Here is a 107,582-nt window from a genome sequence, read left to right as displayed (position 1 = left end):
TGTGTGTGGTGGGTGGGGGGGGGGGGGGGGGGGGGGGGGGGGGGGGGGGGCAAGGGCCAGAGCTTCTGCGTGAAGTTGCTGTTATTAATTTAATTTTGTTACTAATCTATTTTTGTCATATAGTCAAAGGGCTTAGTATTCATGTCAATAACAGAGCCCCAAAATTCCTACTGAAAAACTGAAGGAATAGCCTAAACATTCACTTTGAAGATGTCACAAGAAAGAAACCGTCATGACACCTTTTAAGTGAATGTTTATCCCCTCAGTTTATCTATAAGACTTTAGAGGGGCTGAGTACTCCATGCAATATGGGCCCTTCAACTCTGTGGGGAGAAATCCAAAAACCAAATGCAAAACAACAGCATTAGAAGCTCTGTCTAAGGGGCCTCTCAGAGGTGGTTCCTACATTGTTAAGCCTATTATCATAATTTTTTAAGAGAGAGAAGCTTGTGTAGGCTACAAATGTCCATCCCCATTAGATTAATGAGTATAGAAATTGGTCGATGGAGGGTGCTATTAAAGTTTGTGAACTGGAGACAGGTCACAGGTGAGGTCACAAATCATGATAAGGTCAATCTGTGCATGATTGTGACAAGTGCACATGTGTATGCAAAATGGAGCACCGCCGGACACTAAGTGGAGCAGCTAAAGGAAAGCAAAGAAAAGAAAAAGAAGCAAGGGAAGCAGATATTTCACATCAAGTTCCTTGCAATTCCAGTTTTTCAAAAACATTCAAACAAACAATGAGAATAATAACACTGCAGAGGCTCACAAGCCCACCGTTGGAGGTGGTTAGGGGGAATAGCCAGTTAGCAGCACTGTCAATGCTGTACCACCAGGGCTAATGTTGGTGGGTGAGGAGGAGCAGACTTGTTCTAAAGAAGAGGGCCAAAAGCAACACGTGTCACCTCCTGCTAGCATGGAGGATCAGCTACAGCCTCCTGAAAGAGAGCAAGGTGAGGCTTGGTTTGAAGCTGTTACTGACCCAACTTTGTGGGGGAACTCTCAAAGTGAGTGGGCCAAAGCAGTTCTTATTGACAGAGGAGTTAAAGTGTTCCACAATCGCCGTGCACATTATCCAGCCTCTGTAAAACAATAATTTGTTTTTCACAATGGTCACCGTGTCAAATTAGGCAATCATAGTGCCATAAATTCTTGCCATGTCTTGGCCGGGAGACTGGCAACACTACAAGTATGACCCCAACCAACCATCGTATGCTGCCTTATATGATCTTGTGCAAGTTCATAGGTCATCAGGGAGGAGGGTCAAGAAATTGTCAATAATGGCTACAGAAGCGCTATTTGTGAGTAGGGTCCAGCTGCAGCCTTGCAGACCCTACAAACCACGCCCCCTTCAAACCATGCCCATTATTATAATTTGTTAGCGGCAAAGTAAAGCAGCTGCAGAATCCAAACCACGCCTCCTCCAAAACATACCCACTTGTACACAACGCTACAGTGGCTGAGGAAGACAATAGATCATAGAAGATCAAAAATAAAATGAAAATGTTATTAAAGGTAGTAATTTCAGCAACTATGAAACAAAGAAATGAGGATAACCTAGTCTATGCGTTTGAGCCACAGCACTTTATGACTTTCAGCGCAAATTATGTTGTTTAATCAATGAATGAATGCAAACCAAAGGTGGCTTAGGAAAATATAATAATTGGGGAAAAAAAGTATTGATATAGGTATTTTTGCAACCATTCAGCAGAAATAATGAGGATAAGCTATGAATTGGGTTAGTCTAACTGCTAAAAATATATTTATACATAAATGTTGATAATTATGAACATCAAAATGTAGTTTATATACGTTTTATAATGTGAATAATTGAAAAACGTTTGCAAACTTCACATCATGGAATCATTAAAGTTTTAAACATGTGCATTTACTATAACTTGAAAACATTATTTTTTCGTCTCATTTCTGAATCTCACATTAGCCTATGTAGTTTAGTATGTTATTGATATGGGCTGAACACCCCTCCACAAATGATTATAATTAATAACTGTCTACTTTTTCATGCCACATTAGGGGGCCCACTAATGCGCTAAATCATTCACATTTATTATTTCATCATATTTCTGACAAGTCAACAGCACTAGGTGTCCACTACGAAACCTTTACAGGAATCTTCATGCACTCTGTGAATGTAAACTATAAGATATTCATTAACCATATTTGTTGAAGATTGACATTCTCTCCTGAGCTCAGTGTGCAGCCAAAATAAAGGTCATCACGTTTTGGGCACAGTCTATTCTGTGACCCTACCAGCTTACGAACCATATTTGGAGGTTCAACTTCCTTCACCTTCCTCCACATTTGTGCTGCGGCTGCAGCTGGATATACTTGCTATGTGTGATGCTGGCGGTCTTGTGTTCTGAGTGTAGACGCACAGTCGGAGCACTCGCTGCTTCTGCTGCTGCTTTGCTAAACGTGCTGCTCACACTACGCTTTCTGTGAAGACAGTGTAACATGTCTGACAGAACAGATACAGTTCAATACAGCTGTCTACACAGACCGAGTAACAACTTGTGTTTCATTCATTCACAAGTCAGAAGATTCTGTGCCAGTTGGAAGGTGGATCACAGAAATCAATAATTCCAAACAAATTGAAAAAAATCACAAATTGGTTGAGAAACAAGAGTAAATCCTTTTAAAACATATGAGAGCCTTTTATTGATTATATGAAAATCATTCCTCTCAAACAAACCAGACTGAGTGTGCCTCTGTGTAAATTAAAATGTTATTATGTAATTGTTTTATCACGCTACAATACAATAGGTCAAATTCCCCATTAACTCTCAACTGTTAACCATAATCTAAACATCCGTTTTGATTTCATTTTAATGTTTCACTCACACTTTATGCATCGAACCAAGACCATGTCCATGTTGAACATGTCTATTTTGGTTCATTTTATATGCATAACTATAGTGACTGTGTGTTGCACTGTGTCTAATTCGGATACTTCCGTTAGTACACTCCCATGTTGTATACTATGTACACTATGTGCTTGCTTGCCTAGTGCATGAAATTCGACAGGGCAGTTTGTCCCAAATCTAGCAAGGCCATTGTGCACTTACGGGAAATGATGATTGCAACATTTGACCACTTCTTCTTCTTCTCTTCTTTTTAATAGCAAATTGCAACTAGGTGGATCATTATCACAGAGCATTATATGTTATTATGTAAAATTTGACCACAATTGTCGCCCGCCAAAATATCACTTGATTTCAATTCAATTGAATTTTTAAAAATGAACGTGCTTTTACGGATTTACGCCGTCATTCTGCAATTGGAACAGCAGCGTCGTTGCTGACAGCACTAGCTCAGCTTCAACACACCTGACTGTGCTGTGACAAAATAATCTCAACTAACTAAATCATCTCCACTAACACTGTTCTCACAAAAATAACCTCATTGACAGAGAGATGTGGTAAATTATGCTATTCAGACTGTAATGTAGCGATAATAAAAAATTAATAAATAAAAAAAAATTTAATATAGACTGGTCTGTTCATTTTAACACATTTATATGGATTGAAATATGGTGATATCTGTACAAATAGAGCCCCAGAGGCAGCACTGTTGTTCTGTCCAGTAAAAACATGAAGTTTCACTTTAATGTTACATTCAGACAAATTAACATGGCAGCTACAATCGTTAAATTTCGTCTGTGAGACCAACATTTATCTTCCAAAAGGAATTACAAAATGCTACAGAGACATAAGAGCCAGCGGTAAATCATTAAAGAGCCACACAGATCAGTTCATTAGATCATGTTCTCCCCTGACGTCAGACGTTAACCAGCCAATCATCTTAGGAGTCGGGCTGCTAGCAGGACAGTCTCACCAGGCCAGCTGCAGCTCTTTACATGTCCGAAAACATCAGGTGTTATTTGGATAAACTGACCACATATTGGGAACCTATATGGTTACTTTCTCGTCTGAAAAAATATTAAAACTTAATAAATTGGCATATTAACAGTCCTACAGCAAAGATTACAACAGCTCCTAGCCTACTCTAAAATCTCCCCCTCCCCTTCGTCTACCTAGCTAATGTGGCGACCGTTGAGGTTGAGAAGTGTCCAGTGTTCCCCACGCAATTTTTCGACCTTTATGAGTACATCATCCGGGGATACTCATAGTTCACTGCATTTTGCCATACTTGTCAGTGTGAACATACTTACGCACTCAAAATAGCAATTGTAAGAAAAAAAGTAAGTAAACTGAGACACACTGTTGGGCTTTGAGAGTTGCCAAAATGCAGGTGACCTAAGCTCAACAGTGTCCCTGAATGCATCTGTTTAGATGCAGATGCAAGACTGAAGTTGTTGCTAACATGCTGCTTCACTACGCAGACTGTGCAGACATTGTATATGCAGCATCCCTCTTTCTCTTCACAATGTTTACATATGTACGCCAGAGAGCACTCTGTCATCCTATTGGTTAATGTCAAGGAACACGCCATAGGAGTTGTCAAACTAAGCAGGGAAATAAAAAAATTCTGACATGCTAGACTTTTTGTCGGGGTGTCGTGGGGCGTCCCAGACACCACATGTTTTTCTTCAATTATGTCACACTACAAGGGATAAAAATGCCCATTTGTCATTCCCGACATTCAAATTAGGGCTTGAAATTCGTCGGGGAAGAAAAAATTGTGTCAAAATCTGGCTGAATTTGTGTAGTCTGATCCCAGCATAAGGGACAGTGGGATTGGGGGCAAGACTTGAGTCTTAACAAATGAGAAGCTTATATGCATATTGCCCAATGGCCAACTGGTTGATAGAGAGTGGATTACATATTCCCCATCCAAAGGAAATATTTTCTGTTTTGCATGCAAGCTGTTTTCTACCAAACCACAAGCATTCATTACTGGCTACTGTGACTGGAAATACCCAGAGTGAGCAAGCAGTGAGCGAGCAGGAGAGAAGTGGAAAACATCTAGTCTGCATCCTGTATCATAGAGCCACAATAGCCACAGTGGACGCCGACCTTATAAAGCAAATCGATGGGGAGAAGCAGTACTGGAGAGAGGTGTTTAAGAGAGATGTCTCTGTCATCAAGTCCTTGGGGGAGAAGGGTCTCACATTTAGGGGACATGACAAATTGCTAGGTTCACTACACAATGGTAACTACTTGGGTATCTTAGAATTGTTGTCACAATTTGACCTTTTCTTGGCAGAGCATATGAGAAAATTTGGACAGATGGGTAGGCGCAGTGTTTTATATTTATCCTCAACAATTTGTGAGGAGTTCATAGAATCAATGGGAGAGAAAACTAAACAGGCAATTACAAAGGAATAACACAATGCTAAGTATTTCTCTGTATCAGTTGACTCGACCCCCAATTTATCTCATTAAGACCAGCTCACCTTTATATTTAGATTTGTGAGCAAAAGGGGCCATGTAGTGGAACGCTTTCTAGGATTTGAGCCCATCACTAGTCACACAGAGGAAAGCTTAGCAGACTGTCATTGGTGCACGATCTTGGACTATACTTGGCAAACTGCTGCAGACAATCGTATGTGAATGCAAGTATTATGTCTGTAAAATACAACGGATGGCAGGCGCATCTAAAGAAGAGGTTCACTATGTCCCCTGTGCTGCCCATTCTTTAAATCTGGTCAGAGTCAACAGTATTGAAGCCTGTAGCAATGTAGTTGGCAAATATTTTGACTTGTTGCAGTCTCTATATAAGTTGACCTCTGCTTCACCTGGGCGTATTGATCTAAATACCCGCCAGAGCTGCCTGCTGGCTCCATGAAAGCACTGTGGCAAAATTACCAGAGAGATACCAGAGAGGCACACAGAAAAAGGGACACTAGCTCTGAAGTGGCTGCACTCTGTGCGCAATTGGAGATGTTGGAGATGGCATTCATGGCCAAGTTTTGGGATACTGTATTATCAAGGTTTCGAGCAACTAGCGCTATTTTGCAGCGAAGTAGCCCTTGATACTGCAGTTAGGGTACTTGAACCGTTGTGTGATTTTGTCTTTTACAGACATGACAGTCATCACAGAAAGAGACACAAGACCTTTGCTGACAAGAGTGAAGAGCAGGATATTGAGCTTGATGGAGGTGTAGAGGCCAGGTAGAGACCTTCAGTGTTGCCATCGACACGCTTACTCAAAGCCTTGGACACTGTCTGGAGGCCTACGGGCACCTGTGCAGTTTGTTCAGTGTTGTTTGCTCTATGCGAAATCTGAGTCCAATGCCTCAGTAATTGAGAAGGCCAAAGTTCTGGCATCTGCATACCCATAGATGACAGCTTAGGAGATAAACGCAGCTCAGATCATTTATTAAGCCTGAAAATGATACAAGCCCAAAAGGACTGCTCCGAATAATTCTAGATTATGGCCTGCAATCTGTGTTTCCAAATGTTTATCTCTGACTTTGCCCGTCAGTAATTGCGAAGGGGAGCAGTCATTCTCTCTCCTGTCCAGGACTAAAAATGAACTGAGGACTAAGGTGATGCAAAAACGCCTCAAGGCACTTTCTCTCATGACAATTGAGAGCGAACTGACCAATACATTGGATTTTGATGATATCGTGGATGATTTCGCACAAAGTAGAGCCAGGAAAAAATGAAATGCATAAGGTAAGACTATTTTATGATTCATTTAGGCTTATAAAGTCTTCCTGTGTTTGTTATATGTGACACCATAGCTTGCTGTCAATTGTTTTTTGGGCTTTATTTTTCTTAATATTAGAGATGGCTGCTTATCTCTTATACATGGTTGAGAGCGGTGTATTTTGTTAATGTGCTGTTGGCTTTAATTGAGTGTACCTGCACTTGTAAGTCCTGTGTTGTTGAGATACAGGTGAATTTATTTCTAGTTATTGTGCAGTTGGCTTTGAGTGTTCCTGTGCTGTAAATCCTGTTGAGATGGAGGTGAATGTATGTCTTAGTTAATATGCTGTTGGCGTCAATTGTGTGTTTGTGCTCTGTAAATCCTGTTGAGTTACAGGTGATTTTAGTTATTGTGCTGTTGGCTGCAAGTCAGCGTACCTGCCCTGCCGGTGTTGGGGGGGTGGGGGTGTTCATGCCCAGGGGCCCATTGTCTCATAATCCACCTGAGGGTTTGGGTTAAAGCTCTCTATGAATGCAGTCCATGCTTTTTCCATATTAATAAAATTTACCCAACACCCTCTTCTGACTTCATCTTTCCAGTTTTTTAACTGTGATATCAGCTGTCTGGTCCACCCTGTCCATTGTCTTTTTTTCTTACGTCTGGAGCAGAACCCTGAAGTTACAGTTTCACTTAAATTCTCTGTTGCAGCTGTATTGAAAGCCAAAATACCAGAGAAGCACAGCATAGGAATCATAGCATTAGCATCACAACATGAATAGTAAATAAGCGTTTAGCTTAGAATATGGATAGAAAACCCCCAGGAACATGTTTTAGCGTCAGAGAGAAAAGGTGGGAGCACACTGGTAGTCTTAACAGTGCAAACAGACATTTTGAGACTACTGTGTTTTCATATAAGTCAAAGAGGAAACATGTTTCAGTTTTTCAGAAAGATCAGTGGAAAAAAACATCTACACTCTGAGAAACTAGTGGAGCAGAGGCTAACTAGGAGATGGGGCAGGAGTTTTGCTCTCGATTATGCTACAAGTAGCCTAACACAACATTGTAGAACTTGTGAGTTCTCCGTGTGTAATGATTTTAAATCTGTAGCAGCAGGCCACAGAAGCAGCGGAACTAATGGTTTCTCTATGTTTGATCCTCCCTTGTTCTGTCTCATCACTCTCTCCATACCTCACCTGCCAGGGAAATTTATGAGGACGCTGTTTCTCCACCCAACGTACCGGACAGGAGACATTTCGCAGGAAAACAAACCATTAATTTGGTAAATAAGGAAGTTTAGCACATTTGGATAATTAATTATAATAATGCATGCATACCTGTTGTTGTCATTGGTGTAAACAGTGAAACATTTACCAGTAGGCTATTTCTCCAAATTCATATTTATGTGTCAACTTAATGTGGATTCTCTCTGTTGTTGTGTTTTCATATGTCAGGGAGCTTGCTGCATGGTTGACAGTAATATAGCATGACAGTAAAGGAAATGCAATTTCTACAAACTAGAAACAGGCTTTAAGTAGCACTGTTACCATACCCTATTCACCAACTGAGTGCCACCGGCCGCACACCACACCATGCTCTCTGTAGTTATATGCTCAGCAGAAAACAAAGCATTCCCCTGCAAGCACTACAACTCATCATATTGTCATAAGTATATGTGCAATCTTAGAGCTTTAGTAGGCAAAATTAAATGTCACTTGTGTCACACTTGTGCACCACATACCACATAATACAATGCAGATATTATGTATTGAAATGTATATTGCTGATGTCTGATAGCTGCTATGTATGTTATCTGTGTTACTGTGCATTCAGCAATTGATTTTTTGTGTATCGTGGCATAAAGGCAAACAAAATCAAATTTACACACATATGAATTGCTTACATTACACTATTAAGTTATTCACATCCCCTGTGTGCAAACAGGACTACACCATACACACACACACACACACACACAGCCCATACATACATTAAGAGTCTATAGGAAGCTTGATACAAATGGTGCAGTGTTAGCAGCCAGTTAATATGCATGTATGTAGCTTTTATATTACATACACACATTATATACACACATACACATGCATGTGCACACCACAGGGCTCCTCTTTATCAGTGCTGCTCACATTGGCACAGACACATGCATTGCCAAGACTGCCAGGCTACGGCCATGCTAATGTAGCCTGTTAGTCTAACAAAGGCTCAGGTCAATAGAGCCTCCAGTAGCTAATTGCTTCAGAGAGATAAGTGAGTTTGACGACGCAGCAAGGAATGGCTCTGTGAGAGGAAGCAATGAGGGAAAAGATGTTAATGAATCCCCGTTCACTCCACCGTCAATATCGGCCCGTCACAGGCCTGCCGGCTGCTGCAAAATGAATATTAAAGACACTTTTGATTGTTTTCCCTTTTTTTTTTTGCTTGGTTTCATTGAATTTTAATGGGCTGTGTTGTGGTGTTTTGTCACATATTCTATGGTGGGTAAGAGACTGTAGCTAATGCAATTAATCCCCACACCATCACCTGACGGCAAACCAGCTGTGGTAGCCAATAAATTCACGTGACCATGTTGCACTATTCTAATGTGCTGCACCAGAATACTGAATGAAGGAGACTGACTGCATTATGTTCTTGAGTGAGCTGAATGGTAATAAAAGGCCTGAATACAATTAAATGGGGTGTGAATAATGTGTTTTTGAGAGCCTTTGTGCACACATCTGAGCACATTTGAGTAATTAGTCTATATCTCACTTTTTTGGGGGGGGGCTAGAAAGATTTGATCTCTTGAAGGAAACATTTTGGCTTGAGTTGATTTGTTTCCTCTGAAGTGACAGGCACAAGACCGGCGACTGCCATGCGGCACTGATAGCGCCGATCAGATCTTGTTAATCAGCTAATCTCCCTCTGACTTATATTAAATCAATGTCAGTTTCAGACAGCAGGAGTTGCAGCCCATTTCCTCTACAATGGCAAAGCTTTCTTTTCCTAGAGCTGACTCAAGTTGTCACACATCTCTTTGCCTCTGACAGACCTCATCTGAAGATTACGATTCTCACTGAACATGAATCCTGAACCCATATTTCCTGGATATGGCTGGAGGCTAATACAAATTGGACTTGACAAAAGATGATGCATAAGCCAAGACAACTGTGTTTCATCCCTTTATTTCTCCCTCTCTAGTGTGATGATAGACTATTGGAGGTGTTTGGTTTGACGATGCAAGTGGCCTCTCGGGAGCCACCCAGGCTTAGCGCATAAACAAAGACATACTTAAAATACTCTTCACACTCTCCCCCTCTCTCAAACACTATAGCTATACCTCTTTATCTCTGTTTTTTTCATTCAGGTATCTCATTGTTCTTCTATTTTCCATTCCCGCTCAAAACTGTCTATCCTCCTCTCATTAGCATGTTACTCTGCAGTCATTTCCTGCAAGCTGTTTGTTTGCTGTTTGTCTGTGGGTCCTGCCCTCTGGGTCCCACCAGTTGCTAACCCATGGAGATGAAAGCAACCAATCTCCATGGGACATTTGTGAGGTTAGACCCCTGCTGACACTACAGACATTTCCACTTCCAGTTCAAATCAAGATGGGGTTTTTTGGACTAAAGAATGTGTCTGTAAGCAATGTAAGTAATTCAAACAGTGAATATATTTCTTTTATTATTTTAAAGCCATCTGTTTACAAGGATGCAGAAACTTGAGGGTTTTTGTACAAAGAGCGGACAATGTATAGACCTTGGATATGTGTGATGCCTGCTAAATTTGCATGCTATGTAACATCTCATTAAAGGTGAATATGGTAATATGCAATCCCTTCAAGATACCTTGAGGCATCTTTGCAAGTTCAATCGCCTTCCTTCTCATAAATTGGCAAAGGCAGAGGAGTTCTACTGCAGGGTTGGTCAGCCCGCACAGCAGCTGTAAATGTATGTATGGTGCACTTTGTACATTTTCTTGTTAAATAATAGTGACCTGAAACAATGTGTGAATCTGTCCTAAGCACGCCTTCTCCGTGTCGTGATCTGAACTGTAACTGGAGCTGCAGCATCAAACCCCAGCCACCAGGGAGCAGCGCAGTGCAAATTGTTCTCAAATATTGATTCTGCTGCAGAGAGCAATGTAGGATGGAGGGAGCAGCGCAAGGCTCATCTACAGAACACCAAACCTCTTGGGGTGAGGGGGGGAGGCGAGATAGAGGGAAGGAGAGAGGGTTGGAGAGAGGGAGGAGAGGATCCCCTCAAATGGTTTGAATTTGCACAGCTCTGGAGACATTTTGCCTTATGTTGGCTGTAATTAAGGCTTGTCACTTTATCTGCTGATTCTTACACAGTTCTCACACATCAGTGTGTCTACATGGGTGTGAGTGAGAGGCTGGTGAAAGTGTTTTTAAAAAGTGAGTTTGTGACTGTCGGTGTAATCGCTTGTGTGCGAATGTGGCTGCAGAATGTCATCGTATCCCCACTCTAAATGGACCATTGTTGCTGAGACGCTGCTCAAGGAAAGAGGGCATTGTGGTGTGATTGGCCTAACTGCAGTGCTGCACCGTAGGCCTAAAAATATTCCATGTCAGTGGTCCCGAGAGAAGCCCAGTGCTATCCAGGCCTCTCAGTAATTAGAGAGTGGAGCTGCCTGCCACTGGTAGCCCCGCTGTCCCCAAGCTCCCTTTGGCTCAGAGCTCAGCACTGTAGCTGGAGAGGCAGCAGCTCGGCTCCCACAGATTTATCATAGCTCACAAAGCAGCATGTCTGAAAGCAGAGGCTCTCGTTCACAGAGGAGCAGCCCCCGGCGGGCTAACCCCTGGGCACACTGACCCAACACATTCACATATCAGAGAGTCAGACAGACACAGTTTGAGAAGGACCTGCACTTGGATGTGTGTCGACGAGAGAAAAAATGGATTTGGAAAGCGTGAGAGCAAAAAGCAGCACACTAACACAAACAGCTGAGAAATAAAGATACAGTGTGTGGGACAGGCCGAGTGAAAACTATTTTAACTGTGGCATCTTTTCTATGCTATGCATTGTGGTGGAAAAGAGAGAGGGGCACATGAGAGGGACAGAGAGATTCAAAGAAAAAAAGGGGAGTGTGAGACGGAGAATGGATAATGGACAGAGATAATTGAGAGATGTAAGATGGTTGTTTGGGTGCTACGCTATTGTACTCAGTGCAGTAATGATCAAACCCTGTAGGGGAAAAAAAAAACATGTTTGCAAAGGGTTGAACTCCCATTATCTGTGGCAATTATTTCAGTATATCTCACTGAAGCATTGATGTGGAGTGAGTTTCTGGGGGCAATCAATGGGCGATGTGTGTAAAAAAACATACTGTATCTCCTCATAAAGGTAGTTAAAAAGACTCCTTTTCATGTAATCATATTGCATTTGCAGTGATTTTAAAGGTGAATAACCTGAACATTTACGAAGAGAAAAAAGAAAACATTTCAAATAAAGTGAAATAAGAACATAAAGACAACTCATCCTCCTTGTTTGAACATTTTATGGGCCTCCTTTTAACAGTTAACATAAGAGATGTCACAGACTGAATAGAATAGATCAAAGATATATAACTTGAAGGCTGAGCTTGGAAATGTCATTGGGCAAAAATGAGACAGATGAATTACACTTTGCTAGTTCATATTGTACCAAGCTGTATGTAAGCTAGGCTCAATAATTGGAGCCATTTTAACCAATAACTACTCAGGAATAATGGGGCATGATACATACAGTATATTTATCTACTTCAAGTGTCAGACATTTTACAAAATGCTCACCTTCAATTTCATGTGACATCCACAGCCAATGATGGGAGATATCTAGAAAAACAAAACATTCCCAAACGGTTTCAACTAGTGCAAATATCTTACATGAATTTTTAATATGTTGTTATGATCCTACACTGCAATTCCTAATTAGAACTGCAAAATGACTCTTGCAAAACAGTCTTCATGGTAGTGACTTGACCCACAAGAGCAATTTGATGCTAATTTGCTATTTGCTAGTTATGAGCTGCTGTCGCTTCCATTTCTTCCAAATTGTCTCCACCATCTCCAGTATAAGCTCTACATATTGACAGCAGGTCTGGATTGTGTCCAGTAGCACTCTAAGCACAGCTTTTAGTTCACATCTCACACTCATCCACAAATGCTTTGTTGAAATATATTCTTTGAAATGCTTATTCAGTGTTTCAAATTGACCTTTTTTTGATCAATCCACACTTTGTCCATTATTGGAAAAGAGTCCATTTTGTCCAGATGTACCCTGGGTGTCCATGATTGTAGTCCATTGGTCTCAACAACCAGCATAGTGAATATGCTGTATGTTTGGCTCCACACAGCTGAGTGTACATAGTTTGTGATGAGTACATTTTATCCCATTGTTTTGTGATGGATAGCCTGACAGCAGTCCTTTCCTTGATATTTTCCCCATCGCACAGTAAATATGTGTAAGTCATCCATCCTTTCCACATGGAGAGCTTCAGGTTTCCTCGTGGCTCAGTGGCTCTCTTGCTATCGTGTGACCTAAAAAAGAAACAATACCACAGATAAGAGCCGAGAATCTGTGTCACAGAGACATGTAATTACATGGAGGGTCACTATGTCTACGCTTCACAGTCAATGAATGAATGTTTCAATTTGAAAGAACCAATCAGGGGTCAAATATTCCATTTTTTTATTTCTGGCTCTATGTCCTTTTTATTGGACTGAAAAGGTTTGTTTTCAGTTTATTGTGCTGAAAGATTGCAGGGACCAGCAGTGTCTCAACTGCTAAAGCCAGGGTTCATAGGTGTCTCAGAGCTGTAATGGTTTGTTTACACTTTTGCAGCAAGTTGAAGGCATATAATTGGAGATGTAAAGAGTTTGTTTCCCATCAACAAACCCTATCCCATGTGCATTTACAATCAACAAATATGCTCATATCTCAGTACTGCCAATCTAAATGTTTTCACACAAACTGAGACATATGAAATCTGACACGAGAAAATATGTATCTTAAGTTGTGGTGTCTTTGCTGTTCCTTGTTAAACAGTGTTCCGGTGCCTAGGCCAGGCAATCAATACAACTTTCTACAGCAAACCTACGCTGTGTGGGAGTGAAAGAGAGATGGACAGATACAGATCATCATGGTGAATGAGACGCTGAGGTGGTGAAAGGAGGTCATGGGTAGAAAGGGAGATGCAGGATAAAGAAGAGAGACACAGAGAGAGCGAGAGAGCGGGGCCATGCGAGCAGTTGCCAGGGAATCGATGTCTCAATGCAGCTATCTTCAGTGACATCTGCCACCAAGTCTCCAAGTAACTGCTCCCCGGTCCCAAAGCACCTTGCAAATGCACAATTAATGTCCACTGATGCAGTCAGCCATTGGCTCCTCATTCCTCTCTCAGCTGTTCGGCTAGTCAGACGGGGTGGGAGATAAAAAACAGAAAGAACGGGAGAGAAGAAGCAGAGAGATGGCAACATGCAGCAGAATCAGGATAATTGCACCTATCAGTCCCAGAGTTGGTGTTAGGCCCGGGGTCATTAATTCCTCTGCCTGTGACTGAGCCCAGCAGTGCCTCTGTTCCTCAGTCTATCCCACTCACCAATTTAATTATGACTCTTAATTGTAAAGCCTCTGTGGAAGGCCCCCGCCATAATGCATTCTAATGAATGCGACAGATGTTGGGCTGTTATGCCATCTCTCAAGCAATTACTCTTATGGTGCCTGTGCCGCTTCCCTCACAACTGTTTCTCTTTTTATATTTCACCTGTAAATAAACTGCACCTGCTCTATTCCACGACACGCACTCTGGCATGTATATACGCACACCCCAGTCGTCAGTCCCGCAAATTAACTTTCACACTTCAACAGCTTACAAAGGGCCATGAAGGACCCTCATTTAAATCAATTTATCTCATCTGAATAGCATCAGTGTACATGGCATCACACTGCGGTTGTGCAACTAACAGAGTGTACAGAGGTCTTGTGTTTTCTGCATCCATTGTTTCTTTCACCCTTGCTGGAGCAGATACAGTTATAGCAGATTAACAAATAAAGCTCACTTGGGGGCTTACTTGTTAATTAGCTCTGTATTGTGCCTGTAATTTTTATTGATGTTTGAAATTAGTACTTAAATTAGACTACACTCATTTGTGGGCATCTTGAAGATCCAAACTTTTGTTTACAAGATTATCTTTAATTTGTTTGGTAAGCACTTTCTTCTTATACACAATACAGTCATATAAAGTATGAAAAACAGGAATAAAAGTCATCTAGTTGAAAGTTTGTTTACCAGACACTAATTGAGGCAAGATATTTTCTCAGAAAAAAAAAATCAGTTCAATTGAAGATCAAGGTCAATTCTAGCTACATCAAATGTTACTCAAGCTGGAAGATGTTCAGTAATACATGTATTTATTCTTTCTGGACATCATGTGTTTCTCAAGGGAATTTTTGATGTGAACACTGATAAGGTTACTTGCTTTGTTGTTGCATATAAATTAGAAACCAGTCTTTATCAAAGACTCTACAATAATTGGAGTTGGCTGGATATAAATGTAGGTGTCACCATGCAAACAGAGAAAACAGCACAGGTAAAAAATGCAGGGAAAAAAGCGGCATGTGTGTGGTGCCATGTGTATAAAATGTACACACAATTGATCAGTAATTACGCTGATAGACACTGAAGAGAGATAGGCATGCAAACAGGCAGGTGGTTGTGCACACACATGTATACAAACACACAAATACAGACAGGCATCCTTCTCACCTTGGTGGTTTTGACTTTGTTGCCAGTGCTGCAGGACCAGCCAGTCAGGTCAGGCAAGACCTTACACTCCTCTCCATCCATACACGGCTGCATCTGGCACCACCATTTTTGGGCTACGATGGAGGCTGGAGTAGTGAATGGAGAGAAAAGACAGACAGCGGCTCACTGAATGGAAAATATAAGATTATGCAGAGCACTGTATAATGACAAAACACTAGACTAGATCAGACCAAAATAATGCTGGCGCAACACAGTATTTCAACAAAGTAAATGTTACAAGCGCTGTCCATGGTGCTGATCCTACTGCTTGGACTGCAGGAAAATCAGCACCATGGATCGCTCTTGTGACCAACGCTTTGGTTCTGTATCACTTTGTCACTGAGCAGTTATATGGGGGTTTTTCCTCTGTAATAAGATTACTGTGATTTTCCCAGTAGCTATAATATATAGCAGTTACCTTTTTTCAGTTTAATCAGATTATTGTAATCCCTTAACACAGGATCTTAAACCCTGCATGAAATAAGTATGTCTGCCATTCACGAGAAAAAAAGTAGACAGAATAGGAGAAATATGACCAGCATAAAGATTTCATTGTCATACCTTGGAAGCAATGACTAATCAAAGTCTCAAAAATCCTGAATAGAACTAATCAGATATGGCCACCTGTGCTGCTGCTGATCTTTTAAAAGGGCAGAGGTCTTTGAATTAGATATTTTCACGACTCCCAGAGGGGAATGTATGCATACTTTTTTGCATTTGTGCATGTGTGAGTATACACGTATTATTGAAAGTCACTTCCTATAACTTAGATGAAAACTGCTTCACCAAATGAGTATTATTCATTTTGCAAAATACAGAGAGCAAGAATAGAATTATGATGTACTGCTATCAATTAAAACATCAGTCTGCTCTCATGTATTTGAGACAAGAGACAAAATGTTGATCTACTGTATGATTTTTGCAGGGACAAAAGCCCTCTCTGAAACTACTCTCTGTGCAATTTCGTTGGGAAAACAAAACATGAAAAGTGCCTTTTGATTTTTTTTTTTACAGAAAATTCCTCTGTTGTATCTAAATCATGACAAAAAGTGATGATTTGCTGTATATATGTGTGCAAGAAAAGGGGTAAAATCCAGCTACAGAAATGGGCCAGATCTACATTTAATCCAGTATTAAACCCCAAAGTTTTCTCACTTCTTAGCAGCTGACACTCAAATCTTCTAGATCATCTGACCTACTATCTAAACAGGAGACAGCCCGACAGCTAAGAATAACTCAATTCCCTCTCTCCAAACTCATCATCTATCCATCCTCCTGTCTCAAGTGTGGACGCAGGGATGGATAAAAGAGTACACCCATTTCTCCAACTTCATTAAGTTGCTGGATTGATGGTGTTTATATAGGAATCTTGATCTCTGGTGACTCCTGTTTTCAACAAAAGGAGGGGGATGAGGTGGTATTGGCAGGAAAATGGGCTTTCAACTACATAATGCAAAAGAACACAGGCAAATCCTCTCAAGCATCATGTAGGAAGAAACAACGTGGATGAGAGGAAGAGAGGGAGGATAGGGAGGAGGACCAGGCTAAATAATAAGTGTTCACCAGGAAAACATCTTTGTTGTGTGGAAATGAGCAGTGAGGGGAACTGAGAGAGGCAGAAGACAAGGGTAAGAAGCTGTTTGAGGATGACTATTCAACAGAGAAAGAGTGAAGTAGCAGATTAAACAAAGAGAACAGAGAGAACGAGAGTAACGAACTGAAGCGGAGTGGAAAATAGGCAGCACAAATGCAACGACAGACAGGAAGACGTATAGGGAGAAGAGTGAAGCCACGCCAAGTTGCCAAGTCACCACAAAAAGAAAGAAAAAATTCTCACAGCTATCACAAAGCGTAATGTTGAACACACTGTTATGATGCATGAGTTCAGTGGCAGTAAGCGGTTCTAAAAACCAATGGCTGTGTAATGCTTGTTAATGTGGCCATTATGGTGTCGACGACGGTGCTTTGCACTGCGAGAGTGTTATTTAGAGCTAATGGGCATGGCCTTTGAGTGCTATTATGGAGTTAGCTTACCCCGCAGCTTATCTCATGCTATACTGAGAGGGCGGGGCGGGCGTGACACATGGGCACCTGCACGTCAAGTCAGAAAATGAACAGGGGCCGGTACATGGCCTGTGATGTCATGGTTAGTTCAGATGTTGGACAGCACTCAGAGACAGGTCTCAACAGGTCGATGATAAAAAGATTACAGAGGTACTTAGTCTGTGTGCAGCAGTTAATTCTGAGATCCTTGTCTCTGGGGCCATATTTTTCCTCACCCTACTAATAGTGAATGTGCAGACAAAGGTGTAAGGTGCTCGTTTTATTTGCCATAAAACTGTGGTGCCTTCAAGGTCAGCTACTGCTCAGAAAGACTGAAAAGTCTCTTTTTGCATGAGTGTTTCTGAAAGTAAAGCATTTGAATTCTATTTTAAATGAAAAGTTCAACATTTTGGGAAATACCCCTTTTGGCTGTCTTGTTGAGAGTTGGATAAAAAGATCGATACCACTCTCATGTCTGTACGGTAATTCTTTGGACAGAGCAAGGTTAGCTTTTTCAAGGTTTTCACAGTCATGCTAAGCTAAGCGCCTGCTGTAGTAGCTTCATATTTGGTATCAATCCTCTTGTCGAACTCTAAGCAAGAAATTAATACATGCATTTTCCAAAATATTCAACTATCCCTTTAATAACTTACTACATTATCTCACCAACACTTTTATCATGACTCATACACGAGTTGTTCATTATTCACACAATCACGCTGGCCAACACTTGATGAGCAGAAAATACTTGAACACCATTATTAGCTTAGTGACTTTTAAAATGATAGAGCTAATTTGACGACGACGGCTGTACACTTTGTCTCCATAGTCGTCCCTGTAACATTTTGATTATGTTATCCTACAAGTAAATGTGAAAATGAATCATTGCCAAGTTCTTGAAATAGAAAGAAGATGCATATTCTCCAGGAAAAATGTGCATAACATGTGGAGTACTTCTCAGCCTACCTCCTCCTAATTGCATCAGTCTCATTAAGAGTCTATATTTATATTCACAAAAGGTGCATATGCTAATTAAAAAGGTTTAAAGCTCAGTCAGGCATTTCATCACAGTTACTATCAGCTCATTACAACAGAATCTGCGCTCAAAATGGCTCCCTTTCAAGTTCTCTCAAACTTAAAGTGTGGGATCAGCTGAGGGCAAACGTCTAGACAGTGCTTTGCTTAAGGTGCAGGTGATTAGGCAACACAAGGGACTGAGGCTATGTTACTCCCCAGGTTCTCATCTAATCTCTGGGGTTCTCTAAATAGGGTCTGCGGAGGTTTCACACCATAAGGCTGCCTAAAGCTCTGTCTCTCCTCCTACTGATCACAACATGTCAATCTAACACTCACCTGGTAAATGTCACTCATCATTATGCCTATTGTGGTTACAGCTTTTTTTTTTGTGTGCGTGAGCAAATATATCAGCTGTATGAGCACTCATCCCAACACAGCTCCCGCTCATTTCTCCCTGCACTGCCGCCTGCATTGTCATTGTAATGTTTGTGACATCAAGTGGACAAAGTTGAAACTGCAGGTCCCCTCATCCACATGTTCACTCTGTGACTTTATAGGAACACGTAATTGATTGTTCAAACTCTTGTGACCACATATAAGCCTGTATGCCCAGTTAATGTAATACTTTTGTTCATGCAATGCCTCGTTACTGGCTCATTAACACTTTGACAATGCATGACGTGTTCCAGATCTGCAGGCATAACAAGTGTTTGTTGACCACCATGTAAAAACTTGATATTTTAGCACCAATTTGCTTGGGAGAAATTTGTCTAATTTTCACCAAAAGTCAACACAGTAAGTTCACAAACACCCTGCTCTCCTGGGGAAATGAAAAACAGGCTTAAATCAATCTGACATTAAGTGGTTGATTTTATCTCACACTATATTAACAATAATTATTCATCTGTGAATATACATAATTTCTCTTGAGAGCACACTAAGGCAGGATCAGCCCACTTTCTCTGCTTTCAAACAATAACACAGAAAATGTATTATTTCATGTGATGAATCTGAATAAGTCACAGAGTTCAAAGGGACTTCCTTCACCTCTAACCCTTTCATCTAAAGTAATTTGAGTCACATGATAAAGAAAAATAGGTTAGCCTGAAGTAATTCAATGAATACATATTCTATTGTATCATTCAAATGTAGACTGTTTGATGTAAGGCAGGGCATACAATAAGGCCACTCAGGCATGCATCTGTTAGAGTGTTTGCCCATTAATACTTTACAAAGGCACCGCCTGAACTCACTCAATGGAGCAACACAAACTGCAACAGGGAGTTTACTTTTACTTTGCATCTGTATGTGCCTGCGTGTCTATGCATTCTGCCCAGTGTCCACATATAGATGCCTTTGTGGGTTTTGTGTGTGTACATGTATGCAGTCCCCACTGTGAGGTAAGTGTTAGTCATAAAAGCAGAATCACAAGCAGTCCCATGCCCTTGCTCCCAGGTCATTACTATTTAAAGGGAATATGATGCACCTTCGCACACACACACACAAGAAGTTGGGGCTGGACCCAGAGGTACAGATACCCTCAGGCATTGTAACTGTTCCACTCAGTGATCCTGGAGTGCAGAAGCAGTTGGAGAGAGGCATCCATCTCTTTCTACAATGATTTACTAACACACTGTATCTCTGTTGCCGGGGCTCACACAGCCATGCCAGCACACCCAGGTATGCATGACGAGAAAACACAAGTGGTGAGTGCGGCTGAAAAATTGTCAGAAATAGATTATACACGGTGAACAGTTGCACATACACACACACACACAGGAACAGAGACTGTCAAAATGACAAAAACATGACATTATAGAGCAGATATTACAGTAAACAACAGCAGGTTGATGTGCGCTGAAACACTTAACTAGATTTCTTTGCCCAGAAATGAAACACAGTTTGTCTTGGTTCACCATATCACACACCAAACTTAATCTACTCATCCATCGTTTTTATCAGGTCACTGTGCTCTCTGTCTTCCTCCACCAACAAATACACTTTAATGGCAGTGTTTGGGGAGAAATTTAAAGTTCTTTTTTACTGGTACAGCATCCCAGACACACATAAATGCAAGGTTTAAAGGTTATCCAAGTACATTTATCCAAGTGCCGTACTTAAATACTTACAATTTTGATGTAATATAATGAATATTTCTATTTTAAGCAAATTTCTACTGTTTACTACATTTATCTTATGGTTGCTGATACTAGTTACTTTGCAGATAAAAATGTATGATTAGTACATTTAATGTGACACATTGCTAAAGGTTTAATTATTCACTGGTATGTAAAGTTGTTCAATTCACATGGACCAGATACAATATTAAATTGCTACTTACAAGTTGTAAGGGGTAATGTTACTTTTTCTTTTCCACATCACTTTACGTTGTATTTTTACATTGTTGCTCTGATACTGACATTTACAGAAGTGAGGCATACTTGCTACATTACTGCAAATGTGCTCAACAACAAAGCAAGGGGCAAACCCCACGTTTTGTACATGAGGATAGTTTTGTTTCTGACACTGCACACAGTTGACTTTATTCCCTGTGAGTGCACACAAAAACAAACCATAACCAACTCTTTCCTAACAAACCCTATGAGCTTAACTACACTTGGCAGAACCCCAAAAACATTTTAGTCTATTCTGAATGCCTTTGCAGTGAAACCAAACAGGGAACACGCATTTTGTCAGAGACACTATCCACTAGTCCACTGGTTTGTTCTCTAAAATTTGCCCCCAAATGTTGAAATTATGCAACACAAACAAGTAGACCCTGTACATTTCTCCTGCAGAGCGTTCTTCAACACAGCTTGACCTCTTGACCTCTGCTTATTAGCTATTATCACTTCTACCCCTCAAAACTTTCTGCACTATGACTCAGACTCTCCCAAAACACCTTACCTTCACAGCACTAACTTTTCACTCTCACACACCAACACTACTAATTCAAAAAAGTTTTTTTTTTAAAAACAAAACAAAACAGAACAAAGAAGTATGTTTCATGATTACTGAAAAAAATCTAGGAAAAAATATTGTGATGAATAGAGTTCACTTGAAAAAAGTTAGGCTCACAGTAATGGGCCCCACCATGCAGCAGCCAGTAATGGGACCTGCTGCCATTTACTCCTCTTTCAGTCGGCATCAATAATGTAACTCCATTTACACTATGACTTTTCTACAAAAGCTGGCCTCTGAGAGGGGTTTGTCTCTTTCCATCAGTGCTGAAGGCTAAAAGGTGTGAGTAGCATGCGTGGATGTATGTGTGTGGATGTGTGTTTGTGTGTGTAAGACTGTGTTGTAAGAGGTGAGATCTTTTGTAACTGTGAACTCAGAGGTCAAGCATGACTCATGAGATAAGTGCTGCTGAGCACTGGATTTGGAAGTGAGAGGTGGTGAGACTCAGAGGTGAGATCTGAATAGGAAATTAGAAAACCTCATGACTAGTGTGATGGAGGAAATTAGGAGTTTGTGTGTCACGTATGTGTGTGTGTGTGTGTGTTTGTGAGGGAGGAAGAGTGGGAGCGTTTAAAACCATCAAAAAGAATTTATCATTGAATGACTTTCAGTCACGCACTCATCCTGTCGGTCTATTATCTTCTCATCAGTGTCATTCTTTCCTCTTAGAAGACCAAGTCTATACCAAAAAGTTTCACATGATTCCTTATTTACCCCAACTTTCATTACAAAGCCAATCATCTTTGCTATGGTTGCCTGATTTCATCATTATCAAGCGATTGTTCCCATCCAGGAACTCATCAAAGAGGTTAAACAACAAATCTTTTTTTATTGGGTGAAAATAGTGTTGAAATGAACTAGCAGGTATGTTTGTGATGGAGTCATTTGAATGGGAAAAGCACCGTCTACTGGCCACATGCAAGAATAGCAACGTGACTGGATGAAGTTTGAGAGACGGCTGATTTAGAGATAATGGGTCCCACAAAAATTATGCACACTTACATGCAAATACACAAGATTAGTTTGTTTTCTTTTCCTTATCAAATTAATACATTATACAACCAGACAACAAAGTATCTAAGAAAGTGTGCTGATGAATAAATAAATAATAGTTAATAATAGTTAATAATCGTTAACTAAGCAAATAATCAAATATACAAAACTCTAAACAGTATTAGGTATAACTAAATATTTATAGTTTCCTCAATGCAAACAACTTTCTATACTTAACTAAAATAACCTTTTTGCTTTTGTTTACCAATATAAATACAGTAAGTGTGCTTAATTTCATCCTGTAAGCATACTATATTATCTATCAATAGAAGTCAAACACAAAAGCTAGGACTAGGTGGCGGATGTGTTTGTTTATTTTTTCCCTTAAATAATTACCATATCATTCATTTACTGCATTAGGATGATAATATGCTGATACTATATTCTCATAAGAAATAAACAAACCAAAAATAGTGAATCTGATCAAGTTCCTGGTCTAAACAAATACATCACTTCATTTTGTCAACATATCTAATCAAAGTCTCTATTTGTGTGTGTTTATCAGTCATTCAGGTCTGTGTGAGTATAGATTCAGTTTCCACCCCACGGCTGACCTTAACAGTTTGAATAACCCTTCGGAGATTAACTGGCTTTACTCACATATGAGACAACTATGTATTTTCCTGTGGTAGGGGGCTAATACAGCGTGATTGGATCAGGTTGGCTGACTCTGTGTGCGTGTTTGTGATCTCAGTGGCGCGTCTGTGGATGATAGGGGTCAGTGACACTGCTTGTTTCTTGCAGGGAAGGAGCTCTCCGAGTAGACAAACGAGTAGAACAAAGGTCTATGAAAACATTCATCTGTCTATCATTTTTACCCTCACACATACCCAGCATGCATAAACACGCACAAACACACTTATACTTGTATATTCTTGCTGTGTATGTGTGAGCAAAATTCTATGAGTAATCAATTTAATTTGCTTTTGATAATTTTTCCTCAAAGCCCCCAATATTAAAACCCCAACTGTTACATCTTAACCTGTAAAAGAGATCAGAGGAAAATACTTTCTCTGTCACCATTTTTTATATAGTCAAGCGGCCCAACTAGATATGAAATGAAATGCTGTTCCAAATAAAATCAGGCTTTTAAAACTGCAGTTTAAATTTCCAGTCTTGAGGCCGAGGCAGTCTTAGCTGATAGCTGTTGTGTATTTGCTTCACCTTTCATATGGCACAGGGGAATAAGGAAGGCAAGGAGACACTGGTGACTGGGCTCCCATTACCTGCATTAGTGGCTTTGACCTTTCATGTTATGTGATCTCCTTGGGACATGATGAACCATAAACTGTTGGACTAGCAGGGCAGGGATGAGAAGCCTTACTTTGTCCCACAAATACATTTTAAAAGTACAATCTAAATCCTTTTCAAAGGTGCTCCAGAATATTTGTAGCCTTTTGAAATGTTAAAATTGAGTAGAACAGATTGATATGATTGCCATTAACAATCATGGTTAAAACATTTGTAGTCTAGGATTTGTTTTCTGGTATTTTTTTGTCTCATTTTCTCAGAGTCTCACCTCTTATGTGTTTCTTTTCCAAGTATAGAGTATAGAAAGGACAGGTGTATTTTTTCCGCTGTGTTTTGTATGTTTTTCCATCTGCTATTTAAAGAAACTTTGAATGGTCTAGTTCAGTTTGTGCTGGAAGAAGAACATTTACTCAACACAACAATTACAGTTTTAACACATAAAGCAACTGTAAAGATAAAGCCTATACACAATCCCTGCTATGGAACCATGCCTTTGTGTTATTAATATCTCAAAATTAATCTGCTAATGATTTGTTTTAGGTGTTTCATGAAGGAACTCTTAATGATGATTGAAAACACTTTCTAGCCTCTTTGACCCTGTCTGTCAGATTCACCAGTGCATCCATCAATACAAACACTAGTTGTGCGGGCAAACAGTGTCCAAACTCAAAAAACTTGATTTTAAATTGTTCTTGCCTGTCCAAAACATACCGTAGAGGTCAGGTGGAGTTGTGGAAGAAATGTGTGTAAAATGTCACACAGACATCTCGAGTATTTTTGTTTGACTTAATGGTGCAGCCATAAAAACATGACATTTTGGGTTTGGGTATTTCACTCACTATGTGTGTCATATGGACTTACTGAAGTGTTGGAACAAGCACCTACAGATTATTCTTTCATACAGTGTGGAAAAAATATTCTTTCTAACATTTAAAGGTTAAGTCAGGGCTCAAGACGATACTGCAGTTGCAGTTGAAGTAGGTGATGCGCCTGATACACAGACTGATGCTTTGCAGTTGACCAGTATAACCATACTGCTGGTCACTGTGCAGTTGCACTAGAATCACTGCGAGGTATGTGATTTGTTCAAGGTTCTCAAACACTGCGTAGTTGTGGTTTTCATTTAGGGATGTCAACAGTTAACCGTTAATCAGTTAACCACCGAGAATATTTTTGACCAGTTAATTTGGCGATCTGTAGGTTAATTTACATACACACTCTGCTAACAGCTAGACAATTATGTGTTCAGAACATCAGATATTCTTTTTGAATGGATAAAGTAGTGGTGTAAAACTGACTCCTACAGGGAGTGTTGCATTATGGGTTGTTTGTAGGCTTGATGTTGCTAGGCTAGCAAGTGTCTTAAAGTCTGTTTATAGTGAGTGTGTTAGAGTCAGTCAGCACTAAAAGTGTTTTATTAGTCCAGTTTAACCTGCAGGAGTTTCTGAAGGCTCATGTAATGTGTTTTTCTGCTACGGAGGAAATAAATTCATGATGAGTGAAAACAAGTCCAAAGTGTCTTCCAACATCTCTACAGCAGAAACGGAATATGTCAAGCTGCCAAATACCACTGTGACAGATGATAAGGAGCTCAAAAAGAAAAACAGGCGGTTGTATAAATGCTGACTGCCAGAGAAAATAATTTTTGACTTCTTCCAAGAGCCTGGTAGGAGAGTGTGTGAGTCTGTAACTATACTATGATGTAAATTATATTCAAAAAGGTAACGTTTACATTATTTTTCCAAAAACGGTTGTTGGAAAAGGGGGGTCGTCTTATAATCAGGGTCACCTTGTATTCAGGCCAATATGGTACTAGCACTATGCTGCCATGTCCGAGGATGGCTCCTCCTCCACAGCCAGAGATCACATCGCTGCTAGCTGGGGGGGAGAAAGTGTGATGTGCGCCGGTCCGAGGCCATCACCCAGTTGGTGTGCCAAATGATTGAGACAGACTGCCAATCGGTGTGGTATGTTATGCCATCAAGAGTTACTGTGACTAAAAGCATTGAAAACACTTTGAGGTGAGGAAGGATGAGCTAAAAGTCAAGCTAACCAGGGCAGACAAGCTAGCTCTGACCACAGACTGCTGGACAGCTCTCACAAATGAAAGCTACATCACAACTTTTCTTAAAAATTAATCAGTTAGTTATCGGTTAATGGGTGTCAGTCTGTCAAAAGCAAAATTAACCGAAACTGTCACCCCCATTTTCATTGCATAGTTTTATTACAGTTTGTATCTGCTACATCAGTTTTTCTTCACACAAATATAACTTGACATTTTTACAGAAAATAAAAATGCATACTGGCTCTTTATCCATTTCAGAGACATGACAGCCACTTGTGTGGATTCACTTGCTGTTTTTGGAAATGATGCTTCAAGCGAGACATAAAAAAAAAAAAACATAGGATCTGGATTATGGGGCTGCAAATAGTACACTGAGACATGAATATACATATTTGCACATACAAGCACACTGGGTTGTGAGGTTTTTACCTTCCACACAGGAGGGTCTGGCTCTGGTGGTGCCGGCGACCTGCCCGGGGAAACAGGAACACTTGACGGTTTGAGAGCGCTCTTCAATCTTATTCTTATTACAGCAGCGATGGACAGCCACAACCTCACATGTCCCCTGTTTCACCTGGTATGAGACTGAGACAGACAGAGAGAGAGAGACAGAGAGAGCGAGGGGAGACGGGGATTATTTGCTACAAATTCATAGACTTTTAGAGGGGCTTATTTGTATTTTGATGGTTTGTTGGCGCTAATATCAAGTTTAAATTCACATACATTTGTGATGCAAATAACAATAATATGTACACCTCGCCAGCCACTTTGAGGATTAAAGAAATCTGCTGAATTATTTACTTTTGTATAAAGTCTTCAATTTATTCCAGTCTCATATTCTTTGATTCATAAGTAAACACTCTTTAGCGAGACTTTGCTTTCATTTGCAGCCCAGTGCCCTCATTAACTTCGTCACAGAGGCAGCTCTGTTGTTGCCATTGTGTGCAGGAGAAGAGAAACAACGAGAGCAGGAAATGTTGAAAAAATATTATTTCTTTGGACTCCTTTCAGACAAAATAAACCATTTGATCTGAGCAAAGAAAAGACATGCACATTTTATCAGGGAGTCATGTGGTGGAGTAGAGAAACCCACTAATAGGATACATTTAAATCATTATGTGTTCTGGCCAGAACCCATCAGTGTTAAGTGGATATACACACATGTGGGTGTATACACTGTACATGTGTGTGGATAGCTGCACATCTGCACTTGTACTCACATATCTCTGTATTTCTGTTTATGTCTTTGTCTTTGTGTGTGTGTGTGTGTGTGTGTGTGTGTGTGTGTGTGTGTGTGTGTGTGTGTGTGTGTGTGTGCATGTTCCTGCTCCTTCCTGAAAGTCATAATTAATATGAGGATAATTGCTTTTCACCTGACACCTCCAACACACAAACAGCTTCTAATCTCCCTTGATTATCCTCACACTTCCCTGGAGACCTTGGTCCGGTTAATTATAACATTCTCTTGACAGTAATGGGACAGAAGGGCACGCTTAACTTAAAGTAAATTTTATCCAAAGCTTTCTGCCTAGTGGTATTTTAGTGTGTGTGTGTGTGTGTGTGTGTGTGTGTGTGTGTGTGTGTGTGTGTGTGTGTGTGATGTTGCTGAAACACTACACTTTTAATGAGAATTATTTCTGTTCAGGCAAATCGTTTATCTCTCCTTGCTCCTCTTCAGGGAATTGTTTTGTTGAATAGACCAGTCGCCGAGTGCTTAAAGATACGTGACTTCATACTGTTAAAGAAACTCACAGGGATAGTGATGTATGTAGCAGTTGATATCTTAACATCATCACATCTGTCTCATGTGTGGGTATTACAGGTTTTCATGTGTGAATAGGCTTATACTGTATGTTAATGTTTAGAAGTGTACACTGCCTACAGTGCCTGCTTATGTTATATTTTACTCAGCACATTAAACCCATGAATCTCTCAGGAGGAGGTTTTTTATTGCCACCTAAAGGAAAACACGCCGGCCACAAATGTTGGGTAAAATGTTTAGTAAATCTAATCTTTGCTTATGGCTTCTGAACGGATTCCAGGAGCCTTATCTTCGCTCCCAAAGCTTGTTGTGCACTCCTGAGAGTCTCTGGCACCGTTTCCCCGAGCACAGCAAACCCTGTTGGCGACATTACTACCTATAAGCCTCTTTACAGCCCTGGAAAAACCTTGGTTATACTGTACCATAAGCCCAGGTTTCATTTATGTACGTGACTTCACCCAGACTGCAAAACTTTTCATGCTCAGCCTGAATGAGCTTTGCAGGCAGACACAAAAGCGAGCACATAAACACACACACACACACACAGCTGCAAACACACAAACGCAGCACACACGGCGCACACACACATACTCTGTAGAGGGTTCCATTTCTGCAGGCCATGGCCCCTCTCATCCTTTCTGATTTAAAGTTTGTTTGTTCTCTTCTCCAGAGAGCACCATCAATGATCCCTGGCTCTCTGAGGGCGAACTATCATCCCTCCACTTTCATTTCCCTCACTCCTCTGTCTCAGGGTCTCCTGAGGCTGGAGCAGCTGCCGGATCCCCGTTGCACGCACGCGCGCACACACACACACACACACACACACACACACACACACACACACACACACACACACACACACACACACATATAAATGCTGATCAAAATCTATAATAGAAGAGAATAGAATAGAACTTGATGGGACAAGGACTGTCAGTGCAGCTTTATTATAACAAATAATCACAATTTCAGCATTGAGTAACAATGGAGGAAAAAAAATAAACAACTGTGACCAATAAGATAATGAATAAGGATATGCGCAGATGGAAAAAAGATGAAAGTCTAAATCAAACATCATCAAATTGCTTTGTTTTTAATCATACTTGTGCCCTCATTATCATTACTGAAAATGTATCGCGCTGTTTGGTGACTCGGCTGCCCCCATCTCAGAAATAGGCAGCTTGTTAGTGAGAAAGAGGGAGTCATACAGGAGGAGGAGTAGCAGTGTCACAGGCAACAGAGAGAACAAAGAGCGGCTCGCCTCCTGCTGGCATAATGAGGTCAGAAGGTTCACAGGTCTCCTCTCTTTATTGCCTACATCAGACCTGGGCCGAGGCTGTTTGTATTCTAAAACTGTAAAGCTCTGAGGGTGAGCAGCAATGGAAGTGGAGGATAAACCCACCTGAACTTCATTTATGCTCCTTTTTTGTGTCAGCTAAGCTTTGCAGGCTGATTTAAATCTTAATGAAGTATATATTAGAGTCTAGAAGGTAAATTCAGGATGGTGTAAGGTATATGAGGACAGTCTACATGCCTCAAAGTGTTTTGTGTTTTAAAGAAGACAGGAGGACTCTGTTGGGTTTTCTTGTGGTTTACTATTGCAGTTTAATGAAAAAAGAGAGTCCAAGGTGCTCTTCAAACAAATAATTTAAAAGGTTTTCTTTCATGGATAGTTAAAAAGGACATTCAAAACAACTTCAGTGTGTTTCAGATGTTGCCGGTGTGGCCTTCATCAGGGAGTAGCACAACAAACTGCGTGCAGAAACACATCTTTTATACTGATGATTTGTTGCCTTGAAACTATCATCAACTGAAGCAAAATGATGAGGGGAAAATGTAATAAAGATGTACTTCTTTTTGCAGTCAACTGAATATTTCCAAAAAGATTTTTTTAATCAAATGACCCCGTAATCACATCACCTCCTTTAGTCAGACAAATTAAGTCTAGGAATTAACTGAAGATTTCTTTAAAAAGTTTAGCATGACCAATAACCTTAAACTGAGTGTGCATGTTAAAGCCCCAACAAAGCTGTCAGCCTGCTCAAATGAGCTACTTTCAACATACATATCACATCATGAATCTCAAAATATGGATTTCTTTTACCACAATGTTTACAAAAAATCAAACATGTTGCAACATCAGAATACACAAGAGTCTGTTCTCTTTGTGGTTTTGCTGTCAATTTCATAAAAAACAGCAAAGCAAAGCAACAATTTGACTTCAGAAAAACTGACTTCAGTCCAGTGGTGAGATGGTAAGATTTCTATGAAGCATTATAGAACTGTGAGTAAAGGATAAAACCATGGAGTAAGCAGTAATAGAAGTTGTATATCAATGGCATTCTGACCTTCTTTTTTTTTTACTTTAATAACCGACAGCTGGCATTTTCTCCCATGCAGAGGAAAAGTTTGTCATGCCGCACCAATGATAATGTGCTGGAAAAGGTCAAAATACTAATGCTGATTATTAATTTCTGTGGAATATAGAGTGGGTGGAAACGTCAATATGTGCATGAAGTTATGTCTAAAGTGAATATGTTTGTTAGCCTGTAAGTGTGGGCCTGTTTCTAAGCACAAATACACACATTTGAAAGAGCTGCGTAGGTATGAATTATATGCCCTTGAATATCCAAGGTACTTAATCAATGAATAGAGGTTAGAGGGCCATACAGAGTTTACAGCCAAAATCTATTTAATCTAGGAGAAATAAACTCAAATCCACCCACTCTTGTTGCCCAGAAACAAGAAACTTATGTTAAGTATTGTTAGCACTTTTAGCGCAATATTTCCATGTATTGTTTGTGTTGTATTACAGTACACAGATGTAACTGGCGCTATTCAATAATAATTGTTACAATCAAATTGCTGCAAAAAATTACATGTGTGTGTTCTTTTAGAAAGAACTATTCATAAACATTTAATTGATTGTGCAACCATGCTGAATTGCAAAGAACATTGTCTACATGAGACCTATAAGAAGGGACCGGTGTGATTTTCTATAGTGCAAAAGTTAAGAAGTAAATAGAATTAAGTCAGCTGTGGCTAAAACCAACTTTGAATCAAAATGATACAAAACCACAACATGTCCCTAACATCAGAAAAGTGGTCTGGAGAGCAGATTGAAGTACGGCAGCTCAACTGTGAGGCCTCTCAGTTTTGTCACCCCTCCACCAGCCCCCATTCAGAGCGCTGCATCCTCTCACCCCTCATCCGCAGTCCGCCTTCAGCTACATACACATAATAACAGCGTATCTAATGTCTCAGTGTTGCCTTTAAACCGTTCTGTTATGGCCATCTCAATGTAATAGAGCCCTGTACACGCTGAGATGAAGACTTCTCAAGCATGGCTAAATGCTTCTATTCCTGCGGCGGGCAAAAGGGAGGTGGGAGGGGTGGCAACAGTAGCTGGGCAGCCAACAAACCAAGCTACCTTGAACTGATGGGTTATCCAGGCGATTGATGTATTCTGACAGACACAGGCGAGCAGGAGCATCATGCAATTTATCAAAAAGCTGTGTCTTTCCGCTGTCAATACCTGACAAGCATGTCCGCTGCTATGAAAGGCCAGATCTCAAGCAAATCTGTCGGAGGAGGCTTGCACCTAGAGCCAAAATTCCTAATGTTGTTTTATTTTGATCTCCAATCCCTCCTCCTTTCTTTCTCCATTTGCCCTCTTCCAGCTGTGAGTTCCTTCTTTGCCCTTCCTTACCCTCCTCCACTTTCCTCACTTGCTCCATCTCCTCCTCATCCTGGTCCTGCGCAGCCCATCAATCCTCCTGACATTATCAGTGTTTAACAGGCCCACATCAGGCCTCACCCGGCTTTATGCTAATTATCATAACAGGTCGCTGGTACGGCTGAGTACTCCTGCGTAATAAATCTATCCCCAATAAAACCTGCTCACTCAGACCTTGCCAGCATTGTTTTTTAAGGAGACATCTTATAAGCAGCGTAAGATAAGGACACAGAGGCTGGTGTACAGTATGCTCAAATATATGCATAGACACACACACAAGCGATGTCAACAATCTCAAGCAGGCATGACTATGACAGCAGCCCTTTTTATGCAGGAAGAGCTGGGTTTCTTATTCCTCACATGAGCTAAGGTGCATACAGGAGGTCCCACTAACAAATAGATGAAAAAAACTATCTTTCTGGGAATTTAAGAGATAATTTGTCATAAATGGTATGTTGGACTGGGGAATTTTTAAATGATGGAACAGGATTAGCGATTAATCCCAGATGCCGATAAATTGATTGGTTCGCTAAGCGTGCTATAATAAGCTGTGTAAAGTTGTCATACCCACTGTTAGTTTTGCATATGGAAGTATATCAGTTGTGCAAGGTAGTGACTAAACTGTTGGATTCAGATAATCACATTTCAAACATTCAAAAAAAAAGAAGAAGAAGGGCATAAGAGAATTTTAGTGCCAGGGATTTAATTGTCAAAATACAAGATAATGTTGTTCAGAAGCAGAACTTGAAGTGCACAGTCAATGATTTTACCAGCAAGAAAGTCTGATGTTTAAATAAGAAACGACACATACGGTTGAAGTGCGTAATTATTTGTATTGGATTACTTTGACACCTCTGCAATTTATTGTGTGACCTGCTTATGAATTGCTTAATTATTATGAAATGCAAAACTAAATGAATAGCAATTAAGATCTGATGGGGGTGCTAAAATATTTACTGCTGTGTGTTTGGTATTAGGTTTGAAAATTTCCCACACAGTTTTATTCTGTTTGTGAGAGGTCTAACTGTGAACATGGCAGTAAAAGTAATGAATACATTAGCTTATTTTTGTGAGTTGAATGTTTCGTTATTATACAGATCTGTTTAAGGCAAAGCTCTTACCTGTGCTACTATATGTAAATGATATGCATTCTGTTTGTGCCATTAACATTGAATGTTATGTGGGCCGCTGGGACTGAGAGAGAGAAGGACAGGGGTTATTTTGTCCTGGGTAACAGATTCCTATATCATGCCTGCACTCAACTACAGGCTCTATCTAGCATCTTTATGCTATTTGCTAATCAATGGCAGGTGATGAGGGCTATAAAATGTGAAAATATACATACAATCTCTTTATGTGTTTTTTTAAATCGTTTTATCATTATTGTTTGAAGATGTATTCAATACATTTGCCATCTATAGGTCAGATGAAACACAAAATAAACTGAGATAAACTGATTTTCAGACACTTTAAGCCTGGTGTGCATGGGCTGAAATTATTGAGACACCATGACTCTGCTGGAAAACCAAAAAGAACCAGATGTTATTTTTTCCACACTGATTTAAAGTGACAACTGTCAGTCATACCATATCTGCATGGTTAGTTGACATTCACTCCATCCATTCCCATTAAAGAATTGTTTTTGAGGTGAGTTTTTGTAAAATGAAAGATTGCCTCGGAGAATGACACTGAGTAAATGAGACTAAGATATAAAAACTAAAAAAAAAAACCCCACATACATCTAGCAGAGCATTTTTTGACCTCTAGAGCCATCATGTGGCTGCTAATGGTACATCAACAGCAACATGGATCAAACAAATGCCTAACTCACCTGCCAACAAAATAGCAGTAAAAACATTAAGTAGAAACATAGAAAACGTATCTAGCAGCCAATTATTTTTCAGCCTCAAACTGCTGTGTGTGTGTGTGTGTGTGTGTGTGTGTGTGTGTGTGTGTGTGTGTGTGTGTGTGTCATGTTAGTATTCACAGCCAACAAGTCCTAAACCTCCACCAATTAGAGTAAACCCTCTAATAAAAAGCGCCAGTCAGTTTGGAAGCAAGTCATCTTGTTCCACAGCAAGAGTGAAATAAGAAGGGGGTGGGCACCCATGCTGACCTTCACAATATACAGGGCCTGCAATTAGTAGTGTCCCTGCCGTAAGCAGGCTGCCTCCTCTCCATCAAAAGGAAACTAATACCATCACTCACTGCACAGACTGGATGCTGGTAGCATTTCGATGGCACATAAAGGTCACCTTGCAAAACACGAGCGGTGAGAGCAAAGAAACCAAGACATAATTAAGGAAATTGTCATAATTAAGTGTGAGGAAGAGGTGACTCGGGAGGTTGTCGCCAACAAGTCAGCGCACGATGCTGTGACTCAGCACAACTGTCCCTGTAGCCAGCCCTAATGAAATATTAATAAGACCGTGTTGGTCATTTTTTGGTTGGAGGTCTGCCTCGATGACTTATGGAAATTAAAGATAGAGAATAGATTTAGCTTGTGGGCCTCAATTAAGTCAGCTGTGGCTATGGTTTTCTATCTTTTTTCATGGATTTCTCAAAGAATAAGTGAAGCGGTGCCTTGGTTGAAAGGGGGACTGCAGAGCTATGCATATTAATGTAGGCACTGGCAATTATGGGCCTGAGGATTAGAAGCCTACATGGCCTCTTCTACATTAGACATACACCCTATTTTATAGCGACCCAAAACCACTAAGAATCAGACCGCTTGAGAACAATGGCTTTGAACTGCTGGATGTCTGCAACCACTCTGAATAGATCAGATCACACCCACACTGATCTATTTGTGTTGACAGCTCCTGACAGCTTAAGTGCCATTTGTATCTGTACGGGCTCGATCATTCAACAGGGGCGTGTTTGCATCCAAGCCCAAAATGAGGTCTTGTCTAGATTACATTCTGTCATACCGAGGGACAGAGCAAATTTTCCCTGCTTAGCCCCCTCCTCCAGGATCAGAATGGCTCAGTCAGTGGCAGCCTAAGGGAACATGTGTTGTACCTCTGCAGTGACAGCGTAATTAACCTCTTGTGGTGTTGGAGGTGGGGGTTCGGAGCAAGACCTGGTGTACCTGTCGGTCCTCGATGGTTACGGTTGCCAGCGGACACGGGGTCAACGCAGAGCATCACCAAGGCAACGAAGAAGGCCACCTGCAAAGGCCAAGCTGACCTCCTCAACAGTTTCATCCTGAGAGAGGGAAAGAGGAGAGAGAGCAATGAGGGAGCAAAAGGGGGAGAGGAGGACGAAGAGAGCATGAGAAGAGGTTAGAACCCCCCCCAAAAAAAGCAGCAAACAACAAGTTTTGCTTTTCGAACAAGAAGAAACAATGTGAGAGGTGAGCCGGCAAAGGTCAAAGGAAGAAAATGACAAGCTCGAGAGCAGAATAGACCTGAGGAAATTTTTCTTTCACTCCACACATAGAGTACAGTGTAGTCCATGTGGGTAAATAACCAGCAGCACCACTGTGCCACCAGCATCCTTTATGCCCATTAGTATTACATTAGGATTAACGCTTCCAATTTTCTTCCGGCAGCAGGAACAGACAGTTATGAAAAAATTGACTTTATGAGTCGTGAAAGGTTAACATTGAAAGAAAATTTATAATATGTGGTTTGGATGTTGTTAATGCTGAAATAACTACTCAATTTATTGCTTAGTCGATCAACAGAAAAACAGTTCAACAACAGTTGTGATGCCTGTTCCAGATGGGCTGCTTTTCTCTGTTTTAATCATCATGTATCTTTGGTGTTGAGACTGTTCGATGGACATTATTGTTAGTTGAGCTCTGAAAACTTGTGACGGGCATTTTATAGACTAAACAATGCATCGATTAAACATAAAAATAATCTACTGATTGACCGATAATGAACATATTGATTAGTTGTGGCGCTAGATGTATTTTTTATTGTTATATTTCCCGCCTTGGATTTCATCTCACCTGTTGGTTGTCTTTAATCTCTCTTCCACTGACTAGCTCCTCTACGGACAGGGTCTGCAGGCCATGGCTGCATTCACTCACACCTCAGCTCACCTCCTCCTCCTCCTCTTCGTCTTCTTCCTGCTTCTCCTCTTCCTCACCTCAACCAGAAGAAGCCCCTGGAGAGAGGAGGTACAAAGACATGCGGTCAGAGAGGCCAGTCTGCCCTGGGGTTCCTCAGTGGCCTCCGATGGCCTTGTATGAAGGTCTACACACTCACACTCACACATACATAGAAACACACACACACACACACACACGGGGGTAGAGATGTGAAGGCCTAGATTCTGTCAGATCCATTGTTTACAATAGGTTCACCTACCCCCAGGCTGAATGTGATCCCCACTCTAGACATCACACACAGCTTCGCCCTCTCTGTCTACCAAACACTAACAGATTCCTACATCCCCACATTTCCTCATACTCTATCACGCACATACACACACAGATGGACATAGACAGTAGACACTAAAGAGTGCACCTCACAAGGTAAAACTTAAATTGACTCCAAAATGGGTGTACATAAGAAAAACCCTCAGAATAGCCTCCCAGCTAAAACAGTCACCAGCCGCAAATCAGATGATCAAACCAGCCATAAACACAAGTTGAAGCTCTACACACACACATGCCAGCGCACACACAGACACACATATTTGCACACACAGTGTTTGCAAGGTAAATTCAAACAGTGTCGGATGACAGCAGGAGAGACTCTCCCTAATTACAGCTGAGTGACAGCCTCTGATGCATGTGCACTTCTGCACACTCACACTCACACACACACACACACACACACACACAAAGAGTAAATTACCATCCTGCCGTAAGAGTGTGTCAACACACCTCTCTTTACAAAAGGACTAACTCTGCAATCTAAATGAAAGACAACAGATTCACATTAATAACAAAATGTTCTCCCCTCCTCGAACCTTCATTATTCATCATGACTCATTGATATTCAGCTCAGTCCACTGTTATGTTCAGAAACTTCCTGGGAATGTGTCAGCTCCAACCAAGCCTGATACCTCTACTGAGCCATCAGTGTGGTGCCACTGCCCCCTAGTGGGGAACAAACCAACAACAACAGGCACTACTCAGTCAAAAGATCGAGAAGACATACCTCTGATACAAGAAGAAGAGACAGGGTTAATGAACAGAAGTACTGTTTGAATATGAAGTGTGACTATTAACAAAGATCAATATCAAGGAGTGACACAGGTCAGGAAGAGAAAGATGGGATGTCAAGTAAGAGACAACTGAAAGGACAGGACAGGAAATGTAAAGGGGATGATGGTGAAAGGTTATGGTAAAGAGAAAAAGTATGGATGGTAGAGGAATCAGATCATATACTGGATTATATATTATGTTAGTAGAATGATACACAGATACACTTTGCGTTAAGTAGGGGATGTGTTTGAATGTGTGTAAGGAGTGCCTCTTAAGTATATGCTTGTGCAGAGGAAGTGGAAAGCAAATGCAGAAACAGTGTCAGATCCATCCTCTACAACGGAGTGAAGTGACATGTACAGTATTTATATATTTGTGTATTAGCTAGATTTGCATTTGTGTGTTTATTTATTTGTGTGCAATGTGCATATTTGTTGATTTATTTGTGTGTGTGTGTGTGTGTGTGTGTGTGTGTGTGTGTGTGTGTGTGTGTGTGTGTGTGTGTGTGTGTGTCCATTCCTGTACAGTATGCAAGGTGCATGTGCTGTGTGTGCCGGAGTGATTAGGCATGCTGCATGGCAGCACAGTAGCCCATTTCTTATTCTCTTTTTAAAGGCTGGGCCATGGTGCGCATTTTTATCAGCTTTGTTCTCTGATACACTCATTAAAAGAGCACAATAGTGCATGTGTGTGTGTATGTGTGTGTATGTATGTGTGGTCTCCAGATGCAGCTCATTTTCGTCAAGACTTGAGGGACAAAGAGTCCCATCAGTCACAGTGATGTTGTCACCTCTGCTGGGTCTCAAGCTCACACACATGGATTGTGTGTATGAAACACAATTTCATACACACACACACACACATACACACACACACACACACACACACACACACACACACACACACACACATTTTTATACAAAGCATTCATGTCACCAAAAAGGCCCAAGTGTCCCTGGAGGCAATATGTTGAAGAAGGCAGAGGTGTGTGGGGGCTCAGCTGGTCATCATGGCTGTGAGGTGTCACTGGTTTTGGCAGCAGTAAGGACAGAAACACACACACAAACACACACATACACACACGCACACACACACACAATTTAAAAAAGAGTGCACAGACGTGATCAAGATTATCTGAGAACATCAAGTCTCACTCTTTCCAAAATTATCCCTACTCCTTTATCACCCTCTCCACCTCCTCTGTCTCTCTGTGTCTCTGTGGGCTGAGAGGCTGATTTGTGTCATTTCTTGCAATAATCACACAGGAGTGACACAGGGGGCTCATTGACATGCAATGAGACAATCCCACCTCGGCCACAAATACATCTGTGTGCCCTGCATCCAAACAGCAACATCTGTCAGCACTCTCCGAGCACATTCACACAATCGCAAAAACATGCACATGCACACATTAATTCGCAAAATTATGCGTGAACATAAAGTGTCAGTGACTTTATCTGCCAAATCAGGAAACATGAATGTTGCACATCAAAAATAAAACAGCATAACATTTTCTGCATGATGGAGATGTCACTGACACTCTGCTGTTAGTCAGTAACATGCAGTCACGGAGATTATATCATTTGTCAGGACAGTACAGGAAGTTCCCGTTCAGTAGAACTGAGCTCCTGCAAAGAATAGTAACTGCACCATTACTTGATAACCTCGGTGTCACCTGTTTAGTATGTAACAGTGTTTGTCTCTGGGCTTTTGTGAATATCTGTGGTTTATCTGTCTTAAATGGATGTGTTATCTCTCACTGGAGTAATTGCATTCCCTAACATGCTTTTTTTTTTATCAGATTTGATGACAAAAACAGAAATGAGATATGTATCTGTAAAAGTCTGTTTCAGACTTTTAGATAATAGACAATGTATGATATGGGCTTGACAATATAGATATAAATACTGTGGATTTTCCCATCATGAAGTCTTTGATTACCTGACCTACAGGGTCAAAGTTTGATTTTGGTCAATGATCATGAAAACTAACTTGGAACTCTGATTCTCGATACGCATGTTGGTCCTACAAAGAACAAATCCTATTTGTCAGGCAGGTGATCACCTACGCTTTCCCCATCAGTAAAAGATCTCCACTTGTAAACATGAAATGTCAAAACCCAAATGAACAGAATGCCATGAAATTGAGTAAAGATGTTTATACCGCCACAAGAATAATTCTTTTTCTCCTCTACATTTTAAGCTCAACTACTGACCAAACACTGCTGTGTTGTGTGATGCAATCAACACTGTTACTTATTTTGTCTCTCACACACACTCACATATCATGAATGTGCATCACAGTTAGACTGACATATTGGCTGGCCAATTCATTAGACCAATCGTGGCCTTTAGTTTAATATCAGATATTTAACACTGTCACATATACTGCCTGCTGGGTCATGTGGAGAGAGTGATTCTTCATGACCCCAGTTACATACAGTCTGTAAACCTGAAATTTAATTTTCCATGAAAATTTAATTTAGTCAGTTTCAGTGATTCAAGTCAGTAAAGCCTTGCAAAATAATTCTTCAAAGGCAGCGTTGTGTCCTGGAGTTTCTTCTTCTATTAATCATGTACAGTGATTAATAGAAAGCGTGTGCTGCAGTGTGCAACTAACACTGCCAAATTAATTTTGTCTGTTGCTTTGAGAAAAAAGTTTTGATGTCATGTGATGTTCAAAATTCTGTTTTGGCATCTTTTTTTTCAGAGTAAACTGACAAAACTGTTTTCTGCAAACTACTGAATACTTAATTAAGTAGATCCCAGATACTGGCATAAAAATATCAGTATATGGGTTTACATGGGTTCTGGTTGAGTTCCAGTGTGCATGTGTGGAAAATAGTAATGCAGTGAGATTGAAGAAGACCACACAAGAATCACACTAGTATCTCAGTATGCTGATTTTCTGTGCCCTAGACACAGACCAAGCAGACAAAAAGCATATCAGTGTAAAACAAAGTGCATCTCCCTAAGGCGGAAAGATATTGAAAATGAAACGGGCGAAAGCACAGAGCCCAGTGGAATCTTATGTGAAGCGTTTCAGATCTCTGCCGATATGCATGGTATTAACATTCAGTTAGGGTGTGTAATGTTCTGCTTCTATATATTTGTCTGCCTCCGACTCTAAACCATTACAGCATTCGGCTCCTCGCCATTTCCTCTGGGTCGCTGGGCAGATAGAGGTGTGCGCTCGAACACAAAAAACACACTTTCACACAGACACACACACACACACACAAACTTAAATTAACACACTAGTATGTATTCAGAAGCCAGAGGCCCTTACATTTTTCTATCCCCTTATGTTCACGCTGTTTTCCTGGTTCTTGTTTGTTCCTTCTTATGTCTCTCACTATTGGTCTCTACAGCATCCTTGCCTCCATATATCTGTGTTTCACTCTCTCTCTCTCTCTCTCTCTCTCTCTCTTTCTTGCATTCTTTCTCCCCTCCACTCCCTTTATCAATGTGCGGACGAGTATCTCTGCTTTCTTCTCTCCCACTGTTTTCTGTCTGCTACTGACAAAGTCAATACCGTCCAACTGCAAGTTCTAATCATATCGCACCAAATTTTCTTCTTTACCTTAAATGAACGCATCCCAGAGCATGATCGTGTACATGGATGCATGCGTGCGTGTGTGTGTGTGTGTGCGTGCATGTGTGTGTATGCATGTAAGAAATTGTGTGAATGTGCATGGGAGTTCCTCCGACTATGGCATTAGGCAGAGGCGGTGAAGTAGAAATCTTGGACATACTGCATGTGAGTCAGACCCATGACAGACAAACACGCTTAAACCAAACCACAGTTCTACATCCATATCAAACCAGACCGTTTCAAAAATTATACATGTTGTGAAATGTATTCTAATACAAATTGCGCATGCATAATTGTTGTTTTTTGTGAGTTTTATGACCATGTTTCTGCTGATTTTATACTACTACTAATGACACAACTTACTTACATATCACTGTATTTTGCATACGGTAGTTTAGTAACCCCTTTATGTAAATATGTGCTCCTAAACCAGCATGTATAAATATTTAAGTACAGTCTTGTATGACAGTGGCCATAACTGAGCACTATATGCTCCTATATAAGGTACACAGATGTTGTAAAATTTTATAACATATGATTCTCATACAGCAAAAGGTCAGAAGCCATCTGAGAAACAAATAATAACATTGCTATCCATCCATACCGCTACACACCTCCCTTACTGTATTGTACAATAAACCAACAAGCAATTAAATGGAGGATCCTCTATTTGGCGAAATGGTCAGGTGGGGAGAACAAGAGTAGAGAGATTTGTGAGTTTAAGTCTGAATTCAGGACCATTACCTGACTCTGCTATTGACTGCAGAGTTCAGAGAACGGCCTTGGCACTAAGGTACCATTACAGCTCAATTGATCTGCCTGCACTTAAGTCCAAATCCCACCTTGTCGTTTCAGGATCCAGTGACCACAAAATATGTGTGTGCTTGTGTGTGTGTGCATGTGCATGTCCACAACATGAATCTATTTTTTTTTTTGTCTTTCTTGTTTGGTGTTTTCCAAGGTTACTCTTTGTCCCCTTTGTCATTTTCTTTCCACCAACTCCACTCCATCTCTACTCAGCACCTCCTGAATCCCCCCACCCTCTCTCTCTCTGTCCTCCCCCACTTTCATGGAGTGCAAGTGCATGTTTCATGTCAGGAAGCTGGTATACACATACAAACACGTTAGCAGACTCATCCTATATTGACACACACATCTACATAATGTATACATTTGCACTCTCCAATACACAGGTCTGAATCTACCTATAATTTAATAAACACACAAAAATGTCCACATAAACACACAGCTATACAAAAAACTCCTACACAGTTTAAAAACAAGTCCATCACCCAAAAACGTGTACTATTTGTTTCATCGCCTATTTCAGTCTGCTTTTGCTGAATGTACTTGTCACATTCACACATTGCTTGCAAGTCTCATTAAAGTCTTTTAACAACCTCTTCCACTAAAATAGAGGAGGGGAAGAGGCAGATGTAGGCTGTTACTTGTTTTATGGAGGGGAAAAAAGCACAGACACTAACAGGCTAATAAACATTAGCTCCCTAACACAACAAGTCTGCGGCCATGGCCCGATCCCTGATTTCCTCTTTACAAGTATGTCGTTTAAATCCCAGACAGCCAGCATGAGCCGACATAGATCAGAGCAACCCTCCTCAGAGCCGCTGACAGACAGAGGCAGGACCCGGGCTGTAAATCCAGCACGCTCTAATAAAGCAATAAAAGGCCATTGAAAGTCAGTGTCCCTCAGCACTGGAAGATGGATAGAAAGGTGGAAAGCAAGGGAGACACTTTTAGATGACCGTACACACCCACACACATTTCCGGAAGAGTTTCCTCCCATCAACACAACCGAGACAAACTAGGTATCTGCAATATTGATGCCTTTCCCCTGTTGTAACTCCTCTTTTATTCTTGCTGGCTGCAGCTTGCTTTTGTGATAAAAAAGTGATTTAGAATGGTGAAGCGCAATCTTTATGTACTGTTATGCTCACTCAGTAAGCTCTCTGTCTCCACTACTGATCTGCCTTCCTCCTGGCAGATACGTTTCCCGCCAGAATGATTCCACACCAGCCCTTGTGCATGCAAGCACATGCGCACACACACACACTTAAACATTTTATTCAAACTATCATGTGCAAATGCAAATTTAAAGTTGCCTCTCACATCCTGGCTCTATTTGCTATCGGTGCCAAAGTAATAATACCAGACTTTCTTAGTATTAGCGTTGGGATTGTAATCATTCATGAGAATTTTAATCTTAACGCTGGTAACATTATAATTTTCCAGTAATGGGAAACCAAATCTTTTGTGTACATTGTGCTACTTTATTTTCTTTCTTCATCTTCCCTCTCTTCAATCTTTCACTGAGCCACTATTCTTTTCACCAGTTCCCATATTGCCCCCATGTTTTTCTTCTCTTTCCAACTTGTAGAAATGAAGTATCAAAAGGAGGAGAGAAGAGAAATAGTGAACCACAGTGGGGAGGAAAGGCAACAGCACGGCCTAGCCTAGTAATAGAACAGAGTTTTTACACACACACACACAAACACACACACACATACTCACTGATCCCTGCTCCTTTCTTTGTATTGCCAACCCTGACTGGACCCTTCCTCTGTGGCTGTTGGTATCGAATGTCAGCCCAGAGCCAAACAAAAGCAGGCCGAGGCCCTGACAGTGAGTCTCTCGAGAGCAGTGGCCATTCATTGTGCTTCGTGTTCAAATTATGATTAATGGAAAATGAACAACCTTGATGTGGAGCCTGCTTTGATTTTCTATGAGCTTCGGCTTCTCTGTAGTTGTAGCTACTCTTCTGGCCCAGAGAAAAGCAACAGACAAACTCTCACTGAAGATCAACTCTGGGCCGACTCTTAACACAACAGCTTTAAATCAATTGACACGCACGCAGATAAAGCTCACTCGCAGCTGCTTTCACAACCTCTGCTTCCCTCACAGAGAGAACTCACACGCTCTTTTGCTATCTCTACACATCTATATACACACAAACTCATATATGCAGACGAACCGACATCTTGATTATATCAGTCCCCTCTGCTGCTAATGACCAGCTTGCACGTAATTATATTAATTACTGTACGTGCCACGCCTGTCAACTGGCCAGCCAAAGGAAAGGGAGAGCTGGATAGAGATGAGGAAATAAGTAAAAGGTAAGGAAAGGCAGAAACCTGCAGAGGAAGTCAGACTGGAGAAAGGGAGAGAAGGAGGGAGAAAAGGAGAAAGAGAAAGAGAGAGAGGTCAGGAAAATGAAGTGTGAGAGAGCAAGAGAGAGACAAAGACAGAGAGCAGGGAGAGAGAGGAAGCCTGATCAATTGTTCATTTTACAAAGTCACTGAGACGTGTCAGCAGTGTCAATAAGTGAATTAATTTGTCTGTGGGGCTCCAGAGCATGACACCATATCACTCTGCTCCCCTGAGACAAGCAGGGCCTCTAACCCTCTCTCTCCTTCTCACACACACACACACACACACACACACATACACACACAAACACTCTCGCAGTCTTACAAAGCAAGTCCATACAAGGATCGTACACGATCAAAAACATTTCATACAAAGGTACTCACACTTGTACATGCATATTCCCACCTCACACACAAATACACAAACATTTGTTTTTATAATTTAGGAAGACTTTGCATTAACTTACTCTAACTTTTACCCTATTTACCCGATTTACCCTAACTTTAATGACAATCATTACATGAGGTAATTCAACCCAAACCACAAACAAAGTCCAAACTAATCCTCAAATCAAATGGTGTTCCTTGTGAGGACCAGCTTTTTGTTCCCAAATGGGAGGTAAGTCCTCATAATGTGACTATGTCAACTGTTCCCACAGTGTGATTACGGTAATACAGTACATTAAAAAGTACATTCATTTGCAGACATGTGATTCACCTTCACTTTCATAAATTCAAATCAAACTAAAAGATATAGCTCGATGGCGCATCAAGAATTCTAAGTTATTTAATTGTTGATGAGATATGCACAAAAATGTTAAACCCTCTTCCTGGATGAATTACAATGAATATGAAATGACTCTAGATATATACACACATACATACATATACACACACACACATTCAACTCTATACATTTTGGCAGTGTGGATGTCACACACAAACACGGAAAATGATTCACCCTCATCCCAGCAGCCATCCCCAAGGGAGGCTATTGTCCGCTGGTGACTGACATCAGTCAGACAGTAAAAGGGACCCTCGACCACTGGCTGCCTGCTGTTTTCATTACAAAGCCATCACCTCCAGCATACACACAAACACACACACACATCTACTGCGCACACAATCACACACATTTACACACACTCACTCACTCCTCTGACAGATTTCCCCTCAGTCCTGACTACCCATACTCCTTTCTCTCACACATCCATAACCATCCTAACCAACCCTCATTCTCTCTTGCCCCTCTCTGTTGTTTCTCTCTTCCTCTCCTCCCCCATCCTTCCACCGTTTCCCCCTTTCATGCTCAGCATCCCACAGGGTTAAACCCTCGTCCTCCCCTCATGAGGCGCGGTGTTGTTTGAGGGCTGCTGTGATGACCGCCCCAGGCTCTGCCACCACCACACCGCTTCCTCGCAGCGGCTTCACAGTGGACCCACACTGTAGCGCATGCTGGGAGCTTTTCATAATCCCACAAACACACTAACACTCCCACACACTCACACTGTCGCTCACAGTTACTAGCACATCTGCCAGCTGCCAGAGGGGAGTGAACAGGGATGCACCGTCTCTTGCATAGACACACATAGATGGACACACAAACACATACACACACACACACACACACACACACACACATACACACACACACGAGTGGAAGCAGCAGATTGCATCCAAGGTGATAGATAGAGCACTGTGGGAAGGAACTGTGCCTGTTCAATTACAATCATTACTATCACTTAGGGAGATTTGTCATGGTCAAAGTGAGTTGGAGCTGTGGAGAAAATCACCTTGAGGCGGTGGTGTTATTTTCGGTTTTAGCAAAAGGGTTACAACGTCCTCTCCCAATTGAAAATGACTAAAATTAAACATAAATTAATTCATCTAAAATTCCAAACAGATGGGGTTTTTTTTATTTTAAAAAAAGTCCCTCAATGATAGGCAACATGACAGACTCTTAAAATGCACTTGGCACATAAAGAACAATAATTCACAAACCTGCAATCTGTCAATTACTTTCAAGCCATGAGAGCAGTAATTTTGAACGTGGCTGCTGTGTCTTTCACAGTCTTCTCTGGGCTGGACAGGGGAAGGCCATGTGGCAGTAGGAGCTGTCAGTCAAAGCAGGGCCTGTTAGATGGAATTAGAGAGTCTTGAGAGTGTGATGGCGGCACGCAGGTGACCAAGGCCTCTCTGTCACTGACTGACTGACTGACAGAGGGGAGAATGGAGGACAAGGAAAACACACAGCTGTGGAGCTCAAACATGAGACCTCCAATGTTCAGACAAGTTGGTCCCCACTTGTACAAAGTGACTGCTGCATGAAATTAAAACTGAACTTTAGAATTATCTTCCACACCTTTTAGGGTTGGATCAGCTGTGTGTTTAGTTTGTTTTATTGATATGTATGTAAAGTGATGTAGGCTGTGACTTTATATGTAGTTACGCATCGCTGTCCCATGATCCCTGTCTGTGAAGGGATAACGATGGTGTTATGTCAAATGTCTTCAGATAGAGAGCCAGGTAAACAGTTTAAGCACATTAATACATAAAGAATTACAGCAAAGTTCTTGTGTTTTGTTTTTTTTTTCAAAATTCTAAAAGGGTTTTAATACAATAACAGAATGTTGCTCATTTTAATACAGTGATCAATTATAGTTGTAAACAGAAACAAAGTCAAAGTGTATTTACTGAAGTGAATAGTTTCTAGTTTCTTGAGTCAGACTACACCAAAGGTAAAATCACTTTTATTTTGAGTATTCCAGCAGAGTACAATTCAATTTAGTAATGCATGTGGATTACATTATAGGTGCAACTACCCAATCCTTATGACAGTAAACTCATTGAAAGACTGCTGGGCCATATACACAATGGGATTTGTGTGAATCCATTAGCTACAGAGAAAAGTGGACAATGATTTTTGAATAATCCTACACACAGTTAATGAGGTATCACATGTTACCACTGTAGCCTGCCAGCAACATCTGAACTTTACCCTTTTTTACTAGGGGTCATGACCTCTGTCCAATTGTGGTTTTGCGGTAAGAAACAGCTACACGCTATGCAGAGGCATACAGAGGCAATACTCGCAGTCATTGATCTATTATCTCTCTCCTTCCTCTATTAGAGTCACGTCTTTCCTGCTTGAGAAAAGACAGTGGATTTTCTCTGAACCGGATTTCATGAGGATGAGTGAAGGCGTTATTGTCCACTGCTTCTGCATGACGCCTATTCATGTTCTCTGACTCAATACACCCAGAAACTGCCTGAGATGAAAAGCTGTCCAGGACACTGTCATTTACAAATGAGAGTCCTCTCTCCATCTTTCTGCCCATGACATGAAAGACTGCCTCTCCTCTCTTCTCTTCTCGTCTCTTTTCTCCTCTCCTCCTCCTCCTCCTCGCAGTCAGGAAGTATCCATTCATCACAGTCAGTCTGTTAATGCTAGTGTGTGTGGAGGTGATCTCCAATCTGTCGTGCTGCTGTCACCTCACCAGTCCTACATGCCTGATCCCTGCTTATTCATCTAGCATATCCCCCAGAACGCCTTTCACACACACACACACACACACACACACACACACACACACGCACACCATCATCATCATCTCACTTGTGCAGTGTTTTTCTCTCCCTCGCACATACACATACAGAACACACAAATACACAAGATCCCATTGTGCAGAGTTCCTTCTAGACACACACACAGGTCGTTTCATATATACGCAGTCTATCACACACACACACACACACGCATACACACAAACACACACACACAATCTTTTTCCCTCGCCTCATCTCACACAAATATTTTTTCTCTCTCTCCAGCTCATTTCTCTCGCCTCCCTTGCTCTCCCTTCTCCTTACAGCCATCCGTCGCCTCTCTGCTTGGCCATGTCCTCGTGCACAATCACAAATGCACACAATACATTCCCCCCTCATTCTCAGCCAGTCATCCTGAACAGCCCTCTGTGGGGTAAGTAGATAGGAGGCTGCTGAAACATGTAGAGCTGAACGGCCCTCTGAGGATGCCAACTGTCCCACCGCTGGGAGCTACCATAGGTGGGGGGGTGGGCGTGAGCCTGGAGTGGGGGAGTAATTGCCAAGTGTGTGAATTTTTGTGTGTGTGGATCTGTGAAAAGTGCAATGGGAGGGAAGGAGGATGGGTGTGAGGAGATGAGAAAGGGTGACAAAGATAGTGGAGAGGCCATCCACTATGGACAGGAAAAGCAACAGCGCCAGGCATCCGAGTGCCACCCTCATACAGGTGTGTGTGTGTGTGTGTGTGTGTGTGTGTGTGTGTGTGTGAGTGTGTGTGGAGGACGGTTGGGTGACAGGGGGTCAGGTTGGAGAGAGTAATCTCCTCAGGATTAAGAGTGCTGCACCTGTGTTAATGTGACTGTCAATGAGAATTAAGTCCTTGGACCGATCCTCTCCACCAGTCTCTCCTCTCTTGCCTCCTGTCCGCCCTGTCAAACTAATGACACCACTTTCTGTTGAGTGCCAGTGCCGCACGCTAAAACAATTGGGAAATAATTACACTCTCTCAATACAGTACAAATTGCAGAGCCGTGCAGCGGGACAGCGAGAGATATAAGAAGAGAGGGAGGGAAGGAGGGGATGGGAGAGGAGGGGTGGAGGCAAGGATGACTAACAATTACAACACGATAGGGGCTGGGTCTCATTACTGCGCCCATTAACATGCACCAAGTAATTTTCCCCTCTCAGTTTGTGTGTGTGCGCATGAGAGAGAGAGAGAGAGAGAGAGAGAGAGAGAGAGAGAGAGAGAGAGAGAGAGAGAGGGAGCGAGAGAGAAAGAGAGTGTGTCTGTGCGCGCTGAGAGTGTGCGTGTGCGCCCAATAGAGTGTGCCCATTAGGTTCTGCAACACACCTCCCTGCCTCCGTGCGCAATCTGCCCGGAGAACCCCCGGCGGCACCTCATTTCTCTCCCATATGTCTGAGCTCCGCGCGCTCTCCTCTCTATCCCCAGCCGATCACGATCCATGCAAAGCGATTAGAAGGCGCGTGAAAAGAGCCCGGTCAGCGGATCAGCCTCGCAGATCACTCAATAAGCACTACTAAGCAGCGCCGGGCTCCGACCGATCGCTTATTTAACCTCGCAGTGGTGAAACACTGCATCAATCTCACCTCAATCTTCCCTGCCTGCCCTCACCGAAAGCGTACGCGCGCTACACACGATCAGCGGAATTGATGCCCATTTGGATCGTCACATTATGTGTTCCATTTTTACGCATGGCAATCACGCGCGGAGAGGGAGCGGAGTCACCTGGAAGATCAGGGAGGTTTTCGCTGGAAATCCTGGTGTTCTTTTAAGAAATCGTTCCTCAGCAAAAATGTGTTCGCTGCGCTCTGAGCCAAGAAAATCAAAGTTGCTTTCAGCTCACCAGTCATTTAGTGAGCCAGGCAGCCAGTCACCACTCCTTCTCTCCCCTTCTCCCGATGGAAAATGCTCCACATCCCCACAGCCAAAGTCCCCCTCTGACCCCATCCTCGTTTCATTAGCCTATTGACCGCGCGCCATAAAAAGACATAGGCAATTCAAATGTGAATCTATACTAATTAAAGTGCTGAATTTTAATAAAAAAAACACCACCTTACCGAAATCTATAAACTCGATGGCATGTTCACAGGAAATTATAAAGGATCCAGGTGAGACAGTGGAGCTCTTTGCCACTTTCAGCTTCAACTCCACTGATTGTGTTCTCCAGACTCGGGGCAATCCTTATGAGCCTCCTGTCCAGTTCCCGGAGCCCGCGCCAAACAGACCGAAGCAGAGGTGAAGAGGGCCACTATCACGCCAGAGTACCAGCCCTCCGGAGCCGGGTGAGAACACCGAGCTCGCGCAATAGCGATGTGGTCCAATCTGCCATGATCTCGCCGCGTCCCATCTCAAAATCACACTGAGGAGAAAGTCATCAAAAGTGCGTAATTCCCCCCAAAAGACGCCGGTCTGGTGTTTTTGGCGAACACTCCACACAAGTTTATCCCCTGCGCGCTACTGTCACACAGAGGCGTTATAGTCGCCGGAGAGATGCTGATGAGAGTGATGGTATTGTGATGCAGGAGTGATAGTTGCGCTCCCGTCGCTCCTCCCGAGCAGGGATCGATTGGACATGAGAAATGCGATGCGAGCCCGTCTTCCCCATTCAGAACACGTGCAACAGCGCCCGCCCAGTTCACCAGCTCCCAAGTACACCCCCTCTTGCTCGCTGATGTCATGTAGTTTACAAGTAGCCTGGGCTTTTGGGGTGGAGGGGATGGGTGACGATTCTGTACCTATATGTCCAAGGAGAGATGGGATACATCCATTCACAGACTGCCAAGAGTTTATCCCAGCAAGTCATTTAGTCTCAACTTTTATAGTTTGTTTCTTTGCTTTTCTGTGTCAGTGACCTGAAATATGACAGCAGATTACGCACAGAACTGACAATTTATTCAGCTGGGCCAAATGAATGATCTGACCCTACATGGTCGATTTTGTTTCACCTTTTTAACGAAAAATAAGAAATTTAGAGTGTTTTGGGTGTAAGTGGTTTTGGTTAATCCCAAATGACATCAGTCTACCAACAGTTTATTTGTACACCGCACGGTTTAAGGTTGTCATAAATCTTACATGAATAGAGTCTTCTTAAGTTATGAGTAAGAAATGTGACTACAATATATATGAGCGTATTACTGATTTCTGTCCAAATTATTAGGATTTTGCCTAATAATGACCACAGGCTGGAGGCCACACCTTACCCATCAATTTTCACGCCATTGCTACAGGGTTGCAACTGGTGTGAGTGTTTTTGTGTGTGTGAGTTGAGGAGCGGCTCTAACAGTTCTGGACTGACTGACAGGTGCTATATTGTGCATGAGTCGATGACCCCTCCTCATCACATAATAGCCTACCTCACCTCTACACTTCGATTATGTTACAGACGGTGTGCGGATATCAATAGCCTACTTGGTTCTGTGCTCGGCCATACGCGCGGATGGTGTAAATCTAAACCCCCCCACCGAGATGTTAAACAGAATTTAATCACCGCCGCCTCTCCGTTACGCACCAGGAGACAGCCTATCAATTATTCCATCCCTAGAAAATTCTAGTGTGTTGATGGCGATTGATTGCTTTGCGCTGTATTTGCAGTCGTTAAGACTTAGAGGGGGTCGATGTCTGCTAACGACCCATGGTGAAGAGTATCCGATACATTCAGATGTCTTGCTTGTTGCCAGCATTGCTGGGCCATGCTATGGGCCGTGTCAGTGGAGGCATTTCCGTTGGAAGAGACGTGTCTTTTAACTTATCTAAGCAAAAGCGGCCATGCACCATGGAAATGCAAGGATTGCAACATGGAGCACACTTGCTGAACTCCGGGGTTTTGTGTGATTGTAATCACGAACAACCTTGTCAGGTACTGTCCTTAACCACTTTTGACCATTTTGCTAGCTGTGCATGTCGAGTGAGAAAGTGCTGTATGTTATTTTCACCGGATTAAGCTAGGCTTGAATCTATTACAAATCGATCTGTCTGACTTTTAACTGAGAACAGATTAGACATTGATTCGGTTTGCCAGGACTTTACATGGCATACCCAGTCCTTTGGTCTTAGAATATAGATATAAAAAAGAAAAGAAAAAAAGTTAAACTAAAATAGAAATCCTAGTTTCAGGACCATGGACAGTGCCAGACGCGCTGCACATAAATTCAGTACATTGGACAGCTCCAGACTGTCCTGTCACTGTGTTTCTCTGCGCGCCTACTGTGCTGTCAAGCAGCCAATCCAGTACGGAGACAAAACAGACAAAAGTAGTTTGACTGTGTAAAGCTTAAGTAAAAAGAAAAAAAACACCAGAAAGTTGATAAAACATAGCCTAATATATCCTGTCTGCACCGGCAAGTGGTTGTGTCTACAGTTCTGGACAAGTGCGTCTCAATAGGGGATCGGAGGCCTTGTATCTTAAAGTGAGACAGCTAATGGATGCAACAGCACATAGCACTTACTGTATCTCATCAATCTTTCCTCAGAGGGACCAGATAGTGTCAGATGAAACCACACCATAAACACTTTACTGGACTAGAAAGGGTGAAAGGTGTGAAATTTAATTTACTTCACTTATACTTAGCATTACATTTCCAGCTGCTGTTACAGAACCATCCGTTTTCTTAACATGTTTCACGGTACGTACCCGTTTCAGTGTCCAAGTCTTGAGAAGCAGAAATGGTTGAGTTAAAGTCGTCCTCGAATATTGTGGTATTGCGGAACAGGTAAGAGTAGCGGCTGAAGGCCTCTTGGCGTGTCGTGTGTCAGAGTCGCGGGGTTATAGGATCTCCTCCGGGATATATTCTCCCAATAATCATCGCGCAGGGGAGAAAAAAACATTAGGGAGATATCTGCTCATAAGTTGTGGAATATTTCTTCCTCCAAAATCGATATTCCTTCATTAATCCCTCTGAAAGATATTGTTTATCTGGTGTGTGGGTGGTGGGAGGGGGACGCTAGAAAAAGTGGCCAAGGTAAGATGAGCGGTTTGTAATTGATTCTTCTGAATTCAGTGGTGAGACGTGTTTGTTTTTTAAGATAAATTAGATTATGCTAATGATCGCGTTGCAAAACACGAAGAGAAATTGCTGTAAGATCAGCTTTAGACAATAATAAGGAAATAAAGCAAATATATGCTGGTGTGGAACACGTAGCTGTATAAATAATGGACCAGAACCTTCAGAATACGACTGCAGAAATGTCAGACTAACTAAAATAGGACACTAACAGTCAGACAAAGCAGCTGGTGGGGTATCGCACACTTTTTTCCCCCGAACTCGTAAAAACCACGACGCATAAACTTCCTTCAAATTTGAAAGTGTAAATCACGACCCAGGAGTGATCTAATGACTTTACTCACAGCTTGGTGACGAAACTTCAGGCTCCCTGAGCTAGTATGCCCTGACGCGTGTAAGGCTCTATTCTTCAGTTCATAAGGCCTGTGTTTTACCTACAAAGGTAAAAAAAAAAAAAAAAATCAACATTTCTGAGGGAAAACACACTATTACTCACGGCACGGCAAAATAATGCCGTCCAAGAATAGCTGATGGAGAACTTTGGTGTGGTAAACTTCCAGAGGACCCCAAATCAGGGCCTGAGGCAGTAAATGTGGGGCCTGTTTGTTAATGATAGAGAGAGAGAGATGCCAGCAACGCCGCTAATTACACAAGCACACATACGCTGCGCCCTGGCGGTCGGTGGAGCAAGTATAAGGTTAGACTGTGCTCCATCACGTCGACTACACCACATACAGAGGAGGGGGTGTTACACTTTGTACACCGTGATATGCTTCATAATTTAGGTAGAAGGGTGGAGTGGGTGTTGATTTTGGATACATTCAGCAGACAGGTTTGAACTAAAAAACAAGACTTGGTCATCGATTTGGAGCTGCCATGAAGGTTAATGAGAACAGACATCTTGGTTCATCTGCCTTTGATCCCCCCCGTGCATAGAGATTCTTCATTTCTTTACGAGGTCACTGGCAGTAACCTGAGCAGGGCCATAAATAGTGTCCATCCCAGACAGGCCCGGTGTCTGTCAATACTCAGAAAGTTCATACACTACATCCGCAAAGCTCAGGCAGAAACACGACTGCTGACACCAAACTTGTGGTATTGGAGAAAACACACTTGAAAAAAACATTGTGGTCCTATGACCCTTTTGGATATATTAGTGAATAAATTATTCTCTCTTCATACGGTGTTGGAACGCGTCTGACAGGCCCGATCACACAGCGGAGGATGAGGGTTTGGCCTCATGTGTGGTGTTGTACTGCCCCCGTGTGGCTGTGAAGCGTCACTGATAACTCGGGTAGTTTTTGAGGTCATCCAGATTTATTATGGTGACAGTAAAAACTGAACTGGTGCCCTTTTTGCGCAAGAGCCATTTCCCTCCTTAGACCTGAGCTCACTAAAATAATGAAACCCACAGCAAAGCGCTGTCTGGCATCAGCAAGAACTGGCAAGACAGAGACTACAGTTTTTTCCCTCCAAGGTCAGACTTCAAAAGATGATTGATTAAATTAAGATGAATTAAATCTCTGATGCCTAACATGGCCAGCACAGACTGGAGGACATGCTTCAGCATTTTTTAGAATTATTTATTTAAAAATATTACACAGCTTTTGAATATGAAATTGCCTAGAAGTCTAGAAAAGCCCTGACCAAAAAGGTCTGACTCAGTTCAACATGATTTCATTGATAAATAAAACATCAAGCTCACAGAGAGGCCAAGAAACATGAAAATGATCTTCTTAACTCTCAAAATACTCTTTTGCTTTGCACCAGACTAAATGCAAATTGTGCTCATTTCATTTCAGACCAATTAACAGCATTCAAAAGGCTTTAGGAAAAGGGATTGTAGCAGCACCCTCATCATTTGACCATACTGACAATGAATTTCCTTTGGTAAAATGCAAAGGAATTTATAATAAAACAGACATCAGTATCAATGGCATATTTCATAAAACCAATAAGACATACAATTAAATAATAACTGTGACAAATTATAAAAGAAAAACATGTAAACTGTAAATAAAGATGCAATAGTAACAGTTACATTTAAAAAGCTTGTGCAATATTTGTGATGTTCAGCTGACAAAAGCAACATTATTGTCATTAGGTTTTGTGTAACAATGGAGTGTTGGATTTTATCTATAAATACTTGAATGTATGTTTCACAATACTTAAAATTTGTTTAAAAGTGTCACTGTACAGGCATGCATACTAACATGAATACTGATACAAAAGAAAATGTCTCTTGACTTTCCATCTCTTATTGTTAGAGTTTTAAGTGTTTGTGATGAGCATAACTTAAAAAAAACTTAAAAGAAGGTATTCTGGATGTGCTCAGAAACTGCGATTGTCAACAGCTCTGACGAGTCTCGCGTCAAGGTGACACTGATCAAAGGTGACAAGATGTCGCATGTGAAGAGACGCCGAAACAGCTGCTCATTAGCTAACTTTGTCTGCATAGAATGAAGTAGACACAGCAGAGGTAATGAAGAAACATAGCAAACATCTTATCATTCCCCAGATGTTTCGACTGCACGCGGCTCGTCCTTTAACTGATTTGACACTAATAGAGCTGGTGGAAGCTATTCAAACCCGAGTTGTCCGCCATACTGCTTTCACTCATCCAGACCTATCAAAGCAGCGGACGGGCAGTTGACAAATACTCCCGACAGACCATCGACGTCCACTGGTGTATGTATAACTTTAAAATAGTCACAAAAAGTACACTGCAAATGTCAAGATGTCTTTTGGGCAGGTTCATGTTTGTAGCCAGGTGTGTATAATTTAAGGGTTCTTCAGTAGCCAGATGTTTGAACGCTCCCCACTCCCACTCCGAGAGACTCTAGAGTTCATCATGAAGGATACGACGCTGCCATTTGGGATGGTGTGTGACATAACTGGCTGCGTCCAGCACAAGGCGCATGAACTCCCCCACGTCAAAGGAGTAGTTGGTAAACTTTGGATGGTCCCCAAGGGTGGGATGGTGACCCTGAGAAAAGTGTTAGAGCAAAGTGTATACAGTAAATGGACATATAAAAGTGTGTGGAAACAAAAACATGGCAGCATATGAATGTGTGTGTTTGTGTTGTCAGGCTGTCCTTACAGTTAGATGGCAAGAGATAATATAAGAGAGAAATGAATTATGTGTGTTTGCTCTGCTTTGCCTATGATTGCTCACACACATAATTAAGTGCGTGTGTACGAGTGTAAGTGTGTGTGCGTGTTTATATGTGAGATAGGTGAGATGAATTGAGAAAGCTCATGCTGAGGTGTCGGGGAGCTAATGGCTGGTACGGGAGTTTCCCCTACCTTGTCCTGTGGGAGCACTTTGTCCGCTGTCTGCCAAGTCACGTATCGAATGCCCCGCAGCCGAGCCAAATCTCGATAGCAGCTCTCATCCTGACAATTATATCTGGGAGGGACAGATGCAGACACTTTATCTCTTGCTCTCCTAGGTGTGCCTCACTTTCACTCTCTCTTGCTCCATCTTTCTCTCGCGCACGTTCTATGTGCACTGTGGCTTTCTCTCGGTGTCACTCACCAAAATGCACAAACACTCCCACACATGCTCCTACAGGTACACATACAAACACGCACACACACATTCCAAGAAGTTTCCCTACCCAGGGTAGCCAGGTGTGATGAATGCCTGGTTAATTAGGCAGTATTTCACAGTCATACACCAAGTGGCTGAGGGGAACTTTGGGCACAGCGCTCTGCCAAACCCATCGCTCTCCCTGCTCCCCTCTCTTTCTGTCTTTCACACACACTCACACACACACGCACAGGCAAACACAAAGTGTCACTCACAGCTCAAAGACGACAGCCCAGTCGGGGAGGAAGAGGAGGTGTGTAAGACCCGCCCCATGCATCCCTATAAAGATGTCAGAGTTGTGGGTGATCCTCAACTGCTCCAGGAAGGGAACATCCCTAAAGGACGGAGGGAGTCATGCATCAATCATCTTCACTGAGTAAACACTGTCACCATTACACAATTTCAAAAGCTACACACTTTCTGTATTCTTACGCAGCACCGCTCCTGACCAATGCTGCATTGAATAGTTCCTGTAGTAATGTGGCAAACACTCTATAACTCACTTGTATTTGTAGTCCACCACATTGACCTCCAGTAGTGGCACAGTCTTGAGGGCATTTACAAGCTGTAATAACAATAGAAGGATGAGTTCTTTGATCAATGGGAGAGCAAACAAATATGGGCAGTGACCATATAAATCACAAGCCTTTTTTACTCATACTGTTTATAGCAAATAAGATTTTAAATAGGCACTTAACAGAGGCAGGCAGTAAATCAATGGCGGGAAGGAGGGGCAGAGGGAGTGGGAGGGTTGTATAGAGTGAAGAAACAGAAAGAGACAAGAAGAGGGGAAGAGGAAAATGGGGAGACAGAAAAAAGGAAAGGGAGGACAGGTGGCAGAACATGATGAAGGGAAAAGAAGAAGTGCTTGAAAGAAAGAGACAGAAGCAGGGAAGGAGGAAGGGAGGGAGGTGCTTGACTCACCTCCACTTGGTTTAATATCCTTCTGTATTCTGTGCTGCGAGCCAGCAGGGTGACACGAACACGCCCCTCCTGAAAACAGCAATGCACCCAATAATCAATCAGACAAGGACAGAAAAGATACGCGTCTGGGAAAACATGATGCTCATTCAAAATAACTTAAAGGCTTCTACTTCAAAGGTTTCTTTTATATGGCACAGAGGAACAGATAAATTAGGTAAAATCACATTACATGAATAATTTTTTTAAGTGGAATCAAAGAGGGTCTTTTCTGATATGCTCTTATTAGTTTATACAGTGCATACATTCATCTTCTTATTCTATATTCTTCTACTGCCACCTTGTGTCCTGAAAGAGTATTTAGATTTTTTGGAGGTATCATCATTTGTGCAATAAATGTTGTAACAAAGGGCAGTAAAATATAAGCATTGTAACTTCACTATCCTTAAGTCAAAGTAATGACAATTACAACAAAGTACAACTCCTCTGAACACAACAAACCAACCAAACCACAACAACTTAATACAGGCAGTGAGCATATTTGTATGTATTCAGCACAACCTAATTTTTCATCTTCTGCTTAAAGAAGTATTGAAAATTATGCCATTCTGAACAGAGCCAGACCAGAGCAAATTATGAGTAAGGGGAGATAGGAGGAAAGAGTGGTGAGGGCAGATGAATAGGACACAATAGAGGAGAGCAGCAGTGCGAGTCTCTAGCTGTGCCATTAATCTAGGGATGAAAGGAGGAGCCGGGGAGAGGGTCAGGGCCGAGAACACCTCTCATTCAGTCACCAGCTATCGCTAGCAGCCCTGTGTCTCACTAAAAACACTTTTAGCATATTTCCAGTGAGGGTCATGAATACCCAATGAGCTGATTCACAAGAAGGAAGAAGTCATCGGACTTTGCTGGTCATAAAGATACTAGGGCAGTACCTGACTCAGAATTTTTGTCAGTGGATTTGGCTGTTCAATACAAAGATTAGACTATTTGTTCCTTTTTTTCATATAGACTATCTGGTGATCAGAAAATCCACTGGCATGAGTTTCAGTGATGATTTCAACCACAGTAAAATAGTTAAATGCAACAGAGTCATGGGAACATATTTTTGAGCATTTAAGAATAAATAAAAGGCAGCTACATATGATGCAAGATTTGAATTGCGGCCTATTTGAATTGCTAACATATAATGTCGGGCTACCATATGTATTTGTTGGAATAATGAGACAGGTAGCACACATGTATTTCTTCTCTTATATTTCAAATTCTTAAAAACTATTTGTTATTTAATTCATTTGATTTATTTTCAGTTTTATTTTATTTTCATTACAAACAAATGTGTATTGAATAAACAAACAAAATAGTTTAAAATAAATTCACGGCACTGCCTGTTATGAAATACTGTAACTGACATCTCTTCTTCAACAGGATAGGCCTACTTCTTTATTTCTCTTTAAACATCAAAACTAATAAATACATCCAAATAAGAATAATAACCAAATTAAATTATTTAAGAATGTAATTATTTTTTAGGTGAAAAAAATAAAAACAGTAGGCATGAAAATTTTAAATAAATTCAAAGCATTGTCCGCTTTGAAATAATAACTTCTGGTCTTATTAGGCTACTGTATTTAATCCAAAGTGTAAATGAATAAATAAATGAATTAAACACTTGCAGTTTAAGATTTGATTGACAAAAAAAAACAAAAAAAAAACACAACTGCTTGACTTGAAGAATGTCAGTCGACTGAGGGTTCTCCGACAGATGATTCGACTGATCGACTGTCAGGGGGCTTCCCTAAAAGATAAAGTCAAGCACTTCAAACCTGTGTTCATAAAACAGCTGTGAGGAGTGCTAGAGCATTATATATGTTGGAGATGAATAAGGAGGTGAATGAATGGCTGTGAGAGTCAAGTGTGCATGTATGTACAGTACTTGTGCATGTATTCTTTCAGAAACTAGTAAGCTACACATATCAGTGAGGAGTTTATTGTATTAGTGAGATCACCTACATTAATGTCTGATTTTAGCCAGTGTAGGGACTTGGTTCTCTATCCCTAAGTCTGCTATTCACTATAAAATTTACTGTGAAAACCTGATCTCAGCTTCAAAATTGCAAGGACAGTGAGATCAGTTTCCAAACTCCAAACTCCACATCCAAAATACAAACTATAGTATTTTCTTCTGATAACATGATTAAATCTGTTCATAAAAATTACTTTAAAAAATATTTATCAGGTAATATTATCAGGTGTTGTGTCCAGCTGTTGAAATAGACCAAATTAGACGATATTCAGCTGGGTTATGTGTTCATGACAACTGCTTCAAAAGTAGCCATGTAGCATCCTGGTGGTCAAGTGATTCATAGTTGGCAGTTTTAATCTTCTGTCACCTGGTCCATGCCAAATTTGAAGTACATTAGGATCACCAGTCTAAAACTTGATTGGTGGTTAAACAAGAATCTGTTGATTCATACAGTATCAAAATGGCTCTTCCTTGGCCTGATCCTTGGCTTGGTCTGGCCTCTGTCAGAACTTAACATGTCGTACTTGATGAGAGATTTTCAAAGAGATTTCAGAAGGATTTCATCAACATATGAAAATGTAATTTTGGTATTGGATTCCAAAAATGTCCCCACTGTGAGCTCATGTTCACTGCTCACTTTAAAAAAAAAGATTCCTTTATATTACTAAGCTGTATAAAGTCTTACCACAGAAATATAATGACTTTTGTGGATAAATAACTGGAATATGAATAAATGACTTTAATGTATTAAGTTGCAATCAACAAGGATCATAATGCTTGGCTAAGGCATTGCCAGATTCAGACAGAATAGTAGAACAGTAGACTTAGATTTGACTGTAATGATCTGAAAAATCTGAATAAAAGGCACTCGATCAAAAACCATGTAATCAAAAAATTCAAGTATGAACACACTAAGGACGCCCCCTGTGACAATCATGAATCCTGTGGTACGAGTCTGGCCGGGGACTTTGGTTGATTGTAATTATCTGTAAACTGTCTATAAAGGTATAAAATGCCCAAAAACAATCAAATGAAAAAAAATCCTGAACCCGATAGCTGTCATCTTACTATTTCCTCTAGTGAGCATGTTAAAGGATAGGTTCACATTTTTGTAAGTTTGTCTTTAATCCTCACATATGCATTAAAACAGTTTTTTTCTTGCTATAATCCCTCCACCTGTTTATACTGGCCATTAAAAGATCCCTTCTGACATAATTCCAGTACAATTATTGGGGGACAAAAAAGGGACAGAAAGCAAAAAAACTGGTCAAAATAATGCAACCCCTCTTGACCACACACTGGCTTCACTAACTGATGTCTACATATCTACTTTGGTGGAAAAGCAGCATGTCGGAAGAATTATTGCTGCTGTTCCCTGACCGGGAATCAAACCCAGGCCGCGGTGGCAAAAGTGCCAAATCCTAACCACTAGACCACCAGGGAAATGTAGCACAACATGGGGCTTGTATGACAACATTAGGGTCATTCTTAGGATGAACTGTTTTTCATATGTTTAAGTTAACTGACCAAAAAGTACATACAAGGATGTTACTGCCCACCATTTCCAGTGCAGTGATTTGAACTTACAGAGACTTGAAACTTAAGGTATATAATCTATTATATATCTATTGATTTGTTTGTCAAAGTTCTGTTCTCACTCTGTACCAGTTGCCCCTTTCACTCATGCTATTTTGGTACATGTGTTAAAGAACACTAAATAAACATACTTGCAGGCTTTCTCTGCTGGTCTACTGCTTAGGTTTTGGAGCTTTCACTAACGTAGTCTGAGTTTTAATCCCTTGAATCCCTAAATTGTGGGCTGAATTTAAAATATATTGTTACACAATATACCATTAACAGATTGATCTGTTTAAAAGTGTGTACTTAAATGAAAAATACAATACCAAAGGAAAATAGTGTCAAGCGGTCTAACCCACACTCAAGCCTAAGTGGGGGGTTTCAATATGAATAAAAAGTGTTTCAAAAGGTTGGAAATTTGTATGTTGAAAACAAATGCATTGTAAAGTGTTCCCTGAACAAGAATCGAACCCGGGGCCACAGGAGTGAGCACACTGAATCCGAACCACTGGTGACCACGGATGACCTGCTCTGCTTTGCTTTTAGAGTACCACTAAGTCTTACATGGACTGTAGTTTAGTCATTGAATTGTGTCTGTTCTATAGATAGAGAATGTGAGGACTAGCATGTTTACAAGTATTCTAAGTGTAAAACTTTTCCAGGAAGTATCTATCTATCTATCAATCAATCTATCTATCTAGTTTGTTTACTCAACAATAGTTAAATCATAACCTTCCATTTCATTCTTATCATAATAGGTCTGTTAATGTGTCTGTGACTGATGAGTGTTTGTGTTCCCACTACTTTGTCTTCCATTTATCCGTCACCCAAACATGCATTCCTGCATACGTTGGTGTACTGTTTACATTCTCACACAGCTAACAAGCTCCCTGGTGGTCTAGTGGTTAGGATTCGGCGCTCTCACCGCCGCGGCCCGGGTTCGATTCCCGGTCAGGGAACGCTCACTTTATGTATACTGTAAACTGGGAGTCTGTGAAGGTGAATGATGATCACCTGCTTGATAGCAGATATAATCACTTCAGGCTTGTTTCAGTCTGTGTACCACAACTTTCCATGACTCACACTTGGATACATGTCCATGCCACTTATGACTGATGTTAATGGTGTGGCTGGTTATGTTTGGGAATATCATAAAACATACACCAACAACAAGGAAACTACTTTGGAAAAGAGGAGAAGTTGCAACCATCACTGACAGAAACATACTAACAACAACAAGAGTTAAATCATAACCTTCCTTTTCGTGTGTTTTGGTGAGGGCTGAGAAAACGGCAGGTGATATGTTTGTGTTCCCACTACCTTTTCTGTCTTCCATTTAATACATATGGGTGACCTGTTTATCCGTCACCCAAACATGCATTCCTGCATACGTTGGTGTACTGTTTACATTCTCACATCCCTAACAAGCTCCCTGGTGGTCTAGTGGTTAGGATTCGGCGCTCTCACCGCCGCGGCCCGGGTTCGATTCCCGGTCAGGGAATGCTCACTTTATGTATACTGTAAACTGGGAGTCTGTGAAGGTGAATGATGATCAGCTGCTTGATAGCAGATATAATCACTTCAGGCTTGTTTCAGTCTGTGTACCACAACCTTCCATGACTCACACTTAGATACATGTCCATGCCACTTATGACTGATGTTAATGGTGTGGCTGGTTATGTTTGGGAATATCATAAAACATACACCAACAACAAGGAAACTACTTTGGAAAAGAGGAGAAGTTGCAACCATCACTGACAGAAACATACTAACAACAACAAGAGTTAAATCATAACCTTCCTTTTTGTGTGTTTTGGTGAGGACTGAGAAAACGGCAGGTGATGTACATGCATCATGTCTTTGCCATTTCAATGTATACATACATTATGACAGGAATGTGCCGAGTGCTAGACAAGAGACAGTGAGGCATCATGCAAGGACAGGAGAGCCAGGATATTCAACAAATGCTGATAGCAGAAACAATGATGAAATTCATCAAAACACCCCTACTTGACAATGATGCATTATTGACAAGAGTACTACAGAACATTTACAAAGACTGGAAACAATCATGATGAAAAGTTCCCTGACCGGGAATCGAACCCGGGCCGCGGCGGTGAGAGCGCCGAATCCTAACCACTAGACCACCAGGGACCCACATGAACAAAACAAACCACCTTCTGCCTGAAAGCAGCATGGCCATTCATGGGTGAACATTTGTGAAGGAACCATACCAGTAGTTTTACATGTTTAAGATAATTGACCAGGAGAGCATACAATTAATGTTTCTGCAGACCATTTTCCAATCCTGTGATTTCTTCCCTTCATCACAAACTGGCCAGTAGCTGACATATTTTGCTCTGGATAAAAGCAATATTATTATCATATACAGAATTATTCATTCATTCATTACACATATGTACTTACTCCAGTTCAGACCAGTGCCAGAGCTTATCCCAATGTTTACTATGCAGAGGGTTAAGATGATGCCTTGGAAAGGTTGTCAGTGATGGTCAATTTATACAAATTCACAAAAAAATGTTATTTTTTTTATTTCTTACACTGTTGTTGCTGTTGGTTAGTATTGTTGTGATGATTAAACTGATAAAGAATGAATAAACTAAACCAGGATTAATGATTGTTAGCAGTGATGAGTGTTTGTGTTCCCACTACTTTGTCTTCCATTTAATACATATGGGTGACCTGTTTATCCGTCACCCAAACATGCATTCCTGCATACGTTGGTGTACTGTTTACATTCTCACACAGCTAACAAGCTCCCTGGTGGTCTAGTGGTTAGGATTCGGCGCTCTCACCGCCGCGGCCCGGGTTCGATTCCCGGTCAGGGAACGCTCACTTTATGTATACTGCAAACTGAGAGTCTATGAAGGTGAATGATGATCAGCTGCTTGACAGCAGATATAATCACTTCAGGCTTGTTTCAGTCTGTGTACCACAACCTTCCATGACTCACACTTGGATACATGTCCATGCCACTTATGACTGATGTTAATGGTGTGGCTGGTTATGTTTGGGAATATCATAAAACATACACCAACAACAAGGAAACTACTTTGGAAAAGAGGAGAAGTTGCAACCATCACTGACAGAAACATACTAACAACAACAAGAGTTAAATCATAACCTTCCTTTTCGTGTGTTTTGGTGAGGGCTGAGAAAACGGCAGGTGATGTACATGCATCATGTCTTTGCCATTTCAATGTATACATACATTATGACAGGAATGTGCCGAGTGCTAGACAAGAGACAGTGAGGCATCATGCAAGGACAGGAGAGCCAGGATATTCAACAAATGCTGATAGCAGAAACAATGATGAAATTAATCAAAACACCCCTACTTGACAATGATGCATTATTGACAAGAGTACTGCAGAACATTTACAAAGACTGGAAACAATCATGATGAAAAGTTCCCTGACCGGGAATCGAACCCGGGCCGCGGCGGTGAGAGCGCCGAATCCTAACCACTAGACCACCAGGGACCCACATGAACAAGATGAACCACCTTCTGCCTGAAAGCAGCATGGCCATTCATGGGTGAACATTTGTGAAGGAACCATACCAGTAGTTTTACATGTTTAAGATAATTGACCAGGAGAGCATACAATTAATGTTTCTGCAGACCATTTTCCAATCCTGTGATTTCTTCTCTTCATCGCAAACTGGCCAGTAGCTGACATATTTTGCTCTGGATAAAAGCAATATTATTATCATATACAGAATTATTCATTCATTCATTACACATATGTACTTACTCCAGTTCAGACCAGTGCCAGAGCTTATCCCAATGTTTACTATGCAGAGGGTTAAGATGATGCCTTGGAAAGGTTGTCAGTGATGGTCAATTTATACAAATTCACAAAAAAATGTTATTTTTTTTATTTCTTACACTGTTGTTGCTGTTGGTTAGTATTGTTGTGATGATTAAACTGATAAAGAATGAATAAACTAAACCAGGATTAATGATTGTTAGCAGTGATGAGTGTTTGTGTTCCCACTACTTTGTCTTCCATTTAATACATATGGGTGACCTGTTTATCCGTCACCCAAACATGCATTCCTGCATACGTTGGTGTACTGTTTACATTCTCACACAGCTAACAAGCTCCCTGGTGGTCTAGTGGTTAGGATTCGGCGCTCTCACCGCCGCGGCCCGGGTTCGATTCCCGGTCAGGGAACGCTCACTTTATGTATACTGCAAACTGAGAGTCTATGAAGGTGAATGATGATCAGCTGCTTGACAGCAGATATAATCACTTCAGGCTTGTTTCAGTCTGTGTACCACAACCTTCCATGACTCACACTTGGATACATGTCCATGCCACTTATGACTGATGTTAATGGTGTGGCTGGTTATGTTTGGGAATATCATAAAACATACACCAACAACAAGGAAACTACTTTGGAAAAGAGGAGAAGTTGCAACCATCACTGACAGAAACATACTAACAACAACAAGAGTTAAATCATAACCTTCCTTTTCGTGTGTTTTGGTGAGGGCTGAGAAAACGGCAGGTGATGTACATGCATCATGTCTTTGCCATTTCAATGTATACATACATTATGACAGGAATGTGCCGAGTGCTAGACAAGAGACAGTGAGGCATCATGCAAGGACAGGACAGCCAGGATATTCAACAAATGCTGATAGCAGAAACAATGATGAAATTCATCAAAACACCCCTACTTGACAATGATGCATTATTGACAAGAGTACTGCAGAACATTTACAAAGACTGGAAACAATCATGATGAAAAGTTCCCTGACCGGGAATCGAACCCGGGCCGCGGCGGTGAGAGCGCCGAATCCTAACCACTAGACCACCAGGGACCCACATGAACAAGATGAACCACCTTCTGCCTGAAAGCAGCATGGCCATTCATGGGTGAACATTTGTGAAGGAACCATACCAGTAGTTTTACATGTTTAAGATAATTGACCAGGAGAGCATACAATTAATGTTTCTGCAGACCATTTTCCAATCCTGTGATTTCTTCTCTTCATCGCAAACTGACCAGTAGCTGACATATTTTGCTCTGGATAAAAGCAATATTATTATCATATACAGAATTATTCATTCATTCATTACACATATGTACTTACTCCAGTTCAGACCAGTGCCAGAGCTTATCCCAATGTTTACTATGTAGAGGGTTAAGATGATGCCTTGGAAAGGTTGTCAGTGATGGTCAATTTATACAAATTCACAAAAAAAATGTTTTTTTTATTTCTTACACTGTTGTTGCTGTTGGTTAGTATTGTTGTGATGATTAAACTGATAAAGAATGAATAAACTAAACCAGGATTAATGATTGTTAGCAGTGATGAGTGTTTGTGTTCCCACTACTTTTTCTATGTTTTCCATTTAATACATATGGGTGACCTGTTTATCCGTCACCCAAACATGCATTCCTGCATACGTTGGTGTACTGTTTACATTCTCACACAGCTAACAAGCTCCCTGGTGGTCTAGTGGTTAGGATTCGGCGCTCTCACCGCCGCGGCCCGGGTTCGATTCCCGGTCAGGGAACGCTCACTTTATGTATACTGTAAACTGAGAGTCTGTGAAGGTGAATGATGATCAGCTGCTTGATAGCAGATATAATCACTTCAGGCTTGTTTCAGTCTGTGTACCACAACCTTCCATGACTCACACTTAGATACATGTCCATGCCACTTATGACTGATGTTAATGGTGTGGCTGGTTATGTTTGGGAATATCATAAAACATACACCAACAACAAGGAAACTCCTTTGGAAAAGAGAAGTTGCAACCATCACTGACAGAAACATACTAACAACAACAATAGTTAAATCATAACCTTCCTTTTTGTGTGTTTTGGTGAGGACTGAGAAAACGGCAGGTGATGTACATGCATCATGTCTTTGCCATTTCAATGTATACATACATTATGACAGGAATGTGCCGAGTGCTAGACAAGAGACAGTGAGGCATCATGCAAGGACAGGAGAGCCAGGATATTCAACAAATGCTGATAGCAGAAACAATGATGAAATTCATCAAAACACCCCTACTTGACAATGATGCATTATTGACAAGAGTACTACAGAACATTTACAAAGACTGGAAACAATCATGATGAAAAGTTCCCTGACCGGGAATCGAACCCGGGCCGCGGCGGTGAGAGCGCCGAATCCTAACCACTAGACCACCAGGGACCCACATGAACAAAATAAACCACCTTCTGCCTGAAAGCAGCATGGCCATTCATGGGTGAACATTTGTGAAGGAACCATACCAGTAGTTTTACATGTTTAAGCTAATTGACCAGGGGTCCGTTTCACAAAGCAGGTTCAACAAACTCTGAGTCTAATCCTGAACTCTGAGTTGATCTACTCTGAGATAGGAAACTCTGAGTTTCCGGTTCCAGAACAGCTGATTTGAGTCAGTTTATTCAACTCGGGATAGTTTCACCTGGAGTTAAGCGCGTGCACCACAACTATAAAAAGCCAGCATCAATGGAGCCCCGATTCAACGAGTCACCATGGCAACGAGGAAGAGGAGGGCTGCGTTTTTCACCCCACTAGAACTAGAAATCGTAATGCGATAATACAGCAAGTTTGAACATGTTTTCAAAAAGAAGTGCAACACCGCTGCAGCTGCAAAAGAGAGGGAGACGGCCTGGGAGAACATCGCTGCTCAGGTCAATGCGTAAGTTTAAATGTAGTCCTTTGCAATCACAATAATATTACAGAGGAAAACTGCTTGATTGGTCGCCTATTAATTTATTTCATTTAGGTCGAATCCCGCAAGGGAGAAGCGCACTTGGCAGCAGTTTAGGATGAAATATAAAAACATTGTTCAAACAGGTGAGACCTCAGCATAATCTCATGGGGGAACCTCATTTTGATCATGTTTTACATTGTAAAGTAAATATTAAGTGGCTGTTTGACTGTGCAGTTGTTTTATCCCCAACATAATGCTGGTTTCACACACATAAATGTCTTCTCATCTACATCATGTTCTGTTAAATAATTAATCCTATTTAAACTAACACAGACTTCTACTCAGCCAACAGAAAGAAGGCAGATGTCCGTAAAACGGGTGGTGGTCCAGCACCGCCACCTCTAAAGGAGGCAGAGGAGCTGGCCCTAAGCCAGACTATAGGAAGGCCAGTGGCTGGCCCCGACACTGTACAAAAAACTTCCGTTTGCAAAGAAACGCAGCGCAACACACAATATCTGCTGGGATGTGAGAGCATGACTACGATTGGTAATGTTGCAAATGTAAGGACGGATTAGGTTGTGTATGTAGATGATGGACTGTGACGTGAAACGGTACCGCTCAAAAAGATAATTGTCTGGAAATGCTAGAACATCTATGCGCGGTCTGATAACCATCTCTCAACGAATATTTAATTCTCTGCGCAGTAATGCTGCACCGTCATCCACGGGATCGTTATCAAAAGGACATGCCATGTTAGTGAAAAAGTCGCCACCTACTGCGCCTAATGGATTTCTAATATACTGACTCTGATTTTTTTAATGATTTTTTTAAATGACAGACGGCAGAACTAGGCTACGCCAAAACTCGCCTGCTGACTGAATGAATGAGGAAATCAAATGGAGTGTGTGGCTCTGAAAGAGGGCGGAGACTGAGAGAAACTCGAGGTTCACTGAGAAAAACCTGGTCCCGACCAGGTTAGGTTCATAGAGTCTGTTACTACAGTAACTGACCAAGAGCTTAAGTTACCTCTCTCTCTGAAACAGGCTAGAGTTACCCCTCTTTCTCTGGTTTGAGTTACCTCCCTTTTTGAAACGGAAAACTCAGAGTTTCCCTCATTTCAGGGTTAACAGACTCTGAGTTTTCACTAAACCTGCTTTGTGAAACGGACCCCAGGAGAGCATACAATTAATGTTTCTGCAGACCATTTTCCAATCCTGTGATTTCTTCCCTTCATCGCAAACTAGCCAGTAGCTGACATATTTTGCTCTGGATAAAAGCAATATTATTATCATATACAGAATTATTCATTCATTCATTACACATATGTACTTACTCCAGTTCAGACCAGTGCCAGAGCTTATCCCAATGTTTACTATGCAGAGGGTTAAGATGATGCCTTGGAAAGGTTGTCAGTGATGGTCAATTTATACAAATTCACAAAAAAATGTTGTTTTTTTTATTTCTTACACTGTTGTTGCTGTTGGTTAGTATTGTTGTGATGATTAAACTGATAAAGAATGAATAAACTAAACCAGGATTAATGATTGTTAGCAGTGATGAGTGTTTGTGTTCCCACTACCTTTTCTATGTCTTCCATTTAATACATATGGGTGACCTGTTTATCCGTCACCCAAACATGCATTCCTGCATACGTTGGTGTTCTGTTTATATTCTCACACAGTTAACAAGCTCCCTGGTGGTCTAGTGGTTAGGATTCGGCGCTCTCACCGCCGCGGCCCGGGTTCGATTCCCGGTCAGGGAACGCTCACTTTATGTATACTGTAAACTGGGAGTCTGTGAAGGTGAATGATGATCAGCTGCTTGACAGCAGATATAATCACTTCAGGCTTGTTTCAGTCTGTGTACCACAACCTTCCATGACTCACACTTAGATACATGTCCATGCCACTTATGACTGATGTTAATGGTGTGGCTGGTTATGTTTGGGAATATCATAAAACATACACCAACAACAAGGAAACTACTTTGGAAAAGAGGAGAAGTTGCAACCATCACTGACAGAAACATACTAACAACAACAATAGTTAAATCATAACCTTCCTTTTTGTGTGTTTTGGTGAGGGCTGAGAAAACGGCAGGTGATGTACATGCATCATGTCTTTGCCATTTCAATGTATACATACATTATGACAGGAATGTGCCGAGTGCTAGACAAGAGACAGTGAGGCATCATGCAAGGACAGGAGAGCCAGGATATTCAACAAATGCTGATAGCAGAAACAATGATGAAATTAATCAAAACATCCCTACTTGACAATGATGCATTATTGACAAGAGTACTGCAGAATATTTACAAAGACTGGAAACAATCATGATGAAAAGTTCCCTGACCGGGAATCGAACCCGGGCCGCGGCGGTGAGAGCGCCGAATCCTAACCACTAGACCACCAGGGACCCACATGAACAAAATAAACCACCTTCTGCCTGAAAGCAGCATGGCCATTCATGGGTGAACATTTGTGAAGGAACCATACCAGTAGTTTTACATGTTTAAGATAATTGACCAGGAGAGCATACAATTAATGTTTCTGCAGACCATTTTCCAATCCTGTGATTTCTTCTCTTCATCGCAAACTGACCAGTAGCTGACATATTTTGCTCTGGATAAAAGCAATATTATTATCATATACAGAATTATTCATTCATTCATTACGCATATGTACTAAATCCAGTTCAGACCAGTACCAGAGCTTATCCCAATGTTTACTAAGCAGAGGGTTAAGATGATGCCTTGGAAAGGTTGTCAGTGATGGTCAATTTATACAAATTCACAAAAAAAATGTTTTTTTTATTTCTTACACTGTTGTTGCTGTTGGTTAGTATTGTTGTGATGATTAAACTGATAAAGAATGAATAAACTAAACCAGGATTAATGATTGTTAGCAGTGATGAGTGTTTGTGTTCCCACTACTTTTTCTATGTTTTCCATTTAATACATATGGGTGACCTGTTTATCCGTCACCCAAACATGCATTCCTGCATACGTTGGTGTTCTGTTTATATTCTCACACAGCTAACAAGCTCCCTGGTGGTCTAGTGGTTAGGATTCGGCGCTCTCACCGCCGCGGCCCGGGTTCGATTCCCGGTCAGGGAACGCTCACTTTATGTATACTGTAAACTGAGAGTCTATGAAGGTGAATGATGATCAGCTGCTTGATAGCAGATATAATCACTTCAGGCTTGTTTCAGTCTGTGTACCACAACTTTCCATGACTCACACTTAGATACATGTCCATGCCACTTATGACTGATGTTAATGGTGTGGCTGGTTATGTTTGGGAATATCATAAAACATACACCAACAACAAGGAAACTACTTTGGAAAAGAGAAGTTGCAACCAACACTGACAGAAACATACTAACAACAACAATAGTTAAATCATAACCTTCCTTTTTGTGTGTTTTGGTGAGGACTGAGAAAACGGCAGGTGATGTACATGCATCATGTCTTTGCCATTTCAATGTATACATACATTATGACAGGAATGTGCCGAGTGCTAGACAAGAGACAGAGAGGCATCATGCAAGGACAGGAGAGCCAGGATATTCAACAAATGCTGATAGCAGAAACAATGATGAAATTCATCAAAACACCCCTACTTGACAATGATGCATTATTGACAAGAGTACTGCAGAACATTTACAAAGACTGGAAACAATCATGATGAAAAGTTCCCTGACCGGGAATCGAACCCGGGCCGCGGCGGTGAGAGCGCCGAATCCTAACCACTAGACCACCAGGGACCTATATGAACAAAATAAACCACCTTCTGCCTGAAAGCAGCATGGCCATTCATGGGTGAACATTTGTGAAGGAACCATACCAGTAGTTTTACATGTTTAAGCTAATTGACCAGGGGTCCGTTTCACAAAGCAGGTTCAACAAACTCTGAGTCTAATCCTGAACTCTGAGTTGATCTACTCTGAGATAGGAAACTCTGAGTTTCCGGTTCCAGAACAGCTGATTTGAGTCAGTTTATTCAACTCGGGATAGTTTCACCTGGAGTTAAGCGCGTGCACCACAACTATAAAAAGCCAGCATCAATGGAGCCCCGATTCAACGAGTCACCATGGCAACGAGGAAGAGGAGGGCTGCGTTTTTCACCCCACTAGAACTAGAAATCGTAATGCGATAATACAGCAAGTTTGAACATGTTTTCAAAAAGAAGTGCAACACCGCTGCAGCTGCAAAAGAGAGGGAGACGGCCTGGGAGAACATCGCTGCTCAGGTCAATGCGTAAGTTTAAATGTAGTCCTTTGCAATCACAATAATATTACAGAGGAAAACTGCTTGATTGGTCGCCTATTAATTTATTTCATTTAGGTCGAATCCCGCAAGGGAGAAGCGCACTTGGCAGCAGTTTAGGATGAAATATAAAAACATTGTTCAAACAGGTGAGACCTCAGCATAATCTCATGGGGGAACCTCATTTTGATCATGTTTTACATTGTAAAGTAAATATTAAGTGGCTGTTTGACTGTGCAGTTGTTTTATCCCCAACATAATGCTGGTTTCACACACATAAATGTCTTCTCATCTACATCATGTTCTGTTAAATAATTAATCCTATTTAAACTAACACAGACTTCTACTCAGCCAACAGAAAGAAGGCAGATGTCCGTAAAACGGGTGGTGGTCCAGCACCGCCACCTCTAAAGGAGGCAGAGGAGCTGGCCCTAAGCCAGACTATAGGAAGGCCAGTGGCTGGCCCCGACACTGTACAAAAAACTTCCGTTTGCAAAGAAACGCAGCGCAACACACAATATCTGCTGGGATGTGAGAGCATGACTACGATTGGTAATGTTGCAAATGTAAGGACGGATTAGGTTGTGTATGTAGATGATGGACTGTGACGTGAAACGGTACCGCTCAAAAAGATAATTGTCTGGAAATGCTAGAACATCTATGCGCGGTCTGATAACCATCTCTCAACGAATATTTAATTCTCTGCGCAGTAATGCTGCACCGTCATCCACGGGATCGTTATCAAAAGGACATGCCATGTTAGTGAAAAAGTCGCCACCTACTGCGCCTAATGGATTTCTAATATACTGACTCTGATTTTTTTAATGATTTTTTTAAATGACAGACGGCAGAACTAGGCTACGCCAAAACTCGCCTGCTGACTGAATGAATGAGGAAATCAAATGGAGTGTGTGGCTCTGAAAGAGGGCGGAGACTGAGAGAAACTCGAGGTTCACTGAGAAAAACCTGGTCCCGACCAGGTTAGGTTCATAGAGTCTGTTACTACAGTAACTGACCAAGAGCTTAAGTTACCTCTCTCTCTGAAACAGGCTAGAGTTACCCCTCTTTCTCTGGTTTGAGTTACCTCCCTTTTTGAAACGGAAAACTCAGAGTTTCCCTCATTTCAGGGTTAACAGACTCTGAGTTTTCACTAAACCTGCTTTGTGAAACGGACCCCAGGAGAGCATACAATTAATGTTTCTGCAGACCATTTTCCAATCCTGTGATTTCTTCCCTTCATCGCAAACTAGCCAGTAGCTGACATATTTTGCTCTGGATAAAAGCAATATTATTATCATATACAGAATTATTCATTCATTCATTACACATATGTACTTACTCCAGTTCAGACCAGTGCCAGAGCTTATCCCAATGTTTACTATGCAGAGGGTTAAGATGATGCCTTGGAAAGGTTGTCAGTGATGGTCAATTTATACAAATTCACAAAAAAATGTTGTTTTTTTTATTTCTTACACTGTTGTTGCTGTTGGTTAGTATTGTTGTGATGATTAAACTGATAAAGAATGAATAAACTAAACCAGGATTAATGATTGTTAGCAGTGATGAGTGTTTGTGTTCCCACTACCTTTTCTATGTCTTCCATTTAATACATATGGGTGACCTGTTTATCCGTCACCCAAACATGCATTCCTGCATACGTTGGTGTTCTGTTTATATTCTCACACAGTTAACAAGCTCCCTGGTGGTCTAGTGGTTAGGATTCGGCGCTCTCACCGCCGCGGCCCGGGTTCGATTCCCGGTCAGGGAATGCTCACTTTATGTATACTGTAAACTGGGAGTCTGTGAAGGTGAATGATGATCAGCTGCTTGACAGCAGATATAATCACTTCAGGCTTGTTTCAGTCTGTGTACCACAACCTTCCATGACTCACACTTAGATACATGTCCATGCCACTTATGACTGATGTTAATGGTGTGGCTGGTTATGTTTGGGAATATCATAAAACATACACCAACAACAAGGAAACTACTTTGGAAAAGAGGAGAAGTTGCAACCATCACTGACAGAAACATACTAACAACAACAAGAGTTAAATCATAACCTTCCTTTTTGTGTGTTTTGGTGAGGGCTGAGAAAACGGCAGGTGATGTACATGCATCATGTCTTTGCCATTTCAATGTATACATACATTATGACAGGAATGTGCCGAGTGCTAGACAAGAGACAGTGAGGCATCATGCAAGGACAGGAGAGCCAGGATATTCAACAAATGCTGATAGCAGAAACAATGATGAAATTAATCAAAACATCCCTACTTGACAATGATGCATTATTGACAAGAGTACTGCAGAATATTTACAAAGACTGGAAACAATCATGATGAAAAGTTCCCTGACCGGGAATCGAACCCGGGCCGCGGTGGTGAGAGCGCCGAATCCTAACCACTAGACCACCAGGGACCCACATGAACAAAATAAACCACCGTCTGCCTGAAAGCAGCATGGCCATTCATGGGTGAACATTTGTGAAGGAACCATACCAGTAGTTTTACATGTTTAAGATAATTGACCAGGAGAGCATACAATTAATGTTTCTGCAGACCATTTTCCAATCCTGTGATTTCTTCTCTTCATCGCAAACTGACCAGTAGCTGACATATTTTGCTCTGGATAAAAGCAATATTATTATCATATACAGAATTATTCATTCATTCATTACGCATATGTACTAAATCCAGTTCAGACCAGTACCAGAGCTTATCCCAATGTTTACTAAGCAGAGGGTTAAGATGATGCCTTGGAAAGGTTGTCAGTGATGGTCAATTTATACAAATTCACAAAAAAAATGTTTTTTTTATTTCTTACACTGTTGTTGCTGTTGGTTAGTATTGTTGTGATGATTAAACTGATAAAGAATGAATAAACTAAACCAGGATTAATGATTGTTAGCAGTGATGAGTGTTTGTGTTCCCACTACTTTTTCTATGTTTTCCATTTAATACATATGGGTGACCTGTTTATCCGTCACCCAAACATGCATTCCTGCATACGTTGGTGTTCTGTTTACATTCTCACACAGCTAACAAGCTCCCTGGTGGTCTAGTGGTTAGGATTCGGCGCTCTCACCGCCGCGGCCCGGGTTCGATTCCCGGTCAGGGAACGCTCACTTTATGTATACTGTAAACTGAGAGTCTATGAAGGTGAATGATGATCAGCTGCTTGATAGCAGATATAATCACTTCAGGCTTGTTTCAGTCTGTGTACCACAACTTTCCATGACTCACACTTAGATACATGTCCATGCCACTTATGACTGATGTTAATGGTGTGGCTGGTTATGTTTGGGAATATCATAAAACATACACCAACAACAAGGAAACTACTTTGGAAAAGAGAAGTTGCAACCAACACTGACAGAAACATACTAACAACAACAATAGTTAAATCATAACCTTCCTTTTTGTGTGTTTTGGTGAGGACTGAGAAAACGGCAGGTGATGTACATGCATCATGTCTTTGCCATTTCAATGTATACATACATTATGACAGGAATGTGCCGAGTGCTAGACAAGAGACAGTGAGGCATCATGCAAGGACAGGAGAGCCAGGATATTCAACAAATGCTGATAGCAGAAACAATGATGAAATTCATCAAAACACCCCTACTTGACAATGATGCATTATTGACAAGAGTACTGCAGAACATTTACAAAGACTGGAAACAATCATGATGAAAAGTTCCCTGACCGGGAATCGAACCCGGGCCGCGGCGGTGAGAGCGCCGAATCCTAACCACTAGACCACCAGGGACCTATATGAACAAAATAAACCACCTTCTGCCTGAAAGCAGCATGGCCATTCATGGGTGAACATTTGTGAAGGAACCATACCAGTAGTTTTACATGTTTAAGATAATTGACCAGGAGAGCATACAATTAATGTTTCTGCAGACCATTTTCCAATCCTGTGATTTCTTCCCTTCATCGCAAACTGACCAGTAGCTGACGTATTTTGCTCTGGATAAAAGCAATATTATTATCATATACAGAATTATTCACTCATTCATTACACATATGTACTTACTCCAGTTCAGACCAGTACCAGAGCTTATCCCAATGTTTACTATGCAGAGGGTTAAGATGATGCCTTGGAAAGGTTGTCAGTGATGGTCAATTTATACAAATTCACAAAAAAAATGTTTTTTTTATTTCTTACACTGTTGTTGCTGTTGGTTAGTATTGTTGTGATGATTAAACTGATAAAGAATGAATAAACTAAACCAGGATTAATGATTGTTAGCAGTGATGAGTGTTTGTGTTCCCACTACTTTTTCTATGTTTTCCATTTAATACATATGGGTGACCTGTTTATCCGTCACCCAAACATGCATTCCTGCATACGTTGGTGTACTGTTTACATTCTCACACAGCTAACAAGCTCCCTGGTGGTCTAGTGGTTAGGATTCGGCGCTCTCACCGCCGCGGCCCGGGTTCGATTCCCGGTCAGGGAACGCTCACTTTATGTATACTGTAAACTGGGAGTCTGTGAAGGTGAATGATGATCAGCTGCTTGATAGCAGATATAATCACTTCAGGCTTGTTTCAGTCTGTGTACCACAACCTTCCATGACTCACACTTAGATACATGTCCATGCCACTTATGACTGATTGTTCATTGTATGGCTGCTTGGGAATATCATAATTCATGAAACATACACCAACAACAAGAAAACTGCTTTGGCAAAGAGGAGAATTTGACACCAACATTGACAGAAACATACTAAACAAGATACTTGCATAACACCTCAACCTGCAGCCTCAAAAATTACCATGAGATTAATCAAGTATGCTATATTATTATCAGATGTCAATCAGTGATTTCTACAAGACGTTCTTCCTACCTTGGGTCTATTCTGCGGGATGTTCAGCCGATGTAGGACATGTTGAGAGAACGCCCGAAACATCCCTTCGCTGTAGCAATCCGAGATCTGCCATCAACATACAACAGAAATAATACACAATAACACACACGTGCACAATTCAATTTATTTTTCACCCATTCTATTGAAAACATTGTACCAAAATAACTATTTTGTTATACTTTGTGTATGGAAATATGAAAACAATAAATATACTTTTATAAATCTACTCACTGATTTGAAATGAAGTGAAAGCGAATTGAATCTTGCCACATCAGTGCAATGTACTGGGTTGTGATGAAAAACTGAGAATCTGGCAATTGTAAACTAATTTCCTATTCTCTCTGGGATAAATATCATATGAGCCTCAGCATTTCTCAAATTTCGGAATCTCTCGTATACTCTGCTGCAAAGCAGATGTAAATAAGAGCACATGAATATAAACATGACATGTGCCGCAGGGGCAATCAAAAGCATCGGCTTGAGGCTGACCTATCAATATTTCACACCTCAAGGCTAGAACCACGGGACAACGCACATTTACATGGTATCATCTTTATAGTAATCTCCTTGAAATTATCATTTAAATAACATAAGCACTTGCTGAGCTGTTGAATACATCACATAAATATTTGACCTGAACTGCATGTTTATGACTAAACCGGATATTAGTGTGTGTGTGTGTGTTTGTGGGGAGGAAACATCAATGAATGCCAAAAAAAGCCATCACAAAATGTGAGATAAAATCATAAGACACAAATAAGCCAATACTGAAAGTATGGGACACTTTGTTCAATTTGTTAAAAGCAAATATAAAACCGTTAAGTAATGATTTGCAGCTACACACAGATACACATACACGTGACAAATAACTTACGAGAGGCGTGTTGTAAAAGAGGCCATATCTCATTCTTGGGAGGAGGGAGAAGAAGGCATCTTTGAAACACACCTATGGACAAGTGTGAATAGGTTAATAAATAAGTTGCTATATAAGCAGTGTACAGCACAGCACAGACATCAGTTTGTGGATGTAGTTTATGTGTGGCGTCATTTCTCATGGGAAAAATCAACCCAGTCCCAGTCTACAACAAAACTGTAGAAGCTTTTATTGACTGATCGAGTACCATTAATACACAGCTAATTTCTTTGTCACTTCTAAACAAGAATACTTGAGTAAGTGATCAGTTCAACACCTGGTGATGAGGTTAAGTTGTACCTACCCTTTTAGAGTCATAGGTCTTCAGGTGGATGATGTCATAATCTGAGAAGGCCTTCCATGTTTCACTGAACAGATCTCCATAACCATAAAAACTCTAGTAAAAGACGTAAAGAAGAAAAGAATAAATGTTGATTAATGTTCACACTGAAATGAAAAAAGCAATGAAATCAAAATCAGCTATAGCCTTTAGCACTGCCAGAGTCTGTCATCTATTTTCAAACTCTGTTGGGTATGGCTGTATTTTTCTTAAGTTTTAGTTTCATCTGTTATCATACTATTATCTGACAGTTTGCCCCTGTTTGGACTGCAGTGTGCAGTTTCTGAAGAAAGGTCACTGTTTTCCTTCTCATTCAGTTTTTCTCTCCCTCCCCTCTCTTTCCTTTTTCCTCTTCACTTCTGTGCACAGTGGAGGGAACAATGGGCCGGAAAAGGCTCTCTGTAAATATTCTGTTTTTCAACTGGTGCTTCCTCTTTATGTCTTCATCAGGCATGGGCACCACTGACTTGTTCAATGAAAACAACTCTAACTGACTCTAGTATACACACTGTGGAAAAACTACTGTCTGGTTTTAAAGCTGGGCTGGCATATATGGGTCAGATCTCAGGTTTGGGACACTGTTCACAAATTTTCTTTTAAGTTTAGGGTTAGGGTCTTGTTTCTGTCTTGGTCTCACCCATAATGGTCTTTCATCTCAACAGATAGTAGAAAAAATCAGCATCAGTCTGACAAGTTGTTTAATAAATGTGTATTTATTTATTTATAAAATTTCTAGAAGAGGAGGAGAGAGACAGGAGCTAAATCAGCATGTTTCAGATAGAGGCTGAACTAAAGGGCTGCGTAAAGGGTCAGTGAATATATTTTTTGAGATTTTTTTCACTGTAAATCATGTAAAATATTCCAGTAGAGCCCCAGATCAAAAATATAGATCGGTAAATGTGCATAATATGTCCCCTTTAAATAAACAACAAATTAGGGATCATTGATTTCTCCCCTTCCCCCAACAACTCTAGTGGGAGGTATCATGTACCCACCGTGTCCCACATGATAATGTTGATATCTGAGCTGAAGGAGTTGTTAATGTGTTGGGAGATGTAGAGGTTGACAAAGTCACAGAAATGGTGGTACATGTTCACACCTGTTGAACAAAACACACAATTATTATTCTAATAATGTCACAACTGAAATTGTAAAATACGTGAACTATGAACATCAGACTGTCTTGAGACTGCAATATAAAAGAATCTCACTATAAAGGAAGGAATCTCTGTATGTATGTGTGTCCTTCACGTATCTTGACAACCGTTCATCATATCGACTTCATACTTGGCAGCTGTAATGCTGAGGACCTAAGGAAGTGCAGTGTCGAATTTGGTGCAATTTGGACACACACATGTTCAATATCAATACATTTTGAATAAACAAGCGAACAGTGAGGCATTCCGCTCTGCAGTAGCAGGGCAGGCCTTCAGGGCTCTGTGACTGCAAGTCATGAGCACAAACTTGTCAGCTTCCCGACTCATTTTAAGAAAGACGAGAAAAAAAGAGAGAGAGATGGCAAGCAAGATGAGAGCACGAGTGAGCGACAGAGAGACAGCTCTGGTGAGGAGAAACAACGGTGGAAAGCTTTCTCTGTGAGAGAGAAAGCCTGTGAATGACAGAAATACAACGTTTTTTTCTGATTGTTTCACAGCAGTTACGTTCTAAAGCACAAATAAACAACTCAACGGGCGATTTACTGTGGAGGCAGACGCTCTTAGTTTCTGTTTCATTTTCCTCCTCTGTGTTTCTTTTCATTCATTCAGTTTATTACATCCAACTAATGAAGCAGTAAATACAAAGAACAAGAGGACAAATCTGTGTTGTTTTTTTCTCATGTGTGAATGCTTTGTTTCAAGCACAGCAGCTGAGGAGCACACACGAGCGAAAGAGAGAGAGAGAGAGAGGGAGAGAGAGAGAGAGAGAGAGAGAGAGAGTGTGTGGTGGAGCAAGGAGAACATTTTTAACATGGCATGCTCTAAAAAATGAAAAGTAGACAGCGAAAATAGAGCTTTTAATCAAGAATAGACAGACTCTTAGTCTACTTCCCACGGGCAGTTCAAAACCAGTGTGTCTCATACAAGCACAAATCTTTTGAGCAAACATACCAACTCAAATGATTCGAACTGCAGTCACAGAAAATATATGATCTTAGAGCCCAATATGATCGATCCACATTATTTTAGGATGCATGTTTTTTCAAAAGCTCTCTTATGTATTTTATTTTTAAATGGGGCCTTCATTATACTTGAAATGAGAAAAGATTCACTTGCAGTGCTTAACAGCTGTGCATAATAGAATGTTAGTTTCTTTCATGCTGTATGTGTATTCATTCACAACTCACATCAACAGTATTAATTTTTCTACGCGTTGAAGCCAGAGCTGGGCAAAATGGCCTATAAATAATATTGCGATATTTTTTAGGCTATGTCATAATACACAATATATATCCGATATTTTGAAATCTCTAAACTATTTTAAACTACTAAAATAGTACACCACTAAATAAACTGCTGTTACAATAAAATTAAATGAAGTACTCTTATAACAGCTTGTCTCGGGCCAGAAGCGTTGATGTAGCTGCTGTCAAAAACAACAACAGTTAGCGGTTAGAGGAAAGTTAAACCGTCACCTGTCAAAAACACACGACTCACCTACATATATCGCACACACTCGCCCAGGAGAGTGGTCTGGATGGGCGGGCGAGTGTGTCTGACATAGATATGTGAGGGGGTTTTTTTGTGTGTGTGTCTGTGAGAGAGAGAGAGAGCCAAAGGAGAGAGCAAGAGAAACAAACCGTCAAAACGAGTCTCATGTGGGCAGCTAAAAAAATATGTGGCAATTTGGGATCAGTGTTCGTGATATAGTCACTTACTACAATCCACGTAGAACAAGCCGCGATACATCGAGTATACTCGATATATCGCCCACCCCTAGTTCAAACAGCAATACTGGAGGCCAAGTAATCACACTCTCGATACACTCTCGATCTAGCAACTTTCCAACTTTTTAAAAGGTGTCCCTTCTGGTGGAATAGATAGGTTGCAGGAACTATGTTTACAGTAATGTAGTGTTTAGCCTCAAACAAGTTAAACGTGAACACTTGTAAAAGCTGCAAATATAGTGTTCATTTATTAAGGTAATGAGGATAAAGGTTTGGGCTACTTGTTGAGATTGCAGGGGTTTCAACTGAGACACATGTATCTCTGTTGCTTACCAGCATCCAGTTTCATGAAAACAGTAGGTTTTTCAATGATGATGTCACAGTGTCCATCCTGTATGGGATGAAAGTCCAGCTCTGTGTATGTCTGGAGCTCTGCATACCTACAAAAATCATCAGTGGGAGAGTGATAGTTCATTAGGTCTGATCTTGATTGATAATGTGATGATATCTTGGATGAGACCTATTGGTGCTTTCATTCAACAGTTAAATTCAGGTAGTGGTGAGTTTTTTTTGACTCTGAGAATATGTAATAGCCAACTTGAGGCATTTATTGTTCATTACAAAGTGTTAAAAGGCCTTTTTCAGAGGGAATTTTGATATGTCACATTAGGAAAAAAACAGGTGTAAATGATAAAATGAATGATGCCTGAATTCCATTTTGCTGCTTTGGTTTCAGATTCCTGGTATTGTGCGTGCTGGATCACTGTCACAATGTCATGGTTTACTGGGACACTTATTAATGTCATTAGTAACACCTGTGCTTTTCCTACTATGACAAGTCAAAATTTGTGTTGTGAAAAAGGTCTATTGTGATGCATCCTTCAAATCCATGAAAGCTGGTCCCAACTCCATCATTTTCTTCTTCAAATATTGTTCAAAGTGCAAGTAATATGATTAAATTCATCAAACTAAACAAATTGGAAGACTTGTGACCTAGCAGGCACAGCATTCACCATACAGGAAGTGGTGAAACTCTGAATTGCTGTATTAGGTGAACGTTATGCACGAGAATCTACATAAACTACCTCATTTGCTTTCTCTACGCTAGTCTATTTTAGTCACTGCAGCACCAATCTCTTCACAAATAAAGAAAAAAAATAACACAAGTCAAACCTAGAATCTTCTCATCTGTAGTCAGACGCATTATCCATTACGCCAATGGCAAATCACAGTCACATCATTTTACTTGCTCATTAGTTGGAGACGGATAGTTTATAAGGGTTAATATTGACAGAAGTAATGATATTTTGGGTGTATCTACTGGTTCTTCCACGGTTCCAAGTGGGAGTAACATTAATTTCATCAAACTAAATTAATTTGAAGATTTGTGTCCTGACACAATATCCACTATACAGGAAGCTAACTGGCTGACAATCACAGACTGTTTATAAAGAAGGATGTAGTGAGGTGTGACATCACGTAGTGGTTTGCATTGGAGCCGGTTTGAAGCCCAGAGTTGCTGCTTATGATCGGCGCCATCTTTTCCATTTGGAGCCAGGACCTTCTAAATAAGGAGTGGGGGGTGTTGCCTTTCACACTCTGGAAACACTACCTCGGACCAAAGCTAACACTAGCTTACTAGGAACACTAACTGGTGCACACTTAGGCTAACATTTGCTACTTCAGCTAAATTGTGCTGACAGGACAGGTATCTTAATCAAGTAACATGAAATTCACCAAAATATTGCAACAATAGTTCAACCCAGTGCGAGTCCCGGAGCCGGGGAGAGCAGTAGGTGAGCGAACTGTCAATCACGACTATCAATCAACGACCACACCATAGACATCAAAGCAACAATAAGTCTTCAAAACTTATTAACATAGCAAGCATTTCCAAAATAATAAGTTGACGCTTTATGAATGGGAGTCAATTAGAGCCACAGATCTTTTGGAGCCAGCATTTAGCAGCCGTCGGTGGCACTGGATACTGGATACTTCCGCATTGGCTTCAGCCTGAAGCCTTGGTAGTTGCCGGTTGCTGACAATACAGGGCCCTTTAATTCAAATGACATTATCCTGTTAAGTGTAGACTTTTCCATTTCAATGCTGCAGGCATGCCTGAATGACGGAATTGTTCGATCGTTCTAGTCTATTGTGGTCACTGCAGAACCCCTCTATCCTCGAATGAGAAAAAAACATTACTCGAGCCAGCCAGGAGTCGAACCTAGAATCTTCTGATCCGTAGTCAGACGCGTTATCCATTGCGCCACTGGCCCTCTGACAATACACCTGCTTTACATGGGTCATTACGTGGAGAGGGCTAGTTCAATGGGCTTGATATTGGCTGATATTTTGGGTGAGCCTACTGTTGCTATAACAATTTCAGTAAGGGGTGGGCCATATAGTCAATGAGACTTAAGAAAATAAAAGGTGTGGCTACAGTAGTCCACTTAGAAGCATTTCATTGTTCATTTCAAACTGTCAGAAAATGTCTGAGGATTTTAACACTTGATTGTAACACATCCCTAAAAGCAGGAAAGCTAGTCCCAATGCCATCATTTTCTTTTCAAATATGGATAAAGCTGTGAGTAGCATAATTTAATTCATCAAACTACATGTCCTAACAGGTGTAACATTCACTATACAAGCTGACAGAACCAGCCTCTTTGCTTCAAAAGACACTAGGGTGCTGGGGCTGGCTTTCCAATTTCAATGCTTCAGTCTGTGTAATGGAATTACTTTTCAAGTACCTGAAAAAGGGTGGAATTTTAGCAAATGCAATACATTTAAATTTAACAACTCAAAATCTTACACAAACTATTGACAAAATGCTATTAGTAATCAACAAGAAACAGAACATGTTTGATAATTAGAATATAACATTCTTAATTGCACATTATGAGCAAAGTTTTGCATATGTTGTCCACTTCACTCACTTTGCTCTAGTCTGTTGTAGTTACTGCACCATCATTTTCTCCACAAATGAGAGAAAAAAAAAAGCATCGAGCCAGCCAGGAGTCGAACCTAGAATCTTCTGATCCGTAGTCAGACGCGTTATCCATTGCGCCACTGGCCCACTACCAGCCATGTGCTTTTCACAAAACATAAGCACGGGGCACAAACTCCACCCCCTCACATTCCTAACTATCCTTGCATCCCCCCTTCCCTTTTAGCGCTTCCCTTTGAGAAGGAGCAGTGTCTTTCACTACCTTCAAAAGTGATATGATCACAACAAGAGCGACTTGAAATGCTGTAATATTTAAGTGGAGCAGATTAAACTGAATTATTTGAATGAAAGAAAACATACCTATATGCTCTGGTCTATGAGTCACATTTTATCTATAATTTTAGCTGTTAGGTGAAGAGTGACATCATTAGTTCTGTCTACCACCTCAAAGCAAGTGTCACTAGTGTGAGTTTTGTATCCTTCAGCATTCAGCTCCACTGTTCTGCTTATAATGGAGAAATAGCTTTCCCGACTCAAAGTAAACATGACAAATACTTATTTTCCAGGCAGGCAGGGAGGCTGTTCAGGACATTAATACCAACAGAAGCCTATTCAGCATAATTCTGGCAACACAGTGCACAGAGTTTATCGGTGTGGGAGAAAAGCACCTCCTAGTGATGATCTGTGTTACTACATCCTTTAAGTCCCATCCTGCCACACACATGCCAAACATGCCAAAAGTTCTATTAAAGGGTATAGCATCTCCCTGGTGGTCTAGTGGTTAGGATTCGGCGCTCTCACCGCCGCGGCCCGGGTTCGATTCCCGGTCAGGGAACATAATTTTTGGGCCTCTTTACTAACCAAAATAATATCAAAAAGTAAACAAAGGTGACTATTCTTTTAAAAACAGAGCTAAAATCAAATCATTTTATATACTTATTGGGGGACATGTTGCAGTTCTCAACATCATTCGCACAGACGTTTAAAAGCAGGTCATTCATCAAACAGTGCCTCCACATAAAACCATTGTTTTATATAATCAGTCCCATTAGGAGTGATACATTATACATGGGTAACCTATGGGTGCATATCAAACATTCGAAAAATATGTCCTCTGACTGCTATCTGTAAGTCCCTGGTGGTCTAGTGGTTAGGATTCGGCGCTCTCACCGCCGCGGCCCGGGTTCGATTCCCGGTCAGGGAATGTGCTTTTAGCCTCTTAACAATTAAGCTCATGCCAAAATTATACCATTTGGTGAAGCACAGTAACTGGGTGCTGAGTGCATGGATGTGTGTGTCCTGCCTCACCAAGATTGCAAGGGGCTCTTGTGCTCTCCCTCAGTAGCAAGTGCTTGCTTGTTGAGTCTGCAACGACCACCAATCTCACCCCTCTGGATGAAGTCTTCCTTGTATCTGCAGCATAATCACGAGTGAGTTTCAAGACACTCTCATCAGTATTGGTGTGATGCTTTTTTTATGGACATGTCACTTTGAAATATACTGACCTCTCATGACCTCTTCGCGGTTTCCGCAAGTCCAGGTAAAGGTTAGTTGCCTTGCAGAATCGAGTGTGACTACTGCATTTTAATGATGAGTCCCCCTGGAAACATTTTCAGATTTGAAACATTTGGTATAAGTAATAGTCATGAACACTGGACCTTGGAGATTGTGAGAACGGTGTCTGTAGTATATTCTTTCTAAAATACTGCTTTTGAACTACAAATCATGTTCAAGCCCATTGTCTGTGGACTCTTTTGTTTAACATTGTGTCTGCTTCTACCTGTTGTTTCTTCCTGTTGACTCAGTAGGCCCATGGGAACTAAGGAAATGAGTGGACTTACTGGTTTGCTGGCCTTGCAGAGTGTTTTGAGCTCAGTGAGGCGCTCCTTGACATAGCCGAAATCAGCCTGCTTCCAGAAAAGCTCCTGGGCTGCCTCCAGTGAATGAGCCCTAACAGAGCAGAGACTTATGCAAATCAACAAAGCCAAAACCATAATGGTACATCAATGATGCATGCTATGAATGAGCACATTTTTACTTTGAACTGTGGTTTAATAAGTTAAATACCAATGAATAAAAGACTACAATTATTTGTGATATTGACACATCATGGATGGAGGGATAAATGAAGAATTATGTAAACATTATGTACAACATTAAGCATTATATCATTATTCAGGAGGATAAACTGAGAACATAAACTGTGTTAGAATAAGATGTGAGGAGCAGTACCATCCAGAGTCAGCTTTGGTACAGACAGGATAGCTAAAGCGCTTCTCTGGATCACAGTTCTTCTCATAACCCCAACAAGCAGACAAATCCAGTAGTGCATCCTGTTATGAAAACAAGGGTGAATATAGAAGTATGTGTGTGCGTGGGAGAGAGAGAGAGAAATGGGGTGGGGAGTCAAGTAAAAATGTACCATTTCTTTTGATCTTTGTAATGGAATTAAAATTCAATTAAAACTAAGGAACAAAACTGTAACATGCAATGAATGCTAAAACTGTAGGGAGTTTGGTTTGACAATTTGAGTTTAACTGACAATGAAACAAATGCAGATTTTGTGGATACACAGAGCTATTTTCATGAGCCCTGACAGCCAAATTGGACCAAAAACATATTTGCTGATCCTTTTAACAAGCTAACTAACAGTGATGGAGATACAACATAGATCAAAATAATGCATCCCATCAGTTTTAAATAATAATAAGGATTTGAACATATGATTTTTTCCTAATATGTGTGATTGTAATTGTTACTCCAAAGTAAATCCAACACATCAACAACAACAAAATTAAGAAATCCAGTATATTTTCAAACAAGCTACACAAGTGCAAGAGAAAAAAACATTCTGATATTTTAGATATACATATATATATATACATATATATATATATATATATATACACAGTATATATCTATATATGGCAGGCATCTGTGAAGCTAAGGACAATCTTTTGTGTCTTGCTGTTGACTTCATGAAATTTCATAGTTCCAAACTGCAACTGAGTGCAATCTGCATTTGATAATGTGCTGCCAATTCTGACAAATCATAAAGAAACCACCCTACCCACAACTAAAGACTTTTCAACTAACTCATAAATCAAATCTTTAGGCACTTAACACTTAATTGACAAAATGCTTTGTTTTGTTTACCAAAGAGCTTTTCCTCACTCAATGTCAACACAGCTAAAGAGTCAAACAAATTTTGCACACTGAGAAAATATTTGCACACTGCATAGTTGACAGAGTGCATATCTTACTTTAAAAGGGCAGAGTGGGTCCAGGCGGCATTGCTTGGCGACCCTCTTGTTGTTGTAGAGGAAATAGGGTACGTGCTCTGGCGGCAGGGAGATCCTGCTGTAGTTGAACAGCGATGCTGGTGGTTTGTGGCTGGTTTTCTCAGCCCTCTCAGTGGTGACCACAGTGGAAGAAAAAACTATGCCCAGCGCTACCAAGAGCAGCATAGTCAGAATTACACAGACATGTGAGATAGCCGTCTCTCTTCACAGAACTCTGAGGGGGAAAAAAGGAAAGGAGAGACAGAGACACAGACTCAGACTTGCACTCTGTAATCTTGGTTGAAAGCCACACCACAGTATACAAGCATGTGGGCACAAGCAAGTGTGTGGGAAATTCGCTCCAGGCGGATCCGAGTTCCACATAAGGAAAGGTCCTGTTGCAGGAAGTATTAGTAACCTTTTTCCGTCTGTTGTCCGAGCAATCATAACTGAGGCTGAAGGTCCACATAAAAACTACAGGCTTGCAGTGATGTGACCTGTGCAGCTCCAGGTGGCCTAACCAGTATTAACACAAAACACAGACTGTCATATTTCCATGATCCATGATATCTTGTTAGATGCTTAAGAGCACAATAATTTTGAACTTTCTTCACTTCCAAATGTTCAGTGAATATTTAAGTGTCATTTCTGTTACCACACTGTGCTGTATAAAAAGGCTCCGAAGTCCCCGCACCTGTGTAACAATAGGTGGTATGATAGTCATTAATCACATATTCTCATGAAGTTCACTTCAAATAACGGTGCTGCATTAAAACTGCGACCTCATCTATTGAATACTTTGGGAGTAACTAAGTTAAATGCGGAAACACGTGTCTATTGGTTGTATAAGTCTTAGCTAATTATTAGTTTAACGCTAACTGCTTATGTTTGGGGTTTTTTCTTTTTCTTTTTCTTTTTCACAAGCCCTGAGTTACCCAAAAGTCCCCTGAAACCCTTGACTTTCTTTTTGTTGCACATAGGCTCTGGGAAAAGAGGCAAACTAAATTTTAGCTCGCTAATGAGCTGCGTTAAATGTAGCTATGAAACTTTTAGCTAGCGTCAATTAACCTACAGCGTCAGTTGCTTTAAGATAACGTTACAGAGACTTCTGAAGACCTGCGGGATAAAATCTTCAGACGGAGGAGACTTAGAGGTAATAACGCGTTACTTACTCTTTTCCTTTGACAGGGGGTGAAATATGAAAAAATCTTTTCACGTTACTTCATGGAGGCTCATGTCTGAAATGTTTTATGTGGTGGCTAACATGTAGCGTTAACGTTAGTTATATTGACAAAGACCCTTAACGCTCATTAAACTGCACCGCTGTGGCAGCAAAAGAACTGGACAGGAAAAAATATTTTCCGTTTTCGCGGTACAAAAACCTGCAGCAGACACTAAACTCGCTTTCAGTTGTCGTCTAAATAAGGTTGGTACGAGTTTACGGGGGAGGCAGTTTACCTGGATACACAGCCTGCTAGTCTCCAGACTGAAGCGCTGATGTTGCCGGTGGTCGCCATAACACCGGAAATCTTATACCGGCATGTAATATATACCGACAGCCACAAGGTGGCGCAGTGTTCCACACTTGGTACTCATCTGGGCTCTCCAAGCTCTATTTCATACATCACTTTTAAGTAAATCCTTTATAAATCTTTTAAAACATCAATACAAGATGCATCATTTATTGATTAGATCATAAACTGGATTCAAAGACTTTATCAGGAAGAAAAAAACAAATTTGATTTATTAAATGTTTTCCCTTACACCTGTTCCTCACAATTTTGGAAGTACATTATATGTGTTTTAATTAAATCAATCACATTTTACAAGTATGGCTTGTCTTGAGTAAAATTACAAAGTAGTCAACTGGATGAAATTGTTTAAAACACAGTGATTTATTTGAAGAGTATTGTGTAGCGTTTCTAAAATGTATTTAGTATGAATTCTATGAAAATCAGTTTCTCATGAGTGATTCCACACAATTTAAATTAATAATGACAAGTATTTCTCACCACTCAAATAGATGTTTATTCATTTACATATTTATACAGTTTAAAATCCAATCTTCAGGATTTCAATCACAGACTACTCTCAGGTTTACGCCACATTTTGTGATCTTTAAGGAGTTATGAACAAAACATAAATTTCTCTGTACAATATTTTTATATATTTCGTAAAGTATTCTGATGATGTATTAAGAAGGATGAATTTGTATAGTGCAAAACCCTTCACCATCTCCTACAGTTAAAAACTGTCTATACAATACCATGTCAAAGGTTTAATTGTGGGAAATTATGTCTAAAGTTTGTACTAAGTCCCAAAGATTTCAAATGGAACACCTGAATTAGACTGCAGCTATCCTTCATACTGATTCTGTAATATGCATTGTAGATTATGCATAATCCCAACGTCCCCACTTAAATAGAGTACATGATAATTAATTAAAATAAAATAATATATAAAGATAGATGAATTTTCTTTCGACAGTGATGAAACTTAAATTCTCTGCCCAATCTTTTTTAGTGAATGCATGTGGTGGTCAACTGGTTTCTTTGTGAGTATCCCAGAAAAAAACTAAGTACAATAATCTAGTTTATTTCTGGTTCTGTAGCAGTTCATCAATCTGTGTTTTGTACATGTTCTTCACATCTTCAAGGTCCAGTCTCAGCTCCTCTGCCTCTTCAGCCTTTTCTCCGTACATCTGCAGGATAGTGTTGTGCCTCTGCTCAAGATCCTGAAATCCAAAGACACACAAATTTGAAGAACCTCTACAAATACAATACCTCTGGAGAGGAAAGTTCAGTCAAGCCTTACTATTCACAATTCATGCACTGGCATGATTTGTGTGCATCAACATGTATTTCCTTATAGGGCCCCTCACCTTGAGCTGAATTTTCAACTTGGGGATCTCCTTCACCTTCTCCTCCATCTCATCGTTTTGATTGGTGAGTCGAACCAGCTCTTCCGCCATCACAGAACGACTCCTCTCCAGACCAGAGATCTCAAGCTAAGACGACGGAGGAAAACAAAGTTGTGTAGTAAAAACCTGGTACAAAACTGCCTTTTATTGCAGGACTTAACAATGTTTTTGTCTGTCAAAATGTACATTTTGCAGTTGATACATGTTGTTTTTACACTTATTTACCACTGCAATTAAAAAGTTTAAATCAGAAGAAAACAGTTCAAGATTTGGCCAATTGCCAGTCTGTTAACAGGTGGTGCTGACATGTAGCAGAACCATCAAACTAATCATTAAAGTCTTAAATCTTCTCAGTAATTAGCTGTATTTTGGTTTGTTCTTAATTGTTACCTGCAGCTGTGCTATTTCCCCTTCTCTCAGTTTGAGTTGAGACTGGAGGTTCTCTATGATGCTGGAGCCTCCAGAGAGCCTGGCGGCCTCATACAAGTTGGTCCCGCTCATCGACATAGACATGGTCATGGTGCCCAGCGAGTGGTCTAAAGAGTCATCCTGTGGAAAGAACAACACAAAGTGTAGGACCAGTCAGGCTACACAAATGCAATCATCTGCAAACTTATCTTCATTTCTAGATTTTAACATTTTTATTATATTGCATATATAAATAATAACCAGTGCTATAAGGAAAGCAGTGTGTACCTGGGAAAGAATAGAAGTGTGCAGACCAGCATTGTCCACCCCACTGATGGAGCTAGAGCGGGACAGTGAAGGTGTGGAAGAGGCTGGAGGCTCTCCTACAGAGTGGGTCATGGCTTTCCGCTCCTTATGAGGAAAAATTAGAAAACTCTTAGTGAACAGAATTAAAACATCTTAAATCAATAAATTATGATTAAATCTAACAGACTAAAGATAAAAATTTGTTGTAAATATTCTCTAAAATTCTCCTAAACCTTTTCCTTGAGTGCCTCTTGTGCTAAATAGCATTTCTTCTTCTCTTGCTCCACCTTCATCTTCTCCATTTCTAGTTGATTGGCAAGCAGCAGCTGGTAGATGACACAAAAAAAGATGTACATGAGGAAGTTGTTTCATAGAGGACAGCAATAACAAGAGGATAGAGCATTATGCTACCTTTTCTTTCTTCGCTTCTTCCAGCATTCGACTGTGTTCTCCTCGCAGATTCTCCAATTCAACATGCTCCCTACACATTGAGATAACAGGCAAGAAGTCACTACAAAGAGTCAACCAGTGGAAAACCTCTGTGAGATACTTGTAATCAAATGAAAGAAAAACAGTTTAAAACATAATGACAATCCTCTATGAGCTTTTTGACTGAAGAAGGAGCTGCATGGCTCCTCAAGCACTCAGGAACTTGATACTACATTTCCTTAAATAGATTTTCAGGAAGCTCTTTGCTGTGTGCTCTGAGGATTTTTGTCATATCAAGACATATTTTTATTCATTTGTCATACAATGCACCATGCATAATTACCCCCTTTCAGAAAGAGATTAAAAAAAAAATTCCGAGCCAGCCAGGAGTCGAACCTAGAATCTTCTGATCCGTAGTCAGACGCGTTATCCATTGCGCCACTGGCCCAGCCACATTAAACAGCCTTCTCACAAAAGAAAACCTCAAAGGCCACGTGCTTATGCATGACTACTTCTCACAGGGTGGCTCCCCCTGTCCTCTGCTTCACAACGTGCCTCACAAATGGGTTTATTTTAAAACAAAGGAAGCATTAGCATCACAAAAAGACATGTGGTGACTAAATATTCCTGAACACCTCCATCAGTTTTATCCTACCCAGAAAGACTATAAAATTGATTTTCTAGACTTGTATCTTTTAACCTCCAGCCAAAGTTACATATTAGTCAAACTGCTTGGTACAGGTCTAATGAAGACTGCAGTATGTTTTTAAACTCTTTCCCTTGAAAGCAATAGGCAGGTTTATACATGATCAAAAGCTGACTGCAGATCACAAACCACATATAAAGATAGATTGAGTGTGGAGGGCTGTGATTTTTTCTTCTTGAGTTGTTTGGTATAAAATTATATCCAACTTAATGTTGCATGCTGTCTGGGGAAAGATAGCTAAACAGTGTTAACAGAGCAAAAAATTTTATCGACACTCCGCTACATTTCGCGTGGATGTGCAATCAGAAGGAGGAAATTTTAGAGTCAAAACCTAGGCAACAGAAAAGAAATTAATACAGCATAAAATTACTTGTTGTCTGCTTATGCTTCAAAATGAGATGTCTGAAACTATCAAAAAAAATGACACAAAAACCCTTTTCCTAAACTTGAGTAGAAGAAAACTCCTGTTTGCAGTCTGCTACACAGTACTTAGCTACTCCACTCTGTCCCTGCAACACACTTCCTTGGTCTACTTGGTGGACGCAGCACTTTCACCACAACAGTCTGAGTTTAACTCCCAGGCAGGGAGATGTGCTACTTAGTCTCCTTGACACATTTGAGAGAAGGACGATATTGACTGGCCATTATTTGATGCCGTCACTCACAAGTTATAGATTACAATCAGTATTCTATACACTGTAAAGAATGACTGTGCAGGTAATAAGTCCCTGACAATGAAATCAGACAAAATTAGTTTAAAATTAGTTTCAACTGTCATTTAGTAGGGACTCCTTCAGCATTTGAAAGCTATAGCTTGCACACACAGCCCCATTCATTCGACCCCCCACATCCCACTGGCATAAACACAGAAACATTGAGAACAGACACTATACTGTATGTGATAGTTGATGGGTGGATGTACATTATCACTCATAACCTAATAGGCCAAAGTTTTTAGTTGTACTTTGTTACCTGCTGCTCTCATCTTCCAATTTCTCTCTCTTGTTCTTCTCGGCCTCCGTCTGCGCCAGGAGTCGAGCCTTCTCCTGGCGGAGCAGGGAATTCTGGGACTCAACAGAGGCCAGCTGGGACTTGATGGACAGCAGTTCTTCTGTTGCTGAACGTTCTTTCTCCACGGCGACAGCCAGCTGCGCCTGGGCATCCACTGTTGAAAAGAGAAGGGGATAGAAGGAAGAGTGAAAAAAGATGTAAAGGTTTTTGCTCATTTTGTGCTATACTGTATTTGGGGACTTTTTTACCTATTCAGTAAAACTCCTGCCTCTTACCTAACCTATCGGAGATGTTCTTCTCCAGTTTTTCCCAGGATGCTGTTTGTCCACCCAGTGAGGCCTGTAAGTTCTCAATTTGTCGCAGTAGAGGCCGTGTTGCCGAGGTAACGCTCTGACTAAGCTCTTGGTTCCTAGTCTCTGCCTCCTGGAGCCTCTGTGGAAGACGGCAAGAAAAAGATGGAGTGCATGAAACAAATCCTGTTCCTGACGGAATGACGGTTGTTTTTGCATCTTGTCAAAAAGCTTCCTTGGTAGGACATATATTTATATTACCTGCTGCAGCTCGCTGATCTCCTCCCTCAAATAATCTTCTTTCCTCGCCTGCTGTTGCTCAGCTCTCTGCAGGGCCAGCCTCAAGTCAGCCACCTGTACACATTAGAAAGAGCTGATGAAGGAATGTCCTCATAAAGTGTCCAGTAATGAATTGCAATGTCAACTGCAGGAAATTCAGACCCTCATAATCAAGAATATGCTATAAATATTCACTATATCTCTCGGCCCTAGTTGTATCACATAGATAGTGATATTGTGAATGAAAGCAGGTGCTGCTGAACAAACAAATTACACACTGTCAACTATGTGTTTCTCAGTGAGTGAAATTTCAACCATGAACACAGTACTGCCTGCACTATAGCAAATCAGTTACAAATAGTAGCTGCACCACTGATTCATATTTGAGGATTGAGGTTTATTAAGGCTGCACCAAATCCTACTGTGCATGTTACATTAATTTACACTACTAGTGCGGTGCCCGTTCAAAACAAGCCTGTTCAGAACAGGCTGATTGCTTGGCTGCTTCAACGCATATAAAAACGAATACTGTTGATGTGAGGTGTGAATGAGTACCAACAACATGAAATAAACTATATTCTATTAAAAACAGAAGTGTCTATAATGTGAATTCCTGGATATTAAATGTTCATCTGCAATCTTCTGTAGTGGTCCCAGTAATATTTGTCGTTAAAGTGTGCTGAAGTAGCATGTCACATGACATGGTTAAGCTACATTTGAGTCAAAAAAAAAAAAAAAAGTTTATAAATGCAGTTGTAAGAACAATATTTTCCATTCGTATCTTGGGATGTTTGATTCGAAAAAGAACTTATTTTAATTATAACTATTCTAATTATCTGTTAACTCCTGTTCTTTCATCTGTTTCACTCTGTGGATGTCTCTTGTTTTTCACTCTGAATTGAGTGTTTTGTCAGAGTGAAGGTTATTTGAGGTGCTTTAACTGTGCGCTCTCCCTCATGCCTCTATTGGCCTTTTTTCCGCCTCTCTCCCAGTCAATGATCATGGAGGCTGCAGTGGTTGTAAATGAAGGTTGTAACAGCATTTTGGGTGCAAATTCAAGAGGCTTATCTCCACCCAGTTACTGCAGTTAGTTAAAAACAAGTACACCTAGAGAGCAGCCGCCCCACATTAAACTGATATAACAGCCTGCATGAGTCGAATGTTTTACCTGCAAGACTCATGTTTTAAGGCTTCAGTTATAAGATCCAAAAACTCCACATAGCGTCTCTCCTGCCGGTTGCTGACAGCGCTGTCAGCCGGAGAGTCGATCACACTGGACAGTAGAGGAGGAGATGCAGAGATGCTGGTATGTGTCTGTTTAAACAGGAGTTTAGCTGACTTTGCAGCATTTAACACCGGAGCTGAGAGCATCAGAGCTCGGAGCAGAAACACAGTCGTTCTGCTGTTCTTCGCTACCATTATCTCATGCCGATTTATTTTGAAAGAGCAACACCCAATGAGGAAACTCCCAACACTGCCGGCTGACCAATGGCGTAACTTCATCACTCACTCACAGACAACCGCAGTTATAGGGCTGGTCTGTGGTCGGTCCAGCCAAAAATAAAATACATAACAGAGAGCTTTTGAAAAAATGTGCATCCTCAAATAATGTGGATCGATCATATTGGGCTCTTAGATCATTTATTTTCTGTGGCTTCAGTTTGGATCATTTGAGTTGGTATATTTGCTCAAAAGATTTGTGTTTATATGAGACACACTGGTTTAAAACTGCCCGTGGGAAGTAGACTAAGAGTCTGTTCATTCTTGATTAAAAGCTCCGTTTTCACTGTCTACTTTTTTTTTTTTTTTTTTAGAGCATGCCACTTAAAAAAAACTTTTCTTGAGCTGAGCTGAAACACTACAGACCACTGATCGGTCAGTCATTTATCTCATTCACGGGCTTTCCGTTTCAGAGAAAGCTTTCCACTGCTTTCTGTCTCTCTCTCTCTCTCTCTCCTTTCAATTCAATGGGCTTTATTGGCATGAAAGTTGGTGTGTGTCTACAGCATGAGCCATTGTTACCTGGTTGGCCAGGGCCTCCTGCTGCATCCTGCCCTCCTCCTGGGCCTTCTCAAGAGCCAGGCTGAGCTGCTCCTTGGCCTGTGTTTCCCTGCTCAGGGCTGCTTCTTCAACCTCACTGGCTCTGCTGGCATTAGCCTTGTGAAGTTCTGCCAGCTCCCTAACAACATATGTTAAACATCACCATCACCATCATGAGAAGATTACAGTGCAGTCCACAAGTGACTGTGAAACATTATTTGTTGTTTTGGCTGTGTACTCAATCATCCTAGATTTGAAATGAAACAAATACAGTGGGGTTACAGTGCAATTTTTTAACCTTCATGAGTGTTTGACAGTATTTACATGCACATCTGCTTACCCAGTCCCTCAGTTTTTAGAAAATGCAGCACTGTAATGATCTTAAACATGCTATAGCCAAATTAGTTTTATGACCAAACAGTGGAATGATTTTTTGGTCTGATCTCTTGGAAAGAGTAACACCAACTATTTAATATTATGACATTATTTAAGTTATGTTAATTTGTCCAATGACCTTCCATAAAAACAGCTACAGTTCCTACGCTGTTCACCCAAACTCTCAAATTAAACATGAGAGTCAACATTTCAACCTCATGTTCATCATTTCGTCTCAAATCCAACAAGCAGTACAAAACAATAAATGAGTATATTTCCAAATATTTACAGCCTGCACTGTATATTCTCTCAACTATGAAATTATATCATGAAATTTGAATGAGAATACAATACAACAGCTGGCCTGTGTGGTTAGATTTACAGCAAGAGCTTTGGTCCTTATATGGTATTCATTATCAATAATAGCAGGGTGTGCCGGTGTTTACTTGTAAGAGTTGTCCAGAGCAGCCTGGAGACTCCTGTTCTTCTCCTGCAGCTCCTCAGAGTCTGTCTGCAGCCTGCTCAGCTCCTTCTCCTGCCGCTCCACCACACCGTTCAGCTTCTTGATGTTGTCCCTGTGCTGTTTCTCCACCTCCTCCTTCCCATCCAGAACCTAAATACACAAAACACAGACAGAAAGGCAGCCATGATTATACAAAACATAGCTATTAGAGTTAATTATACAGATAGGCTTAAAAAATTTACGTAATCATGAAAAGCAACTAACGATCGAGTCTTTGGGGAAAAAACTAATTAACTCTAGGCCCCCAAAATAATAAATTGAATGGTCTGAATCTTTCTACAGGTTTAGATGATGGAAGACAAAGAGATAACTAATGAATAGAGGCAATAATAGAATTAATATTAATAAATACACAGATATTTAAAGGCCTTAAATTCTTCAGCTTTCCTGAACGATATGGGACACTGCGAGAAAACAAGGTGTTTTATCATGTTTTTGTCAACAAATATAGTCTTTGTTATGAGATGTCATTAATTATATGTATACTATCAGTCAACTCCATCCATCATCATGTTACACCTGAAAGTCTACCATAATCCTCAAGATAACCAGCACCGGCAGCAATAACATGAGGTGTGTATTTGGGTGTCAATTAGCAAAGACAGTAACTGATACAGAAAATGACTGCTACTGCCCAGACTGCCCTCATCTTCAAACCTCAAAAGTAAAAGTGCTTAAATGGTGGTTTTGTATTAACTCCTGACCTGCTGCAGGTGCCTGAGCTCTTCCTCCTGCTCCTTGACTTTCTTCTGTTGCTTGTTGATCTTTGTGTCACTCTCCTTCTCCTTCACACGCAGTTTCTTGATGATGTTGCTGTGCTGCAGCTGCTGCTTGGACAACTTTTCACCTACAAGTCATATAAAGTGAAACAGACACCTTATCAGCTACTTTAGGTAAAGTTAAAAACAGATGCTGAGGCAATACCCATTACATCTGTGCAGTGTGCTCCTTCAAAATTGCTATGTGCATGATTTCTTGAGTCCCGATACATTGTTTGTCAATTTTGCAAATTACTGGTGGTCTGCTCTCTTTATTGAGAAAAAAGGTCGACCCTGGGATTTTGAAATTATGGTGGTAACATTTTTCTGTTAATTTATTCATTACAAACCCAGACTAGTCATTCAGGGTTTAGTGTTGTCCCGTAAAATTGATAAGCTTGCGTGAGGTCTCTTCTTACTCTTTTTGCACATTTTCCATCAATTCAGACAAAGGTCAAAGCTTTGAAAGTGCCGTTCACTTACAGAATGAAATAAAACAGGTAACTGAAATATGCTGGGGCACCAGTTATTGTGGGACAGCTTCTCTTTTGTGTACTGTATATCCTCTTGGTACAACCTGTCTTTTAGCCTTCAGGCATACAGTTTAACAAGTGTTTTTCAAATATAAGCGTCAAGTACCCTTCACCTGGTAGGCTTTTTTTAAACAAACGCCTATTACAAATATATTTCTTAGGGCCATCGCCCACGATGATGCAACTTTTTGAGAAGTTGGATATAGTGAAAGCAGCTGTTGTACTATGCAAAATAGAGTGTACTGGCTTTAAGTCAAACATTTTCTTGACTGTACAGCCTGTCTATAGTGGAAGTGTGTGGCAACTTACCCTCTTCCAGCAGCCCTCTGATCTGCTCTTCCTTCTCTTTAATGATCTCCATTGTATCACTGGAGTTTAGTCTTGTAGAGAGCTCCTCTCGCAAGCCCTTTATCTCCTGTTGCATAGAAAAATGGACATGTTAGATTTTGGATTTGAGCATCTAAATGGATAAATTAGGGTTTGTTGTAAAAAAAAAAATCATTAAGACATTTTTATAGCTCTTGGAAAACTATGTTATCTCAACTTATTTGATGGGAGATGGAGAAAGTAGAGCCTCAATATCTGAGTTACCTTCTTGGCTATGTCTCTTTCTTTGCAGGCCAGCTGAGCCTTCCTCTCTGCATCTGCTATGCGCTGGGTGAACTCATCCTTAAGCGACTGAACAGTGGAGCTCTCCTCCTTCAGGCTTATCACTTCACTGAAAGATGCACAGACTCATTAGTGTAAAAGCTCATTGTCATAAATCCATAGAGCCTCAAGGCCAAGACAGCTTTTGAAAATCAATAAAAGTAGATAATTTCATGCATTTAACAGTCAGAGACTTCATGAAAACATCCCTTGAAATTTTCAGCGGTATTTATACAGTATACTGTAGTGACAAAGTCCACCAAATCAAATACTGCCTTCTCTCTGAGGAAATAAATGTAAAATGAAATCCAACAACATATTCAACAGCACTGAAGATGTGTTCAGAGACACTGCAAATACAATTTTTGGCATAATCAGATGAGATGAGTCAAATATCTTTCTCATATTTGAAAAGTAATTACATCTGGTCATGCAGATGAGTATCGTGCAGGTTGAAAATGATTACATAGTTACATGAATGTATATAAATAAAAGCTATTTGAGACTTTATTGTAGCTTAACTTAAGATTGACAAACTCAAGATTGTTTTTGATTGACATTTTAAATATAGTGATATGCTGTCGGCAAAGCCTCACCTGACCTGGATGTCAGCGAGAACATGAGTCTCAAAACAGCTTTCTTATAAAGGTTATTTACAGTGCTACTGTGAAACCAGCGTGTGTGCCAGATACTCACTCTTTGAGATTGTCACAGTCCTCCTCCAGTCTAGCCTTGTCTTTGCTGACTGCCAACAGCTGAGACTCTCTCTTCTCAAGGCGGCCTGACAGCTCATCAATGACCTACAACATGCACGCAATATTTTTTGTGTTTACAACAGCAGTTACACAGAAAAGCCTAAAAATATTGCACGTACTCATAAGGAAAACAGTATGGAAATGTTTAAATATACAGTATAATTTATACCAACTACTTTTTAGCAGAGTATAACATAATTGTGGGATCTTTAAGGGCAATATTGATATTTAAGCGGACCAAAATCTTGACAATATATTGGGGGGTATTTTTTATGCTACTGGACAGGGACAACACAACATATCCAAGGAGAAAATACATTACAGTTCCTTTTCAATTAAATAACTGTCTAGACAAGCAAGAATGTACATGATGGCATGAAATGACATTAGAGTCCAGCAAAGCAATTTACTTCTGATTTGCATGTTGAGGAAAGCACTGTGCATGTTGGTTTACATGTGTTTGTTGTGACTTTTTTAATGTATAAATGTTGCTTTTTGTTCACCTCAAAGTTTTAAATTATTTTTAAAGTAACAAGTAAAAGCTGAAATAAATGGCCTAACAATTTTTGTGTGTTATTGCATATACACAACACATCCTTCATGTTTGTTTATCAAAATGTTGTGGCAAAGACATGTACTGAAGGTAGGCCATTTCACATTCTGCACAGTATCATATAATGACCAACACAGCAGGCTTATACCTTTTCTCAGCCAACCCTACTACCCTCTGATATATCAGTTATGTCAGTCTACTTTTCTGCTAAATGACATAATAAACAAACCTTTACAATTGATACTACCAGCCACATATGAATACAGTACCAGCTGTTACCTTTTGAAGCTCCAGAATCTGAAATGTTGATACACTTTTCATCTCCTCTGTGATTGGTGGAGTGAGCTGTTCGTCTGCTTTGGAGGTGGGATCAGACAGAGTGACATTAGCCTCAGATTCCTGTTCCTGCTCTGTCAACTCTTCAGGCTGCTCACTATTCACAGGTGTCGCACTCCGTCCACTCTCCTCCATCTCATCCAGTGACTGTTCCCTCATGGTTTCAGTGAAGCCCTCTTCCTCCTCCTCTTCTTCTTCCTCCACCTCTCCTTCCTTCTCCACCACTCTGTCTTCCTGCTTCTGACATACAGCTGATGATACAACTGTTAAAGGTGCAGGGCCTGACGTGACGGACGCTAGTGTCCGACTGCCAGGGATCTCATCATCTGAGTTAACCTCACTGACGCTCCGGCTATCCAGTGACTGCACACTGAATGAATCAATGCGCTCAAATGCATCTGAGGAGGAGCCGCAGCTCTCCGTGAGTTTGGGGTAGTCCTCCAGACGAGGGAAATCTCCACAGGTGGAGGCAGTGAGAAGCTGGAAGGAGCCCTGCATTAAGTGCAGGCCACCCTTTCCTTCCCCTGTCTCTTGTCTGGAGCTAGCTGAGCTCTCACTCAACACACTCTCATGGTCCAGCACTTCAATGTCACTGGTGGTAGAGGTTCCTGAGGAGAAGGCGCTGACTGGAGGGGAGGGGGTATCGTTTTGACGGTCCTCAACCTTTGAGTCTTTTTGCTCTAGGAGTACTTCCTTAGAGGACTGGGGGGGTGATGGATCAGAAGGGGTAGAGCTTTTAGGTTCAGAGTTGACAGCAGAAGGTTCAGAGGGCTCTGCGGCACTCTGATCAACCTGGTGTTCTGACGGAGTCTGTGGCTGCTCTGTTTTTGAGTCCACAGAATCTGTAGAGCCAACATCTGTTTTTACTCTGCTCGTATTGGTCGTTTTGCTGTCAGGGTTACAAGGAAGATCACTGCAAGCAGAAACAGGAGAAACTGGCTGCAAGAGGACAGTGTCAGGATAAGGAGTTTCTGGCAAAGACTCAGACTCCATGGGCTGGCCGTCAGCAACTGTCTGATTCTCATGACTCTTATCAGCAGATCCTGACTTTTGGGAGTCCACATCTATTTGGACCACAGCCTCTTTGCTTTTCTTTTCCTTCTCCTGAGGCCGCCTTTGGGACTTAGCGGGGGGTACAGACACTACCTGGGCTTTGGTGACACTTGGTGCATCTCCAGGTGACAGAAAGGCACTGAAAAAGTTTTCGGATTCATCCACAACTGTGCGGGTGACTGGAGTAGTAATGGCCTCAGAGGAGGGAGGGGGAGTGATGGTCTTTTCTTCAGGTGGTGCTTCCCACTGCGTCATTCCCCATCCTCCACTTAGTGACAGCTTTCCAGGTATTGTGACATCTGGCAGAAGAGAAAGAAATCCTCTTTCATCTTAGAAGCGGTTGTAGAACTTAAACATACATTTGCATAGACAACATAAGCTGTCTCCACTATATGTTATATTACTTACCATCGAAGGGCATTACAGTTGTGTCTCCCCATTGGTCCCCCTCTTCTTTGATGTCCAGAACTCGGTCGATTGATTTCTGAGCTGTTGTTAAAGCTTGTTTAGCGAAGCTGGACAGGTGAGATGCGTTGAACCAACTCATGTTGACTATGAAGCTAGCTAGCTAACGATACCAGCAAGTTCAGAGACTGCTCAACGGATCTGATAGCTAACAGGGAGTTCGGCGTCACCACACAAAACACAGCCACTTTAACTGTCTCTGCATGTTTCAGTATCAGCGATAACCTGGTATGAACAATATTTAGCTATTTCAAAATTAGTTCTGTCCAGAAAGGCTTCGTTGACAGCTAGCTACCACCTAGCTAGTTAGCATAAGGTTAGTGTACAGGGGCGGCATCAATCCCAGATACAGTAACAGCTCGCAAACTGGCCAGCTGGTACCCAAAATCGCATAATCTCTACAAGTCAATCGTGTAGAAATATAGGCATCTCTAACACCGAATCCTGAGCTCTACCACAACTATCAAAGCAAACGTATTCTTATAAATAACATATGCTTTTCTCGGCTTCTTTGCTCGGTCGTCATCGTTTGTTTTGGTCGCTCTCAACTTGTAGCCCAGCTAGCATTAGCCTGCTCACCACTTCCTTTCCACGTCGCACCATGACGTCATGATCCAGTCTGACTGACTAGACTTGGGCCTGAAATGCTGAACCAGTCTGTTCAAACAAATCACTCAAAATCCACACAACTCTATTTAAAATGTTCAAGATTTAAGTTAACCCTTCCAATTACAGTGCACATACATTATTAATTAAATGTGTTTATATTGTTTTTTTAGATGTTAGCCAATACCTAAAAAGTATGTATTGAAACATGTAAAGAAGGGCCCCTATAGCAAAAATCTTATACAGTGCAGCCTCTCAACAGGTTCAGTGAATATTATTTCACTCTTCCAAATACATTTACATACATACAGTAAACAGAAACAGTGCTTTGTAAGAAAAAGGTTTTATTCCAGTTCACACATCATTATCAGTGTCTCTTGATGACCACTTCAGTGGTTACTGCAACCAAAAACATCTGTGTTGGAATAAATAAATACTCAATATATTCAAAACTATAACAAGTACAGAGTAATCTTTTCCAAACTAAGCATTGCTTGGCTCTTTGTTTGCAGCTTCAGAGCAGGCTTCAGGTTTTCAGGTTGTAGTGCAGATTAACACATTAATGCAGAAATCTTAAACATTTGCAAACAATGCATCACCAAAACATGAAAAGATGTTAAGTATGATTTGGCTTTTCAGTGCAAAACATAAATACAATGAAATTAGCTACAATCATTTACACTGTGACTGAACACATTGTAAACTGTTCTAGTTTTTAGGCCATTTCAAAGATTCTGAATCAAGTCATGGTTGGCCAAGAAACAAGAATGACATCAACCAGTTGTGGGAGTGCTTGAGTTTGTCCTATGAGGTAAAGCAGAGTCTGAACAACATGGTCTGGGGTGTGGTGACATCAGCTACAGCCAGCTCTTGTCCGTCAGTCAGCCCCAGCTCTGGAAAAAACATGTTCATAACATAAGTGAGTCAGCATATTCACAATATAACCATCTGACTGAATCAGAGTGTTTGCAGCGCCATTTCTAGGGTTGATATTCAGTAAAGAAAGCACCTCACCTGTGAGAGTTTTGCAAAGGTTTGGCCGCGTCCTCTGTTCAATTGAAGCGACAGACTGTGAAAAAAAATACCAATTGAATGTTAGCCAAAATCAAAACTTATATAATTGCATTAAGTGAAAACACAAAAAACCTATGAAACCAGCGGTTAATTACCTGTAAATATAAGGTTTTGTTCTTTCCTTCCACCGTTGCCGTAATAGCAGGTGATTTCATTTGTCTGAAAAAATTAATTACAATTGGTTGTTGAAGACAATCAAGATATGATTGTAAACAGGAATCAAGTGGATTAGTTATAGTGTAGTAAATGGTAATAAATCATAATGAGGGAGGCAAACTTACAATGAGGCACTTTCAGTCAGGTAGTCCAACATTTCCTGGAGTTTGGAGGATGGAGAAAAGTGCATGTCCAGAGGTACTTGGCTGCAGGCTGAACAGTTTTCCTGCATCAGGAGTAAACACAAACACACCTTATAAAAAAAGGCATCTTGATCACTATAATAAACATGAACTGTCCATTCAGGGACAAACCTTTCGTTCTGCCTCGAAAGTGTATGTGTACAGGCCGTCAACATCATTGAAGACCATGTAGTTATTCAGAGGTATATAGGCACTGCCAATGCAAAAGGTGACGTCATGAGGATTAGTGAAATGCATGTGCAGTTTGAACAAATATTAACTTTGTGCATATTGCTGCCAAGCACAGCCCACAAACTCACCTTGATGCTATTTTGAAAACCTCTGTTGCGCAAGCAGCTGGTCATTTAAATAAGAAAAAAACAGTTATTTCCTTATTGGCATTTCAGTTTACGGAAAGTCAGTATACTCTGTGCTGGCTGGAAATTATTAACTCTTATATGGCAAGGCATACAATCTTTCATAAAGGCATCAGGTCGACAAGTCTCTTGTAAAACACCTTAACACATAATCTTAGTTACTTACCAGCTATTACAGCATTTGTAGACGCTACAGCTGGGATTATCCTCTTTACAACACCTGAAACATAGGATAAATATACAGGATATAGAAAATATATGTTCTCCTGATATTTTTCCTTCCCAACCTTAACCCTAATAATGGACAGTCAATGAAAGATCACAAAAAGACATAATGTTTTACAGACAGACTAGGAAAGAGGTTCTTTAAGACGGCGACAGTTTGCTCTGTTTTGTGTACTCTGGCTCAACTCCCAGAGGAGCAGAAAGGAAGCTAAGAAAAGTAGCAGTGTTCTGGTGATGACAGATAGATGTGCTATGCATGCTCACCCTGGGTAAGTCTGTATGTGACTCCTGTTATGTTGAACTCTGCTGCCCTCTCCAGAGATCTCTGGTACACCCACTGGATGTGCTCTGGGTCATCTCCATCGAGGGCCACACCGTCTAACCCACACACACAAACAAAAACAAAGGGTTTACTCTTTTGTTTCACAGGTCTTGCAACTCAAAGGGGATTTGTCATGTCTCAAAGTAACTTCAAGAGAGATTTTATACCTCCAAAGGGTGTCTCTTTAGGCCACAGCAACATGCGGACATACTCAACGCAATGTTCTGGCAAACGGGGCATGGAGGCTATTGTACACATGGGGAAGTTGATCTACAAAGACAGGTGTATTTTAGAAACAACAAACTGACCAGGAACTGTTTCTGTGAGAGCAAACCAATATGGCAGTAATTACCACTAAGCGATCAGGTTGATTTATGACAAAAGGCTCCCTTACCTGAGGAGGGTAAAGCTCAAGTGTGCAGTCAATGCAGGCAGTCATGCCAGGAAGAATGACTCTGGCATTGCCCTTAAAGCCCTCTGTCCCACCATCAATTAGAGGAATGATGGAACCTGGGTCCAGGACACCATCTTCATACACCAACAAAGACAGCTGCACAGAAAGACAAAAGGATTTCAGATGATTAGATATACAAGAAATACGCAAAGACAATTTAGTAAAGACAAATACTGTCAAAAAAATGTCACAAAAATTGCAATGAAGACGGATAACTTACCAGCATACCATTCATCCACCTCCTGGCAACTATAGAGTCCAGTCCACAGACAATTATGTGAAATTCTAGACAAAACAGAAGGATGAGCAAATTTAGACTTAATTTCTGATAATGACACAGTCTAAGTCCCATGGCACAATATTTCATAATACAAAAACATGATGATATGCATCATGGAGCCAAATAATGAATCACAATATTATTTAAATCTTAACAATTGGCTATGTGAGTTGTGTGTAGTGAGAATGAAGAGTTGCAGTGCAGTGTTCTCCCAATAACAAGCAAAATGCATTTAGATACAAAGTGAGGTCTCTTGTTGACTGCTGCAGTGGCTTTTTAAGTCTTTGTCAACAAGCAGCGACTCTGTATTCAGACTCCTCTTTCTCTACATTAACAAAGTCGTACAACTAGGAAAACCCTAAATTTTCACTCAAGTTGAAACATTTGCAGCAAACAAGGAATTTTCATGTGTCGTCATAGTTTATTTGGAGTCAAACATAATGAAGGTATTTTGAGTGTATCAAACTGTAAGCCCTGTGCTATGCATTGAACAAAACTGTAAGCAGACTGTATCAGTCCAACCGTATCAACCAGACATAAACAAAAGGTCATAAAGATACTTACGTCTGTAGAATGTTTCATCTAAGTCTTGAATTTTCTTAAAATGTCTGTCCAGACATTAAGGAGAAGTTCATGTTTGGACAGGATGTTCACTTGATTTCAGAGCTTCAGAAGATTAAGTATGGTGTTTATGTCTACGTTGGGGAATAGCTGGTGCAACAAATTTCCTGTTTTGTTTTCACAATTTGAACAATGCTGTCACATGCTATGGCGGGGCTACCTTGTTCTTTACATTTGGGTTGTTGATATAGTGTTTTGAATAAATATATTTGAGTTTAGTATCTAAGATATTGCAATGTTTTTTTTAAACCACTAAGACATAATGTCTTACGATCAAAAGGATACGGGACTACACAGCATCCAGGTACACGGCTGTTGATAAAATCGGCTGCAACGTCCGCCTTGGGTCGACCCACATCTTTTGGCCTTTTCAACATGACACACACATTAACAGAAAGTAAATACTTGCTTCAAACATTATACTGGTCAGAATTTTCAACATAATTAATTCCATCATTGTACTGACCTGAAAAGGAACTGTCGATTCAGGTTAGAAACATCAATGGTGTCCATGTCGACAACATGAATGTTGTGAAAACCTGATAAAGCCTGAGCCACAACAGGGATAAAAACAAAGAGCAAAATGTTGACAATTAACTCCAACTTATACCTATACAATCTATAAAATACTCCTCATAAAAGTGATCATACCAGGTCTTTAAGAAGCTCACATCCCAGACCACCAGCACCAATGACCAGGATTTTGCAGGTTTGTAGCATAAACTGTAAAGACTGTGGTGACAGGTGATAAAGGCAATTACATATTAGAATAATACATGACAGCATAGATCAAGCAGCAAAAGCAAGCTTGATATCACACCGCTTCCTGTAATGTTACCTCTGTGCTGGGTTCAAAGTCAGGATGCGTGAAGGGGCCTGATCTTTCCAGAAACTTTTTGATATGGTTCCATCGCCCTTCCCATTCACAGGTGTGTCCACTGCCTCCATCAACCACCATCCTGTAGACAACGACATCTACGTTTAGGATCTATCAGCAGCAGCACCTCTGACTGATTATTTAATGGTAGATGGCATGCATAATACTGTCACAGAAATACCATGCAAACATTTAACTCAATCCAGACCTCAACTGAATACTGTGATTAACTTTTAGACCGTAAGGGTATTATTTACACTTAACAGCAGATCATGCAATAATTAAAGAGGTTAAAGAAACCAAATAGGACTAACGTTACTGTATTCATATTCACTGTTTTGATGTTGGGCCCTATGCACTCTATCGCGTTTTTCGTAAATTACATATATCTGACAGGTGAGTGTTTCTGATCTTTCTGGCATTTTGTGGGTTATCTATTCTCTTGACCAGACAGCTCAAAGTACCTGGGTTAAGTGAATAGCTAACATGTCAACAGTGAAAAGGTATAGTGAAGCCCTCTCCCTTTGTATTGAAATTAATCATACAACATAATATTCACTGTATAGATATGTTAGCTACTCACGCCCAACTAAACAGTATTTTTGCCTATGGCCTAGCTGTTAACCTCATGTACTTTGTTTATATTAGGTTATCTTCTTCAGCTAACTAGCTAACGTTAACCTTCCTCCTGTCTAGTAACCTCAAACCTTCCGCCACTTCTACCAATTCATCACTAACTTCTCAGTCAGCTCCACTACTCTCCTTCTTTTCTTCTCCCTAAAAAGAGAGAATAAAAGAAGGTTCATTCATGCTGTGCTTTCGTAGGTTAATGAGATTTGAAAGCATCTTTCGGGGTAGTTAATAACTGTGTTTCCTCGGCAGCTACTTACGGCTCGTCCGTGTCCGCCATGTTTGAATACTTATGTGCCTTCAAGTCCCGAACTTAGCCGTAGTAAATACAATATTTCTATAATGTCAAACGTAGATTTGTACTGTCACAAAGGTAGATTTGGGCGCGATTTAATGTTGAGACCAGAAAACCTACGGCGTTATGCAGCTACAAGGTGAAAAGGACAAAGGCATAAAAGCTAACTTAGCGTTATATATGTAGTTTTAGTTGAGTTTAAATATTTCCGATAGTCTTGAAGGCAACATTGTTAACAGTCCACTGCAATTACACCAAAGATCCAACAGGTGGCAGCATTTACCCTCTAAGTCTGTACGGCTCAGGTATACAGCGCATCTATCACTGTGGTACCTATTGTAAACTACAATATATCAAACCGTATTTGTGTCATACATATCAGTTGTCAAAGAGTTTTATTTGGCACAGTTGTCCAAATGTTTTTCCTGCAAGAAGAGTTTTGCCTTTCTTAAAAATGTATGACATTGGAGCAGTATCCTAAATTTAATAGTGACAAACAGTTAAATTGACTCTACTAGTAATTACTCTATAATTACTCTGCTCTGTGTGGTTCAGCCCTATAACTTTAGCAATTATCTATAAAAACACTTAACAGTCAAGGGGAGACAGAAAGAGAGAGGATGGCCCATTATAGTTGAATAAACCTGTTTCAAGAGCAGAAATTAATCAAATTCTCCCGATTGGCTTGGATGCAAACTGTAACTGGATTAATAATTCAATCCTATGGTGCACAGCATTTCTACTTGTGTTGTTATTATATATTTTACTAATAACAAACATCAGAACAAACTGCATGAAACTGGACTACGTTACAGATTCATTACTTTGCTTTCATTGTGAATTGCTGCATGAGGCACTTGGCATGAATAAGACATGAAACTGAGATCCTGTTATTAAGTTTAACTACTTCACAAGTGAGGACAAGTCTCTCAAGTATCTGATTTACTGTGTCCACATTGTGCTAATGAATCTCAATGATTAATCTCTCATTATAGAATGATTAA

The 107,582-nt window shown here is 40.8% G+C and overlaps 4 protein-coding genes, 1 long non-coding RNA gene and 23 other non-coding genes across 32 annotated transcripts; 13 read left to right on the top strand and 15 right to left on the bottom strand.

Annotated features, from left to right (window-relative positions):
- Positions 1-12,372: 12,372 nt before the first annotated feature.
- On the bottom strand, positions 12,373-52,807 carry tafa4b (TAFA chemokine like family member 4b). The gene is made up of 7 exons (XM_042402228.1): positions 52,095-52,807; positions 45,187-45,318; positions 35,222-35,379; positions 34,355-34,470; positions 26,195-26,350; positions 15,337-15,461; positions 12,373-13,108 (listed from the first exon to the last, which is right to left on the bottom strand). The coding sequence occupies exons 4-7, from the start codon at positions 34,467-34,469 to the stop codon at positions 13,097-13,099; spliced, it is 408 nt and encodes a 135-aa protein (XP_042258162.1). The 5' UTR covers position 34,470; positions 35,222-35,379; positions 45,187-45,318; positions 52,095-52,807; the 3' UTR covers positions 12,373-13,096.
- Positions 52,808-53,315: 508 nt separating this feature from the next.
- eogt (EGF domain-specific O-linked N-acetylglucosamine (GlcNAc) transferase) lies at positions 53,316-87,630 on the bottom strand. Of its 2 annotated transcripts, none has more exons than XM_042405650.1 (16): positions 87,550-87,630; positions 86,074-86,326; positions 85,043-85,143; positions 84,652-84,760; positions 84,316-84,410; positions 84,119-84,223; positions 80,197-80,303; positions 77,975-78,078; positions 76,944-77,036; positions 76,601-76,672; positions 75,706-75,792; positions 56,267-56,335; positions 55,846-55,907; positions 55,558-55,677; positions 55,057-55,159; positions 53,316-54,736 (listed from the first exon to the last, which is right to left on the bottom strand). In XM_042405650.1, the coding sequence occupies exons 2-16, from the start codon at positions 86,275-86,277 to the stop codon at positions 54,590-54,592; spliced, it is 1,578 nt and encodes a 525-aa protein (XP_042261584.1). In that variant the 5' UTR covers positions 86,278-86,326; positions 87,550-87,630; the 3' UTR covers positions 53,316-54,589. The 2 variants fall into 2 exon arrangements, with proteins under 2 accessions (XP_042261584.1, XP_042261585.1); XM_042405651.1 differs by lacking the exon at positions 87,550-87,630 and adding an exon at positions 87,264-87,543.
- On the top strand, positions 60,755-60,826 carry trnae-cuc. The gene has a single exon. It is a non-coding gene; the product is annotated as a tRNA-Glu (tRNA).
- On the top strand, positions 61,297-61,368 carry trnae-cuc. The gene has a single exon. It is a non-coding gene; the product is annotated as a tRNA-Glu (tRNA).
- On the bottom strand, positions 61,950-62,021 carry trnae-cuc. Its single transcript has one exon. It is a non-coding gene; the product is annotated as a tRNA-Glu (tRNA).
- trnae-cuc lies at positions 62,646-62,717 on the top strand. Its single transcript has one exon. It is a non-coding gene; the product is annotated as a tRNA-Glu (tRNA).
- trnae-cuc lies at positions 63,299-63,370 on the bottom strand. The gene has a single exon. It is a non-coding gene; the product is annotated as a tRNA-Glu (tRNA).
- On the top strand, positions 63,995-64,066 carry trnae-cuc. The gene has a single exon. It is a non-coding gene; the product is annotated as a tRNA-Glu (tRNA).
- On the bottom strand, positions 64,648-64,719 carry trnae-cuc. Its single transcript has one exon. It is a non-coding gene; the product is annotated as a tRNA-Glu (tRNA).
- trnae-cuc lies at positions 65,348-65,419 on the top strand. The gene has a single exon. It is a non-coding gene; the product is annotated as a tRNA-Glu (tRNA).
- On the bottom strand, positions 65,998-66,069 carry trnae-cuc. Its single transcript has one exon. It is a non-coding gene; the product is annotated as a tRNA-Glu (tRNA).
- On the top strand, positions 68,268-68,339 carry trnae-cuc. The gene has a single exon. It is a non-coding gene; the product is annotated as a tRNA-Glu (tRNA).
- On the bottom strand, positions 68,921-68,992 carry trnae-cuc. Its single transcript has one exon. It is a non-coding gene; the product is annotated as a tRNA-Glu (tRNA).
- Positions 69,621-69,692, top strand: trnae-cuc. The gene has a single exon. It is a non-coding gene; the product is annotated as a tRNA-Glu (tRNA).
- Positions 70,271-70,342, bottom strand: trnae-cuc. Its single transcript has one exon. It is a non-coding gene; the product is annotated as a tRNA-Glu (tRNA).
- Positions 72,541-72,612, top strand: trnae-cuc. Its single transcript has one exon. It is a non-coding gene; the product is annotated as a tRNA-Glu (tRNA).
- Positions 73,194-73,265, bottom strand: trnae-cuc. Its single transcript has one exon. It is a non-coding gene; the product is annotated as a tRNA-Glu (tRNA).
- On the top strand, positions 73,894-73,965 carry trnae-cuc. The gene has a single exon. It is a non-coding gene; the product is annotated as a tRNA-Glu (tRNA).
- On the bottom strand, positions 74,544-74,615 carry trnae-cuc. Its single transcript has one exon. It is a non-coding gene; the product is annotated as a tRNA-Glu (tRNA).
- trnae-cuc lies at positions 75,244-75,315 on the top strand. Its single transcript has one exon. It is a non-coding gene; the product is annotated as a tRNA-Glu (tRNA).
- On the bottom strand, positions 82,067-82,139 carry trnar-acg. Its single transcript has one exon. It is a non-coding gene; the product is annotated as a tRNA-Arg (tRNA).
- trnar-acg lies at positions 82,867-82,939 on the bottom strand. The gene has a single exon. It is a non-coding gene; the product is annotated as a tRNA-Arg (tRNA).
- On the top strand, positions 83,574-83,645 carry trnae-cuc. The gene has a single exon. It is a non-coding gene; the product is annotated as a tRNA-Glu (tRNA).
- Positions 83,943-84,014, top strand: trnae-cuc. The gene has a single exon. It is a non-coding gene; the product is annotated as a tRNA-Glu (tRNA).
- On the top strand, positions 86,757-88,838 carry LOC121893700. The gene is made up of 3 exons (XR_006095407.1): positions 86,757-87,244; positions 88,615-88,645; positions 88,748-88,838. It is a non-coding gene; the product is annotated as an uncharacterized LOC121893700 (long non-coding RNA).
- On the bottom strand, positions 87,823-101,078 carry tmf1 (TATA element modulatory factor 1). The gene is made up of 17 exons (XM_042405649.1): positions 100,423-101,078; positions 98,905-100,313; positions 98,014-98,117; positions 97,261-97,387; positions 96,979-97,084; positions 96,083-96,225; positions 95,302-95,468; positions 94,463-94,619; positions 92,423-92,515; positions 92,147-92,303; positions 91,833-92,025; positions 90,137-90,206; positions 89,959-90,051; positions 89,708-89,830; positions 89,402-89,560; positions 88,973-89,098; positions 87,823-88,825 (listed from the first exon to the last, which is right to left on the bottom strand). Exons 1-17 carry the CDS (start codon positions 100,559-100,561, stop codon positions 88,685-88,687), a joined length of 3,507 nt encoding a protein of 1,168 aa, XP_042261583.1. The 5' UTR covers positions 100,562-101,078; the 3' UTR covers positions 87,823-88,684.
- Positions 90,530-90,602, bottom strand: trnar-acg. The gene has a single exon. It is a non-coding gene; the product is annotated as a tRNA-Arg (tRNA).
- A 334-nt stretch (positions 101,079-101,412) lies between the features above and the next one.
- uba3 (ubiquitin-like modifier activating enzyme 3) lies at positions 101,413-106,618 on the bottom strand. 4 transcript variants are annotated; one of them, XM_042406333.1, is made up of 18 exons: positions 106,544-106,606; positions 106,392-106,430; positions 105,615-105,735; positions 105,428-105,508; positions 105,243-105,325; positions 105,062-105,142; positions 104,720-104,763; positions 104,096-104,160; positions 103,816-103,971; positions 103,589-103,691; positions 103,364-103,477; positions 103,041-103,094; positions 102,818-102,854; positions 102,630-102,711; positions 102,441-102,541; positions 102,255-102,318; positions 102,100-102,154; positions 101,413-101,978 (listed from the first exon to the last, which is right to left on the bottom strand). In XM_042406333.1, exons 1-18 carry the CDS (start codon positions 106,561-106,563, stop codon positions 101,890-101,892), a joined length of 1,389 nt encoding a protein of 462 aa, XP_042262267.1. In that variant the 5' UTR covers positions 106,564-106,606; the 3' UTR covers positions 101,413-101,889. The 4 variants fall into 4 exon arrangements, with proteins under 4 accessions (XP_042262267.1, XP_042262268.1, XP_042262266.1 ...); XM_042406334.1 differs by lacking the exon at positions 106,392-106,430 and having other exon boundaries at positions 106,544-106,618; XM_042406332.1 differs by lacking the exon at positions 106,544-106,606 and having other exon boundaries at positions 106,392-106,536.
- Positions 106,619-107,582: the final 964 nt, after the last annotated feature.

This window comes from Thunnus maccoyii, chromosome 3, assembly GCF_910596095.1.
Source record: "Thunnus maccoyii chromosome 3, fThuMac1.1, whole genome shotgun sequence".
Taxonomy (NCBI): domain Eukaryota; kingdom Metazoa; phylum Chordata; class Actinopteri; order Scombriformes; family Scombridae; genus Thunnus; species Thunnus maccoyii.
The sequence above is the reverse complement of the archived record's forward strand: the minus strand, read 5'-3'. Positions and strand labels throughout refer to the sequence as shown.

Coding starts and splice junctions, on each gene's coding strand:
- eogt (XM_042405650.1), bottom strand. CDS start 86,277: ATGCTGCTCTTGGTAGCGCTGGGCATAGTTTTTTCTTCCACTGTGGTC. Junction 85,144..86,073: donor ACCCACTCTGCCCTTTTAAA/GTAAGATATGCA, acceptor TTTTCATAACAG/GATGCACTACTGGATTTGTC. Junction 80,304..84,118: donor AAGAGCCCCTTGCAATCTTG/GTGAGGCAGGAC, acceptor TGATTTTTGTAG/GTATGCAGAGCTCCAGACAT.
- tafa4b (XM_042402228.1), bottom strand. CDS start 34,469: ATGAAACTGTTGAGGAGGTCAGCTTGGCCTTTGCAGGTGGCCTTCTTC. Junction 26,351..34,354: donor TAACCATCGAGGACCGACAG/GTACACCAGGTC, acceptor TGTCTGTCTCAG/TCTCATACCAGGTGAAACAG. Junction 15,462..26,194: donor CAGACCCTCCTGTGTGGAAG/GTAAAAACCTCA, acceptor TCACTACTCCAG/CCTCCATCGTAGCCCAAAAA.
- tmf1 (XM_042405649.1), bottom strand. CDS start 100,561: ATGAGTTGGTTCAACGCATCTCACCTGTCCAGCTTCGCTAAACAAGCT. Junction 94,620..95,301: donor GCTCTGGACAACTCTTACAA/GTAAACACCGGC, acceptor ATATGTTGTTAG/GGAGCTGGCAGAACTTCACA. Junction 89,099..89,401: donor GGGAAATAGCACAGCTGCAG/GTAACAATTAAG, acceptor CCGTCGTCTTAG/CTTGAGATCTCTGGTCTGGA.
- uba3 (XM_042406332.1), bottom strand. CDS start 106,459: ATGAACCTTCTTTTATTCTCTCTTTTTAGGGAGAAGAAAAGAAGGAGA. Junction 105,143..105,242: donor AATCGACAGTTCCTTTTCAG/GTCAGTACAATG, acceptor CATGTTGAAAAG/GCCAAAAGATGTGGGTCGAC. Junction 102,155..102,254: donor ACAAAACCTTATATTTACAG/GTAATTAACCGC, acceptor TTTTTTTCACAG/TCTGTCGCTTCAATTGAACA.